At 38.9% G+C, this 144,179-nt stretch overlaps 4 protein-coding genes across 6 annotated transcripts; 2 read left to right on the top strand and 2 right to left on the bottom strand.

The window, feature by feature from the left end:
* Positions 1 to 48,020: 48,020 nt before the first annotated feature.
* On the bottom strand, positions 48,021 to 69,777 carry LOC127421265 (transcription factor E2F3-like). The gene is made up of 7 exons (XM_051664155.1): positions 69,305 to 69,777; positions 66,880 to 66,982; positions 60,872 to 61,088; positions 60,535 to 60,702; positions 60,310 to 60,424; positions 52,064 to 52,202; positions 48,021 to 50,809 (listed from the first exon to the last, which is right to left on the bottom strand). The coding sequence occupies exons 1-7, from the start codon at positions 69,566 to 69,568 to the stop codon at positions 50,523 to 50,525; spliced, it is 1,293 nt and encodes a 430-aa protein (XP_051520115.1). The 5' UTR covers positions 69,569 to 69,777; the 3' UTR covers positions 48,021 to 50,522.
* Positions 69,778 to 72,329: 2,552 nt separating this feature from the next.
* Positions 72,330 to 80,537, bottom strand: LOC127421258 (serum response factor-binding protein 1-like). Of its 2 annotated transcripts, XM_051664141.1 has the most exons (4): positions 80,409 to 80,528; positions 80,116 to 80,198; positions 77,745 to 78,424; positions 72,330 to 75,489 (listed from the first exon to the last, which is right to left on the bottom strand). In XM_051664141.1, the coding sequence occupies exons 3-4, from the start codon at positions 78,402 to 78,404 to the stop codon at positions 73,936 to 73,938; spliced, it is 2,214 nt and encodes a 737-aa protein (XP_051520101.1). In that variant the 5' UTR covers positions 78,405 to 78,424; positions 80,116 to 80,198; positions 80,409 to 80,528; the 3' UTR covers positions 72,330 to 73,935. The 2 variants fall into 2 exon arrangements, with proteins under 2 accessions (XP_051520101.1, XP_051520102.1); XM_051664142.1 differs by lacking the exon at positions 80,116 to 80,198 and having other exon boundaries at positions 80,409 to 80,537.
* A 12-nt stretch (positions 80,538 to 80,549) lies between these two features.
* LOC127421259 (macoilin-1) lies at positions 80,550 to 111,555 on the top strand. Its single transcript, XM_051664143.1, has 11 exons — positions 80,550 to 80,773; positions 81,503 to 81,644; positions 81,798 to 81,924; positions 90,658 to 90,781; positions 100,541 to 100,719; positions 103,766 to 104,264; positions 104,372 to 104,530; positions 107,689 to 107,871; positions 107,955 to 108,075; positions 108,991 to 109,165; positions 109,273 to 111,555. Exons 1-11 carry the CDS (start codon positions 80,694 to 80,696, stop codon positions 109,473 to 109,475), a joined length of 1,992 nt encoding a protein of 663 aa, XP_051520103.1. The 5' UTR covers positions 80,550 to 80,693; the 3' UTR covers positions 109,476 to 111,555.
* A 957-nt stretch (positions 111,556 to 112,512) lies between these two features.
* On the top strand, positions 112,513 to 137,264 carry ldlrap1a (low density lipoprotein receptor adaptor protein 1a). 2 transcript variants are annotated; one of them, XM_051664167.1, is made up of 10 exons: positions 112,513 to 113,149; positions 119,597 to 119,739; positions 120,454 to 120,566; positions 121,092 to 121,206; positions 129,806 to 129,878; positions 130,205 to 130,300; positions 130,659 to 130,753; positions 130,890 to 130,924; positions 134,109 to 134,140; positions 136,553 to 137,264. In XM_051664167.1, exons 1-10 carry the CDS (start codon positions 113,065 to 113,067, stop codon positions 136,597 to 136,599), a joined length of 834 nt encoding a protein of 277 aa, XP_051520127.1. In that variant the 5' UTR covers positions 112,513 to 113,064; the 3' UTR covers positions 136,600 to 137,264. The 2 variants fall into 2 exon arrangements, with proteins under 2 accessions (XP_051520127.1, XP_051520126.1); XM_051664166.1 differs by lacking the exon at positions 134,109 to 134,140 and having other exon boundaries at positions 112,549 to 113,149.
* Positions 137,265 to 144,179: the final 6,915 nt, after the last annotated feature.

The raw sequence follows: 144,179 nt of genomic DNA, 5'->3' as shown, positions 1-144,179 counted from the left end.
TCAGAGTGTGTGCATGGGCAAATTAAGTATTTAAGAGTGAGACTGGTTTCATGCATATTCAGGGTCTAGTGGATTTGCTCGTACTGGTTACCGCATATTCCTCTTAGAATAAAAACAGCTTAACATGGTCTCCAAGCTGGTTTAAATGGCCCAAATTTGTCTAAAGCTAGCCAATAGACCATCTAGGAGTCCAGCTAAGACCAGCAAACAGGCTTAGGCTGGTTTAAGATGTTTTTTTGTTGTAGTTTTTTTTTTTTTTCAGCAGGGTGCTATAAAGAGTTTCTATGAACTGCTGACTGTTTACAGTCAAAACAATGCACTCGTTGCCAGCATGATTCCAAGAACTACCACACCTGTTTGCTGGGGGAGAAGCTGAGATGTTACAACTTATTACACTGGCAGCTTTCTTTGATATATTGGTTATTTCCTGTTAGCTTGATGTCAGCCTTGCTTCACCTGGCTGTAGAATTCTGGGATTTTACTGGGGCTTCAGCAGTAGTCAGCAGCCTGGTGGTGTTTAACTGGCAGTGGATTCATTATTCCCTGCTCAAACACTCCACCATCATTCCTGTCCCAATGAAACCCAAAATCACAGGACTCAATGACTGCAGACCCGTCGCTCTGACATCTGTGGTCATGAAGTCATTTGAGAGACTGGTGTTGGCCCACCTGAAGGACATCACTGGATACTTTCTAGATCCCCTTCAATTTGCCTATCAAGCAAACAGGTCTGTGGATGATGCAGTCAACATGGGACTGCATCATATCCTGCAACATCTGGACAGACCAGGGACATATGCAAGGAACCTTTTTGTGGACTTCAGTTCAGCTTTCAACACCATCATCCCAGCTATTCTCCGGACTAAATTACACCAACACTCTGTAGGTTCTACTGGTTGTTTAGATCAGTGTTACTATCAGATATAATTAATAATTATTTCTTTAGTTATTAATTAATATTTAAATTAAATAATAAAATCTAACTCATTAAAGCCTCATACGGGTCACCAGTAAATGTAGTGTGCTACGTTCAGGAGCGGGTTTGGTTATTAGCAATAATTAATAATTATCAAAGATAATTATCCATTTTTAAAATCAATAGAACATTGATTTAAATCAATGTTAGCTCTTTTAATCCTTCACATCAACAATCAAAGATAACCATCAAATTCAATAGAATATTAATTATTATCAAAGATAATCATTAATTATTAAAATCAATGGAAAATTGATTAGAATTAACACTAGCTTATTGATCCTTCAAATTCAACAATCATCAAAGATAATTATCAAAATCAATAGAATATTAATAAGAATTAATATCGCCGGGGCACCACCCTGGATTCAGGGGCTAATAACCTCAATATTAGATTGTTCTCTTAGGAAAATCGACATTCAAAAGGAAACAATGAAGGCTTGAATATGAGCACTGACATCCCCTGCCAGCATTTGACACAGGTGTATGCAAAACAAACCAAAACACTTCTCTTTGAAATATAACAAAGTTTATTTATGCAGTAATATCAATTAATAATCAATACAATGCAGTCAATAAACGTCCGACTTACAATTACAAACTAAACAGTGACATGATTAGATATGGTAACCAAAATAAGCCTATAACACATGAGAGGAAGGTGTGCGTGTGTGTGTGTGTGTGTGTGTGTGTGTGTGTGTGTGTGTGTGTGTGTGTGTGTGAAAATGGGTGTGTGTAAGGAGTGATGCGCACAAAATGGCGGACGTGACTCTCGTGGAGAGTACAGCCCCGAATGTGGGCGGAGAGAAGCCGGTTAATGGTGTCTGCCCATTTACCGCGTGTCTCCGCTTGTACAATAACTTAGGGACAAAGCTGAGCTTTATCACGAAGTTATCTACTAGCCAAAAGTGTGTGCAAGAATGTTTGTGAGGGGTTGCGTGTGTGTGTGGTTAGTACGAGAGAGAAAGAGAATAAGTGGCGGCACCAAAGCCGGTTTCGCGATCGTGGAAGAGAAAGCCGCTGTTAGTTTATCACTCAGAGATGTGGTGGACGGCTCATAAACCGTCCCGCGGTCTTTGGTTCTTTAATGGATAAACTCAGTGTGCTGGTCTCACCCGCGATGGTGGAAATACACAACAGTCCAATGTGGTTGGACTACAACACAGCAGATCTCATTCATGAAAACAGTACATTACAGTAATACCTTGAGTATTATTAGCAGCAATGAGCGGACTCGGCGGTCCGTAAACTGTACAAGCAATAACCTTGATACACAAGAATAACACACTATAATATTCTATCTCTGCCAGACGTAAACCTCTTACTTGAATCGCATGAGGACGCAGGTAGAATGTGTGCTCATCCGTCGTTTGACTCCAACTCGTTTCCTCGAGATTCGGGTGATGACGGGAGGCCGTTTCCTCACTCTGTCAGTGGGCGGTACGGCTGCTGATTCTCGGCGGGCTGGTGGAGAGGTCGACTTGGTTGAAGAGGGGAGAGAAATCTTCTTTCTTCACTTCTGCAGGCAAACGGATGAAGATGCGGATTGCTCGGCGGTCTCCTTCGGATCCGTTAGAGTGTTCGGTGGAACACAGAGTAATCTCCACTCATCCAGCGAGATGGAGATTGTATGGCCACAGTTTCAAGTCGGACGTTACTTCCTTGTGCCACGAGGCTACACCTGAGAGCAGCAATGAGCTGCGTCTACACACGGCAAGCAAAGTTGCTGGAAGCAATGCCCAGATGGATCTCAGATGTATTTCTACTTCCGATGACGTCATGGTTGAGGGGCGTTCTGTCATGTGCCTCATCCAATAGGAGTTGAGAGTTCGATCCTTTAGTGAGCAAGGCTTCATGGGATTTGTAGTCTGTTTTGGACTCCCTTTGTTTGATTTTGGCACGGTTTTTATCAGTAAGATTTTTGACTTTGTGTGTGGGCCTCAGTAAAGTTTTACAACTGTGTTAGGCCTGCCTTTGTCTTCTATCTGAATACATGAGGCCCAACAACTCTGTTCCCACATCTATCTGTCAGTGGATCTCCAGCTTTCTGACAGACAGGCAGCAGCTAGTGAGACTGGGGGAATTCACTTCCAGCACCTGTACGATCAGCACTGGTGCCCCCCAGGGATGTGTGCACTCCCCACTACTCTCCTCCCTGTACATAAATGACTGCACCGCCAAGGACCTCTCTGTCAAGCTCCTGAAGTTTGCAGATGACACTACTGTCATTGGCCTCATCCAATACGATGATAAGTCTGTATACAGAAGGGAGGTTGAACGGCTGGCTCACTGGTGCATTGAAAACAACCTGGAGCTGAACATGCTCAAAACAGTGGAGATGATAGTGGACTTTAGGAGGAACACCCCAGCATTGACCCCGCTCACCATTCTAAACAGCAGTGGAGTCATTCAGGTTCCTGAGCACTACCATCTCACAGGACCTGAAGTGGGACACCCACACTGACTCCATTGTGAAAAAGGCCCAGCAGAGGTTGTACTTCCTTTGCCAACTGAGGAAGTTCAACCTGCCACAGGCGCTGCTGATACAGTTCTACTCAGCAGTCATTGAGTCTGTCCTCTGCACTTCAATAACTGTCTGGTTTGGTTCAGCTACGAAATTGGACATCAGAAGACTCCAAAGGACAGTTCAGACTGCTGAGAGGATTATTGGTTGCCCCCTGCCCTCCCATCAAGAACTGTACACTTCCAGAGTGAGGAAAAGGGCTGGAAAAATCCCTCTGGACCCCACTCACCCAGCCCACTTCCTTTTTGAACTGTTGCCTTCTGGACAGCACTACAAAGCACTGAACACCAGAACCGTCAGGCACAAGAACAGTTTTTTCCCTCAGGCCATCCATCTCATGAAAAGTTAAAACTGCCCCATTGAGCAATAATTATGTGTAATACACATAGTCTATTTACATTCATCCAATATATCCTACCTCTTCTGCCATACATTCCCTTGCATCTGTATATAACAGATTTGTATTGGTACATACTATATTATATATATATATATATATATATATATATATATATATATATATATATATATATATATATTACACTACCAGTCAAAAGTTTTGAAAACCTTACTCATTCTTTATTATAATTTTTCTTTTCACATTTTAGAATAATAGTAAAGTCATCAAAGCTATGGAATAACATAAATGGAACTATGGGAATTATGTTGTGACTAAACAAAATCCAAAATAAATCAAAACTGTGTTATATTTTAGCATCTTCAAAGTAGTCACCCTTTGCCTAGAATTTACAGACATGTACTCTTGACATTTTCTCAATCAGCTTCTTGAGGTATCACCCTGGGATGCTTTTCAAACAGTATTGAAGGAGTTTCCATCTATGTTGGGCACTTACTGGCTGCTTTTCTTTATTATTTGGTCCAAGTCATCAATTTCAAAAACGTTTTTTTTTTATTTTATTAAATTTTAGTTTTATAATGAAATAAAATAATATGGTGGCACAATTATATTTTTGTCTACAAAACTAATTTCAAACATTTAAGCATACGCCTTCAGATCAAAAGATTTTTAATATCATGAGAAACTTTTCAGTCAAGTGTTTAAAAACTTTTGACCAGTAGTATGTGTATATATATACTGTATATATATGTAGTCTTATTGTGTATTTCTATATATACTTCTATTTTCTTTTCACTTTTTATTTTTATTCTATTTTTGTATTATTATTATCTCTGTCTTGTTGTATTGTTTGTGCTTCTGTTACCAAGACAAATTCCTTGTATGTGTAAGCATACTTGGCAATAAAGCTCATTCTGATTCTGATTCTTTGCCAAAGAGGTCACACATATGGCAAATATTACTGTATTCTGACTGGCATGAGCATGTCTCAACAGCACTCATTCACACTAAAACACAAACACTCATTCAAATGACACTGCATTAGGCAAAGAGCCATGCCACCAAGCCATGCACTAAAATCTGGCATGAGTGTGCACACCTGGCAAGCATAAAGTGGTCAGAGTGCAAGGCATGAAAATGAGTGGGTTCTAGTAAAACAAACACCCTGAAATAATGCAGTAACCAAAGGGCACATGGACTGGCACATTGAAACCAGGTGGAAAAAACCTCTGTGCCAGGAAGCTTCTATACCAACTCACTGAACTCATTAAAACCAGGGCTGCTGTTTAAACACTAACTGCCTAAACTCAATAACCCCCATCTTGCACATTCACCAAGAATGTTCTGATGTTCTTGCAGGGGAATTTGGGAAGGATCTTTCTTGCTCTTTGTCTTTCCGTCAACCTTTTGTTTTTTCACTTGCAAACACAGACACAGACACACCCACATACACAAACACAAACAAAAGTCAGCGTGTATACAAGAATATGAACCTTATGGATCTTTTGTTGATTATCTTACTCAAGTTTGGGTATTCTTTTTAAGAATATTACATGACCAAATGCTCACCCAATCAGGGCTCAAAGCATTGCAAGCATTGTTTACTCTTTTCAAGGGTATTGCACAACCATGTTCACACAATCACACTCATATACATCATAAGCTTTGGTTACCCTTGTCAAGAGTATTGCACAACCAAATGTTCGCCCGAGTCAGAGCCCTAAAGCATCAAACATCACAAACGATACTCCCCTCCCTCATTTCCCTCATAGCATTGTTATCCTTTTCAAGGGTATTGCATATGATGCCCCCCCCAGTCTCCCCCTCAGCATGGCATATATTAAATTAAAAAAAAATAATAATAATAGTATATATTCTAATTGCTCCGTTATCTTTTGCAGATTGTTTCCTGCCAACATGAAGACCCGGTTGGTATTCCTTACTTTATTTTTCCCACTCTTTTGGGGGTCCTAGTATTAAAAGTATTTTTGGGGTAGGCTCCTCACCCTTGCCATCTTCCCCAGCAGGATTTGACGGTTAACCAAAATTTTCCAGGACCGTCAGATGGAGGCTTATGTCAAAGATGCTTTACTTCATTATTTTATGTTCATCAATAAATTGTTATTCCCTTTATGCTATGCTGTTCCAAGTCTTTTTGATAGAAATGGAAGCGTAAGCGATAGTTCTGTCAGGGAGACTTGCATGGTACACATCATCGGTTCATTCATAATTTCCTTTAACCAATCACTGTTCACCTCTTGCTTTAAAGGTCTGCCAGCAGCCAACCACTCTGCTGCCTTCAGGTGTCAACGTGGCAACCACCTACTCCCCACCACCACCAGCAAGTCTTCGTCTGACAGGGGTAGGCTTCTCGCCCCTGCCGTCTTTCCCCAGCAGGATTTGACAGTTAACCAAAAATTTCCTGGATCATCAGATTGGGGCTTACGCCAAAGAGACTTTACTTCATTATTTTATGTTCATCAATAAATTGTCATTCCCTTTATGCTATGCTGTTCCAAGTCTTCTTATAGAAATTATGGGTGCATGGTTTCACTGCAAAGCTTGAGGGAATTAAAGCCCTATGAAATCACTTGACGATCACAGTTCACCTTCCTGTGTTAATGAATGTCCTGTTGAAACAGGATTTTGGATCAGCCATTTTGAAGAGCTCATCCCCCTTTTTTAAATAGCCAATAGCCTGAAGCTTACACTTTTCTTAGCCATGAGCATTATATGCCACTTGCTGATGCTAGTCAGAAGTTATACCACCTTTGGGTGGTATTAGCCTGTGTTCCATTCAAAGTTGAATGTGGGATATTTCAACTTGATATCACCGATCTCTGACCATAAAGACATTCCATTGCCTGATGCTTGGGAGGTGACATATAAGGAAACAAAATAAAATGCTACTGAATGTTATAAATTAAATGTTACCCTTGAAAGTAGTGGACAGAGAAAAATAATGGCTACATTATTTTCCTTTGCAATTACCAATTATTTCTGAAGGCAAGTTCTTTGCTCTTGCAATATTCAGTTCATTACTGTATGCCCCTAAGTTATATTAACATGCATCTAATTCTGAAGTGAACCTGCTAGTAGCCATATAGACAGCCAAAATGTTAATTTAGGGACAAAACTTGGAAGTTTGCTAAATTCCCTTGAACGTCATTTTCAGAACATTTTGCACGGGTGAAAATGGGACCTGTAGCGAACATCAAAAATGGCCTGGGAATGTCCTGCATCGAATGTTACAAATTTAAACAAATGCAGATGTTGGCGAACATCCAGGCCCAAGCGAAGTCCCCTGTTTGCTGGGTTACACTCTCTTTTGATAATCTTACACCTAAAGTTCAAATGCTAGCATTGTTTTGCACTATTTATACCCCACAATTTGGTTGCTAAGAGATGTCTCTGTTGTACCGAATATGCTAAGCTAACAGGATCATTGGAGTTTAACCGCCTGATTCGGACTGGCTTAATCCCCCCAATCTCTGGAGGGGAGACACTGTCCTTCCGGCCGTTCCACCACCCGATGGTCCTCCCTGCCTCTTGAAAATCTGAGAGAGTCGAGGGGAGGGAGAGGGGAGAGAGAAAGAGTGAGCAGGAGAGACAGAGAGAGAGAGGAGAGAGAGAGAGAGAGAGAAAAGAAAACACTCTTCTTCGGCTCCCGCGGGCACGCCGCCCACCCGGTCCTCAGCCGCTCCTCCACCCCCTGGTGGACAGCAGCGGGCTCCTCTGCCTCCTGGCAGCTGGCAGCGGCTCCTCTGTACCCTGGCAGACAGCAGCGGTTCCTCCGCCTCCCAGCGGTTGGCAACGGCTCCTCCACCCTCTGCCATACGGCAGAGGTTCCTCTGCCTCCTGGTGGATGGCAGTGACTCCTCCGTCCCCTGGCAGACAGCAATGGCTCCTGGTGGATGGCAGCGGCGTGTTCTCCCAGACAGCGTGCTCTTCCTCCTTTCCCGGGTTTCGGCACCAATGTAACGAGGTTCGGGAAAGGAGGAAGCGGGAACTGGATTAACAATTAACAAGACTTTAATCAACACAAACGCTGAACTGAAACTTAACAACAGACGTCGACACACACACACACACAGCTCCGTGTGTGTGTCTCTCTCTTTCTGGTGTCCGCGGCTCCTCCTTTATCTCTGTCCTGCTGATTGGGCAGCTCAGAGCCAGGAGTGCATCCTATCGGCTTCCAGAGCCCTAAGCAGCTTACCCTTTATAGACATATAGACATGCACCATAACAGCCCAGAGTGTTTATGCAAAAAGCATCATTGCATTGAAATAAATGTATACACCTTGCAGGCAGTGAATAGACCATGCTGAGATTGTTCACTCATCACGCTGCATGCCGTACCAACATAGCGCATAGATCAAAGAGTAATGCTGCTATAAATCAACTGTACCAGAGCTCTATAGGCTAAATATGCATTCTGCATTCTGGGAGCAAAACTCGATGCAAACCTTCAAAACTTCCTGGCTTTCCACACTCATGTCACCAGCAGGCAGTTGATTATAGGCAGACTGGCACACTGCCAAGGCCTTGGCTGGATTTCTGTTGAAACTTTGTGTATTATCTGTGAATGGTTCTCCTAATGAAATCTGACTTCTTCTTCATATCATCGGTCTTAGCTAGGAGGAAGCAGATGATTTCTACCTGCAGATCATACATGCAGTGCTCAGTGATGTATTTCCTATTTACCATACTTATCAATTATTTGACAGTTGTTTTCTGGGTTCTGCCTGAAATGATTAAAAGAATAAATCTCATAATAAACATTGAACACTGTTTTTATTTTATTTTACATGAACATGATTTTTACATTTTTGGAAGAAAATATAGTCATTTTATTTGTATAGCGCTTTTCACAACACACATCGTTTCAAAGCAGCTTTACAGGCAATCATGCATTAAAAAATAAATAAAATAAATGAAACTAATATCTATAAAGTCTTAGAGTGATCATTGTGTAGCTTGATTAAATATGATTGCAAGTTGTGTGTAAAAATTAAATAATTAAATAATAATTGTATTTAGAATCCCTGTGAGCAAGCTTAAGGTGACTGTGGCAAGGAACACAAAACTCCATAAGATGTTGGTTAATGGAGAAAAATAACCTTAGGAGAAACCAGGCTCACTATGGGAGCCAGTTCCCCTTTGGCTAAACAACATGAGTATAATGCCAATATTAGTTATTTGTGTGGTCATGGTTTATAAGTCATGGTTTAAAATGTGTCAATTAAGTAAGCGTTAAGGTCCAGTGTTTAAAAAAACAAACAAAATTTTTTTATGAACTTTATGAGTAATGACGAATGTCTTTGAAGTCCATCCTGGATTAACTGTAGAAGTTCACATAGATGCATTGTCCTTTGTTAGTTGGTTGATGAAGGCATTTGTTGGCAATTAAATGATAGTCTATGTGTTCCATTTCAAGAGTGTTGTCCATCAATACACAAAGGTGATGCAGGCAGAGATCAATAAGGTGCATCACAGTTCAACCGGCAGGTCATTTCAGTGAGGTTCGGTGGGGTCCATCTTAAGTCCAAGGTTCAGGCAGTGGCATATGAAGTATCCAGTGTCTTACAGTTGGAGTTGGCATCAGTTCATCCTCTGAAGTCAAAAGACTGAAGTGATGTCTGGCTAGCACTGGCTGTAGTTTGTCGTCATCACTCAGTGACATGTAGCAGTGGAGTCCAACACCAAGCAGGAACGGAGCTGGATATGGCCAGCTCTGGTAACCTTGGGATATGAATCCCAAGGTTGAGACATGGAAACAAATAGAATAGTATTAGCATAGATCCCATTAAATTTTATGCAGAGTTATAGACCATGATAGATGTTTCTATACATATAGCAGTTGCTAGAGTGTTCTGGTTGCTAGGGTATTGCTAGTGGTTGCTAGGGTGTTCTGGGTGGTTGCTAACTGGGTCAAATTAAATGCGACTACCTCCAAGTGTATATATTTTGATGGCTAGATATGGCCTGGGTCCCTCCTTCAGTGTGTCACACTGTTTGGAAGGATGAGGAAAGAGGCATGGATCCAAATGCAGTCTTTATTAACTCAGAAGAAGAGGATGTAATGAAGATGAAAACAAAACACTTGGGCAAAAGGAAAAAAAAAATATCACAACAGTTTGCTGGCTAACACAGGGGGTCAGAGCCACAGGAGGTAGAGCCACTGGAGAAAGCGCCACAGGAGGAAGAGCCACTGGAAGTAGAGCCACAGGGGGCGGAGCCATAGGGGTTGGGGCTGCTGGTGGTGAAGACCCAGGGAGCGGAGCCACAGTTGGTTCAGGGAGTTGAGTCTCAGGAGGCATAGCCAAAGGTGGAGTGGGTGGAGCCGTAGGAGGAGCAGGGACTTGAGTCTCAGGAGGAGGAGCCGGAGATGGAGCAGGCGGAGCCGCAGAAAGAGCAAGGATTTGAGTTTCAGGAGGAGGAGCCGGAGGCAGAGTGGGCGGATCCGCGGGAGGATCAGGGATTTGAGTCTCAAATGGAGTGGCAGATTCACTGGAGGAGGAGTCCCAGGATAAGCAGATGGAGCTGCTGGAGGAGGAGTCTCAGAAGTAGCGGGCAGAGCTGCTGTTGGAGAAGTCGCAGAAGAGGCGGACAGAGCTGCTGGAAGAGGAATCTCAGGAGGAGCAGATGGAACCGCTGGAGGAGGAGTCTCTGGAGGAGCAGGCAGAGTCGTGGAAGACTCTGAGGGTGGAGCCGTGGAAGCCTCCGATGGCAGAGCCGTGGAAGACTCTGAGGGAAGAGCCACCATGGTCAGGAGCGCTGGCAGCGACTGGGAAATGGCCTCCGTGGCTGGGAGTGCTGGCAGTGACTGGGAAACAACATCCATGGTTGTGAGCACAGGCAGTGACAGGGGAACGACCTCCGTGGTCGTGAGCACAGGCAGTGACAGGGGAATGGCCTTCGTGGCCCTGGACACTGGTAGTGACAGGGGAATGGCCTCCGTGGCCGTGAACACTGGCAGTGACTGGGGAGTAGGAGCCCTTCTCCTCCTCCTCTTCCAGACGGCTGTGAGCGGAGCCGTGGGAGGCTCGGAAGGTGGAGCTGTGGGAGGCTCAATTAAGGGGATCTCCAGGATCACCAAGGCTGGGGAGAAAGTGGTCTCCATTGAAGGGAGCTCGGAGACCAGTGGAACAAGAGTAGAACCATGAGGGCTATATATACATATCGACAAGCAAGCGAAACAAACAGACAAGAACCAATAAAGACTAAGGGAAACATGAGGGCTATATCTACACATGAAGACTAATGACTAAACGAGAGACAGCTGGAAACAATGAGGGATGAAAACAGGAACACAGGCTTGACGAGGAAGACAAAAATACATTTCAAACTAAGAGTCTTTGGACACAGAAAGACGACAAAAGGCGTTCACACTGTGACACTGTGTAGGTCTTTGGGATTTCATCGGACAGTATGATCACTTATTAAAGTAATAGAGTGCAACAATCAGATTCCGAAAGTAAAATTCCATTATTTTTCCCATAGGGGAATCGATTAATAACGATAACTTATAAACTTGTAAAGACAGATCTACCATGTGCTCCAAGGATGTTAATCGATGGTATATGCATCTATTGAAGCCATCAGTCTGTTAACTCAAATTAACACCAATCAGACAATCACTGCAAACATTCTGCGGCAAAAGAGCTCTAGAGCAACCATCCACTTTCATGACGCTGTGCAAATGACATAATCGAGTCGGCCTCCTTACACTCTCATATTTATTTATGTTGTAATGGGGGCATGGTCGTGTGTCTGTCTGTGGGAAAGAGGGAGTGGTGTGGCTCATCAAGCTAACTGACATGATTTCTAACAGCTGTTTCTCATTACAGTGATAGTGGAGAGATGCCTTAAAACAACTGAACACGCCAGAAGAGAGAGAGAGAGAATGAGTGTGCAACATTGTCAAACTGTTTATTTTATGTGTTGAAGCTATTGAGTGTTTGTGAAGAAGTTTATGTTTATTTTTGAGAGTGAATTATTGAACTGAATGAAAAACCGGAAAGAGTGTATCTGCTGCACAGAAGGCAAGAGAATAAAAGCCTTACCTGCAGCATGTCACTGCTCCCCGTCTCCTCATTTTTCATACCCGAAACTGAAGGTCTTGTTACACTGGTGCCTAAACCCAGGATCCAAGGAGACACAACATCATGGAGTCCTCACCACTGGGCAAGGTGATCAAGACCCTCGCCGGCATCCAGAAGAACCAGCATCAGGCCCTTATCGAGCTGCGGCTGGAGAAGGAGCAGCATTTTCAACTCCTGCTCCAGGCCCAAGCGGAGGACCGGGGCCTGATCAGACATGAGGGGGTTGCTGCTGCAGCCCCGGAGCCCACCCCGGCTGTCCAACCGGTCACCCTCGTCAAAATGGGGCCGGCTGATGATCCCGAATCATACCTTGACCTCTTCGAGAAAACAGCCGAGGTGTGGGAATGGCCGCCTGACTAGTGGGTGGCCTGTCTGTTGCCACTATTCTCCGGGAAAGCGTAGCTTGCAGCACAACAGCTCCCCGCAGCCAACCTCCTCATTTATGCAGACTTGAAGAGAGCCATTCTGCAACGGGTTGGCCAGACAGAGCCAGCAGCACTTCCACGCCCTGAAGCTGGGCAAACACGCTGGCCGTTCGCTTTTGCACAGCAGCTCCGGGACGCCTGCTGGAAATGGTTGCTGGCGGGGGAGCCCCGCGGCACCCAGGACAACATGAACAAGGTGGAACTGGAGCATTTCATCGCCCAGCTGCCCGTGGGATGGCCGAGTGGGTCCAGTGCCACCGTCCGGTGTTGCTGGAGGAAGCGATCCAGCTGGCCGAGGACTACATGGCGGCATTTCCGGGAAGAAGTGATCCGGAGTCTCTCTCTCTGTCTTCTTCTCTCTCTCTCTCTCCCCTACACCCAAACCCCGCTTCCGCCCCTCCTCTTTCTGTCCCATTCCTGCCCCCAGGAGGCTGGGCAGTCCGATACCCAGGATTCCTCCCCACTTGGGAAGGTCTTTTTTTTTTTTTTTTTTTTTGCTTCAAATCAAAGTTTGTAATGTTGTAATTCACCTCAAAGTTTTCTGGTTTGGTTAATGACTTGGAAAGCTTTAATAAAGTATTTTATGAAATTTTATGAGTAAATGAATATGAAAAATACTCCCGGAAGCAAGATTACGCTTTACAGTAATCACATCTCTCCTCAAAAAACCACATGATTTGAGACATTTTTAAAGTCTGTAGCGCAAATTGTGCAGAACGAATTATATGTTGACCTTTAAAACTTAGAGTTAGTGGTTTGTTCAAATCCCTAACCTTAACTAATAGTAATGCCTGCCAACATTGTGTTGCTTCATGATACCAGGAGATTGTTTGTTTTGTTGTGCAAGCAAAGGACAAATATTGATTTTCAGTCATACAAATCTTGGCAGATTTTCCATCCCGTGAACATTTCGCCACTCTGGTTCAATTACTACATCGAAATAGAGGCAGCCATTCCAATGTACATGGCAAATCGGGTGGAAAAACATTGCAATATTTTGTGAAGACAGATAAAGAAAACAAAGAATGGTTGTAGTAAAGCTCACACACTCACGTCTCTGTCACACTGAAGTTACGATGCTCTCAGAGGTGGTGTTACAAATGGTGTTATTGAGGTGCCATTTCTCATCAACAGAAGCCCCTCAGGTATGACCCACACATCTCTTTCATTGTAGATCCCCCTTGTGGATTTGACATGTTCTGCTTCCAAAAGCATACACCCTGAAATAAAGGAACCATCTCTATGGAACAGCGCAAAGACATTCTCATTCCAGACCGTGGCACTCAGAACCCAATCTGAGCATTTATTAGAGGCATCAGAGCAATCAGAGGACCTGCGATTGCAGCGAATGAATTAATAACTGATTTCCAGAGGTTGGGGTTAAAAGGCTCAGGATTCTCCTGTTGTGGGCGCCAGGGCCTCGGTGAGAGATGCTATTGGCATATGGATTCGGAGGTGAATTTCACAGTCCACTAGGAGCAGTGTCATTGTGATTCTGCTCGCTCGCCCTCTCTCTCTTTCCTTCTCTGTTTCTCTCTCTCTCTCCAAAGCTTTTGGAGCTCCAGCCGAGCAGAAAAGCCTCAACCCAGAAGCTTAATTACAAATCTACCCTAAGGAGGAAAGGAAAATATACTCTGTTGCCTTCACACACACACACACACACACACACACACACACACACACATCCGCACACACAGTTATGTTCATTCAACTTGATGGCACGTGTTTACACTCTCTGAGGCAAATATACATGTACAGTAGACTACTAGAGAAACAAATTATTACTATTTTACAAATTATATTTCCAGCATAAAATTTTAGAGAAAAGATGTATTGAAACATTTACATACATGAATTTCAGAATTTCTTATTATTTGGTATGTCCCCCGTTTTGCTTTAATGACAATATGCACTCAAGCTGGCATGGACTCCACAAGTTTGTGCAAAACCTGATGATCCATGTTATCTCAACATGATTTGAGAATGCTCCAAAGAGCATCTTGTGTGCTTAAATGGAAAGGAAATCTTACCTTTTGTACAAAGGAATTAACACAATTAATGTCACAAATGTGCTTACATTTGATTAGTGACATAAAAATAGGGCATAATCTTAAATATTTTTTTCTTCATTTCTCATAGTGTGTATCTGTTTCAAATATTTTTGAAATCCTAAAACATTCTGTTTATTCCTAGGATAAATGCAATTCTGAATCCTAGATTGTGGTTGCAGAATTTTGGACCCCTCTGTATTTAAGCAGGCAATTTCATGTCCCAGGGGTTGATTTTTTTTAAAGAACAGATTTCAACGTTTTTCAGATTTCAAGCAAACGGACTTCGAAACCTTTTACCATGCTTCATTTATTTTTGGTACTTTTCAAATTCCCTTTTTAGCCTTGTCCCACTATGAAAATTCATTATAAATATACAAATGTTTAATACTATAATAATCTAAACAAAGAGTTAAATAAACATAAACCAATTCAATATTTATTGTGGGAAAATTATTTCTATATATTTTTCAAAACTTACGACTGCCCAGCAGTTGACTGACCAATAATCCAAAAAAGTGAGAAATTATTATTTAGTTCTGTGTATTTAGAAAACACCAAATGTTAGTAATGAAATTAGCCTTAAAAATGCCAAGGTATAGGACATTTAATTCCAAAAACATAAACAAATGTAATTTCAAGCACTGTCATTTCCACCACAGAATTCTATTAAACACAATAGAGAATTTAAGATGTGCTGGAAATTAAACTTTCGTTGTAATTTCAGGAACAAAATACACAAATCTCCTCTGATTCATGTACATAAACTGTTGGACAGTTTTGTAGAAGAATTAAAAAAGAAATGTGAAAAATGTTTAATGAGCCTTTACTTTCTAGAAAAAAAAGTGAGCCCAAAGTTTAACACCCATATACAGTAGAGTTTACATAGTGAAAACCTAAATGATTTGAAAGAGTTTATTCCCTAGGCCCAGCCCTCTGACTTCCCCAGGCAGTGACAGCAAAACTGGGCCTTACCATTAACCTGTATCAAACCCCAGACCATTTAGCGTGGCAAAACTATGAACCTCCCCCGCTAATGTAATGCACGCATCTGCTTCTTTTCTGAGTGAGATTGATCGTGCTGATGAACGCAACACTCATCATAGCCTGGCCTAATTTTTCATCTTTACGAAAAGTATGACAGAACATCTAGACACGCAAAAAACGACTTGATTGGGAGCAGCTTGCACATCCCCATCCTGACAGCATGCAAATGTATTCTCTGGGTCATAATGATAGTTTCCTTAATGAAATTAATTGCAATCAGATGCTGCTTTCTCCCTGCACAAGGACGAAGGCAATTAAGGTCACCTAGCAGAGCAACCACGGTTAAGCAGCTCCCATGCAAATGAGATGCAAACCGAAAACTAGTTAATATAGCCTCTTGACATTACCAACAAGCATTGGGGGGCAACTCTGTGCAAATGGAATGCAAATGACCAGATCTGGGACCACTTCTGAAAAAAAGCTTGTTTTGACTTCTCACATTATCTGCAGTTCTCAGGTAAGGCGGAAAGGTGTGTATAGCCTCTGCACAGGAAGTCCAATTTCACCTGCCTCTGTTAGTGCAAATGGAGCGTTATGCATACAACAGGTGGTCTGTCTGCACATCGTATCACTTCAAGCAACAAGGAGCTAACTTCAATTAATGCTACCTCTATTGCATTCATTTTTGTATTAACACCACACATAAGATTACAATTTTCCATTTCTCATGCAGATGAATTGGCACTTAAAAATGGAATCAGTTTCCTAGCTTTACATTATGTAACTACCGTTCCAATAGCATCATATAGTAAGCATCTAACTTGGAATAACTCTGTTATACAACGCCATTCTTTGATACGTTTAAATTAAATTGAGATCAAGAGCCAAGATCTGTCTTTACATATTTGATGACAGAAATGTGCAGTGTGATAAGTACCTTTAGCAAATAAGTGCCATTAATTTAATTTTAGCACACTGTAAGCTGAAAGATTCTGTTTCTCACTCATATGTTAATTGCATTGAGCTGCTCCAAGGTTACAAACTGGCCACTCACCTGGAGCTGCTGGCTGCTGCTTATGAAGCGGGGCACACATTACCTCATCTTCACACATTACATCAGAGAGAATAACCAATATGCCAAATGTCAAGAGCCTTCCATCAAAAATGATCAAAAATCCCATTTAGCCTTTGTATTCCTACAGTAAAATTCTTATTGTGTACAATCTAACTTTAGTGACAGCAATTTTTGTTCAATGGAATCCCTAAACTCAGATGCACAAGTAAATGTCTAAACCTGCCTATAAGTTTTAAGATAAGAGAGTGCTTTTTATCAGAGGCTATTTAGCAGAAATGGGCCACTTCTATTTAAATGAATTGGAGAAATTGGAACACCCAAAGGCCAAGGGATGTAGAAAAAGAAGTCCCGCCTTACAGGTAAAAGAGCCAATCACCTTTTAGATGCAGACATAGCTTGTCAATCAACTCAAGAACATGCATGCACATTAGCTAGAAAAGCTGGGAAAATTGTGATTTTAGCATAATATGAGGTAAAGAAGCACAATTCATGATACCAGTTTTGTCAGAATCCACTGCTGATTTGAATTTATTTATTTTTTTTTTTTTTTTATGGTATTTTTATTGAACACATTTGAATACTCAGGATATAGAGTAAACAACAAAATATATGCTAATAGCACACCCCATCCCAAACTCTCTCTCTCCCTCCCACCTTACCCAACCATATTGGCCACAAATTATGAAACAAAGACCTTTTTATGGCTAGAATTAACTTGCCTTATAATTACAAGAAAGGATAATAAAAAACACACATACATACAAATACACTCATATGTAAAAAAAATAAATAAAAAAAAATAAAAAATAACAATAAAATAGATAAATAATTACATAAATTATGCCTTACCGATAGCCGAGACATATTCATATACATACACCCAAGCATACACTTCCATACACACATAGGAAAACACATAAATCTGTATCCCCACTTAATAACACACAAAGATAACATCCATACAGTACAATAGAGTGGGGGAGTGGACAAATTGCATCAAGTCCTCAGTTTCTCATTCTAAGGGAAGTATAAACAAGTCTTTGAAATACGTGAGAAAGAGTTACCATTAAAAAAAAAAAAAAACATCTGCCTTGCCACTGATAGCTCCCAAGCATTAATAGTTCTGTTATTACGACTCCCATCAATAGACAAAATCGCACTATATACCTGCGAGATGAGACCTCTCTCAAAAGGTTTATGTTAGAATACGTCCTCCCATGGGGTCATTGGGGGTAAAAAGGAACCACTGGGAGGATAGTGGAAATACAGTGTCTGGTTTGAAAGAAGCAAAATGTATGAGATAAAGGGTGGTTATATAAAGAAGCCAATTCAGAAAAGCTAGCAAATGTGTTGTTGACAAAAAGATCTCCAAAACATTTAAGACCCTTCCTTTCCCAGAGAGTGAATGCAGAGTCCAAAAACGATGGGGGGGAAAGATGATTGTTTCCTATGGGAGTTAAAACAGAGGGCAACGTAAACTTGAAATGTTGCTGAAATTGATAAAATATTTTTTGAAGGCACATACCACCGGATTATCAGTATGACGAGAGAAAGAAACTGGAAGGGATGAGAATACCAGCGCAGGAAGTGATGTTGAAATACATGACTTAGCCTCCAGGTGGCACCAAGGCATAAGAGGAGCCTGCACCCAGTATATCAGCTTCTGAATGTTAGCCGCCCAATATTAGTACATAAAACTGAGTAAGGACATCCCTCCATTAAGTCTACAGTTTTTAAGTAAAAACTTACTAACACTGGGTGTTTTCCTGCCCATAATTTATTTTTAATTGTATGGTCCAAATTCCTAAAAAAAAAATTAGGCAAAAATAATGGTGTGGAATGGAACAGGTAAAGAAATTTAGGCTAAATGTTCATCTTTACCGCATTTATCCTACCAGGCAGGGACAGTGGCAGTGTTGCCCTTCTTTGAAACGCTGACTTTATATCTGATACTAGAGGGGTAAAATTTGCAACTAGCAGAGCCGAGTGTGAGCGAGTCACAGTAACTCCCAGGTATTTGAAATTTGAGTATTTAAGGTGGAAGGGTATATTGGTCTGCTTTAGAGTGAGTGCAGACAAGTTTATGGGCATGCATTCACTCTTCTGCAGATCAAGGTTATAACCCGAAAAACCTGCAAATTCCTCCAATAGAGACAGTATATTTGATAGATATGCAATTGGATCATAATATAAAGCCAATCTGTGTTCAATTCCCCAGCGAGTTATACCCTGAAATACAGGCTAATGATAAAGGCTCAATAGCTATTGCAAAGGAGAAAGGAGAGACTCTTGACGTGTACCATGTGTCAGAGTAAGATAATCTGATTTTATATCATTTGTATAAACAAAGTCTTGAGGGGCTCCATACAATAGGTGAATCCAAGATATTAATCTGTCCCTGAAGCCAAACTTCTTTAGCACTGCAAAAAGATATTCCCATTCAATCCTATCGAATGCTTTCTCTGCATCTAATGAAATGACCACCTCAGAATAATTATTACCATGATTTGAATATAATATATTGAAAAGGGTATGGATATTAGAAAATGAGTGCTGCCCTTTTATAAAGCCAGTTTGTTCATCCGATATGATATCAGGGAGAACCCTTTCTTAATGAGATGCCAGCAGTTTAGCTAAAATCTTAACATCAACGTTGAGGAGGCTTATGGGCCTATACAAGTTACACAATGTGGGGTCTTTCCCATCTTTTAGCAACAGAGGAACGGATGCTTGTCTCAGTGTAAGTGGGAGCATGCCTCGTTCTAGTGATTCCTCATATACAGACAAAAGTAATGGGGCCAGCTTGGTGTAAAATTTCTTGTAAAATTCCGGAGGAAATCCATCCGGGCCAGGGGATTTTTTTGATTGCAAAGACTTCATTGAATTGATTACCTCATTTAATGTAATTGGACAGTCCATTTCAAATATTGTTGTAAGGTCAACTTTAGGAAAATCAATATTATCTAAAAATTGGTTCATCCTGTCTAGATTGTCTGGAAATTCAGCTGTATATAATGAGGAATAGAAGGATTTGAACATTGAGTTAATTTCCACTGGGTCAGACGTTAGCATTTCACAGGGCTTTACAATCTGAATTATAAAACGATTAGCAGCTCAGCTGCGCAATTGGTGAGCGAGTAGCCAACCAAGCTTGTCACCATGCTCGTAGTAATTACCACGTGAGTGAAGCAAAAGCCGCTCTGCTTCCCCTGTAGAGAGTGGATCAAACTCAGCCTAGAGGTTAAGTTGTTGTTTATATAATTCAGGGGTCGGATTCTGAGCATATAGCCTGTCTAAATTAGAGATGTTATCAGATAGCTCTTCTTGCTTATTCTTCTGTATTTTAGATGCATGAGAGGAATAGGATATGATCTGGCCTCTAAAAACAGCTTTGAACGTTTCCCAAAGCAAAGACTGGGAAGTTGGTTCAGCCTGGTTGGTGATTAAGAAGTCATCTATTGAGTTGGAAATATACTCACAGAAGGCCGAATCAGACAGCAGCAGAGAATTAAACCTCCATGGAGGGTGGGAGGAATGGTAAGGAGACAGAAGAATGCAGAGGGTTAAAGGAGCATGGGCCAAGATAACAATGGGAAAATAGTCAGAGTTTACTACCTGTGAAATTATAGTTATTAATAAAAAAAAAATATATCAATATGAGAGAAAGACTGGTGAAAATGTGAAAAGAAAGAATATTTTCTCACTACAGGATTATGATACCTCCAGGGGTCAACATAACCATTCTGAACCATAAAATTGGAAAATGTTTTTGACATAGCGGAGGGAGATTTTGCTGTTATGTTGGATCGATCCAAAGATGGGTCAAATACACAATTTAAATCCCCCCCAAATACCAGAAGATGTGTGTGCAGAGTAAGGATTTTCGACAAAAGATTATGAGCAAAGCGAGCAAAATCAAAATTTGGAGCATATACATTCACAAACACAACAGAAGTGCGAGAAATTGTCCCTACCACAATCACATATCTACCATTCTTATCTGAAATAACCCTACTGGAAGAAAAGGATATGCTTATGTTTATCATAATAATGACCCCTATAGCCCTAGAATTGAAATTAGAGTGGAAAGTGTGAGATGCCCAGTGAGTTTGGAGTCTACACTGGTCTTGGACAAGCAGATGATTCTCCTGGAGAAAAACTAAATCTGCCCTTTACAACCTAAAATGAGACAGAACCCTGGATCTCTTAATGGGACCATTCAAACCCTTCACATTCCAGCTTAAAAATCTAATCGGGTTCATGACCTTTTATTGTCACTTATGGAGTACTAAAATTGAAAAAAATATATAATAAATTATAAATTGGACAGGCATAAGCAGGGTTAACACAAACACTTAAAACATAGAGGTTAAAAACGAGAAAAGAAAAAGGAAAAATTAAACAAAAACAAGGAAAAAAGAAATAGAATAACAGCCAGAGATATAATCCCTCCAACCCCACAACAAGCCCAAAACCACCTCAAACCTCTTTAATCATCGAGGCATCAGGTCATCACACAGCAACGGCATCCGATGCATGCAAACAGAACTAATTCCAGCTGTGAGAGGAGGTCTCTGAACATTAGGAGTACCGCGAAAAATGCGGATTAAGGCAGCAACATTGTAGCATTATTCTAAACATGGCATAACTGCCCAACCTGATTAAATTGACAGTTAAATTACAGACACAAAGCCAACATCCTTTGGCAATGGAGGCAAAATGATGAAGAAAAAGAAAAGTAGATCCAGTTGAATCCTGAGGGCTGCTTTAGACACAGGAAACCGAGCATTAAACCACTGCTGTGCTTCTTTGTGGCAATCAAACTGAAACTTCTCTCCATCAAGGTCAACCAGAAGACAGTCTGGGTACCGAAGAGAAAACCGCACTCCTTTCCTGCGTAGACCTTGTCTCACAGAAAAAAACGCAGCCCTCTTTGTAGCCACACTAGAATTGTAGTCCAGAAAAATGAAGTCTTTACGACCTTGATGAAACAGCTGGCTCCAATTCCCTTGCCGGATAGCTCGTTCCTTATCGCGAAAGTAGTGGAATCACACAATCATCGCTCTGGGCTTTGAATTATCATGCTCGGGTAACGGCGGTGGACCGATACGATGGGCTCTGTCCAGCATCGGTGCGACGAGAAGATATCCGGACCCAGCATATCCATAAAATGTATTGTGACATAAATGTGACAGGGTCACTCCCCTCTTGTCGTTCAGGTATGCCAATGACTCAGAGATAGCAGCGGCGGGATAGGGATTCTAGGTCTTCCACCTTATTGCTGAACTGCTTGCTAGCCGAACTTGGCTTAGCCACCACCTCTTCCATCGCCACGAAGTGATCGCTGTAGTCACTTAAATGTTGCCCCAGGTCATCAATGCGGTGGCCATATGTTTCAATATTCGCCTTAATGCTCTCAAGAGATGCAGTGATAGGGGCAAGGGCAGAGTCAATGGCAGTTTTTACCTGTGTTGTAATAGTTGTTGTCAACTCAGATATCAATGTTGCGTGAAGATTCTCCAAGTCTAGGGGTAGCTTACCATCGCCATGACAGTCAGCCATGCTGCCAGCCACGTTCCCCATGATTTTATTCCTTCGTTGCTTTTTGGTAGCCATTGGAGCTCTCAGCATAGGAAGATTAAGTTCAATGCATTACAACAAAAGAGGACAAATGCTTATATAGTAGCAAAAAAGTGCCAAAAATATGGAAAACAAAGTCAAACATTCGGGAGCCTACTCCTCTTAAGTCCTCTTGCATCCTCCCGCTTATATGCTCAACTGGAAATCCCCTGAAATATGTCCTTTGATCGTAATCTTGACTCACCATTTTGGAGATTTCGGTCTTTCCCCATTCAAGTAGAGCTGTACCACTTTTTTACATAGAAAAATAGCTGCCTAGCCTGCCTGAGAGCATTCCAAAGATGGCCACAAAGTGGACTGACTTGCCTTAAAAGCACTTTGGTTTTATTCATTCCAGTAAGAAATCTGATCAGATTCTAAATAGTTCAATTCAAGAGAGCTATTGACAGTCATTCCAAAACCCCTTTGAAACTCACCCCCTTGGCATAATATCACTTCACTTTTGAGAGGTTTTGAAGTTGTGCCTATTAAACTTTTCAGTACAAAATCACAAAATGAACATGCTGTGCTGTTGGGTGGTCACACCAAATATTTATTTATTTTTTATTTATGTATTTTTTTTTTATGTTTACTGCACTTTGTATGAAGTTAATTTATAAAAACAAAAACATGACCTTAACTGTCTGACCTAAAATTTTTGCACATTGCAAATTTTTGTGCCATGAAGAGAGGAGAGTCCACCAGCATAGACCTCAGATTTTGAAGGATCTGGAGAGATTCTGTATGAAGGAATGGTCTCACACCCGTTTTACACTTGATTGTGCTTTCACATAAGACACGTTTGCAGTGCGCAACTGAACCTGTGGCTTCTGTATACCACAAATACAACAATGGGTAAGTAGTTCGACATTATTTTGATTTTAAATGCAAACGTTGTTAAAGTTACTGAAAAGGCTGTGTTAATAATACAGTGTTGAATCTACAGGACTTTGTAAATAGTAAATAGATTTGCTTCTCTGTAAACTTTACAACTGATGTTCATTTTTTAATTTATTTTATTTTTTTTTTCACAAAGTGAATAAACATATAAATGCCAGTATTGAATCACTGGTTGTCACATTTCTTAAAACTTGAATTAAAACATTGAAAAATCGAAATTGTTTAATGTAGCAATAGCCAACAGAAAATGTTGTGTGGTGTAAAAATACACATTCAGAAAAGGGCATGAAGGTGGAGGGTGACAGCACTTCGAATTAATTTTAGAGCAACACAGTACAGTAATAAAATCTTTGATATACATATTCATGTTTAAACACAATAAATATAAACAACATGAAATTCCATTCATTTTACTTCTGTATAGATTTATATATTAAGTTGCTCAAGCAATTGGCAATACATTTAAATGTGGTACTTTTCTTATGTGAAAAGGTAGTATCACAAACATTTTTAAATTAAAACTTACCATCCACACCAACAGCCGAATAAACTGCCTCACATGCCTTTTTTTGCACTCAAATCTTTGTACAAGAAATCCTGCAGGTCATAAAGTACTTTGTATTTTTCCACCTACACGATGAGACGAGTGTCATCCATTATGTCGCCTTGTTTTTCCAAATGTGAAGTAAGGTGTAGTTCTCCGACCACCAGCCTGTCACGTGATTGCTGCTTTTTGATGAGATGCGAGTGTCCCCCTCCGCCACACACCATATAACATGTGTAGTGTAGGTGTAGTGTATTGCACATGATAAAAATCTTTAGATAAACTTCTGATCGCATTTGTTATTTTGGCAACTCCTGGTAATAGTGTGTTTTGGTTTTCTTTGCTTTACCCAGTGCTGAAAGTCATATGGTGACTGTGAAACAGTAGACTATAATTATATGCATTTATGGTGAAATTGCTACATTTTCGTGTCAATCCATGTTCATTTTGACCACGAACAATGCGCTATCACTTTAATTCAGCACGTGCAGCACAGCAAAAATAGATAGCTGCACCCACGTGTGGTCAAAATGCTCTAACCTGTTAACATGGGCACTGAAAATAATACATATGGCAATATGTATGGGTGTCAATAACTGTGCAAAACATATATTTGAAATTCTTTTTTTTTTTTTTTTTTGATAAAACTTGTAATGTGTTTGCAATTGTTTGATATCCATTAGAAGATTTTTGTTAATATTTTGAATGATAGATCAAAAGGATAAACAGTAAAGATTTTTTTTCACAGCCTTCTTGCTCATATTTACCAAGGGTGCTAATATTAGTGGTCGGCACTGTATATTCAAAAATAGTAGGTATATGTATATACAGTATATATATATATATATATATATATATAATACAGGAAGCGTGAGGTGAAATGTCTCCTGTGTATCTGGACAAACTGACAGCTAGAATGGCAAGGATCTGCAAAGCTTTCATTGCTGCATGTGGAGGATTTTTTAATGAGAACCCTTTGAAGTAGTTAAATTCAAATTGTAATAGTAATTATTCACATTATTAATGTCCTGACTATTCATTTTGATCAGTTGAATACCACTTTGGTGAATAAAAGTACCAATTTCTTTCCATAAGAGCAAAATTTTTACATTATTCCAAACTTTTGGCTGCCAGTGTATTTTATATATAATATATATAAACTCAGCAAAAAAAGAAACATCCCTTTTTCAGGACACTGTATTTTAAAGATAATTTTGTAAAAATCCAAATAACTTTCAGATCTTTATTGTAAAGGGTTTTAACAATGTTTTCCATGTTTGTTCAATGAACCATAAACAATTAATGAACATGCACCTGTGGAACGGTCGTTAAGACACTAACAGCTTACAGACGGTAGGCAATTAATGTACAAAATTTAGGACACTAAAGAGACCTTTCTACTGACTCTGAAAAACACCAAAAGAAAGATGCCCAGGGTCCCTGCTCATCTGTGTGAACATGCCTTAGGCATGCTGCATGGAGGCATGAGGACTGCAGATGTGGCCAGGGCAATAAATTGCAATGTCCGTACTGTGAGACGCCTAAGACAGTGCTACAGGGAGACAGGAAGGACAGCTGATCATCCTCGCAGTGGAAGACCACGTGTAACAACACCTGCACGGGATCGGTACATCCGAATATCAAACCTGCGGGACAGATACAGGATGGCAACAGCAACTGCCCGAGTTACACCAGGAACGCACAATCCCTCCATCAGTGCTCAGACTGTCCGCAATGGGCTTGTAGGCCTGTTGTAAGGCAGGTCCTTACCAGACATCATAGGCAACAACGTTTGGGCACAAACCCACCTTCGCTGGACCAGACAGGACTGGCAAAAAGTGCTCTTCACTGATGAGTCTCGGTTTTGTCTCACCAGGGGTGATGGTCAGACTCGTGTTTATTGTTGAAGGAATGAGCATACTCCGAGGCCTTTACTCTGGAGCGGGATTGATTTGGAGGCCCGTCATGGTCTGGGCGGTGTGTCACAGCATCATTGGACTGAGCTTGTTGTCATTGCAGGCAATCTCAACACTGTGCATTACAGGGAAGACATCCTCCACCCTTCCGTCAGGCTCATCCTGACATGATCCTCCAGCTTGACAATGCCACTAGCCATACTGCTAGTTCTGTGCATGTTTTCCTGCAAGACATGAATGTCAGTGTTCTGCCATGGCCAGTGAAGAGCCCGGATCTCAATCCCATTGAGCACATCTGGGACCTGTTGGATCAGAGGGTGAGGGCTAGGGCCATTCCCCCCAGAAATGTCCGGGAACTTGCAAGTGCCTTGGTGGAAGAGTGGGGTAACATCTCACAGCAAGAACTGGCAAATCTGGTGCAGCCCATGAGGGTGAGATGCACTGCAGTACTTAATGCAGCTTGTGGCCACACCAGATACTGACTGTTACTTTTGATTTTGACACTTATACCATTTCTGTTAGTCACATGTCTGTGAAACTTGTTCAGTTTATGTCTTAGTTGTTGAATATTTTTATGTTCATACAAATAATTACACATGTTAAGTTTGCTGAAAATAAAAGCAGTTGAAAGGGAGAGGACTTTTCTTTTTTTGCTGAGTTATATATATATATATATATATATATATATATATATATATATATATATATATATATATATATATATTCTTTATTGTTTGTCTAAAATATGAAGAAAAATCTATCCTTAATGGATATCAAACAATTGCAAACAAATCAAAAAACAAATATTTTTGTCAAATATACACTATATTGCCAAAAGTATTCGCTCACCCATCCAAATAATTGAATTCAGGTGTTCCAATCACTTCCATGGCCACAGGTGTATAAAATGAAGTACCTAAGCATGCAGACTGCTTCTACAAACATTTGTGAAAGAATGGACCGCTCTCAGGAGCTCAGTGAATTCCAGCATGGTACTGTGATAGGATGCCACCAGTGCAACAAGTCCAGTCGTGAAATTTCCTCACTACTAAATATTCCACAGTCAACTGTCAGTGGTATTATAACAAAGTGGAAGCAATTGGGAATGACAGCAACTCAGCCACGAAGTGGTAGGCCACGTAAAATGACAGAGCGGGGTCAGCGGATGCTGAGGCGCATAATGCGCAGAGGTCGCCAACTTTCTGCAGAGTCAATCGCTACAGACCTCCAAAGTTCATGTGGCCTTCAGATTAGCTCAAAAACAGTGCGTAGAGAGCTTCATGGAATGGGTTTCCATGGCCGAGCAGCTGCATCCAAGCCATACATCACCAAGTGCAATGCAAAGCGTCGGATGCAGTGGTGTAAAGCACGCCGCCACTGGACTCTAGAGCAGTAGAGCGTTCTCTGGAGTGACGAATCACGCTTCTCCATCTGGCAATCTGATGGATGAGTCTGGGTTTGGCGGTTGCCAGGAGAACGGTACTTGTCTGACTGCATTGTGCCAATTGTGAAGTTTGGTGGAGGGGGGATTATGGTGTGGGGTTGTTTTTCAGGAGCTGGGCTTGGCCCCTTAGTTCCAGTGAAAGGAAATCTGAATGCTTCAGCATACCAAGAGATTTTGGACAATTCCATGCTCCCAACTTTGTGGGAACAGTTTGGGGATGGCCCCTTCCTGTTCCAACATGACTGCGCACCAGTGCACAAAGCAAGGTCCATAAAGACATGGATGAGCGAGTTTGGTGTGGAAGAACTTGACTGGCCTGCACAGAGACCTGACCTCAACCCGATAGAGCACCTTTGGGATGAATTAGAGCGAAGACTGCGAGCCAGGCCTTCTCGTCCAACATCAGTGTCTGACCTCACAAATGCGCTTCTGGAAGAATGGTCAAAAATGCCCATAAACACACTCCTAAACCTTGTGGAAAGCCTTCCTAGAAGAGTTGAAGCTGTTATAGCTGCAAAGGGTGGGCCGACGTCATATTAAACCCTATGGATTAAGAATGGGATGTCACTTAAGTTCATATGCGTCTAAAGGCAGATGAGCGAATACTTTTGGCAATATAGTGTATGTGTGGCACCCTTTTATTTAATACTTTGTGCAACCTCCTTTTGTCAAGATAACATCTCTCAGTCTTCTCCTATAATGCCTAATGAGATTGGAGAACACATGGCAAGGGATCTGAGACCATTCCTCTATACAGAATCTCTCCAGATCCTTCAAATTTCAAGGTCCATGCTGATGGACTCTCCTCTTCAGTTCACCCCACAGGTTTCCTATGGGGTTCAGGTCAAGGGACTGTGATGGCCATGGCAGAACCTTGATTTTGTGGTCAGGAACCATTTTTGTGTTGACTTTGATGTGTGTTTTGGATCATTGTCCTGCTGGAAGATCCAACTATGGCCCATTTTAAGATTTCTGGCAGAGTCCATGATGCCATGTACAGTTGAAGCCAGAAGTTTACATACACCTTAGCCAAATACTTTTAAACTCAATTTTTCACAATTCCTGACATTTAAATGTAGAAAACATTCCCTGTCTTAGGTCAGTTAGGATCACTGCTATATTTTAAGAATGTGAAAATGTCAGAATAATAGTAGAGAGAATTATTTATTTCAGATTTTATTTCTTTCATCACATTCCCAGTGGGTCAGAAGTTTACATACACTTTGTTAGTATTTGATAGCATTGCCTTTAAATTGTTTAACTTGGGTCAAATGTTTTGGGTAGCCTTCCACAAGCTTCTCACAATAAGTTGCTGGAATTTTGGCCCATTCCTCCAGACAGAACTGGTGTAATGGAGTCAGGTTTGTAGGCTTCCTTGCTCACTAGGGGTGTGCAGTGAAGCCATTATCTGTATTTGTATCTATCTCTGTATTTGGATAGAACCAGGTGTGGGCGGAAGTGTGTCGAAACAAAATGAAACGGCCATTTTTAAATGTTACTCTTACATGTATAGTTTCTATTAATAAAATATGCTTTGTATACAGGGTTGGGAGGGTTACTTTTGAAATGTATTCCACTACAGATTACAGAATACATACTGTAAAATGTAATTTGTAACGTATTCCATTAGATTACTCAAGGTCAGTAATGTATTCTAAATACTTTGGATTACTTCTTCAGCACTGGTAGATTTTTTCACTTGTTTTGACTATAAAAACTCTGCCAGTACAGTAAGACAAAATACACATTAAAAATAAATTCTCTGAAAAACCTAAATATCTTATGCAATATTGTTTCTAAAACAAGATAAATCTAATTTATCTTGTTTTAAGGATTTTTAGATATTTTTACAGGAAAACAATGCAAAAATGATCATCAAGAATACGATTTTTGGCCTAATATCAAAGGTCTTACTACAAAAAAAGAAATTATGATCCAATGTGAATTTTCTTGATAAAACAAAATATTGGTAACGTGCATGTAAAATGGCTAGAAATAGCATTTTAGCTTAGTGTAAAGCTGACAATTTACACAAGGTTTATTTCTATTTCTTCTGCTCCAAACTTACTTCAAACTTACTTCTCTGTCTGCTCGTATGAATGTAACACATCATAAGAAAGTGTTTCACCGCTGTTCAAATGCACTTTGGATCGCATCATTTATATGTGTAAATGTTTTCCATCTGAAAGGACTAAACATTAAATGAAAAAAATGACAATAAAATGCAAAGTAATCTCTTCAGTAATCAAAATACTTTTTGAATGTAACTGTATTCTAATTACCAATTATTTAAATTGTAACTGTAGTGGAATACAGTTACTTATATTTTGTATTTTAAATACGTAATCCCCTTACATGTATTCCGTTACTCCCCAACCCTGCTTGTATATGCCTTTTCATAATAATAGCCTAATAATAGTAATAATAATAATAATAATAATTATTATTATTATTATTATTATTATTATTCAATTATTATTTTAAAAATGTTATTTTATTCTTTTATTCTTTTTTCTTTCTTACCAGATGAAGCTGAATTTGTAGGCTACATTAGCTGTGGAATATGCTTTGGTTTCTCCTGGTATTTCAGATATTAATATCTGCATGAAACAGAATTTTCGTTTGTCTGTGCATGTTTAACAACATTATTCTGGAGGCAAGAGGTGCCAAGCAAAATGTGAAGCACACATTTTGCAGTGAATAATAAATACAAATTCAAACACTAAAAGAACTGTAAATAAAATCAATATAGTCCTACAATTCTATCAGGACTTATTACGATAGGACATCATTATTTAGTTAAATAATAATAATAATAATGTTACATTTATATAGTGCCTCACTAGAGTTCAAGAACACGTAACATTCTCAAGTTTAGCACAGTTTATAGAAGAAGAAGAAAAAAGATGGAGCATGTTTCAGATTCTTTGTTTTACATAAACAGGAATATTCCTAATAGATGAATACTCTATGCAGCATTTAAACCTTTATGGAGCATTTTAACTTTTTTCAGAATAAAGTCTTAACCAGATAATAACCTTAATCACTGATGTGGATATAAATGTGGTCAACTTTAAGAGACGGAAAGAGGAGCTCTGATGTGAAAATCATCACTTCAAGTCAGGAATTTAACATTGCACTCAGGTTTAGGCTATAAACAAATACATGAGAATCACGTGTGAATTGTGTGATACCTTAACATAGACATTTCAAGAAGTAGAAAGTGCACATGATGTCGTATCTTAGTTAATGTTACACTTGATAAGCTCCAAGCGAGGCACAATTAACAGAGACCACAAACAGAGTTGAGACCGCGCCCATACGATCTGAAATCACAACGAGTGCATTTTCATTCATAAGGTTTGAACTTTAGAAATATTGGCTGCATAGATTCATAAATTCATTGTAATTTTGCATATGTTTATTTAAAATGTTTCTTTATCCTTGTGCTTTTTGGATAATCAAATATTTTTTATATAATTCGGATGAATCCGTTATTCATTTTGAAGTCATTATTCATGCCTTACTGAATAAGGTATTACTCACACAGGCCTTTTCAATTCTGCCCACAAATTTTTCGGATTGAGGTCAGGGCTTTGTGATGGCCACTCCAATACCTTGACTTTGTTGTCCTTAAGCCATTTTGCCACAACTTTGGAGGTATGCTTGGGTGGTAATTATGGCCAAACAGTTAAATTTTTTGTTTCATCAGATCAGAGGACATTTCTCCAAAAATTAAGAAATTTGTCCCAATGTGCACTTTTTTTTTTTGGTGGTTTTGGAGCAGTGGCTTCTTCCTTGCTGAGCAGCCTTTCAGGTTATGTCAATATAGGACTCGTTCTACGGTGGATATAGATACTTGTCTACCTGTTTCCTCCAGCATCTTCACAATGTCCTTTGCTGTTGTTCTGGGATTGATTTACACTTTTCACACCAAACTTCATTCATCTCTAGGAGACAGAATGCATCTCCTTCCTGAGCGGTATGATGGCTGTGTGATCTCATGGTGTTTATACTTGCATACTATTGTTTGTACAGATGAATGTGGTACCTTCAGGTGTTTGGAAATTTCTCCCAAGGATGAACCAGACTTGTGGAGGTCCACAATTTTTTTTCTGAGGTCTTGGCTGATTTCTTTTTGAGTTTGAAGGTAGGCCTTAAAATACATCCACAGGTACACCTACAATTGACTCCAATTAGCCTATCAAAAGCTAATTGGCTAATTGCATAAAGGTTTGACATCATTTACTGAAATTTTCCAAGCTGCTTAAAGGCACAGTTAACTTAGTGTATGTAAACTTCTGACCCACTGGAATTGTGATATAGTCAATTAAAAGTGAAACAATCTGGCTGTAAACAATTGTTGGAAAAATTACTTGTGTCATGCACAAAGTAGATGTCCTAAATTACTTACTAAAACTATAGTTTGCCAATATGAAATCTGTGAAGTGGTTAAAAAATGTGTTTTAATTACTTAAACCTAAGTGTATGTAAACTTCTGACTTCAACTGTATCTGAACAAGATGTCCAGGACCTCTGGCAGAAAAACAGCCCCACAGCATTAAAGATATGCTGCCAAAAAGCTCTATTTTGTTACATCTGACCATAGAGCCAAGTCCCATTTGAAGTTCCAGTAGTGACTGGCAAACTGAAGACGCTTGAGTTTGTTGTTGGATGAGAGCAAAGGCTTTTTTCTTGAAACCCTCCCAAACAACTTGTGATGTAGGTGGCATCTGATTGTAGTTTTGCATCTCTCAAGGCTTGTGGGGTGCTCCCGGTCAGCGGTGGTGTGTACCTACTGACAGTGGTCTAAGGAGGGACAAACCACAAACCGGTGACAGGGTGTTGGGCGCCCAAGGCTCATCGATGCACGAGGGCAATGAAGACTATCTCATCTGGTCCAAACCGATAGAAGGTGTACTTTGGCACGAGTCACAGAAATTTTTTAATGATCATTAAGGGAGGAATGTGTCATAACACACAGTGCATAACACCCTGCTGCATATGGGACTGCGTAGCCACAGACTGGTCAGAGTGCCTATGATGACCCCTGTCCACCATTGAATGAGCCAACAATGGGCACGCGAGCGTCGGAACTGGACCTTGGAGCAGTGGAAGAAGGTCGCCTAGTCCGATGAGTCCCATTTCTTTGTACATCAGGTGGACGGCCGTGTACGTGTGCGTAGTTTACCTGGGGAAGTGATGGCACCAGGATGCACTGTGGGAAGACCACAATCCGGCGGAAGGAGTGTGATGCTCTGGGCAATGTTCTGCTGGGAAACCTTGGGTCCGGCTAATCATGTGGACGTCAATTTGACATGTGCCACCTTCCTAAACATTGTTGCAGACCAGGTACACCCCTTCATAGTAATGGTATTCCCTGATGGCATTGGCCTCTTTCAGTAGGAAAATACGCCCTGTCCACTGATATATAATGTAGAACTGGATTGCTGATGACGTCATAACAGTGAAGCCACTGTGCCACCATTTTGCTATGCCAAAACATTCCAATGTCCCTATTGACTTATATATATTATTCTTAACGAGCAAATAAAAAATTAAACATGATTATCACTAGAGGGCAAAATGCAACTGTCGTATCCACAGGTCGGAGAAGGTGAAACGGGGGTGTTTCCGCCTGTCAGTTTTTGATGCTCTATGAGATGCATACCATGATGGCTGCTCGAACACTTCCGGTGGCTTCACCTCCTGCTGGCAATTTACCGTTGCATCAGCGATCCAGTTCTATAGATGTATATCAGTGGCCCCACCACACAGCACACAATGTTAGGGAATGGTTTGATGAACATGATGAAGAGTTCAAGGTGTTACCCTGGCCTCCAAATTCCCCAGATCTCAATCCGACTGAGCATCTGTGGGATGTGCTGGACCAACCACGGTGGCTCCACCACGCAACTTACAGGACTTGAAGGAGCTGCTGCTAATGTCTTGGTGCCAGATACCACAGGACACCTCCAGGGTCATGCCTCAACGGTTCGGAGCTGTTTGGCGGCACACGGAGGACCAATAGCATATTAGGCAGGTGGTCATAATATTTTGGCTTATCAGTATATACTAGGGATGCCACAATTCTCAATATAATATTGAATTGTTTGGTACAACATCCACGGTTCAATACGCGCTTGTGAATTGTGTTTTTTTCGGTTTTGCATTTAAATAATTTCCATGCATTTTATTTTTCTCAGAATTGGCTCTGTTTGTGTGTGCCCGTGAGTCTACGTGCTGAGATGAGGAAATGCCTCCCTGCGAGTAAATATCCAATCACTATGCACTAATGTTAGGGGGCACTTAACCATGCTTGCAATGCTGGTGTCAGATTTCACACTTTAACATGGCGAGCGGTGAAGTGAGGCTGCAGTACGAGGAAGCACCACCGTCTTTCAAATCTGTGGTGTGGGGACATTTAGGTTTTGCCGTTGATTATAATGCAGAGGAAGAAAAAATGGTAAACAAAAAAATGACTGTGTGCAAGCATTGTTTTACATATGTTGCCTACTCAAATGGAAACACTTCCAACATGACTGCACATCTGCGGTGCCATCACCCAGCGATATCACTGTCTGAAAGCAGAGCAGGTAATAGAGTCATCCAAAAAGCAACAGTCCCTCGCTGATTCCTTCCAGCATTCATACCCAACTGGTTCTGAGAGACACAAAAAAAGAACAAAGGCAGTGTGGATGTTCATTGCCAAAGATTTGCAGCCGTTTTTCGGTGATTGGAGATGTGGGCTTTCGCCACCTTATGAAAGCGATTGATCCACGTTACAGACTATCATCTCGCACTTTTTGCTCCTCTATGAAGACGCAACAGTATCGTAGACGAATTGGCGAAAGCACAGAGCCTTGCTCTGACTACAGATAGTTGGACCTCGTGGGCAACAGAGAGTTACCGCACTGTGACAGTTCACTACATATCAAATTGGGAAATGAAGAGCGCAGTACTCCAAACCCATCCCCTGTATGAAAGCCATACAAGCGCTCATTTGGCAGAAGAGTTGACAAATGCAGTGAATACGTGGAAGTTGGGGAGGCCAAACATGTTACTCCCAGTAACCACAGATAACACTGCAAATATTGTGAATGCAATCCATGAAGCTAATGGGCTGGGGCCACAGATAAGTTGCTTTGTGCATGTTGTAAACCTCGCAGCCAAGAAAGCAGTGTCAATCAACACAGTGTCCCACCTCCTGGGGAGGGTCAGAAAAATAGTTACTTTTTTTCACAAAAGCACCAAAGCCCACCATGTTTTGACTGTGAAGCAGGAGATGTTAAACTTGCCCAGACACAAGTTAATCCATGATGTCACAACTCGGTGTAATACAATACATGACATGTTGGAAAGATACACAGAGCAGCAGCCCGCCATCTATTCTGCCTTACTGGACAAAGGTCTGAAGGCGTCTGTCAAGAACATAACAAAGTTGAATGACAGTGAACAGAAACTGGCAGAAGAACTGATTCAGGTCCTCAAACCACTGAAAACAGTGACAACTCTCATGAGCAGTGAAACAACCCCCACTATATCGATGATCCTTCCTCTGAAAGAGATGATTCTCAAATCCACAGCACCAGGAGACCAGGACAGTGCAACAGTCAAAGAAGCCAAAGCAGCCATTACAAATGACCTGGCAAGGAGGTACACTGATCCTAATCTTCATGATTACCTCCAAATGGCCACAGCCCTGGACCCCAGGTTTAAATCCCTGCCTTACCTTGATGACGACTCTCGAGATAAGCTCTACAGGAATATCGTCCGAGAAATTCTGGAGCATGAACAGCAGGTACTATTTGATTATGTTTTTTGTTAACTGTGTGTGATTTTGATTGTTTTATATCTATTTAGATGGTTGTTACATATCTTGTATCCTTTTCACAGATAAAAAGAATTTCACATTTGTGATGTGTTACACTGGAGATGGTAGTGGTTCTGAGCTATGCATGCATGTGTGTGCATCTGTGTGGGGGAGGTGTAATTATACTAAAGGATCATTCTCTTTGATACACAGGGTCTAGTACAGAATCCTATGCCCTCCCTAGAGGAAGAAAATCCATCCTCTCCCCCTCCCAAGAAGAAGACAGCAATGTCAGAGGTATTTGGAGAGCTTTTCAGAACAGAGGAACAATAGACCAGGCCCTTTCCCCAGATCATCGAGGAGGAAGTCACCACATACAAGTTAGCAGACAGTATTCATGTGGATGCTGATCCATTCATGTGGTGGAAAACAAATGAATGCAAGTTCTCCCATGTAGCAAAAGCTGCACAACGACACCTCTGTGTCCCAGGAACCTCTGTTGCGAGTGAGAAAATTTTCTCCACTGCCAGAAAAATTGTAAGTGCAAACCGCTCTCGCCTTGCTGCAGATAATGTTGACAGGCTTATCGTTTTACAGAAGAACCTCAAAATACAGGAATAGATAGCTGACCTAAGTGATATTGCTCAAAAGTTTGCATACCCTTGGAGAATTGGTAATATATGTACCATTTTTAAAGAAAACATGAGTGAGCAGGCAAAACACATTTCTTTTATTTCTTATGGGATTCATATTCAACTGTAGGTTATAACAGAATGGCACAATCATATAACAAAACATGGCAACAAAGAAAAAAATTAAATGAACCCTGTTCAAAAGTCTGCATACCCTTAGTTCTTAATACTGTGTATTGCCCCCTTTAGCATCAATGACAGCGTGCAGTCTTTTGTAATAGTTGTCTATGAGGCCCCAAATTCTTGCAGGTGGTATAGCTGCCCATTCGTCTTGGCAAAATGCCTCCAGGTCATGCAAAGTCTTTGGTCGTCTTGCATGAACCGCATGTTTGAGATCTCCCCAGAATGGCTCGATGATATTAAGGTCAGGAGACTGTGATGGCCACTCCAGAACCTTCACCTTTTTCTGCTGTAACCACTGGAGGGTCAAATTGGCCTTGTGCTTAGGGTCATTGTCGTGCTGGAAAGTCCAATAGCATTCCATGCGCAGCTTTCATGCAGAAGAATGCAAATTGTCTGCCAGTATTTTCTGATAATATGCTGCATTCACTTTGCCATCAATTTTCACAAGATTCCCCTTGCCTTTAGAGTACACACACCCCCAAAACATCAGTGAGCCACCACCATGCTTCACAGTGGGTATGGTATTCTTTTCACTATAGGCCTTGTTGCCTCCTCTCCAAACATAGCGCTTATGGTTGTGACCATAAAGCTCTATTTTGGTCTTGTCACTCCAAATTACAGTGTTCCAGAAGCTGTGAGGCGTGTCAAGTGTTGTCGGGCATATTGTAACCGGGCTTTTTTGTGGCATTGGCGCAGTAAAGGCTTCTTTCTGGCAACTCGACCATGCAGCTCATTTTTGTTCAAGTCAACCTGACCTTGGCTTGGTATCAACAGATCCCCAAATTTTCCACTTCTTAATAAGTGACTGAACAGTACTGACTGGCATTCCATTACCTTGTTACGCAGGTCTTTTGACAGTTCTTTTCTGCTCCATGGCTCAGTATCTAGCCTGCTCAATGCATCCACGTGAGAGCTAACAAACTCATTGACTATTTATACACAGACACTTGTTGCAATTTAAAAAGCCACAGGTGTGGGAAATTAACCTTTAATTGCCATTTAAACCTGTGTGTGTCACTTTGTGTGTCTGTAACAAGGCCAAACATTCAAGGGTATGTAAACTTTTGATCAGGGCCATTTGGGTGATTTCTGTTATCATTATGATTTAAAAAGGAGCCAAACAACTATGTGATAATAAATGGCTTCATATGATCACTATCCTTAAATAAAAGAGTTTTTTTATATTTTTATATTTTTATATATATATATATATATATATATATATATATATATATATATATATATATATATATATATATATATATATATAATTATTATTATTTTTATTTATTTTTTTCAAAAATTGTAGGTGAATCATTGTATTTTGTCATGATTCATGATTGTGTGTTATGACGTTAGTCCAGGGCTAGTTGTCCAGGTCATGGAAAACCTAGAAATATCAGGGAATTTCAAAATGTATTTTCCAGGCCTGGAAAAATCATGGTAATTACTCATGGTAATTAACATTTTTTTTTTTTTTTTTTTTTTTTAAATAACTGTGAACTTTGAGTCAAAAGTTCAATTACACAAATGGTTGTTTTCTCTACCTGTTGGGCATAATGGCACAAAAGGTCAACCTGTGTTAAAACAACCATATAAATTATATGAAAATCTTAACGTCTGTCTAATGTCCACATAAAACATGATTTTAGACACAATTATTTCTTATAAATGAGGGGCAGTACATTTATTGTAAATAATGCTTAACAAGTGGGGTATGTGGCAATATTTCGGGTGGTCAGCAGTTTGAAGATGCAGCTGTCCAGCTGCTAGTGAAATTTTTTGTCCATAAATCAGACATCTGTGCATTTTACACAAAAAAGACTAGTACCAAGCTGGACAATTCTGGCCTGATATTCTACATTATGCTTTTATATGAATGAGATCTCTTTAATATCTCAATTGTGTCTCCAAAAAAGCAATGAGATCAATGGAGAGCGAATGGACTGTTGCCGAAATCAGATTTTTCTCCTGAGAAAAAGACCTTAGTAATCTCACTTGTGTCTCTTCTAAAATTTCAGTACAGATGTTTTGGATATAATGAGCTCACAGTGATGCATGTTACAGTCCTGCAGTGTTTGAATTGCAACAATAATCTACTGTCATTATTTTTACTGTCCACAACAGACACACACTGTAACAAAAAAGGATCCAGTTCAGTCATCTGACACACTAGAGAAACTCTGAAACAGAGAGTGGAGAGAATGGAGGGCAGCTTGCTTCTGATTGGCCACATAGGATGCTGCGAATCGCAGCGTAGCCCAGCTCTCAGCCAATCAGCTTCCATCAAAACACGGCGTGTGCTTTTATGAATGAGTTGCAGCATATGCGTGCTTGTGCACACGTGTGTTGTGTCTCTACACAGTTTGTGTACATTTGAGATATTTCTCTATTGGATTTATTGTAGAGAAGCATTTAGTAATCAAATAGTGTAGTCTGTCTGCACCAGTACCCCACTAAACTTCATGTTCCACAAATAATTCTGAAAGAGTAGATCATGATATCACAGTTCAATAGAGTAAATTGCGAAAATAGACTTAAGATGCTGAAATTTCCCACTGGAGTTTGTGTGGACAACAGCAGCAGTTGAAACCAAGCATTAATCAAATGCACACACATATCAGTTTCCACATAACCAATGTGAACATCTGCAGTCATTTGTTCTAACTGCTGGATGCATAGTAGACTCTGAATAACTGATCAAATCTGTGACTTTCCATGAACCTAGGGTCTGGCAAGCAAAACTGGGGAATTAGGTTAAGTGTGTCTGGGCCATTTTTGGTGTCTCAACAGTGCCTCCTTCAGGCATAAGCGGAAATGGATACTAAAAACAAATTACATCATAGCTTGCCAGCCCATACACTGTTGCCTTCACTCAGACAAAGAGCAGACAGTCACAGAGCTGAGATGCATTAGTCAAAGTGAGGAGAGATAAGGGACATCTTTAGAAGTCTGTTAAAAAAAAAAAGTGACATTAAACATTTAATCGCCTTTAATCACATGAATGTGTCTTTTTTTAAAAGGTATGAAGTTGATCAAATAAATGTGGTCCAGGAATAATATAAACAAGCACAAAAGAACAATTCTTGTATCTTTGCAGGTCCTCAGAAAAGAAATAGATGTGCACTTATTACAAGGCAGAGGACTGCTCATTGTTTTGAAGGCAGCAGTCTTAAAATCTAAATGGCATTGCATTGATTTCAAGTGTCAAACACTTTCAAGAATGTGGAGACATTTCTACCTCATATGATGAACATGCCATCTAATGGCAAACAAGGGGAGGACAGTCATGACGTACAGGCTTCACTGATAAATGTAACAGATAGATTGATACATATTATTACAAGATTTCCTTTCAAATCAGTCTAGCACGCAGAATAACAAAACATATAAATTAATTCAGTTATGTTTCAATTATGACATCATCCTGAGTAAAATTAAGTCACAAACCTCCAAAAAAAAATTTAAATCTCAACATACTCTTATTTACAATGACCCTTGAAGTCCACTCTCCTTCAAAAGGACACGGCACACTACAGCAAATACTCCACTTGTGGTGTATTGTATTGTGGTGGTGGTGTAGTGGACTAAAGCACTGAACTGATAAGTGGAAGGTTGTTGGTTCAAACCCCAAAGCCACCACCATTGTGTCCTTGAGCAAGGCATGTTGCTCCAGGAGGATTGTCCCTGTAATCAGGGCACTGTAAGTTGCTTTGGGTAAAAGCATCTGCCAAATGCATGAATGTAAATAATTCTACATCCATCATTATAGTGTGTTTATATTATTCTTAGATGCACAGGTAATACAACTGCAAACTTACAAATACAACTCCAAACTGTAGACTACAGCTCAGCATTCAACACCATAGTGCCCTCCAAACTTCATGTGAATCTCATGGCTCTGGGCTTAAACAGCTCACTGTGCAGCTGGATCCTGGACTTCCTGTCAAGCAGACACCAGGTGGTTAGAATAGGCAGCAACATCCCCTCATCACTGACCCTCAACACTGGAGCCCCACAGGGCTGTGTTCTCAGCCCACTCCTGTATTCCCTGTACACACATTACTGTGTGGCAACACATAGCTCCAATGGCATCATTAAGACCAAGGAGCTTGTGGTGGACTTCAGGAGAAAAGACAGAGAACACAGCCCCATCACCATCAGTGGAGCACCGGTGGAGAGAGTCAGCAGCTTCAAGTTCCTCAATGTCCACATCACTGAGGAACTCACATGGTCTGTCCACACTGAGGCCATTGTGAAGAAGGCTCACCAGCGCCTCTTCTTCCTGAGACAGCTGAGGAAGTTTGGAATGAACCACCGCATCCTCACACGGTTCTACACCAGCACTGTAGAGCATCCTGACTGGCTGCATCACAGCACCGCCCTCAACCGCAAAGCCCTGCAAAGGGTGGTGCGAACTGCCAGACACATCATCGGAGGTGAGCTTCCCTCCCTCCAGGACATATATACCAGGCGGTGTGTGAAAAAAGCTTGGAGGGTCATCAGAGACACCAGCCACCCGAGCCATGGGCTGCTCTCACTGCTACCATCAGGCAGACGGTATCGCAGCATCAGGACCTGCACAAGCCGACTTCATGACAGCTTCTTCCCCCAAGCAATCAGACTTTTGAACTCTTGATTGCTCATGATACATATATCAGCACTGCACTTTATTAGCCTCAGACTGGACTCACATTTTATACTTCTCTTCTCTTAATAACACACTGGCAACTGACTATCAACAGATAGCTGAATGTCAACACAACACTTCATATTTATTCCCACTGAGTACATTGTGGGGGGGGGGGGGGTTATTGTATACAGTCTTATTTTGTGTATACCTGTATGTTGTATATTATTTTTATTGTATACAGTCTTCTTATTTTGTGGGTGTTTATTGTGTTGTGTAACAAGATGTGTAAACTGTGTTATGTGTAAATCAGATGTTAATTGTAATTGTCATACTGCTATGTTGCTTGGATCTGCACCCAAGACTTTCACCCACTGTTGCACTTGTGTACATGGTTGAGTGACAATAAAGGGATTTGATTTGATTATTGGCCCACCCAATCTGGAATTTTTGCAATTACATTTTTGGACACATTTATTTTTTTTTCTTTTTACATTATTCAGGATCCGAGAAGTTTCTCACTAAATCACTTACAATCTTGCATAAATAAGAGTTTTTGTTGGGAGTGTGCATAGCAAGTCAGTGTAGATATTGTATTGCTATTACATCAAATGCAATGGGATAAGCATTATTCTGACTGACCATCATTTAGTCAAGACAGGATTACAACAGAATATGCATTACGAAGGGAATTAAGAGTCAGCATGCTGCTTCCAAAAAGCATTTCATTCACTTCACAATTTATAAACTTTGCTCTACATTCTTAATCTTTTTTCTGAAATCATTTCAGTCATCAGATTCACAACCTTTTAAAATGAGTTTAGCCAGTTACAGCAGAGCTTCAATTTCAACTTGCCCTGCATTTTTTTACTGTTATGTTCAGGTCATTTTTGACCCGTTTAGGAGTTAAAAATGGTAAAAAAAAAAAATAAAAATAAAAATCCTAACCGTTTTTCCTAACCATTTATGTTTGGTTCAAATCTGACCTGGGGGTAAATAATGCTGGTTTTCAATGCAGCTGTGAAGCTTGTCTTGAGGGAAGAGTGTCACAAGATCACTTTCTCTTACACATGCACATGTTGTACCACATTTGATACACTCATTTCAACATGATTTTTATATAAAATAAGTTTTTAAACCAGCAGAAGCTGCTTCAAATACTCATTTTGTAATACCAGTAATAATATAAACGTTACTTTTAATTGATCAAAATATATATATATATACCATTTAAAATGATATATATATATATATATATATATCAAGGTCTTCTACTTCCTGAAAGCACGGAAACATTTACAAAATCATAATAAAAACATGTAAATCAAATATGACACACACCTACACGTGCACACAGTTATTTCTAGTTGTTCAACTGCAAAGTTGTTCTGACATCACTGACAATGCATTTGTTGTACAATAACATGTTATTTTTTGCTATATTCCTATGGTTGTAATGTTGCAGAATGTAAAACATGATTCTGTTTTTCTTTCAGACTAAAATAATTAAGTATTAGCTTATTTTAATTACTGTAAATCCTTATATACAGTATCTACTGTGTACGAGTCGTACCTCAACTGACATATAGGTGGTGTTCTTTCCTGTTAAAATGCTACTATGCAAGCCTGTGTTCAGTGTGAAAACATGTAGGTAAGCCTATGCCAATTTTAATGTTGATAATTATTAAAAGACAAGCGTGCTGTAAATCTACACCAAATCTATTGAACTCTATACGGGTCATTTCACCCGAACATCACAGTTGTCATTTTTAAACAGTAGGGCTAAAAAAATCAGTGAGGCACTTGTAATAAAAGTACTAAAATATAACACTAAAAGCACAGCCCCAAGACGTGAACAATGTGTTTTACCAACTGAAATTATGAAAAAGGAATTGTCGTCTTTACTTACTGATGCAAGAGAAAATATGTGGATTACAGACAATTAATTTAAATTCTTGTATGTAACAAATCCACGTATTGCTTTTTTCTATATGCTTCCTAAAATACATAAAAACTTGAACCAGCGTCCTGGACATCCTATTATCTCCAATAATGGAAGTCTTTTGGAACCATCTACACAATACATTGACTTTTTCATTAAACCTTTGGTACGTACTCTTCCGACATTTATTCAAGACACAACGGATGTGATCAACAAATCAAACAATTAGGAACTATTGACTTGGCATCTCACTTGGTAGTTATGGATGTGGAGGCATTGTATACCAATATTAACCATGATGAAGGTCTTAGAGCATTGAGATACTATGTAAGATCAAGGCCAATATATGGGAGTCCTCCCACAGACTTCATTCTAACACTTACGGAATGGACACTGACACATGCTTTTTTTATTTGAAGACAGCTTCTTTCAGCAGATCAAGGGCACTGCTATGGGAGATTGTTTTGCCCCTAATTATGCCAATCTGTTTTTGGGCCTTTGGGAAGAGGAGTTTGTCTTCAGTGCTGTTGTGAATCCTTTCCATAATCAGATAAGTGGTGGACTACATATATTGATGATATTTGCATGATTGTTGAAGGAAGTGAAACCGAATTACAACATTTTCATGCTTTTTTTCAATTCTACAAACAGCAATATCAAATTGATTTAACCATTCATAAAGACCAAGATGGATGCCTTCACTCTTTAGAAAAAGCACAGATCACAATATAATTTTACATGCAAAGAGTTTTCACCCAAAACATCTCAAGGACAATATACCTCTAGGACAGTTTCAAAGACGAAGACCCATATGTGATCAAGATCAGGACTTTGAACATCTCTCCACAGATATGGCAGATCGCTTTAGGAACAGAGGATACCAGAAAAAAAAAGTGGTGGATTTGGCTTTAAATAAAGTGACGCACCCATCACAAGATGATCTTCTTAAAACTCGCCCTTATTTTGTTACTGAATATAGTGCTGCCTCACAACATATTAAACGGATAATCAACAAGAACTGGGGAATTATCCAAAGTGATCCAAATCTACGTGAAATGTTCCAAGAGCTTCCAATTGTGAGCTATAAAAAAGGCTCCAACTATTAAAGACAGAGTTATGAGAAGTTATTTACCTGCAATTAAAAAAACTACATGGTTGGACAGACAAATACATGGAATGTTTAAATGTGGACATTGAAACCATTGTGAGAGTGTTACTCAGAGTCTTTTGTGGATCAATTTACTAACAAAACTTTTCCCATTAGATCCTTCATCTGTAAGAATACAGTGCATCCAGAAAGTATTCACAGCGCTTCACTTTTTCCACATTTTGTTATGTTACAGCCTTATTCCAAAATGGATTAAATTCATTATTTTCCTCAAATTTCTACAAACAATACCCCATAATGACAACGTGAAAGAAGTTTGTCTGAAATCTTTGCAAATTTATTAAAAATAAAAAACAAAGAAAAAAAAAATCACATGTACATAAGTATTCACAGCCTCTGCCATGACACTCAAAATTGAGCTCAGGTGCATCCTGTTTCCACTGATCATCCTTGAGATGTTTCTACTACTTGATTGGAGTCCACCTGTGGTAAATTCAGTTGATTGGACATGATTTGGAAAGGCACACACCTGTCTATATAAGGTCCCACAATTAACAGTGCATGTCAGAGCACAAACCAAGCCATGAAGTCCAAGGAATTGTCTGTAGACCTCCGAGACAGGGTTGTATCGAGGCACAGATCTGGGGAAGGGTACAGAAAAATTTCTGCAGCATTGAAGGTCCCAATGAGCACAGTGGCCTCCATCATCTGTAAATGGAAGTTTGGAACCACCAGGACTCTTCCTAGAGCTGGCCGCCCAGCCAAACTGAGCGATCGGGGTAGAAGGGCCTTAGTCAGGGAGGTGACCAAGAACCTGATGGTCACTCTGACAGAGCTCCAGCGTTTCTCTGTGGAGAGAGGAGAACCTTCCAGAAGAACAACCATCTCTGCAGAACTCCACCAATCAGGCCTGTATGGTAGAGTGGCCAGACGGAAGCCACTCCTCAGTAAAAGGCACATGACAGCCTGCCTGGAGTTTGCCAAAAGGCACCTGAAGGACTCTCGGACCATGAGAAACAAAATTCTCTGGTCTGATGAAACAAAGATTGAACTCTTTGGCCTGAATGGCAAGCGTCATGTCTGGAGGAAACCAGGCACCGCTCATCACCTGGCCAATACCATCCCTACAGTGAAGCATGGTGGTGGCAGCATCATGCTGTGGGGACGTTTTTCAGTGGCAGGAACTGGAAGACTAGTCAGGATCGAGGGAAAGATGAATGCAGCAATGTACAGAGACATCCTTGATGAAAACCTGCTCCAGAGCGCTCTGGACCTCAGACTGGGGCAAAGGTTCATCTTCCAACAGGACAACGACCCTAAGCACACAGCCAAGATAACAAAGGAGTGGCTACAGGACAACTCTGTGAATGTCCTTGAGTGGCCCAGCCAGAGCCCAGACTTGAACCCGATTGAATATCTCTGGAGAGATCTGAAAATGGCTGTGCACCGACGCTCCCCATCCAACCTGATGGAGCTTGAGAGTTCCTGTAAAGAAGAATGGGAGAAACTGCCCAAAAATAGGTGTGCCAAGCTTGTAGCATCATACTCAAAAAGACTTGAGGCTGTAATTGGTGCCAAAGGTGCTTCAACAAAGTATTGAGCAAAGGCTGTTAATACTTATGTACATGTGATTTTTTTTTATTTTTATAAATTTGCAAAGATTTCAAACAAACTTCTTTCATGTTGTCATTATGGGGTATTGTTTGTAGAATTTTGAGGAAAATAATGAATTTAATCCATTTTGGAATAAGGCCGTAACATAAAATGTGGAAAAAGTGAAGCGCTGTGAATACTTTCCGGATGCACTGTACAAATGCTTACAGGCTTGAATGCCCCTGTCAGGGTCATTTCAGACCATTCTGGCGCCTTAGGCAGGATCCCTATTGCTGCCCCCATTTGGGGGGGGGGGATTGGGGAGTGTTGCAGAGGCCTCCTCTTTGGCACCCCCCCCAGCAAGTGGCGCCCTAAGCGACCGCCTAGTTTGCCCATGCTTAGAAATGGCCCTGGCCCCTGTCATTGTTTTTATGTGGGCCGAACTAAGCGTAGATTGCAAGACAGACTGTGGGATCATAAAATGCAATCCGTATAGGAAGCAAATATTACCCTATGGCACTGCATTATGCATCTGTACACAACTCTAACCTCTCCACATTAAAAATTATTGGTTTGGAAACAGTAAGGGAATCTATCACTAGGTGAGATAGATTACAGATACTTTTACAACGAGAGGCCTTTTGGATTTTTCATTTAATTGCCACTACTTTCCCTGGTTGAATGAGGAACTAGATTTGACTCTATTCCTGTAAGAATATTCCTCTCCCCTTAATTAGTATCCAAATCGTTACAGAGTGTTTTGAGTGTGGGATAGCGAAGTATTAGGTCTATGATACAAACTGTGTATAGAGGACCAATATTATATGTGCTGGCCTGCATGAATATGGGAATATATACATGAATACATGGTGTTTTTTTTTATATATAAACTTGCATGCAACAGTATACAAATGTAATTCATTGTCTTCTATAATTAGTATTTTATTGGTAAGGCTGTGATATTTAATAAGGTGTTTCCCCTTTAAGATTTTGGATTTCCTCAGCCCCATTGACTGGTTGATTGTGTTTACACCTGTAACCCATTTGTTCCTGACACACTCCGAGGAAGGCTGTTTGCCAAAATGCATCAGAGTGCCGTCAGTTTTTTTTTTTAACAATCTTTAATGTCCTGATGTGACTAACCAAATGATAAAAGGCTTTTTAAAATTTCTACCAGAAGTGCCTTGGATTATTTCCCCAAATTCCTATAATAAGTATTCACAAATACTCAAAAGTACAGCCCCAAGACGTAAACAATATGCGTTTTACCATGCTCGTGTGATAACTAATCTTTTCTGTGTAATGTTTTATCCAATTTTACTTGCATTGAAGTTAACAGAAGAATTACTGTAACATTCAAAGAGTCTCATTTCTTCCTTTAAACACTCCAAAAACTGGGCCCATTCACTTCCATTGCAAGTGCCTCACTGTAACCCAGATTTTTGCTTTATTAAAAAGAAAAAAAAAGGTTGAAAATATTTTTGGTGGTAATCAATTGTCTATTGCTCTTAAATTAGACTGAACCCAGAACATTTAAGAATTTTGTGATTAAGCATGAGAATGTGCACAAAATCTTTTTAAAGGTCTTCTAAAGGACAGACCAAACAGACTTGAAAGTGAAAAAAAAAATTACTTTATTAAAAACTTGCAAACAATGTGCAGTTCACAATCTACATATAAAACACTTCACAAATCATCACACGCAAAAGGGGCACACAAAACCACCTAAAATTAAAAACATAATAAAAAAATAGAAAACATCTTGCATTCCAGGATTGTGAAAACAGTCACTGAAGAAAATGTCTTCAATCCTGAATTGAACCAAACTGATTTCTAAGCAATATGGCTGCTTACATGACACATCCTTATTCCAATGAAGGACCACATAACTAGTCAGCATAAGCACAAATTCATTATTCTTCACTATCAGTTTACCACAGCAAAACAGCATTCGTTACTTCAAAATAGAAGTATTAAACAGCTGAATTCCTTAAATAATAAATAAAAAAAGTTACAGAAGTTTCAACACTACAAAATAGGGCTGGGTGATATGGCAAAAAAATAAAATCTTGATTTTTAATCAAACTTATGGACAATTCACAATTCAATTTTTCCAGCTTTTAAATATACTCCAACATGATTCAAACTGTATGTTCTTTATTTGAATGCAAGGCAACCTGGTTAGAGAAATCCAAGTTCTTTTCATTATAGGAAACAAAGGTATACAAGAAAAATTTACAAATGCACCACAGGGGAAGATGTCAGAGTGTAAATGTAAAATCTAATACATTCATATGTTCAGAAATAAGAATAAGAAAACTGCAAAATAATTCTTAGCCAGTGTATTCATTTTATCTAAACCAAGTCCATCTAGAAAGTTATCTAGAAATCAATATCTATAAATGATCAAGTTTATCTAGAAATTACTCCTTGTATATCAAACAATTTGTGCATATATTCATAAACCCCTGCAGATAGACACGCCCTCTAGTGGTTCACACTGAGCAGCACAGCAATATGAAATAATTTCTCATTACAATTCAACTCGCAAAGTTTGTCAAAATGATCGCTTGCCAAATGTTGGCTATAGATGCAGTACACTTGAAACACATCACAGAACAAAGAAATTAGTGATCTCTGAATCATCATGGCAAAAGGAGTGGTGGATTTTTGATTCTCCCATATAGATATATCCTCTCCTTGATTTGAAACAAAGCACCCGCTTTTTTATGGGTAAAAAGAAAGGAGACCGCATATCAACGTGCGCACGCCGAGGCCAGTTATGGTCTTAAACCGGTGTATACATGCATGATGGATGAAGCTGAGCTACAATCACACTGTGTACAATCATACTGGGAATATTACTGCTGTTTTTTTTATATCAGTCTCCATGTTGTTAACCTGTCACGTTCATTTGGAGCGCGCCACACACGTGCAGCTGATCAGATAAGGAGAGGCATTAGACAAGCGCTATGAATTCTTTTTCTCTTCCTTATTCAGCCTTTTGTGGATTTACAACGTAACTAGTGTTTGCAATATTTTTGGCAAAATCTCGATTTCTCAATTTAAAAAAGTATCAAAATGCAAAATCGAATAAAAAAAAAATATATATATATATATATATATATATATATATATATATATATATATATATATATATATATATATATATATATATATATAAATATATATAAAAAAAAAAAACTGAAAAACTGTCCAGCCCTACTAGAGAAGCAACTTGTTTAAGTCTAATTTGTTGGCTAAGAATATCCAATTTACGAACAACTTCCAACTGAACAACAACCAAAACACAACTATATTACACAATGGGCTCATTCGTGAAACAAACTGAACAATTTTGTGCAAATCGTTCATAAATCAATTCGAGTCAAATGTGACAATTTATGCACAAATGGTTTCACGAATGATTTACACAAAATTAAGCCCCCATGCTTTGCACCATGAGGGCAATAAGTGTGAAACCTGAAGAGAAACCATTATTGCAATGGGCAAAGGAAAACAAAAACACCACAGAAACAAAGCAAGCAAAGCATAAAACCTTTCAAACAGCTGGGGTAGTCTTAAGAGTACCATAATAACGTGCTCAAATAGGAGCTCTTCAAAACAGTCTTGATTCATTGTTCAATGAGGATATCATGTGACCATTTATACTTTATGCAGTCAACTTCATGAGAGGATATGGGATGTTTTGGTCAAATATCTTCAGAGACACATGGCCTCATCCTAACAATGGCTAGGTCAATACTGAGAAATCTCACAATAATATGAACCAAAATTAACTGAAACTTGTGAGAAAGTCATACATTTCCAATGCCTAAGTATCTATAAAACTTAAAACATTTGGGAGAGAGAAAAAAAAAGGTTCCCAGATGTGTGCCATTCATATCTAAAGATACCTACTATGTAAATGTATATTGGGGAGTCCTAAGACGTGTTATGTAATCAACAAGCAAGTTATGCCAGATGACCATGATGGCTTTATAAGACTTTTGAGTCTGCAGTGCAATTCAAATACTGAAATACATTACATTTTAATGGGAACCAAGATTAGGACCATGTCCTAAATTCAAACTTTGTCAAACAAATAATAATAATACAAAAATTAAATAAAAAAAGTACCCTGCCAAATGGATAAGAAATGACCTAGTGGACAGAAATTCTTTGCAAGCACAAATCATTCTGGTAGCAAAAGTGGCAACTATATAGCTCAGAAAAGGACTGCTAGAAATCAGCTTTCAACTTTTATACTCTGCATTAATCTGATAAGCATTCACTTCTTGATATGTGCCCTGAGATATACAGTTACTAGAATCTAGAAACATACCAAATAATATAGTACCAAATTCATCAGAGCTTGAGCATCAGGTACTGTTAAAATTAACAAACAACTCACTGGATCTTCTTTTATATTTAGCTATGATATGACAAGAATTTTCTCTTTCCACAGAAACAAGCAACAGATTATGAAGTCATGGATGTCTATAAGTGCAGTGCTATTCAATTCCAGTCCTGGAGGACCAATGTCCTGCAGAGTTTAACTCTAACCTTAGACAAACCTGAACCAGCTTAATAAGGTCTTGCAAGATTGATTGATTGAACAGTTGTAGCAGTGAAATGTGCAAGAGCAGGGTTGCAACTAAACTCTGTAAGACCGAGGCGCTCTAGGAATGGAAGAATACTTTTTAGACCACAAGTGCTTTCAACGCATGTGCACTACGACTACTTTGGGATAGACCGATATATCTAATTTGAGATACTTTTCAGTATGGTCAACGGTAGGCACATGCTCCAATGTGCACAGACAAGGACCGTCCACATGTCGAAACAATCCGGGCCACTTATAGATAGTCAGTTTCGGTCAGCAACGTGTACAACCAAAGTATACTTTGTCCTTTATGCAGAACATAAAAGTAGATATTTTATGTTGCGATGCTGATTTTAATACAAAAGCAAATTACAGTAACTTTAAAGCTTAAAAAGCACCCAAGACCAAACCTCACTGGTTCCTGTGTCATAGCGTTTTGGCACAAGATGCGCAAGAACTAATGTGGTTTGATGTACTGACTTGTGCATTGTATACACATGTTGATTTAACTGAGTTGATTTTTTTAGGTGAATAATGGCTGAAGTGATCATGTGCCTTTAGACGCACTAGATACATGGACTAATTTTATTACACTTTTCGGGGCTTTAAGCTTTGAAGCAAGTCACTATCAATGGCTATTGTATGTAAATCAACAATCACAACATTCTTTAAATTATTTTCTGTTCAGCAGAATGAGATGGTGAATAATGAAAATTTATCTTTGAGTGAACTATTCCTTTAAGAGAAAAACGGTGTTGAGAACCACTCTTTAGCATAATTGGCAGAGTTTATCGGAGGCAGGGTTTGCCAGTCACAAAGCGAGTTTACACACAATCATAGAACTCCTGTAATTGTCACGCTAAAAATAATTACATTAAGTTACATTATCTGGGTACAACTACCCATCTGCAAATATCACAGACAAGAGAGTCCATGGATCCTGTGCCAGCAAGTCTAGACTCATCCTCAGATCCATATCCGCTGAACCCATTACCTTATCCTTGGATCTTCACAGGTTTAATGCAAGAACTCCCAACAATTGGTGAACCAACTCGAAACTAGGTGTCTTTCCTGGTGCTGACCTCCAGGAAGGCTCATATCCTGAGCAAGTCATCAAGTGCTAGCATGTCCAGGTCACAGGAGTCAAACAGATCACTTATACCCTGCACATCACCCAAGCCCAGCATGTATTCATCATTGAGCAGGGCAGGTGATAGTGGCACAAATGGGACAGACTCATCTTGCTGTTGGAGAATGGAAGACAGGGAAGAACTGAGGGGTGACATGGAGGCACTGCCAGCCAGGGATCCATAACAGTTGACACTACCATTTGAGCTGCCGTTCATCTTGACGCCATCAGCCATTCCACCTGAAGCACCTTCTAAACAGATAAAAACAAATAAATATATACTTTAGGATAAGCGCATCAAAAGTACAGCGAGAACAGATAAATTAACTTACTGCTCTTGGCTGGATACCTTTACACTATAAAGCTACTAAAGGTATTTTTTAATATGAAGACTATAACAGTATTTCAAACAGATGACTATAACTTATATGTTCACTCGCACATTTGATACTACTGTTAGACTTATTACAAGCAATAGAGCAAAAGACACAAAGTGTTTCTTATATCACTGACAGTGTATTATGAATAATTGCTTGATTTAGAAATTCTTAAATGTTTAATTATGAATTAGTTTTGCTGTAGTAAAGAGAATTTTGTAATTTTACTGGTACTTTTATAGACAACAAATGTAGTATTTTTGACAACCATATTTTAGGGTAGGGGTAGACCGATATATCGGTTTTACCGATTAATTGTGCCGACAGTTGTATTTTGGAACTGTCATTTTGACGGACGGACGGACGGATGACAATTATTATTATTATTCCTCCGTGTTCAGTGCTGGAGGATTCTACAGTAACAGTGGCCACTAGAGGTGAAATAAAAACAATGTGGGAATATGCTGTATCTAAATCTTTCATCATTGACAATATTCATCCATATTTTTCCTCACTACAGTGCTATTTTATTTTTATTTTTTATTATAAGATAATCAGGTGTTCTAAATTGAAGCGAGGGCATTCAAAGAAAATGCGACTACATGAAAACATGCCCTGTCAGCACAAACATTGTGTCTCCAACTTCATATCTAGCGAATAATAAACATTTTCCTCATTAAAACTCATCTGGTGAAATACATATACACTGTACCCTTCTTCTGGTGTATATACAGTATAAGCTACAAAAATTTGGTAAATACTTGCATATAGAGCATCGTAACGGAGCCAAGGGGCTTATTGATATTGTTCATAACGCAGGTCTTTACATAATCTTAATTTTTTTCTTTTCTGGTCATTATTGGGATTTCAGTTGCACAATAATATGCATTTGGGAATATAGTTATTTTGGACTCTATGTCTGTGCCGTCATAGTAAGGAAAGACTAAGAAATGTTTAACATTCTATACATAGATAAAAAAAATAAATAAATAAAAACAACATTAATCGGCCAGCTAATTGGCTATCGGCAAAATCCATTACTGGTCGACCGCTACTTTGAGACAAATCTTTTTAGGGAAATAATTATTGGCCAAATATTGTGCACAGGAGTAACTGTGGGAGTACTTGCCTTGAGAGACTTTGAAAATGGCAGTGTGATTTCCATTTACATCAAGGCCATTGTGCAGCAGACTGCCCGAATCCTCACCATCAGTGCAGAGGAAAACATCAATGGGACCCTTGGAGCTACTCAGGTGGACCTGTAAACTCTGAAATGTCATTGCAAAAGGGTTTAAGTCCAAATATATACAAATAAAAATGCAATTGTCATTTTAACATTCAATGAGTGTGTTTATATCCACGGTCCGATACCGTTAAGGTTCTTAAGCCGACAATGTGTGTGGTCATGTAAACCGCTTAAGCTTTCTCTTTTCTTCTCTCATCCGTCTCGTTATATGATGCCACGCATTCTGGCCGACGTGAACGGAAACACATTTTCCCATATTTAAGCGCTGAATTTATCGAGGGAGACCCCCTCCACTAGCAAATCATTCGACAGAGATTCCCCAGCCAGTGAACATTGCTTATTTCCTGACAAAGCATGCGTATTGAAGACGGAACATTAAACGGAAATCCCCACGCTGACCGTCCCTTAAAACACTCTCCCTACAGCCTGATACAAATGTATTAGCCTCACATTCACAGCTGCATTAGACTATTTTCGCTGTTTAAATAGCTTTATTTTATCACCAAATCTAGTATGTCTGAGAAGTATTAGGGAGAAAGTGTGATGATTTTCAGTTTTCTAATGCTATCAGTCAAAAAAAAAACTGTTGTAGTTTGACTGTATGCTTTGCATAAATTCTGATATATGTTCATATCAATGATTAAAAGTTTCCATTGTTTGATTCTTGAAAAATACAGTTCCACACTTGTAAGTACTCAAGGGCATCTTTTCAGTGATGTTAGCAAATCATAACAGTGGGTGTGTCTTAGAGGTGAAGTACACAAAACAGAGAGTTTCAGAGAGAGGGCCAAAGACAGGGTAGAAAATGTCATGTAATACTACATTATGACTACAAACATTAGGATCACACATAGGTGAACCTCAAGGAAAACAATAAAATACAAATATGCATGTCTTGACACCTTTAAAGGGGTCATGAAATGGAAAATCAAGTTTTCCTTGATATTTAGACATATTAAAAAGGTAACTGTACTATAAAAACACTGCAAATTTCAGAACACAAAACTCCCTCCCCAGTCTAAAAAGAGCATTTATATAGTTCCCACTCTATTGAAACGCGTTTTCAAAACTGAGCGTTTGTGATGTCACAAGACATTTCTCAGTTGTATTTACATGCCCTACAATGTGTCATCGCACCCTTGGCCCCGTCCACTGGCATTCAGTTCATATTATTAACAGAGAGGGAGAGACAGGCCTAGTGTCCAACTATTTTTGAACACCAAAAGGGGACCATCTGGACTATTAAATTTTGTTTGCTTGTTTTTTGCATATAACACGCATTAGACAGCCGTCTTTTACTGTTTCCATGTTTATTGCACTGCTTTTAAAAGATGTGGTGTCAAGGTACAAATTGGAAAAGCAGATTCATTCAGCTGCTCTGCCTCTTGCTGTAATGACACAAGCTGCTCAACATACTGTTTATCGCCCATCTGCGCTATTTTTAATCGTTGGTGTAATCGTTTTTTGTTTAATTGTTTAATCTCTTTTCAGAGAGAGGGCAAAAAACAGGGTGGATAATTATAGTTTATTACTAAACTATGACTGTTTTAGTGCTAAAAACTTTACTAACATTATCAGTGGACCTCAGTGAAGATAAAAATTATTTTTTTTAAATTGCATTTCATGACCCCTTTAAAACAAACAATGGATGACTCCGTGAAACATTGTGTTGATTTTTATTGTCCTGTTTTGTGAAAAAACGTCACATGGACAAGATGCGCTCGGATTTGTAAATCCCAAAGTATACTTCGGTCGGACGCATGACACAAATCTCGTCATCAGCAGAGTGCGCGAGCACCAAATGCACAGCCAGATTTTTCTAACCGCGTGTCTTTGAACGTGCAGACAGCACACGCGCCTGGAATTTTGCACTAATTACTGGCTCCACAAGATGGCAATACTCACATTTGAGCTGTTGCTGTCATGAACAACCGCTAGATGTAATCGCCGGTAAATAACAGGAGACAAAGGTAAAAACAACAACCGTGGACTTGCATGCCAAGAACGTGTGTGTGAGGAGGTCAGCAGATACCTGCAATTGTATAACTCGAGTCTGAAGGACTATAAAAGACATCTTTATGGAGTCCGGTGTTTTATAACAGTCATAGCACACATGTGCCAACCTCCTATGAATGCGTGCACTGTCAAATAAAGTAAACTTTGACAGATTCGCATTTGTAAACAGACGCTGAGTGTTCACATCAAAATTGAACTATACTTTGGGCTAAGAGATGGAAAATAACAGAAGAGCAACAGCAGAGAAGAGATGGCTTTAATGCTACTCCAGCTGTAGTAAACTGCATTTTGATGGTTGCTTTTTCATACAATATATTTGCATGATCACACACTGCCTGGCCAAAAAAAATAAATAAATAAAAAAATAAAACCTGGAGGTTTAGCGGCGAACTGTCAGCTTAGTGGAAGAAATGTGGTCGGAATAGTGATCGGAGATCACTAAAACGCTTGCAGTCACATCGTAAAAAAAAAAAAAAAAAAAAAATCGACAATAGAACAAGGCTGTTTAATATTGAAAGTAAAAGCATTTCCACACGCACAAACCGACGAGAACTTACAGGATTGGGACTAAACAGCTGTGTGGCCACAAGAAAGCCACTTGTTAGTGAGAGTAATCGGAAAAAAAAAAACGACTTCAACTTACTAAGGAGCATAAAGGTTGGGCTGAGGAGCAAATGGAAAAAAGGTCATGTGGTCTGAGTCCAGATTTACCCTATTCCACAGTGATGGGCGCGTTAGGGTAAGAAGGGAAGCACATGAAGCGATGCACCTGTCATGCATATTGCCCACTGTCCAAGCCTCTGGAGGCAGTGTTATGATCTGTGGTTACTTCAGTTGGTCAGGTCTAAGCTCAGCAACTTTATGCAGCAATAAAATGAAGTCAGTTGACTACCTGAATGTACTGAATGACCAGGTAATCCCATTAATGGATTTTTTCTTCCCTGACGGCACAGGCATATTCCAGGCTGACAATGCCAAGATTAATTAGGCTCAAATTGTGAAAGTGTGGTTCAGGGAGCACGAGAATTCATTTTCACACATGAACTGGCCACCACAGAGTCCTGACCTTAACCTCATTGAAAGTCTTTGGGATGTGCTGGAGAAGACTTGAGTGGTTCGACTGTCCCGTAATCATCAATACAAGATCTCAGCCAAAAATGAATGCAACTCTGGACGGAAGTTATTGTTGCTACGTTGCAGGTTGTTGAAACAATGCCACGACGAATACATGCCGTAATCAAAGATAAAGGTGGTCCAACGAAATATTAGAATATGCAACTTTTTTTTTTTTTGGCCAGGCAGTGTATATGCACTTCTAATAAACAATGGCCCTTGAAACTATTGTGTAATGTTAGTTAGTGATTTTATGCCATGCCAGCTATTTTCATGGCGAAAAACAACTAAAAATATGTTAAAAGGAAGAGTACTTAAAAATCTATACGTTTTGTTTTTTTTCTTCAATAAGAACTCAAAACTGACTCAGAGTTGACTTTGTTAAAAATGTCTTTAAAAGTGTTTGCCAAGTAAAATAAATTCCTAAAAGAAATAAAACCAGCACAATGAATGTGGTGCATAATAGTAGATCTTCATCCGATTTTAAAAACTTGCGAGTCTGGAATGTCCTATTCGGCGATGGGAGTAAATGATCTGATCCCAGCGATTACTGAAATTAAAGATACGTCTTCTGCCCACTACAGGGTTGATTTCATTCCATTTATTTGTCTACTTTGCACGGAGTTTTCTAACAGTGATTGCAACTAGCAAATCAATCAACGCTGTGATTCATAGGATAGTACTATGTACACATGACAAATGTAAAGTCCATTTATAGCCTTGAGGTAAAATAAAGAAAATTTTGTACATTTTAAAGTTAAATACTTCCATCTGGTGCACTTTGAGAGCAAAATTAAGAGGCTAGTGTTGTGCCCTTGTAAACAATTTTGTGTTCTTAAAGCTGCAGTAGGCAACTTTGAAATAAATCGAATTGTGAGAAACAGTGCTCCCAATTCTTCCCCATATACATGATGCTCTTCACCCCCAGCCAGGGTTTAATTGACAGCTGTTCACAAACAGAGCCAAGGCCTGCCTCGCCAAAAGCGATTGGCTAAAATTAGCTGGATTGACACTACCCGACTCACAATTTTCAATCAGAGCTAGAGTCTGTGGTGCTAACTAATCTCTCACAGGGTACAAACTAGGGATGTCAGTTTCAGTTTATCTTTTAACGTTACCGCAGACTGCTAACAATAGCTAGTTAGTGAAGCCGTTAGCAGTGTAACTTTATGCCAATTAACCTAGTAACTCTAACGTTAATTTAAGTTAATCATCGTGATTAGGGTGACCATAATCTGGTTTTCCAAAAAGACAGCTTCTTTTGAATGTCCATGTACTAAAATAAAATATTTGATGCCATAAGTGTACCTTTTACTATTAGTATTATTTTGAATGGCCATGGAAAATGAAGCAATGTGATCATTTTACCTGGTCGCAAAAAGTAGTCTTAATTTACCTGATGAACTTTCACCTTTTGCTGACCCTTTATGCTTCGCAGAGCTAATGTGTGCTTCTAAATCACTTGCACCTTTATTAGCAACTAACACATAAGTGCCAGCTTTACATGTCATACATTCTGCTTCCCATGGATCTAGACCTGGACGAAAGCATGGGAATTTTTTGTGCAAATCTTCTGTAAATTTGCACTTTCGTTTGGGCATTGTTTCCACTCAGCTGTCATTTGCTGCTACTGTCAAGCAACTGTTTGATGCTGAACACAACAGCGCTTTGAGCGTTCGCGGAGAGACCGACATGCAGGAATTTGGCCAAGTTGCTGCAAGCCTCTTATAATCGACCAATTGGTGTGCAAGAAGGCGGGACTTAAAAAGAGGGGTTTAAAGCAATGCAAATATGCACGCGCACACACAATGAAGTATTAGACCAGATACACACCATAATGCAACTAAAGCCGGACATTTTTGCAAATTTAGAAATCCCGAGAAAAAAAAGAGGGCGTATGGTCACCCTAATCATGATTCTAACTTCAGGAGTAATATTATCTGTTTGCTCTTGTACACTGATGATAAATTGTGTGTGGAGTAGTGTATAAATGCAGTGGATACATTTAATGTTAGTTAACGTTACTTACCTCAAAGATTTGTCGGCCTCCTCAACCAAATAACGTTACACGGATCCAGGAATACTCCAGTGCATATATCTGCGAGTGTGCGAGTGCGTGAGTTTACAGCAGCGGGGTGAGGAGCTGACTGAACTGACTGGAGCTGACTGACGCGAGAGAGAGAGCGCAAAACACAACCTTTTATTTTATGTTATTATGAGACTGAGAAGTGCAAATATATTTTAGATGAAGTGTAAAAATGTTTTCGGTTCATTATGAGACCGTGGTGGGGCAAATTAGACTGTGGCGGGCTGCCAGAGTTCCTGGTTTGGTTCAGGTTTCAGTTCCACATGGAACTAGTTAATGTGGTAGAAAATAGGGATGGCACAATTATAGGGACACAATACGGAAACTGTTAAATGTTTTTTTTACACACACACACACACAAACACACACACGGTCAAAAGTTTTGAAACACTTGCCTGAAATGTTTCTCATGATTTTAAAAATCTTTTGATCTGAAGGCGTATGCTTAAATGTTTGAAATAGTTTTGTAGACAAAAATATAATTGTTCCAACATATTAATTTATTTCATTACAAAACTAAAATTGTATTTAAAAAAAAAAAAGGTTTTTGAAATTGATGACTTGGACCAAATAATTAAGAAAAGCAGCCAATAAGTGCCCAACATAGATGGGAACTCCTTCAATACTGTTTAAAAAGCATCCCAGGGTGATTCCTCAAGAAGTTGGTTGAGAAAATGTCAAGAGTACATGTCTGCAAATTCTAGGCAAAGGGTGACTACTTTGAAGATGCTAAAATATAACAGTTTTAATTTATTTTGGATTTTGTTTAGTCAACATAATTCCCATAGTTCCATTTATGTTATTCCATAGTTTTAATGACTTTACTATTATTCTAAACTGTGAAGAAAAAAAAATTATAATAAAAGAGACATACAGTATATATATATATATAAAATGTAATATTTTTGCCATGTAATTTATGTATAATACGAGTTTCTGTTGCAAGCCTAAATGTAAAAATAGTGTCCGCATGGTGCTTGGCCAGGTGTTGCGGACTGAATGTGAACTTCAAATCAGGTGAAACCGGAAAAAAATATAACAAGCATCTGATCTACCACTCATATCCACCGAAAAAGCGACTTAAATGGCAGTTTAGGAGCATTTGATTGACTAAAGGGTTCCTGAAGATGACGGATATAACACACATGTACAGAAGTCATGAAGTTACACATCCTACAAATGGGACAAGATGTTCCACTAGTCATCCAAAAAACAAACTAGTGCGTTTAAGATTTTTAGCTGTGGTGTTTTAAAGGGATAAGAGATGCAACTTTTTGTAATGTTTAAGTTTGCTGACAGTGTGCAGTGCATTTGCTTGTAGTTACTATTAGCGTTGAACTTTTAGAAGTTGCGTCTTAAATCATCCTCATCATTTAAAGTATTGCATGTATACAAACTCAACACTTCAACATTTGTATCAACAATAAATGTTAAGGGTGTAAATCTTTGGGTTGAAAGTGAATCTATTCAATTCGCGAAGGTTTTCGATTATATTAAAAACGATTTTTTGCTAATTCAGAAAGATTCAATTAAATTCGCAATGAATTTCGCTGCGATTAATTCGATTCTGCATTTTTTTAAATGCATTTATAGGATTCTTTAAAGGGATAGTTCACCCAAAAATGAAAATTCTCTCATCACTTACTCACCCACATGCCATCCCAGATGTGTATGACTTTTTTTCTTCTGCAGAACACAAATGAAGATTTTTAGAAGGACATCTCAGCTCTGTAGGTCCATGCAATGCAAGTGAATAGTGACCAGAAGTTTGAATCTCCAAAAATAACAAAGCCAGCATAAAACTACATATGACTCTCCAGTTGTTACATCTTCTGAAGCGATACGATAGGTGTGGGTTAGAAACAGATCAATATTTAAGTCCTTTTTTTTCCTTCCTATAACTCTCCACCTTTGACCAGCCCTGACCAGTAGGTGGTGATATGCACAAAGAATACACTCACCAAAAAACAAAAAATGTGGAAGTGAAAGTGGAAATTGAGTAAAAAATGACTTAAATATTGATCTGTTTCTCAACCACACCTTTCATATCGCTTCTGAGTACATGGATTAAAACCACTGGAGAGCTATAAATTACCTTTATGATGACTTTGTGATTTTTGGAGATTCAAAGTTCTGGTCACCATTAACTGTGTGGACCTACAGAGCTTTTTTGTCTGCGTGCTCTAAACCGCCAGTATTTTATTAATAAAACACTCACAGTGGCTACAATTTCTCTGGAAGAGATGACTTCATCCCTTTAAACACCTTTGGGTGGAAACGCGTCTTTATTCACAAATTGTTTTTGCATTAATTAAATTCGCAATTTGAATGGAAACATAGCTAATCAGAGTTACGATCAGAACTGAGAGCGGACGTGATTCCCGTGAAGGGCGACAGAAGTGTGCAGCACACATCTGTGAGGGAGAGCTGAGGGCTAGAGAACGCTGCCACACATGTCTACATGAAATCACACATGTAACTAATTAAATATTTTTAAATACTATACACCGTTTTGTCAAATCACGATTCATTAAATTTTTAGCATTTTTAATAAATTATTGACCAACACTACCGATTCTCGATTCAAAAATAATATTTCAAGATAGAGGCATATAGATCAGCAGGATAAGTAATCGATACACCCCTAATAAATGACAATTTTAGTCATTATCGGACTTTTAAATTGCCTGCTGTATGCAATGTTCCCATTATTATGCATAGTCCACAAGTCTATTTGTGAGGTTTTACCCAATAAATAGACCTGTTTCATCTCACAGTTTTGCACTTTTGAAAGCGCAGCTAGGATCACTCTGTGACTGCAAGCACTCTGGTCATCGGCTTTTGTTTTTGCAGTGATTAGGCCTTCATTTACTACCATAACCAAACCCAATAAATCCAAAATTAGAAGCTTTACCTCCTTTGGGTCAGGCACTTCTAGCTTCGTTTCAGACGGTGCTTTGACCGCAATGACGGTTTGGTCTTTAAGGGTTTTTATTCTTAGGATGTCCTGATAGGTTACATAGGCATATGTACGAAATGTTAAGGACAAGACAGGGAACAACAAGGCTTACATTCCTACTTTTGCTACCTTCACTGGTATTCAATGCCAATAGCAATTAAAACTGCTAGCAAAGGATATTTTTGGCTGTGGATCTCTTGAGTCATCTGCTGGACATTACGTGTGCAGGTCTGTATGAGTTCATCTAGACGCCTCTCCTCCTGAGTGAGCTCTAGCATCTCTCTGGCCAGACTGTGACTGGACATCGGAAGAGACGGCAGCTCTCCCTGTGACGGCAGACTGGAGCCCCTGCAGGCATTAAAACATATTAACCCTTAAACTTTTTGACCTTTTGGCTATTCCCACAGTTCAGGGCTAAAAAAAAAAAATACTTTTTTTTTTTTTCTGTTATCACTGTATTTTTATGTGTGCTAGAAACAAAATATTGACAGTTTTCCTTTAAAGTCAAGTAACCTACAGCCATTGGATGTTGTTCTTTGACTTCTTTTTGATGAGATGCACACCCTCCAGCACGTTGGTGATGTCATAAAGACGTCTCTTCTGGACATTGAGCTCAACTGCAGCTTTATTCAGATCCAGCACTCCATCTGAGGACTGGGACAGCAGCTGGCAGAACTTCTTTGTCAAGAAGCCCAAGGATGTGTCATAACGGGTCTTTTCTGGAGTTTTGGGACCTGAAATGTAAGAGGTCATTCAATCAGTCGAAACAGTCCATCAGGAAGGGCCACCAGTGTTCTTAAAGGTGCAGTATGCAACAATAGTATTTCTTATATATAACAATGTGTGAACGGCTTGTAACACAACTTAAAATGAGCCCTTCCTGGACTTCCTAGGTTGCCTATTAAAGCCTGTTGACCGATTTTCAGTGCAAAATATAAACAGAAGAAACAATTTGAGAATCTGAAGATTAGATATGGATTCATCTAATCCATTAATCCAGTACGTAGGGGATTGAGTTGAATGCGCTATAACACCGGCAAAATGAATCGCTTTAAAACTGGGTAAATACTTCAAACTAATCCTATTTATACATGAGATTCATCAATATATCCACATCTGCACAGTGAAGCGACATGCTAGTCAGAACATGTGTAATTTGTTTTGTGTAACTTGTGTTGTGAATACACGGTTTCCATAAGAAACATGCTGCGCGCAATGTAATATTCCTTCATGGAAAATACGTCTCTAAAGCAGTGGTTCTCCACCTTTTTTTGATGAACACCCTCCTACTTCATTCAATTACCATTTCTTACATTTAAGCAGATGGAGGGCTATATCTGGGCCCTATAAAATGAAAATGTGAAGACAAACTAATAAGTGGTTTTGTTATTATATTTAAAATAAGTGAAGAGACCAAAAATATTGCATATTTTGTCCCACTGAAATGCTCATTCTACATTACAGCATTGATTTTGAGTTGGATGTAGATGTAAATTTACTGGTATCAACAACAGTAAGGTTATCTACAACAGTGGTTCTCAACTGGTTTTGTTTTGGGACCCAGATTTTACACTGGACATCAAGTGGTGACCCACCATAGTAAAAAACAACCTATATTTAATATATCCTGGATAGCATTTTCTTTTAACTTACATAATTTTGTTCAAGGTTTAAGTATAAATGCATTTATCAAGTGACTTTTTTGTTGACGTCAACAACAAAAAGTTCTCTTCCCCCTTTTTAAAAGTTAATGAGCATATTTATTTATAGAAGCCCAATACATTTATTAAGCTGTTTATTTCCTAATATCAAACATCATTCTAACAGAACATATTATAAAAGGAGGAAAACTTTATTCATAATTTGTCCACAAGTCTTGGAGGTCCAGATTTTAAACCCCTTTATGTATTTGGCCTTTTATTTACAGTGTAATGACATAAGTACAGGCATAAGACCATGATGGCCCCTCATCACCATGACTAGGTCAATCTAGCTAGTCTTTCTAATAATAAATAAGTGTTCATGAAAGATAGGATAGATTCGACCTTAAGAGTATTTAATATGAAACATTTGTCAAAAGATCACATTTACTGTTACTACTGTAAAATCGTGAAACATTTTTGTATGGGTAATGATGTAATTTTGAAAACAACTTTATTTTGGCACATAGCAGTGTTGCTATGCTCCACCTCACTGCTGTGTGTAATGTCAGGACTGCCTGTTTGAGAGGTTTGACTTCCTCCATAGTGATTTAAACTAGAAAAATTCTCACTAGAATTCAAATGGGCGTTGATGCGTGGCGAGTGCCAGAGATGAAGTTGATCAGAGAGCAGATCATTGGCGCGAGTTGTTCCATTACACTCGCTTGAAAAACAAGCTTAATCGCGTTGTAGAAGAGAAGCCTTTTCGCGTGTATAAAGCACTGAAACTGCACTTAGGCGGCCGGCGAAAACTTTTCAATGGGAGAACAATGGCATGTTCTTTCCCAGCTGTCCACAACCCAGTCCGAATAGACCTGCAGACCCACCAGTTGAGAAACACTGATCTATAACATCTACAAAAAGTTAACATCTAATTTATGTGACTAAATTATTCTAACAGTGTGATGGAGTTGGAACTCCTTTCATCAGGTTCTTAGATTCAAATGAGTCATCTCTTGGAATTTCTGAAGGCAGACAAAATCATTTTCTTACAAAAAATATTTTAGCCTATTTTTTTTTTTTTAATTCCATTTCATTAAACAAAAGTGTATTTTGCATTTGCTCTTATGAAAATTTTAATGCATTATTTTTACAGTTTTAACAGTGGTGTTTACTATAGTCTTGATACAAATACATGGAAGCATGGATCTTCACTACCGTGGTTAGATGGATGATTTCTATAAAACTAATTATGGCATTTGTCATTACAAACAGTAGGCCTACTCTAAACACATGTAAAAACAATAAATACAAAAACATTTAAAAGTTGTAACAAATTTATTATATTCCCTCATTCCCCTAATGTAGCCTATGACAAATTTAATAAAGCTGCAGCAGTGATATGATAATATGTATTATGAATCCATTTCTGCCTAAAGTACAGTTAGTGTTACTATAGTAAATTCAAGGTTGCAGAATACTGTGCCGAATTTAAATGGTTTCCGCGTCTCGTGCTGTGCTTCTCACTGGTTCTCACAGCACTGCAATGATCCGAGGTGCACGTTTAAGGGCTCGAAACTGGTCTGGGAGTAAAAAGGCACCTGCTTTATGCTCTGTCCATTGAGCCATATCCACCTACAGAGTCATACAGGTGCATTAGCGGAGGTTGTGACTTCGCCTGTCTATTTGACGCTGCTAAACCAGATACTTCAGATGCGTCGCTAGACTTCAGAATCAGATGAACCGCGGTACAAATGCATACCAACCAGTATAATGGAGTCTAGATAAACATTATAATGCAAACAGGAACTTGACAATAGATTTAACATGACTGATAAATGCCCCCCTCTCTACTAATTTGCTCTCAGCACTCCCTGGCATCCTTTGAATGCCCACTGAGGGGCAGTTCCACCCCCGTTGAGAACCCCTGCTCTAAAGCATGAATAATTCAGAATACAGGCTAACTTCTAAAAAGTAGCTAATACTTAAGTCATTATTATTTCAGGAGCACAAGTTCTTCACAAGGACAGTATGTACATTTATACTGCATGTTTGATACACGTTTACATTAGAAAATGTAAAAAAAAAAAAATTCTAAATGTTCGAATATTTGATTAAAGTTCGCTCTTACAGTTTGACACTTTTTGTCCATTTTGCACATCAAGTAAAAGACATTTTCGTTGACTAAAATGCCATTTTTGTCAGAGTAAAATTGACAAATTAATGAATATGAAATGTCGAAAACTTGACTTTTTAAAAAGGACATTTTTGTCAAAAGACATACTATGACAAATTAAAGGGTGAAAAAAATTAACACTGGTAATGGAAACTGTAATAACACTAAACTAAAAACAAAACGAGCAATAATTATGGGAAAAATATATGCTTTATTAAACATGTAAATAATATACTTAAATATGCAATAACAATGACAAGAAGTCAATTTCAGAAGTCGTGCATTTAGTTAACATCCACAGTAACTTCACAGCACAACGTAGATTCATCACAATCGGTAAACACTGGTAATTTTTGATTCATAAAAGCATTAAAACTAGGGTCGCCACGGTGTGCGGTGTTACCAGTTTTACTCGGTACGAGGGACAACACCGGTGTAAAATTTTATACCTGGTAAAAGGGGGAAACATATGAATGGAAATTCCAATACCAATACAACAGCCTAATGAATAGAATAGCCTTAAAGAATAGTTGCCTAAAGAAGAGTTTGAGACCCATGATAAATGAACCTAAATAACGCATTGAAAGCCAGATGTTCTTAACCAACATATCAAATTACACAGGCAGCGAAGTACGCGCACCGACGGAAGATGTTTAATTGCAGGTAGCGAATATAAATGTGCATGGTGGGTAACTGTAAGACGTCTCTGATTCGGAATGACACAGTAAATGCTGTTAGACACTCAGACACGCACTTGAAGAAACACTTTATCATATTTTTAAGAACAGATGACAGAAAAGCTGACTATGTGCATGTCTGACGTGCTGATTGTTTGGAGGCGTGTAATCTCGTGGAACACGCGTATGTAAAGGGTTTTCACTCTTTGTTTCAGTCTTCAGAAATAGTTCTGCAAGAATAATATTGTCTATGAGAATGCTGCAAATGACCTCAGACCATCTCAGCTCAGGTGAGGTGCTTTGAGTTCAGTTCGCTTTATTTCCACAAAGCAGTTCGTTGTGAGCGCAACTCTGCAGGGCCACTTTATATTGTATATAGCCTATACATCTGTGATTAAATCTTAAAATACAAAAACACGTTCATCTCCAACCATGATTTATATTTCAATGATTATTATCATTATGTTTACATTTCTAATTGTTTTTAGATCTTAATATGTATTAGTAATTTTCCGCCTGTCGTCATAGATGGATACTTGCCTTACGGTTAAATGGAAAGGTGGTTATATGATTTTTTTTTTTTTTTTGACCACTTTGTTATTTTAAATCGCTTTTTCATTTCATTTGAAGTGCAATTTGAATTTAGAAATGTCTTTGGTTTAAGTTTTTCATTTAAATAAATTTAATTGTCAATGCAATTGACGATGTAATTGGATGTGAGATATATATATATATATATATATATATATATATATATATATATATAAATAAATATTGAAAATTTCTTGCATATCGCTCAGCCCTAGGAGGAAACAAAAATGTATTCACACATTCAAAATCATTACTCTTCCGAAGCAGCTAAACTGGGTCATAAAACACCAACATTAAACCCGCAACAACCCACAATTTGTGCTGTATTTGCCCGGTCAACGTAATACCCGACTGATAGCCCATGATGGAGAGAATACACGGATGAAGTAGATTCGTTGCCAAAAAGATGTTGCCCTTCACTGTTGAAAAGCCATATTTCAAAACGTTGAACACACATTTTAATTACACTTCATTTTTTCCAGTTTCATTTGAATTTTTAGTTCAAATAAATAAATAAAAGTTAAAAGTTTTAAATCAAGCTGCCCTGCATTATTATGAAGGCTATTGTTTCATGAAATGACCCCATAGTACCACTTAGCATCCAACCAGCGGTAATACCGGTGTTACCGCACTGGTGTGATAATTATGATATTGTGGCAAGTTTAATTACAACCATACCAGACAACATACTGTATCCAAGCATTATAGCAGCTAAACAACTTTGCCAAATGGATAACAAATAAACATCCATCTACACTGCAGCAATGCTGTTCTGAACTGTGTGAGTTACTGAACAGCATCCTCACTCAGCTGGAACACGTGACAACCGGTACTTCTTTCCTGTGTTTATGGACATGACATAATGACGCAAGGAGGAAGAACATAAACCAGTAATTTTGCACCAAATCTGACCCGACAGCACAAAATACAAATCATTTCTATATGTCTAACGAAGTGAATCGGGGTAAGGACATTGTTTTGAACACTAATTCTTTATGTACTTAATAATGGCAACTTAGTTTTTTACCAAAAAAATCTTATATAGTGCAGCTTTAACAATGACTTAGGTTTTGGTGGAAAAACAACCCAAAATGTATCATATAATTTTTAGAAGACATGGAATGTGACGCAGGAAATGTATGGACTACTTTGACACTTCTGTATCCCTTTTGAAGCTTGAAGCAGCAGAATTACCATCCAATGCCACTGTATTGAAACAGAGAAGATTCAGTAATTCCTATTTAGTCCCACAGAAGAGTACACAGGGTTAATGACAGAATTTATTACTTACTAATTAAACATCATGCCAGCTTCCATGTTTATTTTCATAGCGAAAATGACAATTTTAATTTATGGGTAATCTACTACTTTAAAAAAAGGCACTCCACACACATATCACTTAAACAACAGCAGCATGGCACACTAAACTTAATAACATTACCTTTGGGGACCTTTAGTTTAAGAGCTCCTTTGTGACTTCGAAGTGTTTTAGCTGGCTCACTGTATTGATGGTCTGTGATGTCCAGCTCCAGCCTCCTTTTAGCCTACATAGAGAAATAAATGTGACCATTAATGTGTGAAAGATGCTACTATCTTTCCTGCAAAACAGACTAGAGTTATAATAATGACCACAACTTATCTAAATAGTTCATACCATTCAATCTAACTCAAGTGACAAGATACAGAAAAGCATTTGAGAAAAGAGAAGCGGTCATAGTCAACCAATATGGGTTTTTCCAATAACCAATGGTCGAAATAATGTCAATAAAGCCTACATATAGGCCTAGTACATATACATGCTAACAGAATTTATTGATGGCAATAGATAGCTTCAGCACTACCGACACCAAATGAACACAAAACAGAAAATGGCTGTCAAGTAGATATTGAACCTGACACACCATTAAAGGAAAAGACCTAGTTCACCCAAAAATTAAAATTCTCATAATTTATTCAGTCATGCCATCCCAGGTGTGTATGACTTTCACAAATGAAGACTTTTAGAAGAATATCTTAGCTCTGTTGGTCAATACAATGCAAGTGAATGGTGACCAAATCTTTGAAGCTCCAAAAAGCACAAAGACATCTTAAAAGTAATCATTAGGACTCCAGCGGTTTAATCCATGTCTTCCGAAGTGATCAAATCAATTTTGGATAAGAAGAGATGAAAATATAACTCATTTTTCACTATAAATCTTTACAACAGCAGTCTCCTTGGCAATCATGATTTCAAGCTCGATTACACTTCTGAGCACCATTAAGTGCTCTGTTCATGTGTCAAGCACTAGGAAATGTAATCAAGCTTGAAATCATGATCTTGAGACTGCAATGGTAAGATGTACAGTGAAATACAAGTGATATTTTAATATGTTGTCACCTAAAACCAATTGGATCCCTTCAGAAGACATGGATTAAACCACTGAAATTGTATGGATTATTTTTATGCTGCCTTTTTGCTTTTTTATGGAGATTCAAAGTTTTGGTCGACATTCACTGGCACTGTATGGACCTACAGAGCTGAAACATTCTTCTAAATATCATTGTGTTCTGCAGAAGAAAGTTAGTAACGCCCGGGATTGCATGATCCATTTTTTGGGTGAACTATTCCTCTAATCTCCTAAAGAAGTATAGAAGTAAAGAAGATTAGCAGATAATCTTGAAGCCATAGCCAATATCTACCAATATTTTCAGTCTTGTCACTACTGATCTATAGATGAATTAATCAAGACAAGCAATTGTATACCCAAAGTGCAAAATGTGCTAATTATACATGGAAATAAATTGATCTGACATGAAATGCAGCAGACATTAGATATGTATTATATTTTGCTAGGTAATAAAGGCTACCACTTCCAATGCAAAAGTAAACACAAAGTTGGGGGTAGCAAAATGGCTGTCCTCCATTACCAGTCCTTAAACTTAATGTCCACAGTTAGAAACATAGAAAGTACCACTTGCTCGCAGAGATAGCGTAAATAAAGGCATTTTGAAGATGCATTTTGCATCAAGCAAAAACACCGCTGTCGTCATTACAGAAGGTGGTAAAGTCTGAGCTCTTATCCACGGGTTAAGTTTTGAAGCAATTAAAACGCCATCATTTAAATTTCAAATTAATCTTTAAACTCATCCCACTAGTGCAATAAATCACAATAAACACAGCTGTTAGCAAAGCATTCAGCTTAGCACAAGGTCCGCGAGCACAGAAATGACTCCATCCCCCCCATTCTAAGAAAACAAACCAGGGCCTAGACTTCACAAATTCAGCTTTCTCCTTGGAAAGCAAACTCTCAAACTCATATAGTCTAGAACAAGACTTCTGTTAGACATATACAGAGCTATTTTAGCAGCAATCCCGGGATTTCGAGAGAAAAAAAAAAAAAAAAAAAAAACATCTTTCATATGAAGATAAAATATATGTAACTAGACAACGAACCGAGTTATGAATATTACAATAGTATTCCTTAAAGTTTGATAGTACGATAAGGCACTGAAACGTGTGGTCTAATACAGTTTTAGTTCTACTTGCCGAATAGTTGAAGAGAAGTTGTAGCGCAAAAAATGCAACGACTAAAAGACGGAAACATGTATGCTTCTGTTTGTAGTAAACAAATGTTAAACGTCATGAAGCATTTTGGGGGGAGGTTCATTAAAGGTCTTAATTTGTTAAATACCTAAAGCATGCTTGTTACTTGAGTTGCATATAATTAAACTATCTGCTTCAGATATTGAAGCCTACATGAGAAGCTCCAGCAGTAGCCATGATGACAGCAAAAGCAGGCTAAGAGGACTTTAGCCTAACTACTTCACATTTGCAGAACTACTGCGCATGCAACTCTACAAAACACAGAATTTAAACAGACATTTACCGGCGGTCGTCCTAATGCGGGTCGCAGTCCAGTCCCGTGCGTGGGTCCTTGTAGAGGAGTTGTGTACAAACTGTCAACAGAAGTATCGGGTACACAAACGCTATTAGTGGACGGCGGTGTGTTTATTTGTATACGAGCTGCACTGGAATAACCTGCACATCGCCGACCGGAAACCGCGTTATAAACACCGTTTTGTTCACGGGGAGAGGCCCTAACCCCTGATAACATGATTTGTCCTGGGATCGAGAAACCCCCTTTTCTCATGATCTTCAGAGGCGTAGGTTGCCTTTGTCCCGCTTGTGATTCGAAGCTCGTTTTCTGTAAAATCCGTGTGCGTATATTTAAAATAATCACAAATTATTAAAGAGCACAGTTTCAGGAGTGCAGTGCTGTAATATGAGTGAAATTGATAAATCCTAAAATAGCCGATGTAAGCGATTAAAATGCGAAGCAAACTCCCTCCCGGTAGAGCGAAAAATGGTTCCAGGAAGCGGACAATGAAGTAGGGGATGAGGTTTACGCGCGAAAGGTCCTCCCGCGAAACTCAGATTTCCCGGGAAATTTTTGAATTCGATTTGCATGTGCGAAATCATTGGCCAGCGCCGGTCTGTTTTCGGCTCCAAGTGGTGACATTCGACTGCGTTGGAGCCAATGAAAACGTTCGATGGAGGAATATGTAATTGCACTTGCTCATCCGCAAGAGTGCGATAGATATGCGAGAAATGTAAAATTTTTTGCAAAACAATTTTTGGAATTTTTGAATCCTTCATTATTAATTACTTTAATTGCTGTGCGAATTAAAGGTAATTTCCATTTATTGACTTCTTGTATTATAGTCAGTAAGAGGAAAAGAAAATCCACTTACATGTGTGTAAATTCAAGTCAAGATGCTACAACTAAAATTGGAGCAAACCAATCCTGCGTTCCTTACGGCATAAATTATGCATGCAGAGGGCACTTTGCAGGGAGAATAATCATGATAGCCAAGCTGTAAGGTCCCAGCAAACACACAACGTTCCCCTAACGTTAGCGTATGGTTCCCGATTGGTTATTTTTTTTGGGGAACCAATTCCTAACGTTCTAAGAACGTTCTCTTTAGGTTCTTTATTTTATAACCATAAACTAACGTCCCCAGAACGTTGCAAGGTGCTTTTTTTTGTAGGATAACCTAAAATAACTTATACAAAATGTTCTCGAATGGTTATTTTTAGGTTTTCTATTTCGTTCACATTTTTATTTTATTTTTTTCATTATATTTGATTATATTTCAGAGAGGTTGATAGACAATAAAGACTGACAGTACTGCAGTACAGCATAAAGTAATCACGGAATATGGGAATTGAACACATTAAAATGAACAGATGTGGAAAGCATACACTATATACAGGGTTGGGAGGGTTTCTTTTGAAATGTATTCCACTACAGATTACAGAATACATGCTGTAAAATGTAATTTGTAACGTATTCTGTTAGATTACTCAAGGTCAGTAACGTATTCTAAATACTTTGGATTACTTCTTCAGCACTGGTAGATTCTTTCACTTGTTTTGATTATAAAAACTCTGCCAGTACAGTAAGACAAAATACACATTAAAAATACATTCTCTGAAAAACCTAAATATCTTATGCAGTGTTGTTTCTAAAACAAGATAAATCAAATTGATCTTGTTTTAAGGATTTTTAGATATTTTTACAGGAAAACAATACAAAATTATTATCAAGAATACGATTTTTGCCCTAATATCAAAGGTCTTACTAGAAAAAAGAAATTATGATCTAACGTGAATTTAACCTGCATGTAAAATGGCTAGAAAACGCATTTTAGCTTAGCATAATGCTGACAATTTACACAAAGTTTATTTCTGTTTCTTGTGCTCCAAACTTACTTCAAACTTACTTCTCTGTCTGCTCGTATGAATGTAACACATTATTTCACCGCTGTTCAAATGCACTATATTTAGTGAAAGGACAAAATATTATCTGAATATTGCTGTGTCTATGGTGGTCACAACCTTGTGTACAGCATAGGCATCACTTTATTAAAAAAAAAAGTGGTGGGGACCACATGTCATGACAAAATTCATGAATATTAATTAGGTTATGTCCAGATAATGTCACTTGACGACCAATTCAAGTGCTTCAATAAATATTTCACTTAATTAATTAGATAACTTCAGATCCGTCCATCTAACACTGTCAGTATTGGGAGTTTGTTAATTAGTAAGGATTTGGCCAGAATGAATGGTCTTATGGTAAAGTTTTCACCTCTAATTAAGGAGTTCTGGGTTCTGTTCCACCCATATATAACTTTTAATTTTAATAATTCAAGAGTGCATCTTAACATCAGTGGATATATATCATGAGCGGGGGCACATCTGTTTGCATTTTGCTTTGCGATTTAAAGGGGTCATGACATGTCTTTTTAATTACTTTAAAATGTCCTTTGAGGTTCACTTATAATATTAGTAGTTATTTTTTTATTTTATTTTTTTTTTACACAAAAACAGTAAAATATTCATAAAACATGATTATTTACCACCCTAGTATGACCCTCTGTCAGAAACACTTGGTTTTGGTGCTTCTTCTCTTTTAAGACTTGATGGTAAATGCCCACTGTTATGATTGGCTCTCTGCTCTTTACTGACCTGCTCTCTCCTTGACATTTCATTGCTCACCAATGCGGGGCGGTGTACAGGAGAGACAACGAAAAGTAAGCATTAGGCTTGTTTGAGATGTCAAACACCTCAGCTACCTCAAAGAGATCAAAGGCAGATTTTGTGGCATTCACGCTCATGTGCTTTGTTGTTAATAAAGTGGATGCAATTTAAATTCTGTTGCTTTTAAAATAAAATTAATATGATGAACAACTCACCCAATATACCTGATATTTAATTTCTCTCAAAAATTGTCTTTCCATCCATTTTTAGTTAAAGAATGACTGGTATTTTAGGTATTTTAGAAATACTGTATGATAACAATCACAAATCCTTCACAGAGTTTGCCAGTGTGTTGGGAATATTTACACAGAATTTATTCACATAAAAACATTATATGAGAGTTAAAAAATATATATTTTTTTAGAATTGTGAATAAACATCACTGTTGTTTAAGCTAATGAGCATTATAATAGCTGTGTTGTTTCCCATCATGCTTGCAGTTTGCCCAGCAAGGAAAAAGCAAATGCGCCAGCTGGCTCTTGCAAGAGTATTTTTGACACATGTCGCCATGACATCACAGCAAGTCGGACAGATTTCAAATTGGCAATCACCTGCCGGTGATCACCGGTGATTGGTTCCACACCTAACTTGCTCATCTCAAATGAGCCCATTTATTGATGTGCTGTTGTGGAGGCCGTCAAATGCAAATGTGTATCACAGTGTGACATCACAATGTGTAGGAAGTAGAGAATGAGGCATTTTGTCTGCTTGGTTTTAACAAATGCTCCTTTTGCAGTGAGAAGGAAGTTCTATGTTTTTATAGTATAATGACCTCTTGTATGTTAAAAAATCAAGGAAAATTTGATTCCTCATGTCATGACCCCTTTATCTGGAAAGGAGCACAAGCTGCTCAACAGTGTGGAGCGAGTAGAGTGTGCATCTGGATGTGTGAGAGAAGGTCGCCACCCGCTATTAGAGGTCGACCGATAGTGGATTTTGCCGATACCGATAACTCAGGTGGTGGGAAAAGGCAGATAATCCATTAATCAGCCAATAGTTTTAAAAATTGATTTATAGATTGTAAAGAAAAATAAAAATCTTGGGCTTTACTTCCCATGACGGACACAGACATATATGCTACAAGAGTCCAATATGAATAAAGTCCCAGATGCAAGGGAAAGTTCCTAAAAGCACCTATCATCACCGATTAATCGGTAAAACCGATATACCGGTCTACCTCTACCCGCTATCTCTCAACACCACTGATAACAGTCACACTCATACTAAACTTCAGTGCTGGATCGTCGCTAAATTTACACACACAAACGAAATGGAAACTCTTGCTCAAGAACTGCAGATTTTTTTTTCTGCATTAGAAAAAAAGGCTGTTTCAAAAAGCAGTGGGGGCAAAATTGACAAAGGAAAAAAGTGGTAGGGACATGTCCCATTCCCAAATGACACCTATGGTGTACATTGCACAAGAGTATACATTTATTACTTGAAACTGGGATAAAAGGACAACCTCCTGTACTGCAAAATAATAATGGCAAATGTACCCTAATTTCAAGCAAATGTTTATGATGATATCACCCATTGAATAAAAATGTCCCATTTGTGAAATCTTGAAAAAGTTTAACTATCAAACTGAACTAAACTAAATGTGTGAAGTAAACTGTGTAACAAGTAGGAGAAAAACAACACTTTTATACAACACTTTTCCCTCTTTACAGATGGACAAGCAGTCTGATAAAATCAATGTATGAGACCAAACTGGAAATTATCATTGGCTTTGAACAGTCCTTCACTGTGTAAAACAAAATAATAATTGCATTTTAACTCCATGTTTTAATACTAATTAACAGTAAAAAGGTTAAATAACAGGAAGCATTTACATTTTTTTTAATTTTTTTTTTTTATAACAGACAGACATGTTTTAAAACATAAAGGTATCATATGAATTTGAGAAGGTCCTGCTTAATCATCATCATCAAATTTAATCTTTTTTCCCTGGAATACTGTGATTTGTGCCTGCTGTTCTTTTCTCTTCCTGCTGGCCTCCCATGAGGGATGAAGGGCCTGCTGAGGTGGATTTGAAATTTTGCCCGATGGGCCTCTGGGATTCTCCTTGTGATGGTGCTCAAACTGTGACTTTCCACTCCCTGCCCCTGAAGGTCCACCATGCCTTTCTCCTGCATATTTAAATGTCTGTGTAATGGGTTTGAAATGACCTGTCCTTCTATCAACACCAGGGTCTGGGCCTTTGTTTCGAGATGCTTTCATCTTGCCCTCAGGACCTTTCCTCTGGTTCTGGAAACGAGGAGGTCTTGGATCATCATGGCGGAAGCCATACTTTGCATTCTGAGAGGAGATGCTGGATTTGGACAAAGTTGAGCAAAAAACAGACTGTAATTTGCCGAGGTTTCTCTTGTGAGGTTTGCCGGTGGCTGCCTCTGTATTCTGTAATTTGTCAAGTTTTTGAGGCTCACCCTTTTTCTCCTTGACCTTCCCTTGGCAACTTTTCTTTTTCTTGAATTTGCTCACTTTGCCAAGGAAGAAGTCATCGTCTTCGCTCTCTTCAGACTGAGATGACTGCCTACGGAAACGCTCTTCCGTGCTGTCGTCAAAATATTCCTTCTCCTCTTCATCATCCGATAAATCACTCTCTTCTTCATCCTTTTCTGTCTCAGGCTTTTTGGTCTCGGGTAGGTCCTGTTTCTTTTGTGACTTGATGATGGTCTCCTTTTCTTTGTCTGATTTTACAATGCTCTTTGGTAGCTTAGACTCTATACTGGTCACTTTTGAAGACTTTTCAGGGGAACTTTTAACAATTGTAGAAGTGAGATAAGCACTCTGTGGTTTAACTTTTGGATCTCTGGGTTTTTCCGAAGGTGTTGTGATGACCTTGGATGGTGACAACTTTACAGTCTGAGAGTTTGCATCTGTTGGCTCTTCAATGCCAGATTTGTGGATTTCTATGGAAGGATTGTTCAATTTGTCCTCCCCCACTTCTTCTTCCTCCTCCTCCTCCTCCTCATCTTCATTGCCATCATCATCTTCCTCTTCCTCATTATTATTCTCCTCCTCTTCCTCGTCTTCATTATTTGACTGAACCAAGATCTGTTTGTCTTCTTTTTTCTGTTCGGCTTCAGCAGCCTTTGCTCTTTCTTCTTCGATAGCTTCTTTGACCTTTTGGAGTTTGTTGACAAAGCGGGAATGTGTGACTATACGTGCTATGGCTCTGTCCATTGGGTTCGCCTGAGGGTTCTGCATAACCTTTTCAAGCTCAGTGTTCTCCTGGAGTGCTGTCATGGTCACTTGATCTGGTTTAATGCTCCTTAAAACCTGGATTTCTTTCAGGATTCCTGCCACCATCTCTTGGCTCTCCTTCACCTCAGATTCCGGACTCTTTTTCTTCTTCAGAGCAGCTACCTGCTGTGTCAGCTTACTGATGATCAGCACCCTCGTTCTCTTCACCTCCTTCCTCATCCTGACCACCTCTTTTGGAACACTTACTGTTTCTGCTGAATTCTGTAGGAGCAGAGAAACATTTTTTCAGAATAATCTACCACAAATCAGTCAAAACGTACTGAATAGCAAACATTTTGTGAATTAATAATTATTTACTTCCCCTTATTTAGTTCTAAACCTGTATGACTTACTTTCTTATGTGGAACACAAAAGGAGAATTTTTTTATGGATATTTTGGTTTGCAACTCATGCATCATATTCCAAGACTTCTAAATGCATACGATAGTTTTTGATGAGAAACAACCCAAAATGTAAGTAATTTTTCAGTGAAAATGTTGATGTCCGTTGGGCATCATGAGCACTATGGACCTTAAGCCCAAAGTATACTTCGGGCAGACGTGAACGCTATGCGTCTGTGTACAGGACGAGTAATACAAATTTCATCATCAGCAGAGTGCTCAAGCACTGAATGTGTGCGGCCCGATTTTTTTAACCAGGCATACTCTGAATGTGTAGTATGCGCATGTGTCTGGAGCTGTTTGCACTAATTAGTGGGACCACAAGGTGGCAACACTCACAATTGAGCCATTTCGGTCACGAAGAAGTGCAAGAAGTTGAAATCACCAGTAAACAACAGGAGACGACAGCAGTGAGAACAGTAAATTTGCACATCAAGAGCGCATGTGTGAGGAGATCAGGAGATACCTGCATTTGTATAACTCGAGTCTGAAGGAATATAAAGACACCTTTATGGATCTTAACTCCAAAAGACAAATAGTCCAGTATCTCATAGCAGTCATAGCACGCATGTGCCAACCGCCTGTATATGCACACACAGTCACATGCAGTATACTTTGAAAGGCAGACGCTAAGCATTCTCGTCAAAATCAAGAGTTTAGGGCTGCATCCGATACCAGGAAAATTCTGCCTTCGGAGGCTGTATATGAAGGCTGGAAGGGATCAAGACACGTCCGAATCCAATGTTCAAATCACATCCTATCTACTGTGATACCTTCATCTGATCGATTTTAAAAGGCAGCATAGATGTATAAAATCCTGTGCGTGCAGATCCACAGCAGTTGAGCTGAAGAATGTCAGTTGAAGAGGTGGTTGATTGCCAATTTGTGTATAAATCTAAGTTTTTTTTCCCACTTTTGATTTAATTTCTAACAGGAAATCAGTATTGTAGTTATGAAATATACACTTGGTTATTGCCAAAACTCTCTTGAATTTGTTATAGATTATTATTTTTTGAAGCAGACGTGTTACATTTAGTGGGCACCAGATGGTGATACTCAGTTATAACTTTAGCAACGATATGACTTTATGCTGCCTCAGTAGCCTGTCCGAAACCAGTTTCTGGAGGTACCTTCTTACGCAAACCCTGTCTGTGGAGTCACTGATTGATAGGGCAGCGAGGCAACAAGACAGCTACCTTTGGTTTCGGACGCAGCCTAATTTGGGCTTTATTCACGGTTGCGCCATATTACATTTTTGCTTGGAATGATAGCAAGAATGTGAAGGATAGACTTACAGTCTCTTTAATGCGATGCACTGTTGTTTAAAGTGTTTTGGATCAATCTGCTGATGAAACACTGAAAAAAGCATCTTTCCAAAACAAAAAATCAATAGACAAAAAACTTTTAAAACCTTGTTCACAGTGACATAACATTGATTGCATTGATTAGATTTACACTAGTTTTGTGTAAACATGTGTGCTACCTTTTTATTCTCCTTTTGTGTCCAACATGAGAAAGAAATTCATATGGGTTTGGAATGACATGACTTGAAATTATGACTTAGTGAACTATTCCTTAAGGCCCAAATCTTAAACAAACATGTATGACTTTGGACATAATACCTTGCTGGACATTATTCGAGGAATTTGTTGTTGTTTAAGTTAAGGTATTTGGGAAGTTAAACTAACTTGTAAATACAACCTTTATATCTATAAGACAGTTCTACCTTTGTCCCCCCAATTTTGGGGAAATAATCATTATATTTTAAGAGTTTAGTCTCACTTGGCTGTAGTGTAAAGAAAAGAAAAACCTAACAACTTTAAGGCCAAGCCCCTGCCGAGCAATTGCATTGGCAACATACAAGCAATAAGTGGCAATCCTACTACAGCTAGTGCCTGTTAACCAGCATCTGCCTTTCAGCAAATCAGCTAGGACTACTTGGCGACTTCATGTCAGGTACAGTAGCTACGATTCATGAGTCAAGCTGCTACTGAATGAATTAACACAAAAAAATTATAATTTCAGAAACACCACTTATCCTCAGCACTTATTAACACCACTTCATTATACACTTACCTCGGTTGTTGACATCTGTTCCTTCTGGCACTGATTAGTTTCTTCATTTAACGTCTCCAGACATGTCTTCTGGCTCACCGTTGAGGAACCATCAGCTTCATCTTGCTGTTTATCTGTATTTTTCTCACTCTCCTCCTCTGTCAGTTTCTCTTCTCCATCATCATCATCTGATTTCTCTGAACCAACATCATTATCATCATCATCACTGCCTTCTTGAGCCTGATGTTGAGGTGTGACATCTTCAGCATTGTTTTTTGCTAGTTTCTCAGCCTTTCTCGCATTTATTCTTTCCTCTTTGAAGGCTTTAATTGCTTCTTTTATGCTCTGGATTTTCTTGCTGAACTGTGGGTGTGTTGCGATGCGGGCGATGGCTCGTTCGGACAGGCTGGCCTCTTTATTCTGGCACACCTTCTCGAAGCTGATGTCCTTCTGTAGAGCGGCCTTGGTGATGTTGTCTGGTGCAATAACCTTCAGCTCGTGGATCTCCTCACGAAGTCTCGCTGCTCGTCTGCGGTGCCTCTCCAAGTCTGCCTCATTTCCTTTCTTCTTCTCCAGGACCGAGACCTGACGGATGAGTTTCCGGATAAGGAGCACCTTCACCCTTTTCACCTCCGCCCTCATTTTTACCACCTCATTGCTGAGGTTCAGCATTGTAGGCATCTTAGTGTACTTTCTGAGGTCTGAAATGACAAAGGCAAAAGGTGTCATAAGCATGCTAACTTAGATGCACTAAGTAAACTTATTTGTTTATGTTTTGCTGGCTGATAGGACAGTGGTCTTGGACTTAGTATGCAAAAGCAAATGTTTTTAGATAACAATGCCTTCGTACAAATACCATATTTGCAGCATATTTCTGACCCATGATCAATTTATTCTGCAACCAAATAAGTCTAATAATAGGACATTTATCAGATAAAGTGAGTAGAAGTTGGCTGGTTATGTGATCTCAACACGGCAGCCACCATGAGGGGGCTACCTGCATTGTTTAGAATAAAATATTCAAGGCAAGTGGTTCTCAACTGCTGCGTCTGTTTTGATATAGGCTTATCAACTTTTAAAAGTGAGGAGAAACCGTTCTCTAAATATTTTGTTGAGTCTGCTCAAACTCTTTTATATTTGGGTGCAAATACACCTGTAAACCACTTTAAGTAGAAGTACCTAGAAATCAAGAAAAGTGTGTTATAAATGTAAGGAACTAAATAGTAAGCAATTAACTGTTCAGCTAATGACATGTAAATAATTTTGCATATTGCTGAGCCTTTGCAGTTCATGGTCATGGCATGCAAAGAAAAATGCGACTATATGGAAACTTGCCCCTTCAGCATGTACCATCATATGTACATATAATAAATATACAGGCTACAAAAAGCTTGATTTACTTAAATATAGATAATTGTCCCTTGTACCCAAGTGTTCCTTGTGTGTTTTAGGCTTGTTAAAACTTTAAAAGTGTTAAAACTTGTTAAATGGCATTATTGGGATTTTGACTGCACAATACTGCTGCATCACATATTTTATTCATTTTAGACTCTGGAAGCCTTTATTTCTGTGCACATCATAGTAACAACAGACTAAGCAATTTTTATAAATACATTTTTTTTAAAGTATCAGCTGATCAATCAGCAGTGCTGGGTAGTAACAAATTACAAGTAATCTGAATTATGTAATCAGATTACAAAATCAAGTACTGATAATTAGACTGAATTACATTTTAAAATACTCAATCAGATTACAGTTACTTTATTATGGATTACAAGATTACATGTTAATCAGGCAAAGGCAATAAACTGTTCATAATTTATTGCACACACAGACCTGATACTAGCCACCAGCCATAATTACACTGAAGATGGAGTGGTAATCCACACATAAATGCCAAACCAACTGCATAAGGGTGGTAAAGTTAGTTTAAATTTCTCTAATTGCTTACACAAATATGCTTTTGCATCTGACAACTCTTGACACTGTTTTTTTGTTTTTTTGTGATGTTGATTCACAATTATAATTGGTCTGATTTGTTACCACACCACATTAATGCATTTGTAATGCCAAAATTGCTAGAATAAGAAAATTTTAAGTGCTTTTTTTATTTCACTCAGAAACAGACAAATAGCGAGTTAAACACACACACAAAAATAATGTCAATTCTCATATCTTGATCCGTTAACTAAATTTTATTTAATGCATTTAAGCAACATTGTCAAAATGGTCAAGTTTCTCCTACTCAAATGCATGTGACATCAAACAAAAAAGAATAAGATCAGAAGTAATCCAAAAGCAATCAGATTCGATTTTTTATTTAATTACTAAATGTAATCCAAGAGATTATGTAACTGACAACAGTTTTAGTCATGCAATTTGTAATTATTACCTGATTACAATTCAGAAGTAGTCAACCCAGACAGCACTGTCAATCGGTTATCGGTTTCTGAAAAATCCACTATCGGTCGACCTCTAGTTCGGACCAAGTTAAAAAAAAAAAAAAAATGCATGATAACGTTATGAATTTAACTGTCAATGTATATTATGATTATTTCTTCATGTTCAGCACAAGCATGGGTGTGGTTTATCTCAAATATAATGTTTAAATAATATTCCACCGGTTTTACTTGGTTATTACTATGCAAGCATTAATATCACGCACAGTTCAATGTTAACACTTACCTTTAAAAAATACACATCGAAATCAACCAGAAAGTGTTGACTGGTCAGACCGCCGCCATGTTGCCTAGCGAACGTAACGTGCACCACGCGACGCCCTGACGTCACGAGACGTCCAGAATAAAAATGGGAGGGCCTCGCGCAGTGTTGTTATTTTTTATTTCTTTGTTTTTACTAGAAGAAAAACACTGACGTCCTTGCATTTGCGTAGCGATGCGCATCAGTATTAGGTCGCACACGTAGTTTCCCTCGAGCGTTAAAAAGTTACTGGAATCTAAAGGGTGGAGAATGAAGCGGCGCAATGCGGACTGCAGCAAACCCCGTCGCCCTTTGAAACGGAACCGAATCACCGAGGGTATTCACAGTAGGTACGGACGGAGAACATCTCGGGCACCGAGAGCACCATAATGGCGTCTCCTAACTGAGCCTGGTTGTATCGGATGTCTGAGCTGTCACTGTCACACACAGATAACAGCGGCTCAGATCTGTCTAATCATCATTATTCACTCCGAGCGTTTAGCTTAGCCCAGGAGACCTGCTGCCCCTCAGTAAAGCACAATATGTGTGGATGTTTTGATTTATGTGTGATCCATGCGCTCACGTAGTGCATGCAATGGAAAAATAAGCGTCCCATTTTGTGTTTTCCATGTCACGAATATTCCTGAGGCTGGCAGTTGATCTGTATAGCTGTCATCACTGCCATATGTTTATGCAACATTGTTGTAACAATCCTGCCACCTACACTGTTTCCTTTAGGTGTAGGGTTAACTTTATGAAGGCCATCCTAAATAGTCTCAGGATATTTGCTCATTATTTGGAAAATCTGGCCGTTTTAGACTTTTGGTGCATTAGAAATGTGTCCATGCAACATATCCCTACAAGTTTTGGTTTATTCCAAATGAAACCGTGTTGACTGAGGCTTTTGGTATGTTGTTTAAAACGCAGACATACTCAGCCCAGATATACTGTGCTGATACATACTGCCGAGTACGTTTGCATAAAGTAATAAAACATCTCTTTGTTTGTGATAGAGAGACAGGCTTTGATATCATCCCATATGCTTAAATGTGATTTCTCTTCTCTCTGTGATCTGACAGTACCTTCCTGTACCTGAAGTTCCTGGTCGTTTGGGCGCTGGTTCTGCTGGCCGATTTTGTGCTGGAGTTCCGGTTCGAGTACCTGTGGCCTTTCTGGCTTTTCATCAGAAGTGTTTATGATTCCTTTAGATACCAGGGACTGGTGAGTATTTGATCCCGCAGCATCAGTTTATTGTGCAGTTAATCGCTTGCTGTCTGCTGGGTCCTTTATAAACCATCCTTGACATCTTCTTTCTCTAATATGTTAAGGAATTGACGTGGCATGTTGACAGTTCCCCCACTTCTTGTTCCACAGGCGTTCTCTGTGTTTTTTGTGTGTGTCACGTTCACATCAGACATCATCTGCCTCCTGTTCATCCCCAAGCAATGGCTGTTCTTTGCCGCCAGCACGTATGTCTGGGTACAGTACGTGTGGCATACAGGTAAGCCAACATTGCTCAAGTCTAGTTTTTGATGGTGAAAAAAGCATAAGTCTGAATTTTATTGGGTAAATCAACTGTGAAAAGACCAAGTATAAATGCCATCTGAGACACATTTGAGAAGAATAGCAATCTGATAACTTAAACTTCAGAAGGGGGTTTGAGATGCATACAAGACGTGACTTGGCCAAGTATAAGTGCATCTTGTTGTTCAGGCCACATACGTAAACTAAATTATGTCAGCATACAAAGTTTGAGAGCCTCATAATCAAGGATGAGACGCATGAATGGGGCAACTGCGAAACTCGAACACTAATTACTATGTGGGGTGAAGAGAGCGTTCAGACTTTCTGAACAAAATAAATTATGAAATCATGGCTAAATGTTACTTACCTTCACTAGCATCATCACTGATTTTTTTTTTTTTTTCTCTCTCTTTACTATTTTGTCTTTTCCTTTTATATATAAAATGTATATGTAATTGTGTTATTACTGTGCCGATCTTTATCAAAAATGTTGTGAACATGTAATTTATCATACTTATTGCTCTATTTTTTTTTTTAAACTTCATTAATAAAAGTGTATTTTAAAAAAATAGCATCATCAGAGAATTTGCAAAAAGCACAGGAATATTATAAACTGTAAGTGTAAATAGGCTCTTTGAACAGAGCATGTGAGCGAAGCAGAGCAGTGTGACACTCCGCTCAATAACCCAGTAATCGGTCAAATATTTCTCTGTTACCACATATGCCATTGAACATCTTCAAATAATGCCTTAATTTGTTTTCAGTTCTAATTACCTTTATTCAAACAAGTCATCAAACATGCCTCTACAAGTAATATAAGGATAAAACATATGTGCGGTGGCGTGGAAACTCGCATTCATGCAAATTCGCTCTTTTCTGTTTGAACTGGATCTGAGTGACACAACCGACCCAGAAAAACACAGTCTTTTCAACTTTTAAAGTTTGTTCGAGTCGTTTATGGCAATAATGAAAACATGGACTGATACCAGGAAAAATATTGCAGTTAAAAGTGAAATTCATAATTGTTTTTCAGTTGTCTTCACAGAATGATTATTACTGTAGATGTGATACATTAATAGGCTACTGATTTAATGCTATCATACTTTAGGTCTGTAAATTAAAACAAGCAATTTCTCATCCTAATTTGTGTTCAGTCTTAAAGGGCGTATTAAGTTATTCAGAAAAGAGCAGTGAATGTTTTTCGCTGTTTCAGTATTGTTGCTTGATTTAATATTCCCTGCAATGTTATATGTAGGAATTGTATATATAATAATTATTATATTAGTGAATACCATGTGCCCCCTTTGTTTTCCTTGCTATTTTTAAAGCAGCATTAAGTGAATCTGGACTTTATATCCGTCAGAAGATCATGTATTGTGCATGCTCTCTTTATGTGTACAGCAAGGTTTAACCTTGGATTTAACAAATACAAATATTTGTTCTTCATAAAGTGAGATTTTATATATATATATATATTAGATGGCTCTGGAAAAAATTAAGAGACCACTACAAAATATCAGTTTCTCTGGATTTACTATTTATATGTATGTGTTGAGTAAAATGAACATTTGTTTTATTCTATAAACTACTGACAACATTTCTCCCAAATTTCAAATAAAAATATTGTCATTTAGAGCATTTATTTGCAGAAAATGACAACTGGTCATTAATAACAAAAAAGATGCAGTATTTTCAGACCTTGAATAATGCAAAGACAACAAGTTCATATTCATTTTTAAACAACACAATACTAATGTTTTAACTTATGAAGAGTTTAGAAATCAATATTTGGTGGAATATCCCTGATTTTCAATCACAGCTTTCATGCGTCTTGGCATGCTCTTCACCAGTCTTTCACAGTGCTGTTGGGTGACTTAATGCCACTCCTGTCGCAAAAATTCAAGCAAATTGGATTTGTTGGATTGCTTGTGGTCATCTATATTCCTCTTGATCACATTCCAGAGGTTTTCTGTGGGGTTCAGGTCTGGAGATTGGGCTGGCCCATGACAGGGTCTTGATCCAGTGGTCCTCCATCCACACCTTGATTGACCTGGCTGTGTGGCATGGAGCATTGTCCTGCTGGAAAATACCAATCCGTTGGGTAACAAGCTGGGTTGGGTAACATTGTCAGAGCAGAAGGAAGCAAGTTTTATTCCGGAATACCTTGTATGTGGCTTGATTCATCTGCCTGATTCCAGCTTTGCTGAATCACCCCCAGATCATCACCGATCCTCCACCTGGTAGTCTAATGGTTAGACGGAGACATGGAGAGGCCTACAAGCCACAGTGTCTCGCACCCACTGTAAAATTTGGTGGAGGATTGGTGATGATCTGGGGGTGCTTCAGCAAAGCTGGAATCGGGCTGATTCGTCTTTCTGAAGGATACATGAATTAAGCTACATACAAGGTTATCCTGGAAGAAAACTTGATTCCTTCTGCCCTGACAATGTTCCCCAACTTCTAATATTTGCATTGTTCATGGTCTGAAAACACTGCATCTTTTTTTTGTTATTTTGACCAGTTGTCATTTTCTGTAAATAAATGCTCTAAATCAGTGTTTCTCAACCAGGGGGTTGGAACCCACTACGGGGCTTCAGCACACTTCAAGGGGGACCTCAAGATCTCTTAAAATTATTTAAAATATGATAGATTATTATAATTTTTAATAATTATTTTCAACTTACTGAAAATGCTAAAAATGTAATAACTCCATTCAACAGCTTGCTTTTTATGAATATACAGTTCTAGACATTTCTGGAATCACAAGTTTTAAGAAAATATCTTATAATGGATATATCTTATAATATACTGTACATATCTAATTGCCTACATGGGGGGCCTTCGAATATTTTCTCAGACAATGGGGGGCCTTTGAGTCAAAAAGGTTGAGAACCACTGCTCTAAATGACAATGTTTTTTTATTTCATAAAAAATATCACAATTCCTGACATTTAATTGTAGAAAACATTCCCTGTCTTAGGTCAGTCAAGTTTGTAGGCCTCCTTGCTCGCACACGCTTTTTCAGTTCTGCCCACAAATTTTCTGTTGGATTGAGGTCAAGGCTTTGTGATGGGCACTCCAATACCTTGATTTTGTTGTCCTTAAGCTATTTTGCTACAACTTTGGAGGTATGCTTGGGGTCATTGTCCATTTGGAAGACCCATTTGTGACCAAGCTTTAACTTCCTGGCTGATGTCTTGAGATGTTGCTTCAATATATCCACATAATTTTCCTTCCTCATGATGCCATCTATTTTTTTTTTTTTTTTTAAGTGCACAACATGTGCACAACCCCCACAACATGATGCTGCCACCCCCATGCTTCATGGTTGGGATGGTGTTCTTTGGCTTGCAAGCCTCACCCTTTTTCCTCCAAACATAACGATGGTCATTGTCCAAACAGTTCAATTTTTGTCTCATCAGACCAGAGGACATTTCCCCAAAAAGTACGATTTTTGTCCCCATGTGCACTTGCAAACTGTAGTCTGGCTTTTTATATGGTGGTTTTGGAGCAGTGGCTTCTTCCTTGCTGAGCAGCCTTTCAGGTTATGTTGATATAGGACTCGTTTTAGTGTGGATATAGATACTTATCAACCTGTTTCCTCCAGCATTTTCACAAGGTCCTTTGCTGTTGTTCTGGGATTGATTTACGCTTTTCGCACAAAACTACATTCATCTCTAGTAGACAGAATGCGTCTCCTTCCTGAGCGGTATGATGGCTGTGTGGTCTCATGGTGTTTATACTTGCGTACTATTGTTTGTACAGATGAATGTGGTACCTTCAGGCATTTGGAAATTGCTCCCAAGGATGAACCAGACTTGTGGAGGTCCACAATTTTTTTTTTGAGGTCTTGGCTGATTTCTTTTGATTTTCCCATGATGTCAAGCAAAGAGGCACTGAGTTTGAAGGTAGGCCTTAACATACATCCACAGGTACACCTCCAATTGACTCCAATTAGCCTATCAAAAGCTAATTGCCTAAAGGCTTGATGACATTTTCTGGAATTTTCCAAGCTGCTTAAAGGCACAGTTAAATTAGTGTATGTAAACTTCTGACCCACTGGAATTGTGATATAGTCAATTAAAAGTGAAACAATCTGTCTGTGAAAAAAATGTTGTAAAAATTACGTGTCATGCACAAAGTAGATGTCCTAAACGACTTGCCAAAACTATAGTTTGCTAATATGAAATCTGTGGAGTGGTTGAAAAATTTGTTTTAATGACATCAACCTAAGTGTATGTAAACGTCTGACTTCAATTGTATGTATACAGTACTGTGCAAAAGTTTTAGGCACTTGTGAAAACTTTCAAAGTGAAGATTTCTTTAAAAAATAATGACATAAATAGTTTTCATTAATCAGTTAATGTCATACAAAGTCCAGTAAAATCTAAATCAATATTTGGTGTGAACTCTTTTGCCTTCAAAACAGCACCAATTCCCCTAGGTACACCTGGATGTTCCAAGCTTCTTGGAGAATTCACCATAGTCCTTTTACTTATTTAGGCTGTCTCAATTACTTTTGTCTCTTCATGTAATCCCAGACTGACTCGATGTTCAGTGGGGGGCTCTGTGAGGGCCATGCCATCTGTTGCAGGGCTCCCTGTTCTTCTATTCTATTTGCAAAAGGAATGTTTGGGGGAATAAATATTTCCTATTGACACTAAAGTAGCAGATATAAATAACCTTCTTAAGACAAATATATTTGTGAAACATCTTATGTGCCTAAGACTTTTGCACAGTACTGTATATATTAGATACAATTTAATGATCCCAAAACAAAAACAAATTATTTAATCCACGACTTACACTGCCTGCATTTAAGAAAAGTATTTTTTTTTTTTTTCTAATGTACAATTGTTTATAGCTTTTTTCTCTGCGCATGAATGCAGCAAGCAATGTCGGAAGATGTTATCCGCAACCACTAATCTAGAGTCAGTTTTTGCGTTTCATTTATCGTTATGGTATAAATTTGGCTTTGGGAAACTGACCAGCAATTTATTTGCCACTTTGTCCTGGAGCAGAAATCGAAAGAAATGGGCAGTCGATTAAGTGAGAGAATTTCACTATGAAATTCTCTATGCGAGAGCAGAAATATTTACCAGTCAAATGCTCAATTGTACAATGAATGCATGAAAGCAGAATGCTGTGCCTGCAAATTAGGACACACTAATCTGCAAGATCGTACATGTTTATTAGTTTTGATGCAGGGATTTTGTTTGTCAGGATTCAAGGAAATATGCTTTGCCAATATACAGTATTATTAAGCTTACATATTCAGTTGAGGGTGCTCTAACATTCGCACCCCCGCAGAACCGGGCTGGCATCTAGCTGGCAGCTGCACTGACATGATTGCAAAACAACAAGATGCCTTACTATCTACTTACCTATTTATTTATTATCGAATGGTAGTGTAGCCAACCATGTTCATGTAGCACATCCTCGTGCTTTCTGGCAATGTGATGCTTAAATTAAGATTCCAAAAGGAATCTTTGCTAACTCTCAAGGGGGTCGCAGACCGGACGCGTCTGGCGGACGACATGGCGCGTTCTAAAATTCTAAACGAATGGAATTATCACCGCTCCACTCACATACTCTGTCTTTGAGGACGTTGCCCTATAAATAACATTTTACACTAGGAATTGATACATATTTCCTTATTTTGATTCAACTCAGAATCTTTCTATTTGATTTTGATTCGATTCTATTCTGATTCATTTGGATATTTCATTTGATATCAATTTTACTTGCAAATCATAGAATTTCTCTCAGCTAATGCTGGAAATTAAACGGGGAACCTTCTAGGTACATCATATTAATATTGATTTAAAAAAAAAAAAAAAAAGTTAATACTAAATCTTAAATGTAAAAACTAACAACAGGGCCCAAACTATGCAGTTCAATTTGCTATTTAATTTACTGATATAATAATCAACACATCCAAAACTAAGAAGTAAAATATTGTTATTGGGATTTTGAGAATCTATATTGGGATTAATGAATACCACGAATCTATATTACCCAGCCCTAGAGTAGCTTACACATTGGTCTTCACTTTATTTCAGAGAATGTTGTAAATCCATTGATTTAAAAGGGGATGGTGCGTCGCAATAACTTAGATGAGAAACACTGAATTGTGGTGAAGTGCGCTCCATGGTGCGAGAAAGTTGAGAAAATTGTAACTTTTGCAATTTATAGAAAAAAAGAAAATTACAAAAATAACATTTTTGCAAGATATTCCTTTTACATAGACTTTAAAAGTTTTATTTCAGTTGGACAATTTTTATTTTATTTTTATTTTTTATTTTTTATAAATGTGATGTTAAAGCTTTTTAACATTTTTGCGTTCAAATTTTGCAAAGTCGGACCAACAGACATAAGTAATGCGATTGTTGCTCTGCTTCGTCCAGCATGTCTATACATTAGCCAGACCACAATTGGCCTAGGCATTGTACACGTACTACGACAGACAGAAGTGACTCACAAAGTGCGTTTAGAGGTATAGTTCCCCAAAATAAAAACTCTCATTTACTCGCCCTCATTCCTTCCCAGATGTGTATGACTTTCTTTCATCTGCTGAACACAAACAAAGATTTTTAAACAAATATTTCAGCTCTGTAGGTTCTCACAATGCAAGTGACCAGAACTTTGAAACTCCATAAAGTAAATAAAGGCAGCATACAAGTAATGTAAATGACTCCAGTGGTTAAATTGATTTCTTCAGACATGATATGAAAGGTGTGGGTGAGAAACAGATTAGTATTTAAGTCCTTTTTTACTATCAATCTTCACTTTCACATTCTTCTACTTTTGTTTTTGGCAATTCACATTCTTCGTGCATATCACCACCTGCAGGGCAGGGAGGAGAATTTATAGTAAAAAAGGACTTAAATATTAACCTGTTTCTCACCCACACCTATCATATCACGTCTGAAGAAATCAATTTAACCACTGGAGTCGTATGGATTACTTTTATGCTGCCTCTGGTGCTTTTTGGAGATGATTCAAAGTTCTTGCCACCATGCACTTGTAAATGTTTTTTTTTTTTTTCTAAAAATCTTTCTTTGTGTTCTGCTGAACATACAAGTCATACACATCTGGGATGGCATGAGAGAGTCAGTTATTAGATCATTTTCATTTTTGGGTGAAAATTTATTTTTCGTCCTTCAAATATTCCTGATCATGCATTGTGTCATGTATACTTATACAGACAGATGAAAACTGTGGCTCGACTATACAAAAACCTGCTCTAGCTCGATTATAACTGCGCATGTAAACTTGGTGACAAATGTAGACATCTGTTGACCAATGAGGATTTAAGACGGGCAGATCCAGTGGATCTTGCAAAACCCAATTGCTGTTTTCCTGTTTCATTTCAAGCTGACCTGGCTTTTTCCGTTCCCTCAATTTATCTTGCATGCTCATATCAGTCAAATACTTCATTAGGCGTGTGTGTGTTAGCGTGTGTGTGTGTGTGTGAGCGCAAGCGCCCTAAAGCCTTCATCACTGATTATTCTGTGGCATAATTTGGTAGCATTTAGATAATATTCTGCAACAAGTTTTCTGGCAGTTACTAGTGAAGGAAATGTTGGAAGGGATGTTCTTTTACAAGCAGTTTAATCTCTCTGGAATGAATTCTTTCTTCGAATGCGTTTAATTGCATGAAAGAAAAAGATGAGCAGCAAGTAGCTTTTTTTCCTACTACATTTTCAAAACTTGCTGGTTATTGAGATAATAGTGTAGATGGAGAATCTTCTAAATAAACAATGTTAACTGAAAACACAGTAAATAAATGGAATAAACCATGTCACACATAATATAATTAGATTTAATTAGGCTTATACATTCATTTAAAATATATAACTTGCTCACAGTTAAACGCTAATTAAAAGTACAGTAAACAGCAGAGATCTTTGATAGATTTTCTTGTTCTACAGTTTGTAATAATGTATCAATTCCTTAGGTGGACTCAGTGAGATCTCAGGAAGGAGGGGGGGGGTAAGAATACCTGACACTGAGGGATAATTGCCAGAAAACTGATTCACTGTGCCTTGAGCTGTGGCTGTGATTGCCCTGCTGACACACAACTCACAGCATGTCTCAACAAGTAAGGGTGCTTACAGAAAGCTGGAGTTTTATTTGCAGTCTAGGGCTTGTTTTGTGAGACCTGGGCTGTATGGAGTGTGAAGTTAGTAAAATTGAGATGTTTGACTTGAAGACCATGAAGGTCACTGATAGGCTTGTAGTTGGTATAGTTAATCAAGCCTGCATATGCTGCAAAGGTATGATAACTATTCTAAACAAGGCTAGAGGTCACTTAAAGGCTGCTTTATGTCTTATTGTTTGTCCAGTAATATCTTAGAAAACCTTCCATTGTAATCATAGTTTCCACCAAAATGCAATAGCTTCTCAAGTTATTGTTACTAATGGATAACGGTGGTAACTTTGTATTACCCAACACTATCATCAAAAGCATAAACAAAATGACAGAGATTGGGAAAGAGATCCAATATTAATTTATTACTGTGTGATGATAACAATAACTGTAATAACCATTGTATTTCTCTGGAAACTATGGTTACTGTGGTACATTTTTGTAGGCATCATTATTGCTGTGGTTAGAGATTTTTGCGATTTGAGATCTTTATTTTGTTGGCCAATATAAATTATCCCCCCCCCCCCCCCTTTTATTCTTTGTATTTCCTCTGTACAGAGCGAGGTGTGTGTCTGCCCACTGTCTCTCTTTGGATTCTTTTTGTCTACATCGAAGCAGCCATACGATTCAAGGATCTGAAGCACTTTCATGTAGACCTTTGCCGCCCATTTGCTGCTCACTGGTAAGGCTTGGTTGTACATTCTGATTGATCCACAAAAAAAAAAAAAAACAGATGTTCCTTGGGGTAAGTTAAGCTCTATTGAGACTGCATTTGTGCCTTAATGATTACCACACAAATCATTTTGACCATCGTTTTGTGTCAAAAATGGAAATCGCAGTAATGCACTTTTTTATAATTGCACAGTGTTTCAAATGTGTAGCCACAAGACTTTAACTCAAGCATGTTGGAATGAGACTAGTGTGAAAGAATTGCTTACTGACCCTATCTGTATAAAGTTATATCCAATATTTCACTTTTAACGTTGTAACCACGTAATGCTGATTAACCCATTCACTTTTCCATGATACGTTTTAGGGTACCAGAAAGGGACCGTTTACACTGAGCAAACTACACTCGCTGGCATTATTTCGGTAAAATTTTAACAGAAGTTCATCCATCTAGAAAAGTATACTCTCCTTAAAAAGGACAAGTTATGTTACAGCTCTAATAATAAATGTTTTTTTTTTTTTTTTAACTGAGTAATTCATTTAAGTTTTGTAACAAAAATGTGAGCTTACATTTTTACTTTAAAACCCTCTGAACGCTGGTCGGGCCGTGTACCGTCTGGTTGTTCAATTTTCATTGTAGAAAGAGAAACTAATAAATGATAAACAAATGGTTTTGGGATTCTTTGAATATTCCAAAATTGAAAAACTGATAAACAAGTCTGTGACAAGTTTCTTTCACTCTTGCAAGGAGGAAGCGGGAGATGGCAAATCAAACTCAAAAGGTATCTTTATTTTCTCTCACTCTAATGGTTTTCATTGGTATGCGTTGGTATCCTTCATGTGATGGAGCCTCTGGAGCAGGGTGTGGTCTGAACAGAGGGTGAAGGCAAATCCCAGGAGGTAATACCAAAGGGTAAGGACTGCCCACTTGATGGCCAAACATTCCTTCTCAATGGTGCAGTACCTCGACTCTCTCACCAAGAGCTTTGGCTGATGTACAGCACCGGGCGCTCCTCCCCCTCGACCTTCTGGGACAACACGGCTCCCAACCCCCTGTCCGACGCGTCGGTCTGTAACACAAAAGGAGAGAGAAATCAGTAGAGTGTAATAACGGCCCGCTGTAATGCACAGCTTTCACCTGCATGAACGCCTGCTGACACGGATTCGTCCACTGGACCAGATCTGGTGTCCCCTTTTTAGTAAGATCAGACAGCGGGCTAGTGACGGTTAAATAGTTAGGCACAAACCTATGATAATAGCCAGCCAGTCCCAGGAACTGACCTTTTTCACCTCCTTTTTGGTCTTGGGTCTCCAGCAGGCTGCAATTGCTGCAGTCTTATCATTTTGGGGCCACACTTTTTAGGGTTTGCCATGAGTCCCGCCCATCTCAACGACTTAAGGACAGCCCTCAGATGCTGCAGGTGCCGCTGCCAATCATTACTGTAAATGATGATGTCATTTAGATCTGAGGATTCTGTCCATGAGCTGCTGAAACGTAACTGGGGCCCCGAACAAACCGAAAGGGAGGGTGACAAATTGGTGTAAACCGAATGGTTTTTCAGGGGACATGGAAGTTAAGGGGATCTGCCAAATCCAGTGCTGAATAAAAGCGAGCCACGCCTAACCAATCGAGCAGTTCGTCAATCTGCGGCATTGGGTACGCATCAAATTTAGACACCGCATTGACTTTTCTGTAATCCACACAGAACCGGACCGAGCCATCACTCTTCGGAACCAGCACCACTGGGCTGGCTCAGTCACTGTGGGATTCTTCTATTACCCCCATATCTAGCATGGCCTTTAATTCTTCCCGAACCACTTTTTTGTTGTGTTCGGGTAATTGGTAGGGACGACTGCATACCACTACACCTGGGTTGGTTTTGATATGGTGCTCCATGAAATTAGTACGACAGGGAAGAGGCGAGAACACGTCCGAGAAATCTCTTTGCAACCTGGCAACCTCCGTGACTTGTGACGGTGAGAGATGGTCTCTGCAAGGGGTGACTTGATCGGTGGCTTTTAAGTCAAAAAACCACCACCATCGCCAAAGTCACAGGGACTGCCTCTCTCCACAGTTTTAGGAGATTGAGGTGGTAAATTTGACATGCTCCAGCTCTATCCATTCGATTTACCTTGTAATCGATCTCCCCGACTTGCCATGTGGCCTCAAAGGGCCCTTGCCATTTTGCGAGTAATTTAGAACTTGATTTGGGTAGCAATACAAGGACTTTATCTCCATGTGTAAATTCCCGTAGTCACGCTCCCCTGTTATACAGCTGGGACTGACGTTCTTGAGCCTGTAGCAAATTCTTCTGTGATAGCTGCCCCAATGTGTGGAGTTTTGCTCTCAGGTCAGGAACGTATTGAATTAAATTTTTACTGTTTGAAGGTCCCTCCTTCCGGTTTTCCCTCATGACGTCTAAGATGCCATGAGGCTTACAACAGTACAATAATTAGAATGGGGAAAATCCTGTGGAGGCTTGCAGGACTTCTCGCACTGCGAATAATAGGGGTTCGAGCCACTTATCCCAATTCCGAGCATCTTAGTGCACAAACTTGCAAATCATGTTTTTCAGGGTCTGATTAAACTGTTCAACAAGGCCGTCTGTTTGCGGGTGGTACACGCTTGTCTGAATCGATTTAATCCCCAACAATTCGTACAGCTCGCATAGTGTACGTGACATGAAAATAGTGCCTTGATCAGTGAGGATTTCTTTCGGAATCCCCACTCGGGAGATGATTCTGAAGAGTGCCTTCGCAACACTACGTGCTGAAATGTTGCGTAAAGGCACTGCTTGCGGATATCGCGTTGCATAGTTCACCAGAACCAACAAAAGCGTTGCTGTCCACTCTAAAGGCCCGACAAGGTCCATTCCAATTCTTTCGAAGGGGACCTCGATCAAAGGAAGCAGGCGCGAAGGCGCACTTGGGGTGGCCGGTGGATTCACCAGCTGACGTTCACGGCATGCCGCACACCACCTGCGAACATCCCCATGAATGCCCGGCCAATAGAAACAGGCTATTAGATGGTTTTAGTGGGGGGTTTTTTCTTGCCCTAAGTGACCCGTTATGATGAGCCGTCTGGAATAACATTTCCCGACACCTCTTCAGTACTAACAGTTTGGTTGTATCCTCCTTTGTCTGAGCATCCTGTGTCACTCGATACAACTGATCCTTAATAATAGAAAAATACAGATATGTGAGCGTGATGTCTGGCTGGAGGCGTTGACCATCAATCACTTTCACTTGATCAAAGGCATGCCTAAGGGTCTCGTCTCACGTCTGCTCAAGAGGAAAATCCCCTGCAGGGAATCCTCTAAGGGCTGGGGAAGCCGAGACTTCCCCCTCCCTAATGTCATTCTGAATCGGAGCTGATATAGACGACCCCAGCTCCCTCTCCCCAGCCAGTGAATCGCACACAACACACTGAGTGAGACACTTTGTTACAAATTTCCCTCAAAGCAGACAATGCCAGCCAGTTTGTCCCCAAAATTAATTAATGGGTGAGGCGGGGACTAACCGCAGCCTCTACAGTATGCTTTTGTCCCCGAAATTGAATGATGACCGTCACTAATGTGTAATCGCGAATATCCCCATGCACACACCTTACCTTCACCCCTGCCAGTTTGTATCCAAAGCCTTGGATTGAATCAAGTTTTGGTGAATGGAGGTTTGATTACAACCTGAATCCACCAAGGCTTGATATGTACCCCCATTTATACTCTCAGGTATCCGGTATGCTCCTGCTCAATCGGGGGTGGCCTGTGGCGCGTCAGGGATCTGGACCAATATCTCCACCTTCATCGTGGGGCATCGGTCCTGGAAATGCCCAGGACCCCCGCAGCTCCAGCAGACCGACATATACCGCGGCAGCGGATTCACCAGCCTGTGGGGGAGAGCGGAGAGGGTTAGGGGAAGCCAGCGGGATGAACGGCCCACGGGACCGGGGGACCAGTTTTGGGGAAGGATTTCCCCATTTCCGGGGAACAGGATACAGGGAAAGTGAAGGGGTAGGAAGGGAGAGAGAGAGAGAGAAAATGGCTCGGCATCCCTGGATACGCCGCTACAGTTGTGTTCAAAAGTTGCATACCCTGGCAGAACTTGTGAAATTTTGGCATTGATTTTGAAAATATGACTGATCACGCAAAATCATTTAAGGATAGTGATCATATGAAGCCATTTTATTATCACATAGTTGTTTGGTTCCTTTTTAAATCATAATGATAACAGAAATCACCCAAATGGCCCTGATCAAAAGTTTACATACCCTTGAATGTTTGGCCTTGTTACAGACACACAAGGTGACACACACAGGTTTAAATGGCAATTAAAGGTTAATTTCCCATGCCTGTGGCTTTTTAAATTGCAATTAGTGTCTGTGTATAAATAGTCAATGAGTTTGTTAGCTGTCACGTGGATGCACTGAGTAGGCTAGATACTGAGCTATGGGGAGCAGAAAAGAACTGTCAAAAGACCTGCATAACAAGGTAATGGAACTTTATAAAGATGGAAAAGGATATGAAAAGATATCTAAAGTCTTGAAAATGCTAGTCAGTACTGTTCAATCACTTTTTAAGAAGTGGAAAATATGGGGATCTCTGATACCAAGCCAAGGTCAGGTAGACCAAGAAAGATTTCAGCCACAACTACCAGAAGAATTGTTCGGGATACAAAGAAAAACCCACAGGTAACCTCAGGAGAAATACAGGCTGCTCTGGAAAAAGACGGTGTGGTTGTTTCAAGGTGCACAATACCATGATACTTGAACAAAAATGAGCTGCATGGTCGAGTTGCCAGAAAGAAGCCTTTACTGTGCCAATGCCACAAAAAAGCTCAGTTACAATATGCCCGACAACACTTTGACACGCCTCGCAGCTTCTGGCACACTGTAATTTGGAGTGACGAGACCAAAAATAGAGCTTTATGGTCACAAACTTTTGAGCACAACTGTATATGGTCCTCAGCCAACTGGATCGCCTCCTCCAGCGATGCCGGACGGTGGCATTGGACCCATTCCGTCATCCCCTTTGGCAGCCGGGAGACGAACTGCTCCAGAACCACGATTTTGATGATGTCATCGGCGCCCTCCTCCCTAGCCAGCGATCACCACCGGCAGGCGTCATGGAGCTGTTGTGCGAAGGCGAATGGGCAGCCAACCTCGTTCCGCATCAGTGTGCGGAACCGCTGACGGTGCTGTTCCGGGCTGTGGCAGACCCATTCCAGGATGGATTTCTTCAAATCGGAATACCCCAGGAGGTTGGCCACCGGAAGTTGGTGTGCCATGAGTTGGGCTTCCCCAGACAGCAGCGGTAGCAGATGGACCGCCCACTGTGAGCGCGGTCACTTTAGTGTAATGAATAATGACTGGAAAGGAGATGATTCACACAGAAGTGGCTGAGACAATAAGCTACTGCTTTCTTTAAACTTGAGGAAAATAGTATAAAGATGCTGCAAAACCTGCAATGCAAACGCATTTCAGCACCACAGGAAATAAACAGTGACCAATCAAACAAACACAAAGACATAATCTAAATTTGTTCCGAGTTAACTGCAAATAAGTTGATGCAATTAATTAGCTGTTAATTAACATAACATGGGCTTTCCCTTGGTCGACCTTCCCCGTGAGCACAAACTCTTGAGTACCCACAGGACATTGTATATAGTGGAAACCAATTTAGATGTGAATAAAGATTTCTGTAACAACGTTTTAGACTTTTTTTTTTTTTTTTTTACTTTAATCATTCATTTTAAGTAGGCCTATCAAAGTAACGTTTTGGAAGTTCAAATAATCCACTTAAAACCCACTTCACTCAAAAATAAAACCAAAGCCTCCTTTGCATGAATGGGCAGGACGTCTCTGGGTATAATATAAGAAAGATTAGTTAATAGGCCTATAATACAGGAAAGCTAAAATAGATGTCCTTTGTCAACAAGCTTGGATCCACATGACTTGTTTTCACTTGGCTTCCCTTCAGCACATTTAAAACTTGCACAATAGCTAGTGCAGTCGGTTGCCCTTTTAGTCCCAGATTATTTTCCGGACACACAAATCTGACCATTTATTTCTTCTCCAAATGTATCCATAAATGCTAATTAATCAGAAAATCTGTTTATAATGTTTCAGTTATTCCTTTGATCTGATTGGTTAACCAGCCCCGTCTTCTGTACTGCCTTAATCCTATAAACCAGAATTAGTGTTGGGATTGCTCTGCAAATTTGTCTCAATTTTCATTAAATATTGTCCTGACCAGAACCACCACTAACTGTAAATTATGCATGCCATATGTATTAGAATCTTGCTCTTGGCACATCATGGTGTTGTTGCCTCTTAACGGGTGATGCGTGAGAGATCGCAAGCCGCATCACTTGGCAATATGCTGACTGGGAGTTGGTCTATTCTATATTAGTTTTATTTTTGATAACATTGTATGATTTAGTAGTACCTCTGTATTCGTGTCCCATTGATAAATGTAATTAAAAAAAGAGTTATGTTGCTTTGGAAAGCGAATGCTAAATTAACGTTCAGGCATCATGAACATGGATTGGAGTGGACATAAAATTTTAATAGCTAAGGTTCAGACACAAGGCGTCCTGACTGGTCCGTCGGGATGTGGGACACGGCATGTAAAATCAGGACTGTCCCTGTTATTGGTCACCCCATCTCCATAAGTGCAATGTTAATTTCTGCAAGCCGTAGATTGCTGATAGAGTGTGCTGCCGACGCAATTGCCTCAGCCTGGATGAACATTTAGTAAATATATTATTAAATGTCAAAAATAAATTAACTTGTGTTAACTCATATTAACTCGTGGGGCTTTTATACAAAGTGACGCAACTTTTTAAAATTACATTTATCAATGGGACGCGACACTACAGTCACTACTAAATCATACAATGTTATTAAAAATAAAAATAATATATAATAGACCAACTCCCAGTCAGCATATTGCCAAGTGATGTGGCTTGCGATCTCTCACGCGTCGTCCAAGCAGCAAGATTCTAATACATATTATATGCATAGTTTACAGTTAGTGGTGGTTCAGGACAATATTTAATGAAAATAGAGACAAATTTGCAGAGCGATCCCAACTCTAACTCTAGATGAAGGCAGTAGGATACAGAAGACAGGGCAAGTTGACCAATCAGATGAAAGGGCGTTTCAGTGCGTATCAAATATTCAAGACGTAAATTAATTTTTTAAACACTAAAGGAAAACAGAAATTGAGCCTTCCCCCCAATCTCGTTTATTCCTTTTTAAATAGAAAATGAAATGGTCAATAGGAAATTAGTTTGTATCTGCTTATTTAATCAGTGTTAAAACCAATAAAGAAAAAATCCACATTTTTAGTTTTTCATTTTTGGGTTAAAAAAAAGGACCATACAGAATCCGTGTATCTTCCGTTCATTTTATTTCCGTTTTGAAATCAAAAAAGCTGTTAACAAAAAACAGGAGTGTTTTTTATTTTTCTGCAAAAGTAAAAAAACAAACATACACAAATTGATTCATTTTTTAAAAAGTAGAATTCTTGCCTTTTTCTGTTTTTTGTTTCTCATTCTCCCTTCTCAAAACTAAAATTGAACAGAAGAAAAATGAAAACAGAAAAAAAAAAAAAACAATATATATTTTTTTAATTTACACAAACTCTTTTCATCAACACTTACAAAAGTCACCAGCAGGGGGGAGTAAAGATAAGAACTAATATATATTTAACGTGGGGTAAGAGGATATGACTATTCAGATGATAAATAATAGTATAGTAAATATTGCATTTTGTGGAAAAACTATTGTTATCATAGTGATTTTAAGGGATATACAGTAAAGGGACTTTAAAGAGGGAAGGAAAGCCCTATTCGGATGGGATTAGTTTACCGGATGTCTGTATGTTATTACTGCGGATGTCTGTATGATGGGACTTAAGCTATGTCTGCAGAAATAACAGAGATGGGTGTGTCTTCTGCATTTACACACTGCTGCACGTAACTGACCTATCAGAAAATGTATGACTGTGCTGATTAATTATGCAGGAAACATTAAACATGATCATATACTGTATCTGGGATTATTAGAAGAAATTGATTAGAATATCTGTCAAAATACAACAGAACTGGTGATATTAGAGAGCCTGAAATCCTATATTACACTCTTAATTAAAAAATATGGACAATTCGTTCACATTATATTTGTCCCTCTGAAAATGCGGGGGGCAAATCTCAATATTACGAGCTTGTCTAGCTATTTTTCTCATTTTCTTAACAGAAAATAATAATAATAATAATAATAATCTTTTTCATGGCTAAATAAACACTTGACAGGAGAAAATGCTTAAAAACATGCATCAGTCCAAACGCAGCATCCAGCATTATCTGGAGTTCATCTGAAGTGAAGCGCATTTTACAATTTCTCTCGTCATCTCGGCCAACATCCGCTTCAGACACTTGAATAACTTGAGAAACTGTGAAAGTTAAAGAGTTCACAGGTTGGACAGCGCAGATTCACTGGCTTTTCCCAGCATGTCACGGGATTATAACCAGGGGTTATTTTTACCGGGTGTTTTATAGAAGGTAAAATAGCCTACGCTATAATCTTTATCAACACGGGAACATGCAGTGTGGAAAAATTACTGGCACGACCAATTCGCATGGGATTAAAATCAAGCAGAAACTCTGGTAATTGTTACATTACCCCACGTCCCCATATAAGACTAAGATCTAGCATCTGTGATCCTCACAGGAACAGCAGAACATAAAGTAGGTTAAAAGTGTCAGTCCTCGTTAACTTCCGTGGACATTTCTTGAAATAACAGTCTACAGTGATACAGATAATTGGAAAATTGAATTTACAAAATCTGTATTAAGGTCATTTTTCTAAAACTTAATTTTACAAATGCATACTGCATTTTTTTAAAAGGAAAAAAAAAACTGTTTTAGTGAATAATTTGCCAAGGTAAATAGTTGCTAAATAAAAAGACAAGTTTTTTTTTTTTTTTTTTTTTTTTTCATTTTTTGATTTCAAAACGGATATGGAATGAACTGAAGATACACGGATTGTACACTGACCCTGGTCCCATTTACTTCCATTGTAAGTGCATTACTGTAACTGGTTTTAAAAATGTTTTGCTTAAAAAATGAGGAATGAGAGTTATTTTTGGAGCTAATCAACATTATGCCTTAAATGCTGTTGAAGGTTACTCTGTATTAATCCTAGTCAGAATATTCCAAATGTTTCTTTTTCTTAGATGTCCTGTTTACAGGGTTCCTATAGTCATAGAAAACCTGGAAGTATCAGGTAATTTAAAAATTTTGTTTTCCAGTCCTGGAAAAGTCTTGAAAATATCTATAGTCAATATGCATTTTTCTAGTTTTGCTTAACTCAAATATTTTATCAGCTAGAAATTGCTCCTCTTGAGTGTAATTGCTATAATTCAGAAATCATGAACAGTGTGGGAACCCTGTATTTAATCACTAAACCAAAGCCTCTTCTACAGTCACTCTCTCATCAGCATATCATTTCTATAGTGTCTGTATTAATTTGTACATCAGTCAACACTGATCTCAACTGCCATTTATAGAAATTGTAGACAACTGATGTAACGCAGCAGGTACTGTAGCTTTATATTTGTAAACGCAGTGTTGGCGTCTCTATAGCAGCACATGGGAGTGATGCCATTATCTGAAGAAGTCTGATGTTGAGTCATCACTATCCCGCTAATTTTACCAATCATGTTCATTTACAAATATTTTGTAACATGTTGTTCTAACCCTTTCGTTGCAGCATCGGCTATCCGGTGGTGACGCTGGGCTTCGGCTTCAAGAGTTACGTGAGCTATAAGATGCGTCTGCGCAAACAGAAGGAGGTGCAGAAGGAGAATGAGTTCTACATGCAGCTCCTCCAGCAGGCCCTGCCTCCAGAGCAACAGATGCTCCAGAGACAAGAGAAGGACACAGAGGAGGGTAAGATCACCGTTTGGCATTTTAATGGTCATTGAGAACAATTACAAACGTGATTGACATTAAATCACATTTTTATGAGAAAGAGGGCCATATTTGCATCCAAATGGTTATTAAAGGAATATTCCGGGTTCACTACAAGTTAAGCTCAATCAACAGCATTTGTGGCATAATGTTGATTTCCCCCCCCCCCCCCTCCAAAAAAAAACGTATCCCACTTTTTCTTTAAAAAAAGAAACATTTGAGGTTACAGTGAGGCACTTACAATGGAAGTGAATGGGGCCAATTTTTTAACATTAAAATGTTCAAAAACGAGTTTTTTTTTTTTGGATGGTTTAAAGGCAGAAATGTCAAGCTTATAATTTTATAGAAGCACTTACATTATTCTGTTAAAAGTTTTAGGGTTTTTTGACATTACATTGTCATAAAAATTGGCTGTAACTTAACACAGAAAAGTTTAGTAAGTGATTCTATCACACTAAAATCATGTTTACACACATTGTTTTTGTCTTGTGACTTTACTTTTGAAACAATGAGTTTTTTAACGTTCATAAATTGGCCCCCATTCACTTCCATTTTAAGTGCCTCACTGTAACCCAGTCAAAATTAATTTTTGTGGTAATCAACAATATGCCTCAAATGCTGTCGATTGGGCTATTGTTATTGAAAACGGAATATTCCTTTAATATACACAAAATTTAACCTAAACCTCAAATTGCAGATTTTAAACTGCTTAATGTAATAGTTCACTGATATTCTGATACATCCATTTGAACCACCTCGAAATAGATTCTTAAATCCTAAGATCGATCTTTTACTCTTTGCGTAACTCTACTACAATAAGAGGAAAAATGTCTGTGATTAGCCACTGGCTGGTTAATGTTCAGGTTTCACTCACCAGTGATTGTCTACTATAGCTCAGTGTTAAGTAAAAGTTCGGTTTGACCTGTTCCGTGTGTCTAAAGATGAGATCCACACAACCCATTTGTCATTGAATAATGTCACTTTTAATACTCTTTCTGTTCTTTATATTCAGTTGATCAAAAACAACAGAAAATAAATGTATTTTTTAATCACGCATAGCACGGATGAGGTAAAACCATTCAAGTGCTCTCTCGTTCACATGCGCTCATTTACAGATGCTTTTTACAGAAATGCTGGTTGGTTAAAGAGACAGTACAGGTTTTTAGCGCATGTTTAACAAATCAATCTAAATACTTGTAAATAGTACAAATTATGCATGTAAACAAAAGAATGAACAAAATATTATATATGTAATATAATATGATTTATTTTATTTATTTGTCCTTTATTTAACCTGGAATAGAACTCACTGAGATTAAGAATCTCTTTTACAGAAGTGTCCCGGCCAAGACAAGCAGCCGCAGAAGTTTACAGTTATAAATAACATAAATCAATTGTAAAAGAATAACAGTTAAATTGGTCAAGGCACAGTGCAAACAAAGAGTAAGTACAAAAAGTTGGAATAAAAACATTTGCAAATTGATAAATCTTTCTCAATTTCTGGAATAACATATTTGATAGTACTCAGTGACACCAGGTTTTGTATCATTAAATCACTTTGTAGTGTGTTCCAGTCACAGGGGCAGCATACCTAAAAGCTTGTTTCCCTAGTTCATGTTGAACAAATGGAACCAAGAGGATATAAGTGTTCTGAGAGTGTAGGGAAAACATCCCAAGAATTCTGTTGGGCAAGAGAACAGAGATATGGAGGCAATAAACCCAAAATAGATTTATATATTATCAAATATCAATGCATAAGTCTTCATGTGGCCAATTAATGCCAGAAACTCTATTGTACAACTCACAGTGATGAGTAGCAATATTACAATTAGTTATAAATTAATGCATCATGATAAATAGTATCTTAAGAACGTAAAATACATGGATTTGTGCTCCAGAGAAAGGAGAATATAGAGCAGGATCACTCGCGCTACTCAAAATCGCGGCACTGACCGCAAAACTCACGTGACCCATTTAAATTATACTACTTTTTTTTTTTTTTTTTTACCTTAAAGTGCTATGGAGGATATAAAACTAACAGCTAGATAGCCCAACAGTCTAACCACCACTAACGAGGAAAACAGCTACAACACTTATGTGTCAAAATATAGGGTTTTTTTAATTAAACGTTATCACTTTTACTAAAATTCAGTTTGAATCATATTATATATTAGGGAAAAAAATTGTCATGTTTGCTTTCAGATATTCATGTACAGTATTCTCTAGAGATGATTTAAAGTGATAATTTTCATTTTTGGGTGAACTATCTCGTTATTTACTCACCCTCATGATATCCCAGGTGTGTATGACCTTCATTGTTTACCAGAACACATTTGAAGAAAAACAGAAAAAAATCTTAGCTCAGTAAATCCTTAAAATGCAAGTGAATGGAGATTTCACTTTTGATGCTCCAGAAATCACAGACAGTCAGCATAAACTTCATCTACGACTCCAGTGGTTAAATAAAAGATCAGTATTTAAGTACTATAATCAAATGCTTCACGAGAGTGTAGAGTCCAAGCGGGCTCTCGTGTGACGTATTCGCGTTGCCATGTTACGGACGTAATCTCATGTTCTCCACTCGGTTGAGACATCCAGGAGAATTTTCATTTTTGGGTGAACTATCCCTTTAAATAATTGTTTATTGTTATTATCTATTATTTTTATTGTTGCATTGCTTTGAGAAGATGAGTTTCTAGAGGAATGTTTAGTATTAACTGAAATTTAGTATTTTGGTAAGGTTTTACCAAGGTTTTTTTTTTTTTTTTTTTCAGAAAACAATAAATACTATATCGTGATAGATATTGTTGTAGTGATATAAAATGATTAAGATTGTGATTATTAGATTTCGGTCATATCACCCACCCCTGCATGTGACTTGCATCATATTCCAAGTCTTCTGGAAATGTGGCCTTCAAAGGCTGCACACTAGTTTTTGGAACCGCTACTGTATATCAGTTGTAGTTATACTAGTCAGACAGCATATTCTTCTAACCTCAAAATCTCTGTTTGATTCGCTTGGCAGCAACCTCCAAAGGCATGCCTGAAGCAGACTCTGTGTTGGTGGCTCAGAACGGCACTGCTGTTACCAAGAAACTGCCCACCTCTCTGCCAGAACTAGAGTACAAAGACAAGGGCAAAGATGGCGGAAAGGACAAGAAACAGCAGCAGCAGCACAGCATAGGAATAAACAACAACATTCTACAGACTGTGGATGCAAAGCTACAGGATATTGAGTATATGGAGAACCACCTAAACGCTAAGAGACTCAACAACGAGCTCGATGGCAGTGCCGAGAACCTGTTCCTCAAAGAGGAGGGGGGAGGGGGTGGCTCTGCCCCCTCTAAGCATTACAAAAACTCCTCCCCCCATAGCCCCAATTCCAATGGCAGCATTCCATCCTCCTTATCCAATAGGAGTGAAAAGAAACAAAAGTGTGCAGGGAAGAACCTTGCGCCTCACAGAGATATGATGGAGAATTGTATACCTAACAACCAGCTCAGTAAGCCAGATGCATTAGTGCGGTAAGAGTTCTCATGATTCAGACAGTTGCACAATTCATGACTGGAGTGCTGTTTACTCAATATGCCGTTCTCTCTCTCTCTCTCTCTCTCTGTGAATGTGTGTTCAGGCTTGAGCAGGACATAAAGAAGTTGAAGGCAGACCTGCAGGCGAGCAGACAGGTGGAGCAGGACCTGCGCAGTCAGATCAGCTCTCTGAGCAGTGCCGAGAGAAGCATGCGCTCTGAGCTGGGACAGCTTCGCCAGGAAAATGAGTTACTGCAGAACAAGTGAGGGAAGGGGGGGGGGGGGACTTTCAAAATGAAAATGGTTGTTAGCATATACAAAAAAAGTTGCCACACTATCCAGCAGCTCATGCAAGTGATCTGCTCTGCGCTATCCAGTTAGTCACGCTGTATAGTGGTCAGATAATTGGCTCATTCAGCACGGTTCAGTTGAAAAGCACATTTAGCGCTTCTGATATAAAAGCAGCAAATGTTGACACAATGATATTAGAGGAAACTAGCATCTAGTAGAGTTAAATTTCACTTGGGCAGCTGCTGAAAAGTTTTAAATGCAGAAAAAGCCTTGCTCAGAGAATACCACAGTGTCCTAACCAAACTCAACAAGCAATTTTTGACGAGACATTTTCTTGGTTACTTGATTTTTGTGTCTGTTGGGTTGCGCTGGGTAGCCCCACCCACCGTAAAATCTCATTGGTGGTCTGATTGGCTGTGATTTTTGTAGCTTTGTACAACATTTTTGCTTTTTCTGAGGAAGAGAAAATTACTTGATGCTGAAAACTTGTCACCTGGTTAGGACACTGCTGTGTTTATATTGTCTTATGCGGCTTCCACTTGACTCTCGACAGTTCGTCAATGCTCTGCTAAACGCCAATGTCAAGCATTGCTTTGACCTCCACAAGAAAAGCGATGCAGTTAGCGTCACGGAGGGCCAATTTTACGAGCTTGCCAGGCACAAAAGCAGGAGGTATGCACAGTAAACATTGAAAACATGTACAGTATTTGGACTCAGAAGAGAAAAATATTCTGGTAACTGGCAGAAGTAATTAGAGAATCGGACAAAAAACTACAAGACTGTGTACTTGAAGGAATTAACTACAGTCCCATGAAGCTTTGCAAATAATGTAATCAAATTAAAACGATGGAAAAAGATAGAACTATTGATTTTAAAGGGGTCGTGACATGAGGAATCGACTTTTCCTTGATCTTAACTTATTAGTGCGGTTTCCCTGTATTTTTTGCATCCGCTTCTTCCTTTCTTCTTCCACAAGCAAAAGACCAAGGGCTGACAACACCAGTGCCATTTGCAACTTATCGGACATTTCCGATATATAACTCATCCATCTGTGGTGAGCGAGATTTGTCTGAAAATGGTAAGCAAGCACTTCTTTGTTTGTTTTGCATCCCAGCAGTCACTAGCTCTTCCGGTTTCCCATTTTGAGTATCGAATACAGACTGCTGCCACCTGCTGGTCGGAAATTTATTTCCTCTCACGTGGGCGCAGAACGTATGTAATTGTTGGCTGTCGGGTGTCGTCTTTGCGGTGTGTTCAAGAGCAACTTATTCACCTAGACGCAGGCGACGTGAGCCTACCCTACAGTCTGCTTTAGTCGGCGCTATTTCTTTGACGTCGGTTTGGTGTGTCACGGCCTTAAGAGGTCATTGTACTGTATAAACATACTGTAAGTTTCAGAACTCAAAACTTCCTTCTCACTGTAAAAAGAGCATTTGTTGAAACCAAACTGCCAAAACGACTCGTTCTCTACTTCCTCCACATTGTGAGGTCATACTGTGGTAGACATTTGCATCTGACCGCCTCCACAACAACACATCAAAGCCTACTTTACCTTATCATTTCCTTAGCCCCGCCCAGTAGCAGTGAGCAGTGAGATGGCAAGGAGAGAGCAGATCAGTCAAGAGCTGAGAGGCAAGCAAAACAGTGGGTGTTTACTGTCAAGTCTTAAAGGAGTAGTAACACCAAAACCAGTGTTGCTGAAAGAGGGTCAGAATGAGGGTGGAAAATGATCATATTTTACAAATAGACTTTTTTTTTTTGTGCAAACTCAAAAAGGAATGACATGACCCCTTTAAGTTCTTAATTAAATATAGTGGTTCTATACTTATTGCAAAGTATCCACAGTTTTCCTGAGCAACCACTGGATGTCGCCATGATGATTCTAATCGCCTGTTTGTATTTCTGGTCTCGAGACCCCAAGTAAAAACTGCCAAAACGAGCGATCCAGAGAAGAACAACCACCATTTAAGTGTTACTTGGTGTAAAGATGAATTTCAGGCTCAACTTGTGCCATTGTTGGCCGACATAACTCATAAACGTAACTTATCTCTGACCATCGCTTTGTCATCTACACACTCGGGTGAGGCACTGTCTATAAAAAAAAAAATTGTCATCTCGACTCTATTGTGTATCACTTCCACGTTCAGGAAAAAGGTGGATTCTTTCAGAAAAAAGTCCTTGCAATTGCTTTGATTGCAGAAAGTAATTAGAGGGCTCATTTACTTGAATGCCTTAGAATGTTGTTGGTGAGTTCAATAACTGTGGTCTCTGGATGCTCGGAAACGATATGGCAAATAATTAATAAGAAATTGAGACATTCGTTATCTACATAAATACATTTTGACAGTTTTTGCATATTTCTTGTTGCTTTGCACATTAAAAGACATCATCAGTGAGGCAAAAAAATGTTTGAAAAACACTTTGGTGTAAAGTTGGACCTGTCACTTAAAGACAGACTTGCTGCATATCAGCAAAGTTTTCAGTAAGCATTGGTTGGCGTTTCAGAAACAGGGTCTAAATTGAAAGCTTTATTTTTAATTAAAAAAATGTCTCTTCCAGTAACACCCATTGAGTGACAGTGGGCAACTGGCATTTCAGAACACCATACTTTGTGTATTGAGTTGTATTCAAATTGCAGATATATTTTGTCTCACTGGAATTATTTTGTGTTCTTAAAAGTATAATCTTTATTTAATCATCAGGAATGTTCATTTTTATTATTAAAATTTTCAAAGGATTGTCACCTGACACACAAATGGTAATCTTTACATCATGATTATATGAAATGCATTTTCCTGAAGTCAGGAATGACTGTGATTGGTCTATCCTGATAACGGGTACCTTTTGACAGTGCAGTCTGTACAATATTACACACCTGAATAATGACACTGATAAACTTGAAAATTAAAATTGAAATTAAAATACACACTGAAGAGTTTCAATAGAGTAATTATTATGTAACAGACCAATTAGAGACATCATCTGAACTGCTAAGCCCCACCCAATTTCAGGGACCCCATTTTATTCTAATTACCATTCTGCATTTCTCACAGTTCTCACAGATAAACAAATCCTTTTCTCCAGCTGCAGTAACTTGTGCCAGTGTTGAGCATGTGTGTCTCTGTCATAGGCTTCATAATGCTGTGCAGGCCAAGCAGAAGGACAAGCAGACAATTGTGCAGCTGGAGAAGAGGCTGAAGGCGGAACAGGATGCACGAGTGGCTGTGGAAAAGCAGCTTTCAGAAGAGAAGAAGAGGAAAAAGATGGAGGAGGCCACAGCCGCACGTGCTGTCGCTCTGGCTGCTGCGTCCAGGTGAGATGCACATGAGACCATGGAGCTCATCTTGTTTTGAGATCTTTGCATGCTGGTGGGCTTACTTTCACTTACCTCCACAGAGGGGAGTGCACAGACTCGCTGAGGGCTCGCATACGTGAGCTGGACTCCGAGTGCAAGAAGCTCACGCACGACATGAAGCTAAAGGAGGAGCAGATCAGAGAGCTGGAGCTCAAAGCGCAAGTGAGACTGCACTCTGACATAATTTCTTGGCAACATTGATATGCTTTTGCAAATGCATTATATAGAATAAAGCGTGTAGAAACATTTAAATTATGATCCAGGTACAAATGGGATGTACCTGAGCTAAAGCTTTAAGTGGTTTACAAGGACTTTTTTTTTTTTTTAGGTTACAAACTGGTAATTACAAGGGTATTATGCTATAAATGTGGTTTATGAGGACATTTCTAGTGTCCCCATAATTCAAATCGCTTTAACATGCTAAATTATGTTTTATTGAAAATGTAAAAATGCAGAAAGTTTTTTTTGTGAGGGTTAGATTTAGGGGTAGGGGATATAATCTATAGTTTGTACATTATAAAAATCATTATGTCTATGGAGAGTCCTCATAATGATAGCTGCACCAACGTGTGTGTGTGTGTGTGTGTGTGAGTGAGTGATATACTTTATATATGGCCAGCCCACATACCGAAGTGTCCTTGGGCAAGACACTGAACACCAAGTTAGTGCTAGCACCTTGCATGGCAGCTCTGCCATCATTGGTGTGTGTGTGTGTGTGTGTGTGTGTGTGTGTGTGTGTGTGTATTTATTTTTATATATATAATATAATATAATATAAATGTATACTTTTTTTTTTTCATATTTTTAAAGAAACTTGTTTTAATAAACCAAGTTAAATTGCAACTGAGCCCCATTTTTCATTCTTCACCATTAATTGCAAACTCGCATTCAGGTTTGGTTGCCTTCTGGTATAGAATTATCAAATCAATTCATGATGGATGGAAGCAAGTCTCATTTTATTTCTCTCGTTGGAATATTCCGTTGCACTTGTTATCCTGTCACATTATGCAAGTAATCTAGGTTGCGAATGCTGTTTCATGAGTCTAGCTTCACCTACCTTGGGTTTTCTGTGTGCAGGAGTTACGCAAGTATAAGGAAAACGAAAAGGACACTGAGGTTCTGATGTCAGCGCTGTCAGCCATGCAGGACAAGACCCAGCACCTTGAGAACAGTCTGAGCGCTGAGACCCGAATCAAACTGGATCTCTTCTCAGCTCTTGGAGATGCCAAGAGACAGCTGGAGATTGCTCAAGGTCTGCTCCTCACACCGTTCCCTGTTTTTAGTATGTTCCTGTATTTCAGTATCAGGTATTTCTGCTTCCTCTCTCACTAACCTGCTATGTTTTTTGCTGACATACAGGTCAGATTTTGCAGAAGGAGCAGCAGATAAAAGATTTGAAGCAGAAGATTGCAGAGGTCATGGCGGTCATGCCCAGCATCACTTACTCGGCCGAGACCAACAGCTTGACTCCTGTCACTCCACACTACTCTTCCAAGTTCATGGACACCAGTCCATCCAGCCTGGACCCCAATGCCTCCGTCTACCAGCCTCTCAAGAAGTGAATGTCCACACATCCTCCACTTTGCTCTATAATTTGTCTAAAAGTTCAGTATGCAAACTAATGGAATGGGGATGTATTTTTTGTTTGATGTACCCCCTCCTCTGTTAGTATGACTCTTCTTTTGTTAGTGATTTAAAATAAGTGGAGTATAGGAGGAACTAAAAGTATACAGGTTAAAAAAAAAAAGAAAAGGATAACACGTTGACCAGAACTGCCCTCCTTGTATTTAAAGGGATAGTTCACACAAAAATTAAGATTTTGTCATTTACTCAAAATCATGTTGTTCCAAACACGACATTTTTTCTTCTATGGAACACAACAGATGTTAGGCTGAACAGCTAGATGTAATGACACCCTTAGTCACCATTCAATTCCGTTATATAGAAAGAAATGATGCAATGAGAAGTAAATGGAGACTTGCGTACTGCCTTATATCTCCTTTTTTGTTCCATGGAAGAAAGTGGTATTGGGTTTGAAATAACATGAGGGTTAAGAAAGGCTGAGGGAATTTTCATTTTTGGCTAAACTATACCTTTTAAGATTATTTTTGAAACTCTTACTCCTAAAATCTTAACTTGGTTATGGCACTTCAGCCGGTTGTGGTTCTTTTGTTGTCCTACACACCTTTTGTGAGGTCTTTATGAAGACCTTATTGGATTTTATTAGTACCTCCTCATCTTTGTCTTGAATATAAGCATTTTTATGTGCCAGAAATGGTGGCATGACTTCCTTTACCTCCCTCATACAAATATACCATCTTTAAGTTTATTGAATGTAAAAAGAAAGGGAAAATGTATTGCAATGAGAAGAAAGTATTTGTGATGGAAAATATTGTGTTAATTGCGATGCAGTGATTAAGAATGTGTTTTAGTTAAATTATGAACCTAGTATTGTAATTGTCTTTTTTTTTTTTTTTTGGGTCGGGGTAAGAAGTGTTTCATTACAGACATGGAATCTGAATTGGATATATTTTGGTGTTTCTGAAAACTAAAATGCTCTGTTCCTCCCGAAGAAGTTTTATAAGTTCCTACTTTGTCTGTATTTCCAAGATGGTGAGGACATAAAAAAATCCACGTTTAAGAAGGGACTGATCCTCACAATGTATTTGTTGACAATATGCTGCATAAATATTTGGGAATGTTGTCGTATTTTGCAGTCAATGCAAGTCCTTTTTGTTAATGGACAAATTTGAAATAGAATTTAGCTGAAAACAGTTGCACAGCTGAACAGATGATGTCTTGTTAACTGTTATTTGCCAGTTATGTTACACAGTGCCTTGAAATATCTTGTTTAATATATTCTCTTACACACCTCCCATGCCATGTCAACCCACACCTGATTTGATTTGATTTGATTGGGCAACATAACACTTGACCCACTTCTTTTCCCATTGTGGCATTTAAAATCAGCTGCCCTCTTATTGCCATGTGTTTTGGAGGGAAAATACAGGCACGCTCATTCTAATCCATTAGTTAACAATGGCCCTGCTATGCCTCTAATTTACATGGCATTGTTGCTGAATGTTTTATTTTTGGTGAAATGTGCCTATTTGTCCTGCCCTCCATTTAATTTCATTGAGGATAATGCAACCTGCATACATTGGTGAATGCACTAGAAATGTGTCCTTTCATAGTGGCATCATTGTTGTGATTGGATAACCTGTAAACAGTCTATTATTGCATCATTACAAAGATTTTCCTAGTTGTTTTCTTCAAAGGTTTTAGATTTGTGTCATAATGCAGGCAGAATATGCTTGTTTGGTTTAAGTCCTTGTTTTAAAACAGTGATTTTTTTTTTTATTTTATTTGTCTACCTTGGGAAAGTATTATGTGGATTGCATTGGTGTTTATATGGTAAACTTTGTGGAGAGTAAAGAATAAGCTTTTGTTTCTCATTGTTAGATTTATTTATTTTTTTATAAAATAACAAATCGAAATATTGGGACTGTGAATGCGTGCGTGATCTTAAACACTCCACAATGCAAACAGTAAAGTGTCTGACATGCTTATTTTTATATTTTAAGACCGTATAATCATTACAATATAGAACCTAAGAATATACAAACGGGCCATTCAAATGCGTTTTTGTGTACGTTTGCGCAGTTTTTCTGTTGATTTTTCTGTGTAAATATGCGCTAGAATATACGGATGTCTTTGAATGCTGCGCCTCGCCTCCCACAGGATTGCGCTTTTTTTTTTTTAGCGCAAGAATACTTTCGTTGTGAACGTCTCCTAAGGCATTACAAATATAGAAAACAAGACGTCACATCCCATCTACAAATACCATACAACAAAATGTATAGCAGTAATGTTTCAGGGAATTGCATCTTGTGTCGTATTGAACTTTTGAGCTATCCCTTTAAGAACAAGCTTCAGGAGTCCATATAAATATATCTTGTTTCTTAAAGGAACAGATCACCCAAAAATGAAAATTCCCTGAGGTGTTTGGTTTTCCTCTGCAAACCACAAATGAAAATTTTTAGAAGAATATTTCAGCTCTGTTGGTCCTCAAAATGCAAGTAAATGGTTGCCAGCTCCAAAAAGCACATGAAGTGAGCATAAAAGTAATGCATACGACTCCAGTGGTTAAATCCATATCTTCTGGAGCAATATGATAGGTTCTAGGTGAGAAACAGATCAACATGTAAGTCCTTTTTTACTTTCAATCTCCCTCTTTCACCAGCCCCAACCAGTAGGTGGTGATACGCACAAAGAATGCAAATCGCCAACAACAAAAAGAAGACTGGAAGTGAAAGTGGAGATTTATAGTAAAAGAAAAAATACACTTAATATTGATCTGTTTCTCATCCACACCTATCATATCACTTCTGAACACATGGATTTAACCACTGGAATCATATGAATTACTTTTATGCTGCATTTATGTGCTCTTTGGACCTTTAGAGTTCTGGTCACCATTCACTTGCATTGTATGGACCTACAGAGCTGAAATATTCACCTAAAAATCTTTGTGTTCAGCAAAAGAAAGTCATACACATCTGGGATGGCATAAGGGTGAGTAAATGTTGAGAGAATTTTCTTTTTGAGTGAACGATCCCTTTAAACTTGCTGTTAGTTTTTCACGATTTTAATGTTTTATTAGTAGCCTATTAGGAACTGACTAATCAAACCTAGTGTTAAAATGATAAGAAACAAGACAAAATGCATGAACCACTAAAAATTTCTAAAGATATTCAAACAATTTTTGGCCACGATTCACAATGGAGGATAATATCTGTTATAGTCACACGAGGGCGACAAAGCTGAAATGGATGATGTCGTGTCACTAAAATGTTTTTCGTGTCTCGCTATTCTGCGGGAAATGTAAACAAGCACATGTCAGAGAATTCAACGGGGATGCTGCGAGCGTTTCCATAGTTACAGAAAGACTGCTAAATTCTATAGTCTGGGTGGCGCGTCTCTCGCGCGTCATTTAGATTGACAGATAAAAACGCCGCCTGGAGACGCGGTGACTCGAGTATTCCCGCGGATGTCGGCATCAGAACGGCAGTAACAAAGTTGAGAGTGGCAGAAGAGGCAGTTCATGGCCAACAGCAGCACCTGAAGACGCTTCTTCGATTAAAACTTATCATGGACGTGCTGAAATCAGCCAGGAGGGCTTTTATTCGCAGTCCCAGCCTGACCAAACAGTCCTGGATCTCAGGCAAACACCAAAGTGAGTATTTCTGTCAACATTGAGACTTTGTTGTTCGGGGTTGTTTTGACGCGTCACTTAAAGTGTGAGTTTGTAGGTCTGTAAGTATCTGCAACATGCTTTGGAGTAAAAGTAAAAAACGGTTGTTTGCCTAGTATGTTGCGGAGCCATAAATATTCACAGCAAAGGTTGTTTCTCCATTTGTTATGAACGACACAGTTGTTTACAGCTGTTGACGAGATAGTATATTACACTTTTAAACCAGTTTCACAAATTACGTTGAACTGGTTGTTTTGGGGTTTCATTAATGTTTGACTGTCACTTAACCTGTTGAGCTGCAGCCGTTTTGGGCATCAAAGGTGCCTAAAAATGCTGTCTATTGAGGCAGTTGTCCAGGTTTTGAGACGCAGATTTGTATGCTTCTTTTTAAATGGGGATCTTTATGATTAGGATGAGAAGTTGCCAGAATTAGTTTGGTAAAACAAACATGATGCAAAAGCCAACAGTGTGGCAATCTTGTCTGCATCTGAAATCCATTTCCTTCTCCTTGGCATCCATTCTGAACTATTCTACAAGTAGGCACTTGTCTCCAAGTACAAGGTTATGGTCATGTTCTATTCATAGTTCAGTCTCATGGAAAAAGTTTCCAACATCAGCAAGCTAAGAATGTTTATAGGTTGTACTTTTAATGGATGAGTGATAGAGAATAAGACGCATTTGTCAGTGATTAACATTCTTTTGTTGATCTACTGACCTGCGTTTGGTTGTATTACAGACTGTAGTGGAAATCACCTCAATTTTCCTCCTTTTTGTGGAACCCAAACAACAATTCTCATCTATCTTTGGATTGTTGGATGTTTACTATTTAAACCTCTAGTTTTCAACAGGTTTGTTGCAGTCTGTTCTGATAGAGTTGCAAATAGCAGGGGGGAAAACAATGCTAAATGCAAATCAGGTAAAATCAGCTCCTGAGGTAAAAACCAGTTGACAATCCAGACTGATCTTGCTCAGAAACAGGAGGTTGACTTTTCTTCATCTAAAATTGGTCTGTGCTTCTTGAAATGCAAAACACTGCCCCCAGTGGCCAAAGCGGTAACTGTTGTTGGGCGTCTGAGCACGTGTGAGCTCCATTTTCCAGGTGAAATGTTCACAGAGGGGCGCCAAAAGCAAGTTGTGAAACGACGAGTTGTTTACAGCTGTTCAGGCTGTAATACAGTGAAGAGGAATGCATATTTTATAAACTGAACCCCCAAACCTAAACCTAACAATCCATGAAGTAAAAATGTAATGTTAGAGGGAAAAAATTCAACTTCCAAATTGCAATAGTCAGTGATTTAGGTGAACGTGATTACTTCATGGTTTCGGTGTGGGATCCGAACACGGGTGTGCCACAGTGGACAGTGAATGTGCTGGAACCGATGCAAAAATATCTGATAGATGCCGCTTGTCAGTGAGTTGGCATAATGTGACCTATCCTACGGTACCTGAACTCTTGGAAACAACATGCCGACTTCCTGTGTGATCATGTTGGACAATCACTGCTTTAAACCTTGCCACTGTTGAAAAGTCTAGCTCAAAGGTGATGCAAAACATGACTTTGGGTCTTTCATGAAAACTATTCCTCTTTTCAAAGTTCATAATTACTTTCTCTCCTCTTCCACACCTGATTCTTCTCATCAAAGAGAAAAATGCCCTTCTTGCTGCTGTCAAAGTCACATGCCTGACAAGAGAGAGTGCATAGCTTGCAGCAAACTGGCTGCATTGTAATGAAGAGAGACTCGAGTGGAGTTTTTATGATGTTTTATAGTGGCAAGATTTATCTGCTGTGCCTCGGGATCATTGGTGTATCTGTGCCCTGCACATACTAAAGAGGGATGCAATCTGGAGTAGAGCAAGAGGGAGACATCCAACAGCAGCTGTTGAGGCTTTTCCAGCGAGTCCATTTGGGTTAAAAGCATTCAATATTCACCTCTCATGTTGCATGACTCGTGGCATGGATTGGAGCTTTTCCAAGACGAGTTGTGTGCTGGTAGAAGGAGCCAGTTTTCTCATGAATTGAGGCTTCTGAGTTAATATGGAGATGTGGAGCTTTTCAAGACGCAGTCACCTTTATGTTGAAATACCCATTGCAATATGTAGCCCATAGGAATTTGATATATGGGTGAATCTTATTAAACCAGTATAGAACGTACAGGATGTTTTACCCCAAAATAAAAAATAAAATAAAATAAGAATTTATGTTATACTTTAAGGAAATGATGCCTGTTTACTGGACCATTAAGAGTTTTTGCATTGTGACCGTAACATCATTTTGAATCTCATTACTGTAATATGAAAACACTCTCTTACTTTTCGTACGACTTCTCATGAGATGGGGTTGATTGAACCCAGAACATTCCTTTTTTAACAATAGTGGGAATAAAATAAAATAAGAAAATATATAGAAGTTAAACATCTGTATGTGTTACCATTAAATTCACAATGAAAAAAATAATCCTACTGATCTTAAAAAAATAAGCTGCATTTCCATTGAAATGTGACCTGGACGTGTTTTGAGATTCACTCATAAGATTAGCTTAGTCTCAGTTTGGGCCTGGCTTACATTTAAACAAATGTTTTGCTAAATTGTTTGTCTCAGCACACATTAACATTTGTGTCCATAAAACTAGCCTTTCTATTATTATCTGGACTTGTCTTTCTACAGTTTATTTTCCAGAATTTCCGCTTTGGCAAAATAAACAACAGACAACATTCTTTCCTTTTTATCTGGCTGTGGTTAAAGTAACTCAGCCTTACCATGAACTCATCATGACCTCAGAATTGTTTAAAATATAATTGCCGTTTGCACGACAGTCATATCTGGCCTTAACCCAATGTCGAGCTCAGTTTCTGTATTTGGAACTTTGGAGACAGGCAGCAGTTGGGTCACTTGGGTCTTCAATGGTTCTCCAGGGACATCGTTAAGACAAAGTATGCTTCCCCCCTTTGATTAAGGGCCCTTGGGTGTGTCGCTCCTCAGTATGGCCTGAGTGATGATGTCTGTCACAAGGGTTGTGTTATTATGCCCTTCTTCATTTATGTACAGTATGTCTGAGAAGAACCTCTGGTTTTATGTGATAGAACATCAATAATTTCAGCATGATCTGTTATTTCTGGAGCTGTGGTCAAAGAAATTATATAGAAAGATTCCCAGTTGTGTCTTTAAATCACTGTGGGAAGCTACCATTTTTTTATTTATTTTTTATAAATAGGTTCTGTTGATGAAATGTCATCTGGTGAAGATCCAAATCACAATTTTGCCGCTGACAGGAAAGACATTTATATGGAATATAATATACAACATACTGACCCATCTAGGTCATCATGTGGATTTGTCACATAGAAAGTCTATTACCTCAACTTTACATGACAAGAATAAAGTTTTTGAACAAGTTTGACATAAAGAAAAATAAATAAATGTTGACATGTTTAGATTTTTTTTGTTTCTTTGTTTGCATATCAGGCTTGTCTGATTTGGCGTGGTGCCATTGTGCTGTATTTTCCAGGATGTATCCATGGGGATTTTCAAAACTTTTAACGGAATGGCCCCGTTGCCACAGGCAATCAGGTGACTGTTTCATAGATAGTGTGACAGGAGCTGAACATGAGTCTCGACAGAAATAATGAGGGTGTTTATTTGCATTTCTATGCATGTTTGACTATGGGTAACAATTTAAGCATTATATGTGTGCATCTTAGTTAATGGACAGCTGGAACAGCTTAATGTGTTGTAATCAAATTGGGAAATGCAGATTGAGTAGGCAGGCTCTTTTTTTTTTTTTTTTTTTTTTTTCTCCATGTGATTTGTCTTGGAATGTTTCAAAACAGAAAATAGACATTTTTATATTGACACAGCTGTTGAAAGATTTAGGAACAGATCTGCCAGGTTGTTGACAGATACTATCAAAGGGTTAAAAATTGTCCAGGTGCTTGCATACATGAATGTTTTAACTTTTTTTTTCTATCATGTTGGGGAGTTTCCATTTGCCTTTTATTGTTTTTATACTGAGCTAATGATATATTTTGTCCCCTAAACCTAACCCTCACGCAAACCCTTTTGCATGTTTAGTGGCCAGTTCACAAAACAGGTGCAGCAATTTTGTGTTTAAATGTATTTGGGTAAAGTGTATGTAAACTTCTGACTTCAGCTGTATATTTCACCAGATGAGGTTTTATGAGAAATAAGGTTTATTATTATTCACAAGATATTAAGTTGAAGACACAGATGTATGTGCGACAGAGCATGTTTTCATATAGTCCCATTTTTCTTTGAATGCCTTCGCTTCAATTTAGAACACTTGATTATCTAATCAAAATAATAAAATATGCATTGAAGTGAGGATAAAAGTATGGATGAATATTGGCAATGATGAAAGATTTAGATTCAGCAAATCCCCATGAGGTGTCAGTGATTGTTTTATTTCACCTCTAATGCTGCTGTTATACTGTAGAACTAAGCCATTCAGACAGTGCAATCCTTCATGCTGGGCACAGAGAAACAAAGAGAGAAAAAAATCTATGGACAACTATCAGCATAGATTTTTGCAGATAACCGATAGTTCCAAAAAGCAATTATCAGCACAGATTAATTGGTAAAACCGATATATTGGTCAACCTCTAGTAGTGCAGTGTACTTTCAGCAGCATGTTACAGAGATAAATCTGATGTCTGGATGTTCCACAGTTCTGGCAGAGTTTTCCAAATTGTGACGATCTGCTGCATCCTCCAAAACCAAGCACCTCGAACCGACCCACAAGTTTAGTAATGATAGCACGCAAATTGCGTTCAGCACAGATATTGCAACCCTGAGGTCTTTTTTTGAGGAAGACTGAAAGCAGTATGCCAGACTTACCAGTTTTAGAGAGAAACCTTTAATCTATTTTTATTCTTATCATGATTTACCCATGCATACCACACAGACAAGACAGGCTCAATGCTGGGGCACAAGCTACCCTGACTTACAGATGCTTCAACCAAAGACCTATACTGTTTTCACTTAACCCTGGAAACAAGGATTTTGAAAAAAAATGTTTTGTCCAGGAGTATTTGGGTCTGTAGAATAAAGGTTGAGTCCTACAAATATTTACTCATTCTGTTTTTCTTTTTAAAAGAATATTCCGGGTTTAATACAAGTTAAGCTCAATTGACAGCATTTGTGGCATAATGTTGATTACCACAAAAATGTATTTCCACTTGTCCATTTTCTTTGAAAAAGCAAAAATTTAGATTACAGTGAGGCACTTACAATGGAGGTGACTGTGGCCAATTTTAAAAGAATTTAAAAGCAGAAATGTGAAGCTAATAATTTACAATCATTACAATCATTCTTTGGTCAAAACTTGTGTATTATTTGATCTGTAAAATTGTTTAAATCATAATTTTTACAGTCGTTTTAGGGTTTGTTGACATTGTTATAGCAACAAAGTTGTAAAAATTGGCTGTAACTTTACACAGAAAAGGCTAGTAATGATTTTATCACACTAAAATCATGTTAGCATGTATATTGTTTACATCTTGTGGCTGTACTTTTGAAATAGTGAGTATTTTAACATTTACAGATTGGCTCCATTCACTTCCATTGTAAGTTCCTCACTGGAACCCAGATTTATGTAATTTCTAAAGAAAAGGTGAAAGTCAAAAATAATTTTAGTGGTAATCAATCACTGTGTCCAAAACCGCATACTGCCACAGTATGTACTGTATTTGATGATGGACGCACTTATTTGCCGGCAAAACAGTATGTTCTTTTAGGTATGCATGCAAGTAATATGTATAGATTTCGGACATACTTCATCTAGGGACATGGGCATTGACCTGTGACCCGCATATATGACGTAAGAACAACCACCACCAAAATTATCTGCTCTGGTTTTGTTAAACAAGCACCATGTAAGCACAAGGAACAATTGTCTTGGTATATGTAGCACTTACAGTTGAGAAGAGCCGTCTGACTCACGGTTCACTGCCGTTCTTTGAAATCCAGCGTTTTGAACGTGACATCGCCTCCGCTCCCGAGGGATTATGGGATCGTTAAGTGTCCAGTCGATCCGCACATCAGAATCTCGTGGAAATAGTGGGTCATCCGGGTATTTCTTTCTTACTGCTTCATGAATACTGTGGATTCGGACATACTACTCCATTGGCATACGGTTTTTGGCATGATGTATAGTAGGGAAGTATGGATATTCAGACGCAGCGAATATTATGCCACAAACACTGTTGATTGAGCTTAATTTGTGATGAACCTGGAATATTCCTTTTAATATTTCATAACGACTCCTCACCTACACAGCGTGACTCTCTTAAATACATGTACTTAGGTTAAAGTTGTTTAATGTTTTTCGATGCTGACTTTGTTTAACCCACATGTGTTAATGTTTTTGTCTCATAAACTGTTCACTTTTTTTTTTTTTTTTTGCCTCTGTACAGAGCTCCCTGAGAACTGGACCGACACGAGGGAGACCCTAATGGAGGGCATGACCTTTAACCTTCGGCACCTGGGAATGACTCTGGTGGATCAGCCCAAAGGCGAGGAACTCTCTGCTGCTGCTGTCAAGAGGATTGTTGCCACGGTGTGTTCTGCCACCTGGCATATTCTTATTAATGCTAACATTTCATATTCCCGGCCTGTGTTTTTAGTGATGTTTGCTAAGGCAAGCATCAATAACTTTTGCGTATATTTGAACAAACCACTAAGCCTAAAGGCAGTCGCATACCAGACGAGAAGCGCCACGTCACGGCTAGGACACGACACAGGTGTCAAACACTGGGCACGTAAATGTGGTTCAGGTTGCAGACAGTACACACAAGTTACCAAGGTTTTTCCCTTCTTCAAGAATGAAGAACGCTAAAGTAAATAATCTATGTTCATTGAAAATGATTTGGGTTGAATTTAATGGAAAATATGCGATTTGTGCTCCATGGCACGGCAGAAATTTGAGCAGCCTCCGGAGTCATTGCTGGGCACCACCAACAGACGCCGAGTGCCGGCAGCGGTGTGCGTACCTTCATTGAAAATAGTTGTTTCGAATTTTAGAACGCGCCATGTCGTCCGCCAGATGCGTCCAGTGTGTGACCCCCTTAAGTGTTAAACATTGTGCGTATCTTGTCCAGCACATGAACGTATCACATTAAATCCTACGATTTGTTGACAAAAGTGAATTTTTTGCATTGAAGTCCCATTACACCCTTGAAGTCATCCAGAATACCCTACAATGGTGGGGGCAAGTCACACCGCTCACATTTTCCTCAGATAAAAACATCTTTTGTTATGGTTTTATTGTTAGGCCAAAGCCAGTGGGAAGAAACTGCCTAAAATAGCCTTGAAAGTGTCTCCTCAGGGAATCGTCTTGTGCGACAGTGTGTCCAACCAGCTGATCGAGAACATTTCCATATACAGGTGATTTTCCACACACCTTAACTTCTCTCATTTTCAACTGCTTATTAAATATTCACCTCTGTGCCACTGAATCACATTATATTATCAGAAGAATGTTTTTCCTTTTTCCCAGAAACAAGTGTGCAGTCTGGCCTACAGCAGCAATGATTTATCCGTCCATACAGTGTTTTACCATACACAAACACACAGGGTGGTTTTACCTCCATGTTTCTCACTAGAGACCTAATACAGCACACTGCAGGAGACCAGCAGTAGTCTCCATAAATCTCATGTTCCCAGTGTGCTTTAGATGATCCTACTGTCCACATAGAAACATGCTCTTCTCTCCAATTTCCATATTTGTTTAAAGATAAACAGTAGCCTTCAGTTCTTCATTGTTTCAACATGAAAATAGGCCATGAAGTTCCAGAACAGACAGTCGCTGTCTGCTTCACATCTGCCCTGTAAAGCATCAACCTATCTTTATTTACTCAAAACCGACTGCATGTGCTTAGCGCTGGTCTGTTTTGTGACTCTCTCCATCAGGATATCTTACTGCACAGCTGACAAGATGCATGACAAAGTGTTCGCTTTCATCGCCCAGAACCAACAGAATGAGGCGCTAGAGTGCCACGCATTTCTCTGTGCCAAACGGAAAGTGGTGAGGATTTGACTGTTTTCTGATGAAAACCATGAATCTTTGATCACTACAAGGACCTTTAACTGGAATTAAATCAAACAAAGCATGAAGAAGGGAAAAATATTGTTTTTCTGGGCAACAGCTGACCAGCTTACTACATTTGCATGTGTATTTAAGGACACACTGTTCTAGACATCTTCCTCTCTGTACTCATTCAAAAGCATGTTAACATGTCTGTTGAGGCCAGACACTGAAGTTTTGATGAGAATGCTTTCTTAGCACTTTGTGTATATCGTATCATTTTGTTCATTCATTCATTCATTCATTTTGGCCCAAACTGTTAACAAAGCACGTGTTTTATCTATGCCAATGATTTTAATTTGGGGTACGCATACTTTGCTCCCAGGTGATACACCACACAACTCTGGAAGTTTATTATATAGTAAGCATATTACATGGCTCTCTGGAATACTTGATTCTGATTAGTCAATCATGGCATTCCGTGTTCAGTTATTATCAATTATTAATAATTAATTAGTTATTTTTGTATAATGACGCTGAACTTAAAAGGATAGTTCACCCTAAAATGAAGATTTTTAGAAGAATATCTCCAATATCGGTCCATAAAATGCAAGAGAATGGTGAACAAAATTCTGAAGCTCCAAGAAGCAAATAAATACAGCATAAAATCCATAAGACATAAGTGGTTTAATCCATGTCTACTGAAGCGCTCTAATTGGTTTTGGGTGAAAGCAAACCAAAATGTATCTTTTTCACCATAAGTCTTGACATCAGGAGTCTTCTTGGCGATTGTGATTTCAAGTCCGATTACACTTCCTAGCACCATCAATCGCTCTGCACATGCATCAAGCCCTTGGAAGTGTAATTGAGCTTGAAATCAAGATCGTGCCTTGAGACTGCAATGGCAAGATGTATGGTGAAAATTGAGTTGGGCTACATTTTGGTCATATGGATTACTTTTGTGTTGCATTTTATGTGACTTTTGGAGCTTCAAAGTTTTGGCCACCATTCATTGCATTATATGGACCTACAGAGCTAAAATATTCTTCTAAAAATCTTCATTTGTGTTCTGCAGAGGTAAGAAAGTCATAAACATCTGGGATGGCATGAGGGTGAGTAAATTACCATGTTTACATGCACTTAAGAAAATGATTTATTCTGGGGTTTTAGCAGAAAGCGACATTCTGAAACATCATGTCAACTAGAATGCTGATTTCTTTGTGCCGTTTAAGGGATTAAGCGAAAGCAGTTTAACACACCTAGGTTTCTCTCTGAGAATGCGGCTTAATGTGGTCATGTTAACGCATAAGCGGCGTTACTTCTGTCAGAGCAGAAAAGTAAAAATATACTTATATTCAGGATATATTCTCTGAAAGCAAGTCTAAATATCTTATGTTGTTATGTAATATGTTGCTTAGGTAAATGTATGTTGTTTTCAGAAATTTTAGAAATTTTAAAATGTTAAATATTTAATATTTTATTCAACATTTTCAGATAACATTTTGTTCTTCTGCAGTATAGCTCCTAAAGTAATTGTTCATTGTTTTAAAGGAGTTTTAGATATTTATATTGGAAAACAAGCCAAAACAAAAACAAATCAAAAATGTATTTTGTTGCAGTGTATAATGGGGTGAAGACTACCCTTTCTCACCTTTTTGGTCACTTCAGTCCGTCTTTAACTCACAAAAAACAAATGCTCTCTTCTTAATAAAGCTGAGTATTGTCAATTTCTTTACCATAAGACACACACCGTGACACACACATTATGATTCAATACATCACGAGCCATCACGTTTTCATCTAGCTGCATCAAGCGCCCGTGAGGACAAGAGTCCCTGCGCCAAAGACCCCGTTTCCACCTGGTATTAAGATGCGTCTCGGGTGATCCAATCACGTGGTCAGATGAGACGCATAGCTGTTTACACCTGGTCACTTAGATGCGTCTCCTGTGACCACTTGTGATCGGATTTGGAGGGCAGGGACTCTGTTTGATGATGACGTACATCTATCACTATGTCAGTGTTTTCCTGCATGATAATAAATCGCAACAAAGTCAGAAAAGACAAAGTGCGAAGAAGAAAGAAAAAAAAAAATGCCGCACTGTTTATCCCTGATGCAGCTGAAATTTAATCCAAGCACAAAGTCAACATTTTGAGCAGAAATGTCCATTATTTTAGTGGATTACCTATATTAACCTGAGCTGCAGATGTTCGTGCTTCTCAAGGGTCCATTGATTTTAGACACACTGAAAAAGTTCAGTGAAGTTCTCATGCTTGTGTATATTTCTGCTCTTTAAAATTTCCCGATCGGACGTTTATTTCATTTTAAACCACTTGTAACTGGCAAAGTTTAAACTCTTGTTTTAGTGCAGCAGTTGATTGACAGGTGAGGGATGGAGCTTCGCTTCTGCCGGGATCAGAGTATGTGAGTGGACTGGAGCGGCAACAATTTCCCCTCTGTGCTCAAAGCATTCTTTAATCACTCCGCTCCAGCTCCACTCCAGGTTGTCCATTTCCCGCCCCGCGCTCCTGGATTAAAGAAACCCTTGTAAATAAAGCACACCAATCTGTCTGTTCAGAGTGGAACTTCACTAAATTGCCCTTTGAAGGTCTCTGTGTTGTTCTGTCTTTTCTGAGGGCTGAAGTAAAGCAATCATTGTTAATTTACACTTTACAAATTGACTCTGTTATTAATTTGATCTGACTCCAATTTTATATTAATCTGACTCCAATTTAAATTGACCTCTAATTTAGATTACAGCTCTAATTAATTTCTGATCATTCTTTTAATTTGGTCTTTTTAAGTTATTGATTACTCTGTATCATCTTAATTTTCATTTGTCCTTTCAATCAATACTTGAATGTCACTTAGAGTCTCACGCCAGCCTTTATTTCAATTACGAGGATCTCACATCACAAGATAGCCAGCTCATAGTCAGAGATTGTAGGGTAATCTAAATATCATCTGATTTGGCTTCTCTCATAATCAGATGAAACCATCGCTTAGACACGTACACACAACTTGCTATGGTGGACGATAAGCAGTGACTGAAGTCTTACATGGATTCTCCTATCATTAAGCTTCAGTAATGGTCTTATCCTGGTCTCATACTTGCAATAACAAACAGTATCTTAACACAATCTACCGGTCACAAATGATTTTGGAAGAATTCAGAATAAATCAAATAATAACAATTTATTTGCCAGGTAGTATATAAAACGTTACAAGAATTCAATCAAACCCAATTTCACACATGGTCAGAATAAACAAACATTCCTAAAAATAAGATATAAATCAGAGAAACATACTTGGCAAATAGAAACTACATACAGCGACCGTATGTGAGATCTGAATACAGACTCCCTGAGCTCTTGGCCAACCTTCCTTTAATATCCAGACAGAAAACATTGTGTACCAAATTAATTTATCACACTGTAGTGATATTCAGGTGAAGATTTCAGCTTTGTAAAACAATGCAAAGGCGATTTTGCAATTTATCACTCGTGATATTCAGGTGTATATTCAGAGTTCTTTGACTTTTACCAGAAATGGTGCCTTTTGGGTGTAGACATCCTGGTGCCAGCCTTACACCCTGCTCCGTGTTTGCTCCATGGCAAAATTAGCGCCTAACTACCTCTCCACTGTAAAGTTATTTCAGTATGCTTTTAAATATCACAACCTTCCATGCAGAAGGTGTAGTAAAGGTGCTATATGTGATATTTTTACTGTACTAAATCATAAAATGACCATAATATATCATTAGAGAATTTGGAAACATGCTAAGTTGAAATACTGGCTTCTCCAATAACAATGCTACAGCCAGTATATTCTACTTTGAATTTTTCATTCTGGGCCGGAAATTTCTGTTTATGTTTTGGCCTGTGTGATCCCGCCCACTGCCCACTCGCCAATAGTATTTCGACACTGCCGGGTTGCCAGATTTGAACAAGTCTGCAGGCAAACAACACTGCATGCTGCAGCTATGGAAGCCAGCAAACGAACTGGATCAGAGATAACAGATTCCACCCGACCTAAAAAGCCTCGCCATCCGTCTAAAAACCATCATGACCAGAGGTGTAGTAAAACAAGGATAAATATTGGAGATGCCTTTTGGAAGATGGAGACAGCTTAAAGCCCAGAAATCCTTTAAAACAGATGCTGAGTTGACTAATTTGCATGTCAACATTCTGGCAACCCGTATGAGCTTTGAGTCTGGGGCGGGGTAGATGACTCTCCAATATTTGGAATTTGGACTGCAGTACCTATTTCAAACGCTTGTTGTCAAACTTGCATATAGTACCTTTAAATGAAAAATAAATGCACAATACTAGAAGAAAAGCTACAGTGTGCTTTATTGGAACACTAACATTAGCCCAAGAGTAAATTTAATTATTTTTATTGATTACTTTTGAAACATGTCGGCAGCATTCTCTGCGTTTGATCAGTTAGATGAATTACTAGATGCAAAAAAAAAACCATTAAATTAAAAATATAAATTACCAAACAAAAAACAAAAACAAATTACCAGAACGAAAACAAAACATTAAATTAAATCAAATTAATAAAAAAAAATAAAAAAAAACATTATTAGGCCTATGTATTATTGCCTAATTATTGTCTATTATTGCACTTCTTTTAATTAATCTTGCCCTATAATTCTGTGAACAAAAAAAACTACATAGAATGTTCTACTTTTTTTTTTTTTTTTTTTAAATCAAAACTAGATAAGACTATCAAAACTATAGTATATGTCTAATGCAGCGTTCACTTTTATTTCAGAGTTCACCTCTCCCTGTTCACGTTTGCTGATCTTATTCATCTGCAGATGCATAACACATAAATTAGCCTATGGCATTAAAATAAAATTTGATGGCAATCGACTAAATTCAAACTATGCAATATTAACATATAGATTAATTCAGTTGGTGTTTTAGGTCGTTAAAAGTTTAATTCTATTTAATGCGGGACATAATAGCCTATAGTTAAGATTGCAATGCATTCGATTATAATGATGATATGATTATTCAAAATATTTAATAGGGAGAGATAGATATACTGTGTGTGTGTGTATGTATGCATGTATGTATATATACACTATATTGCCAAAAGTATTCGCTCATCTGCCTTTAGACGCATATGAACTTAAGTGACATCCCATTCTTAATCCATAGAGTTTAATATGACGTCGGCCCACCCTTTGCAGCTATAACAGCTTCAACTCTTCTGGGAAGGCTTTCCACAAGGTTTAGGAGTGTGTTTATGGGAATTTTTGACCATTCTTCCAGAAGCGCATTTGTGAGGTCAGACACTGATGTTGGACGAGAAGGCCTGGCTCGCAGTCTTCGCTCTAATTCATCCCAAAGGTGCTCTATCGGGTTGAGGTGCAGGCCAGTCAAGTTCTTCCACACCAAACTCGCTCATCCATGTCTTTATGGACCTTGCTTTGTGCACTGGTGTGCAGTCATGTTGGAACAGGAAGGGGCCATCCCCAAACTGTTCCCACAAATTTGGGAGCATGGAATTGTCCAAAATCTCTTGGTATGCTGAAGCATTCAGAGTTCCTTTCACTGGAACTAAGGGGCCAAGCCCAGCTCCTGAAAAACAACCCCACACCATAATCCCCCCTCCACCAAACTTCACAGTTGGCACAATGCAGTCAGACAAGTACCGTCCTCCTAGCAACCGCCAAACCCAGACTCGTCCATCAGATTGCCAGATGGAGAAGCGTGATTCGTCACTCCAGAGAACGCTTCTCCACTGCTCTAGAGTCCAGTGGCGGCGTGCTTTACACCACTGCATCCGACGCTTTGCATTGCACTTGGTGATGTATGGCTTGGATGCAGCTGCTCGGCCATGGAAACCCATTCCATGAAGCTCTCTACGCACTGTTCTTGAGCTAATCTGAAGGCCACGTGAACTTTGGAGGTCTGTAGCGATTGACTCTGCAGAAAGTTGGCGACCTCTGTGCACTATGCGCCTCAGCATCCGCTGAGTTTTACGTGGCCTACCACTTCGTGGCTGAGTTGCTGTCATTCCCAATCGCTTCCACTTTGTTATAATACCACTGACAGATGACTGTGGAATATTTAGTAGCGAGGAAATTTCACGACTGGACTTGTTGCACAGATGGCATCCTATCACAGTACCACGCTGGAATTCACTGAGCTCCTGAGAGCGGCCCATTCATTCACAAATGTTTGTAGAAGCAGTCTGCATGCCTAGGTGCTTCATTTTATACACCTGTGGCCATGGAAGTGATTGGAACACATGAATTGAATTATTTGGATGGGTGAGCGAATACTTTTGGCAATATAGTGTGTATATATATATATATATATATATATCTGTATTACTGACATTTAGATTTTCTCTCCATATGTGAATGAATTATCATCATGTTTTCTGGACACGTCTTTTAGGATATCACAACAAACCTTTGATCGTGGAAATCACCTCCCTATTTATGTTCTCCTTCGCCGTGACGTCATTAATTTTTTACATACGCCAGTTGATGTAGGAATAAAGAGACGAAACATGAGCATGTAGTTAAGTCAAGCTTAACTTAATAATAGGGAGCGTGAACACAGAAAGCGAAAGTAACCATAGCGCTGGAGGTCGAACAATACCAAGTGCTGCTAGATTTTAAATTATGTATTTTTTTTAATTTTTTTTTATCATATTCTTTCTGGTTATATCAGAAATTCCATCTTTCCTTCATGCCAATAGTGTTTAACACTGCTTATCACGTGGTGAATTACTACATTAAGCAACGTTAACTGGTGCTGTGCCCATGATGGAGCATTAGTGGAGTGCTCTTGGAGCGAGAGAAAACAATGACGCTCCGATTTTTTTTAAAAACCCGCTCCTCGCTCCAGGCAAAATCATGCCGCTCCACTCCTCACTCTGCTTCCGCTCCTTTCACATACTCTGGCCGAGATGCATACAGGATGGATTAGCGTTTACACTTGTGCAAATGTGATGCAGTTACATATGTTTTTGACCACATACGTATGTGTTTTTTATGATCCGTTCACAAAACGTTTTAGACCCCGTTTAGACCTGTATTTTGTGCTGACCACATGTAATCCGATCACCAAAAACGCATCTTAATACCAGGTGAAAACGGGGTCAAAGTGTGCATCAGCCGGGATGCAGTTTCAATCTCTTCCCCCTTAGATTGGGTCACTTCACGCGACTCATAGAAGCGGCGCTGACCGCACAGAGAAATGCCAGTTTCAGAGTTTGTACTTATTTACATGAACTGCTTCCTTATTATTTGAACTTTATTAAAGGATTCATTAAAGATATAATGCAGACGCGCCGAGGTGTTGCCTTTAAAGACGCTCTGAGATGCAAGTTTTGCTTATGCGGTATGGCAGCTCCGGCTCCACTTTATTTCACAACAGGAGTGCTTCTGTATTTACTTATTTTGCATTTTTGTATAATTTCCTAATACTTCTCAATCTACATCACCTGAAGCTGTTTGGAAAGTCTGGATTGTGAGCTGTTTTCTTCCTCTCCTCAATCAGGCACAAGCTGTGGTTGGTGCTTCTCTCAGGCACCCTCATTAGAGTTTATGTAATCTCATGTTAAGTAAAATGAGATCAAACGAATATTCGACAACGAAAAATTGTCAACTTAATTTAATTTTTTATTGTCGATAACATCGATAACGTTGACTAATCGTTTCAGCCCTACTGGGAGTACAATGTGAAAACACATACACTATAAGCTATACCCATTTATACACACCAATGTAAAATAACGACAGTCCCTCACGTTAGCATTTGCGCTGGTACATTGGGGGAATCCCGGAGTTTTACATAAGAGGGGAAACCCCACTTCTACATGCAATTCAGCTGCAGGTTGCAATAGAAAGTGAAGGAAACAAACACCACAACAACTCTGGAATATCTGGAAACAAAGTGAAGCAACAGAGAATAAAATAGCTAAGTCTTCCTCGATTCCATGTTTGTTATTTACACAAGCATTGCAGGGAAATTACCTTGCTGTGGAGAAAGCTGCTTACTGACCGAGCCACATGTATACAGGTATAGAGTACGCCGCTTTTACAGTGCATGTAAACGGGAATGCTGTTTTCTTGCAATAAGCCGCTTTCTGGTGACAATTGTAATATTTTTTTTTTTTTTTTTTTTTTGGGGTGAACTATTCCTTTAATAATTGGCTGTTGTCCCAGGATTTCCTACATACAGTACTTATGTAAGTTTTATGTCTATGGAATCATTCCATAGTCATCATCTTCTAACATTTATTTAAATTATAATAAACTAACATTGATTTAAACTCAAATCACTATTTATGCCCATTATTTATTTACTTGGTAAGATGCTGCCTAATAAGTGGAATAATGTACAGTAATCCAGTCATTATCACAAAATTAACTCTTACATTACAATGCATTGTTAACAAATACAAAAGTTAAAAATTTCCTTTTATTTCTATGAAATATGCATACATACACATGTGCTTTTTTATTAACATATAGTTCTGATGTATTAGAAAAATGCACAAAAACATGTCCCTCTTCCATTCCTGTGTGACTTTCCTGTCTCGCTGTTGTCTCGTTGTGTTCTCTCAGGCCCAGGCCGTCACGCTCACAGTGGCTCAGGCCTTCAGAGTGGCCTTTGAGTTCTGGGAGGTTGCCAAAGAAGGTACACAGTGTAATATCTCTCCACAAAGCCCCTGAAACAAACCTTTGCCAAAACAATATAGTGGCAATATAGAGCTGTCATAGATCATAGGACACAAGAGGAAAATAATCTGTCATGTTGCATTTTTGAAGAATATGCCCTCCTGATGAAGTCTGTTGTAGAACTAAGTGTTTTTGTATTTGGTGAATAGGAACCAGATCACCTTCCAAGAAATCCTTGTACTTGCTGAATAGTTTCTAAGGTGATGTGATGAGACTGCCAAGTGAACTCATCCTAAAGACTACTTGCTGTGTGATTTATATAATGTTTTGTCACTCTGCATTCAGAGAGAGAGCAGCGTGTGAAGTGGGATTCAGTTGGAGAGACATCCAACAGCTCACAGTCTGAGAGATCAGTCAGTATGACCAGCCTGAAGGGAGGAGGTAAAAAACACTGAAGGCACATGGTTAAATTTAAGTCATCAATGGAATAGTTTACCCAAAAATGAAATTGGTCTTCATTTAGTCATCCTCATGTCATTCCAAACCTGTTTGACTTTCATTCTTTCATTGAACTCATAAGAAGTTTAACAGCAGCTCTCAAATCTCATTGGCGCCACAGCATATTTAAACTTGCCTCATTGTGATCAGTCATAAAACGACCAATGGCATTTGTCAAACCTGTGAATTTTACTGTTTAAATAGTATTGCATGAGGGTGAGTAAATAGTGACTGAATTTTCATTTTGGGGGGAATTATCCTTTTAACAATTTGATATTAATGAACTGCATGTCTCATTTAGCTGTGGCTACAGAGAACCTGTTGGACATTGATGTTATCGTGGAAAACGTGGACAATCACACTGAACCCAACAATAACAACACCACCACCGTATGGGTAAGATCTTCTCCAAGTTTTGGACATGTTATAAATTGCACACCTGAAAAGTAGAATTCCAAACTGCTGACTATAATCTTTGTGCATCTTTTTGCAATGTACTTGAGAAGAACTACCATTTGGTTTCTCTTTTCAGGAGATGGATGATGGTCTGGAAGAAGCTTTTTCAAGGTATGAGGCACCCAAAGCCGTTTTTATCTCCTCTCATGAGCTTCTGTCTCATCTAAATCTCCTATCTCTCTTTAGTGAGGGCAGGAAGGGCAAATCTTTGAGAAGTGAGCTGCATGTTAAAAGCATGTTGATAATCCTCCTACACATCAAACTGATCTCAAGATGCAATCTTTCCCTGTTTTTTTGTTTTGTTTTGTTTTTTGTTTTTTGAGAGATTGCATTGCAATCACTTGAAATATGCAGTCACTTGAAATACATCGTATAGTTCAAACAGAATGACTTCTAGGCCTTTGATTAATAAACAAACTGAAACAATTCAGCAAAGATCTTGGGTCTCATGAGACAAATTCTTTTTTTTCTTTTCTTTTTTCTTAATTTATGTTTGTTCTCCACAGAGCCAAAGCAAAGCTTTCAATAACAGTAGTTTGGCAGGATATAAGTCACCCTGGAAATGCAGTTGGTCTTCATGATTTATTTCTGGTGGCATATACAATAAACCTGGCCTGAATATTTGGGCATTATGAGTACAAGTGCTTTCAATTTTATTTGATTGAATCCACCAGAGATGCTGAACATGAAATGTTCTTCCAACAAGCTTCCTTTTTTTTTTTTTTGTCTGCTCCTAGTCTTGAAGACTTAAAATTGTGAGGAAGGAAAATTAAGAGTTTGTAGACCTGTCCTGATCTTTACACCAAAAATACTTTTACTGGCCAAAAAGCTGACCATGTTTTTTATTTGTGGAACTGGACAAGGGACCAAGAATTTTACTGACCGTTCAGGCTTTTTGAAGCTTTGTCCCTGTATCAAATATTAAATATTGAACACCATATATTACTATTACTCATACAAGCTTTCCATTTGAATAGTTCAGCCTTATTAAGCAGGATCAGCTGCTGGCTTGAAGTAGCTGCTGTGTCCTGAACTTCTTAGATCTACTAAAAAATGTACACCTGTTTGTGCAGTGCTGAATTGTCATCTAGCATCGCTTGTCGTTGTAACTTCATAAATGCTTTGAGTAACTTTTAAATACTTGGGATTTACATTGCTATGCACTGTAAAAAATAAATAAATAAATCTTACTGCATGATGTTGCCTTGATTTTTTTAAAGTTAAAAAACAAAACAAAAACATTTGAGTAACTACTAATTTCTTGTTTAGCCAACTGTCAATTTGCAACACAAGAACTTTAATTTTGTCACGATTTCAATTACTTTTACATGAAGTCAACTGCAGTCTTTGCCTCTGAAGAGAGGTGTCTCTTGCCAGGTAGACCTCAACCTGTAACACTCAAACCTCATTAACAGTGACAATCAACAAACCTACTTAAAGTGTTAGTGTAACACATAAAGGATGGGCAAAGAGGAGGCGGGAACTGGCTGAACAGTAAATATAAAGTTTAATGGTAAACTTAAAACCAACATAAACAAACGTGCAGCTCGGCCGCATGCATCTCTCTCTCTCTCCTCGTCTCTGGCGTGGTCCCTTTTTATCGCTCTCCCCTGTGCTTACTGCAATCAAAAACAGGTGTTAGACATTATAGCGCTCAGTTGTGTACACCCTTACCGCTTTCTCTCTCTCCGGTCGAACGCTCGACCATGCCCCCACCGCCACAGTTAGTTCACCCAAAAATGAAAATTCTCTCATTTACTCACCCTCATGCCATCCCAGATGTATATGACTTTTTTTCATCTGCTGAATACAAACAAAGATTTTTAGAAGAATATTTCAACTCTGTAGGTCCATACTATGTAAGTGAATGGATGCCAAAATGTTGAAGCTCCAAGATCCATTTAAGGGCAACATAAAAGTAATCCAGACAACTCTGGTGGTTAAATCCATATCTTCTGAAGTGATATGATAGGTGTGGATGAGAAATATTTGAGCCCTTTTATTCTCAATAAAAATGATCCTCCCTGCTCAGTCAACTTCGCTTTCACTTTTACATTCTCCTTCTGTTTTTGTTGATTCCCATTCTTTGACCATGTCGCCTCCTACTGGGCAGGGAGGAGAATTTATGATAAATGACTTAAATATTCATCTCACCCACACCTATCATTTCATGTCTGTAGATATGGATTTAACCACTGGAGTCATATGGATTACCTTTATGCTTCCTCCCTTTTATGTGGATTTTGGAGCTTCAAAGTTTTGGTCATCATTCACTTACATTATGGACATACAGAGCTGAAATATTCTTCTAAAAAATCTTAATTTGTGTTCTGCAGAAGAAAGAAAGTCATACACACCTGGGATGTCAGGAAGGTGAGTAAATCATGAGAGAATTTTAATTTTTGGGTGAACTATCTCTAAGTTAAAAGATGAGCTCTTAACATCACACAACAATTGACTAACAGTGGCAACAAAAACAGCATAATGTCAGCAAACAGCAAAAAATAAGCCAACACTAACCACATAATTTATTAATGTTGCAATGCATGCTGGAAATTGCAAATCAGCAACATTGTTCAATATGAAATTTTTTGTTCAGACAAGTCTGTTAGGCTAGTTGCGACAACATTTGGGGGAATATTGTTGGTCTAACATGTTTTTATGTTGATGCAAGTTATTCACATTTTGTAGTATCTGTTCATTGTATCCTGCTTATGGGAGTTTGTCAATTCAATTTTTTACAGTGTGGAAATCTTTAAAGTTATTTTCTTAAATATTTGGCCTAATTGTCAGCATGATCCGTTACTTTTAGACAATCACTTTTTACACAATCACCATTGTTCATCTAATGTGCATTTGCAATGTTTAGTATTCACAAATTCATATGTACTTCATGTTGCAAGCTTCCAGGGTCAGTGAGGACATGGAGGCAATTATTATTTATGTAATATAATATAAAATGTTTGATATTATCTGATATTAAAGTCCCATTGCATTCTGCATCAAATGTAAACATTGCAACAATAACTGTATTAAGTTTAATACATGAGTCTGCATGAGTACTCCAGAGCACTTTTAGATCTATGAAAATTGTCAAGTACTACTTGAATTACAATACTTTGAGGAAACAGACTGTAATTGTAAAATGATTTTTATGATCATTGCTATGATCAAGCTCTTGCTGTTTTATGCTTTGTCACCACAATTTACATTTGGTTTCAAAAAGAAGGATATATAGATAAACATCCTGTAGCACCGAAACCCTTCATTGTTGTGCTTTTCTTTTTGTTCCTAGCTGCAGTATGGATAGCTATGAGTACTCTCCAGGTAACAAGTGCAGATCTAGTCCTGTACCAAACCAATCCAAACTCTCCTTCTACCAACCCCTTACCTAAGTCTAATTTAACCATTCTGTCCATCAGTATATGTAACATCATTCCTGCCCTCTGCCATCCTCCAGAACCCTGTCATTGTACAGTACATTGATCAACCCAATGTAAGAAGAAAAAAAAAAAAAAAAGGCCTTCTGGATAGTAACGTTACTGACCCAACAGACATATCTATTAGTGGATTTATTGGCAGGGTTCTGCACTGGTCCATTTTTAATTTGCAAGTCTTTGAACTTGAATATTTTTGTTTTACCCTCATGATTTTTGTTGTCTTTCAATTTCCCACCAACTTCAGCCTAGCCAGTTTTGTATCTGTTATTTGTGTGTTTAAGTTTGTGATTTTCATCCTAATCAGCAACTATTATTTATCCCTGAGCATAACACTTATTAAAAAGTGTAATATGATAACATTGATACTGTATTGCCTCTAACCTAACAAATAAATCTTACAGTTCTGCATATACAGTTGAAGTCAGAAGTTTACATACACTTAGGTTGAAGTCATTAAAACTCATTTTTTAACCACTCCACAGATTTAATATTAGCAAATTATAGTTTTGGCAAGACGTTTAGGACATCTACTTTGTTTCACAAATGATTGTGACACAAGTAATTTTTCCAACAAATGTTTACAGACAGATGGTTTCACTTTTAATTGACTATATCGCAATTTCAGTGGGTCAGAAGTTTACATTCACAAGTTAACTGTGCCTTTAAGCAGCTTGGAAAATTCCAGAAAATGATGTCAAATTGGTACTGAATTGGAGGTGTACCTGTGGATGTATTTTAAGGCCTACCTTCAAACTCAGTGCTTCTTTGCTTTGCATCATGGGAAAATCAAAATAAATCAGCCAAGACCTCAGAAAAACAAATTGTGGACCTCCGCAAGTCTGGTTCATCCTTGGGAGCAACTGTCTGATGGTACCACGTTCATCTGTACAAACAATAGTACGCAAGGATAAACACCATGGGACCACGCAGCCATCATACCGCTCAGGAAGGAGACGCATTCTGTCTCCTAGAGATGAACGTAGTTTGGTGCGAAAGTGCAAATCAATCCCAGAACAACAGCAAAGGACCTTGTGAAGATACTGGAGGAAACAGGTAGACAAGTATCTATATCCACAGTAAAACAAGTCCTAAATTGACATAACCTGAAAGGCTGCTCAGCAAGAAAGAAGCCACTGCTCCAAAACCACCATATAAAAAGCCAGACTACGGTTAGCAAGTGCATATGGAGACAAAGATCTTACTTTTTGGAGAAATGTCCTCTGGTTTAATGAAACAAAAATTTAACTGTTTGGCCATAATGGCCATCGTTATGTTTGGAGGAAAAAGGGTGAGGCTTGCAAGCCAAAGAACACCATCCCAACCGTGAAGCATGGGGGTGGCAGCATCATGTTGTGGGGGTGCCTTGCTGCAGGAGGGACTGGTGCACATCACAAAATAGATGATGGCGTCATGAGGAAGGAAAATTATGTGGATATATTGCACATCTCAAGACATCAGCCAGGAAGTTAAAGCTCGGTCGCAAATGGTTCTTCTAAATGGACAATGACCCTAAGCATACCTTCAGAGTTGTGGCAAAATAGCTGAAGGACAACAAAGTCAAGGTATTGGAGTGCCCATCACAAAGCCCTGACCTCAATCCTCAATTTGTGGGCAGAACTGAAAAAGCGTGTGCGAGCAAGGAAGCCTACAAACCTGACTCCGTTACACCAGTTCTGTCTGGAGGAATGGGCCAAAATTCCAGCAACTTACTGTGAGAAACTTGTGGAAGGCTACCCAAAACATTTGACCCAAGTTAAACAATTTAAAGGCAATGCTACCAAATACTAACAAAGTGTATGTAAACTTTTGACCCATTGGGAATGTAATAAAAGCTGAAATAAATAATTCTCTCTACTATTATTCTGACATTTCACATTCTTAAAATATAGTTGTGATCCTAACTGACCTAAGACAGGGAATGTTTTCTACGATTAAATGTCAGGAATTGTGAAAAACTGAGTTTAAATGTATTTGGCTAAGGTGTATGTAAACTTCTGACTTCAACTGTAAGTAACATTTGTGAATAGCACTGCTATCAACCACATTGTGCCAACTTCTTGTGAAAATTATTTTATTTTGTAGAGCTTTTTTATTAGTATCGGCAGAATCTAAAATGCATTTTGTCAACTTTTCCTTGTTTTATATTTTTAAAAATCCAATACCGTTCTCTTTGCAGGTTTAAATTAGATTTTGAGTCCCAGATTTTCAATGTGGACTTAGACTTTTGAACCCCACCCGTGCGCTTGTATCACTACAGTTATACAGAATGTTTATGTTGTTCTGTCTCTTTTTACCGTAGACTTGCTGAGTCTCGTACTAACCCCCAGGTCCTGGACATTGGGATGATGCTTCATGGTTGTACCTCAGATCCCGACTAGGACAAGACCAATGGAAATGCACCAAACAGTGATGAGATCTTTGGCCTTTGAGCACAGCTAGGTTTGTAGGCAGGAAGTAAGCCCAAGAACCTGATTTAAAAGACTGTTGTAGCACACAGTATTTAGTCGAGATAGTGGCTGACTGCTCCTTCTCATTCCAAACATCTGGTCCAATATCTTTCGCACCAAAGCAATAGTAGAAGAGTGTATTTTTTCAAAAGTGATACTATGCTATGAGTTTACATGCTTTATTTTTATCAATTAATTTGTATACAGAATAAACAATGTGGACATGAGTCAGTATTGTTTTCATGTATGTTTATCGTATAAAATGTAACATTCTGTATATTCATGTATTGTAGAGTTACTTTTTTTGGTGGGCTAACCTTGGAGTCTGCTGCTTTGAGATTCTCATTTATCACCACAATGCTAAATATTAAGATAACTTGGAAATCTGCTTTAAATGGAGAGTACAGCTGATATTTTTAGCCTCTTGTGAGGCCTGTAAGTCATATTTCATACCTATTTACATGTTAGGGTTGTGTATACATTTAATCAGAATTATATGACTTTGTGTCATAACACACCAAGGGACCATTTAATATTTCTTTAAAAACTCTAATAAAAGTGATTATATTATGTTAGAATGTGTGTGTTGATTTATCCTGCATTTTTATATATATATATATATATATATATATATATATATATATATATATATACACACACACACACACACACACACACACCATCACAATACTACACACAGTGGAGTCTGAATGTTAAAAAGAAATTCTGCAGTATTTTTAAGTAACTTATCAAATATAAGCTAATTTGTGACATTGACCATGTTAACTCCTTTGTACAGAAGGTCAAATGTCATGCTGGGATAAAATGGCTCATCTGATTTTGCACAAGCAAAAGGGAGACAACAAATACTAAGAAATTCTTTAAAATGTCAAACTTTTAGTTAACATGATTTTCGATCAATGTTATGCTGATAAGGGAATTGGTAATAATAAAAAATGTAATTAGAAAAATACAAAATGAAAGCGTTTTCACCCTGTGTCCGTACTGCATGCATGTATATTATGTAGTATCGTTATTGTTATTATTTTTTAAAGGGAGACCAGGAGAGGGCAGCATTTCCACAGTTTTTCTGGCTCTGTACCTCCCTTTCGTGTGTGTGTTAGGAGGATACCTTTAACTCTTTATTTACTAGACACATTTAGAGCACCTGCTGCAGTGTCTGCAATAACACAGGACAGTTAATGTCTCTACTTTAGTATAACACACCCAGTATGAGAAATTCCTGTACTCATGATTGCTGTGATGCCATAAAAAGCAATTAACATACAGATGCTGTTTACGAAAACTTCCGATCTGTAAATCAAATCTAAATGAGTCTCATTACTGACTGCTCACTGGATAGCAAAGAAATAAGCAAATCTTATGAAGAAATATCTAGGTTTTATTTTACTCTAAAATCAAAAGTAAGAAGTTATATTTTGCCAAAAATGAAAGAACTATTGTAGGACTACAACTTTTTCAATGTACATTTTTTTTGTTCATGTCATTTTCCTCAAATTCTCTTTAGCCATGTGAAAAATCTCATTAATATTACTGTAATGCAACTTGTAGTTATAACAACAATTCCATCTGCATTATTATTGTTGTATTTAATCTTTTTTTATTACTAAAAAGTAATCATATTCTAATTATGAATAATTTTAATTTATTAATATTATTACAAAGTATTTTTCAGTATTCTTATTTTATTGCAACATTAAATTAAAATTTTAAATAAAAATTATAAACAATTATATTATATATTGCCATTTTCCTGCATAACAGTAATGAGAATGAAATTATTTTGTATTATAGAGTGCTATTGAGAATTGGGAAAGGGTTGTTTACATGTATTTAATTGTCATGATGATACAGTATTAAATAATAATAATAAAAAAATCTTTTTTATGTTTAATATAATTTTTGATTTCTTTCTTTTCATGAAATATGACCTGGGCATTTCTGGATGGTTTTCATGACATTTACCAAAATAATAATTAAATCTAGTAATGTAATTCCGGTTACCGATGAGAAAGCTTTTCTTAACTGCATGTGATTTTATTATTCAACATGGTGGACAGACAGCTCGAATAACTTGACCTTTGTGCCCTTACAAAAAAGAACAGGACGTATACTGTCACTGTCCAAAGTTATAATAGTTTAAAATGTTTAATTTAGTTTTTATTTCTATTTCATTTTATTTATTTTTTTCGCTCCGATATAGTTTAGTTTTCGTTTTGTTTGTTAGTTCTTTGTTAGTTTTCATTTTTAAATATTTTAAAGTTGAGTTTTTCATTACATTTAGTTTTTATTTTAGTTTTAGGTTTTATATCAAGTGATACATATAGAATGGGTAAAACAGGCATTTGTGCAACATGGGTCATATAGCTGGACAAAAATGTACAGTTTGTAAATAATATTTATAATATTAAAAATCTTCATTTTAATAAGACCAACTGAATTTCATTACTGATATTACAGTAAAAGAAAACATGTAATTCTGAGTTAAGAATGCTTCTTTTTTTATTGATCTTTAACCACAAAGTCCTCTTTAATGCGTTTGACATGAGAAAGTAAGTCTTGTCGCAGCTCTGAAAACTGAACATCAAATAAAACTCTATACCAATCCAAATGAAATTTAAAACAAATCACTGATTGACAGTGTAAGACAGAATGAGTGAAAAGACTGTATGAATATGTATGAATATGACCTGCAATCTCTTATTTAACACTGTGGCCATGGGAAAGTGAACAATTACAGTGACAACAAAACATTTAAATTCCATTTTCACGTGTTGTGCAAAGAAATAGATCGGCTTCTTTCAGCTTGTTGAACATGCATTTTCATTTGGGTATTTCTAAGCGCCAAACGCGTGCGCCGTTGTCATGGTAACCAAATAGATTCTGAGCGATTGCTTCAAAACTAGAATGAAAGTATCATCAAATCATCATGCAGTGCAATAAAATATCTTCCCTTCCCTGCAATCGACAACAGACACGATACCAAAAAGGACGGGTGATATTTAATTTAAAAGAAAACACAGCTGAAACCAGGACATTTTTACATTTTTTAGAGAGATGACAGGACACTGGGACACACCTCGTCAATCCGGAACCGACTTCTGGTCACCCTAGTTCCCTTACGACTCAATACACTCGACATTGCGTAGTAACCCATATGGGGAGTACCTAGTTGAAACCTCTCTACAATAACGCCAGTATTCTGATATTGGCTATGGTGTTTGAGCCCCACCTATTTTGGCGCGAAACTGTCCGCTATAAAAACAGGTGCACAAACACAATTTCTTCAGAATTCCTTGCTTCAAGTCAGCGATCATCTCTTGTCTAGAAGCCCTCTACCTTCGCCGTCGATATACACGATTCAGTGGGTGAAAACTTTGCGGGAAGTTTCCGCTCCCCTGCAGTGCTCCGGCGAACATCACACCGCCTCGCCAATTGATGCTTCGCTGGTGAACAGGCCTCAGCATCCTGAGTCCCCGCAGCGCTTCGGCAGGGTTTGTGTATCTTTACAAAGCAATTGTGTATTGTACATTGTGTGATATAAATATAAATATATATTCCTTTTTACATTTATATATCTAAAAGAGTCACTTGTTCACGTCTTATTGAAGATGTCATTCCGTAAGTGTTGCTTGTGCGAGAGGCATATCCCGCCGTACGGATCAGCATGAGAGCTGCGTTTACTGTCTGGGCCGTGCCCACGCAGAGACAGCTCTCATGGAGACAGACTGCCCTCACTGTGAGGGCATGAGTCTCAAGACGCTTCGCTCACGAATCACCCTCGTTCTTTTCCGCACTGGTGGGAAAAGCTTACTCAGCGGCAGGACAGGCTGGATCAGCACTCCATGCATTGGTGGTGCTCCAGGTATTTCAAGCTCCTCAGGCAAATGGACGAGCATGGCTTAGATCCAGAGATATTCAAAGAGCTCTGCACCGCTACAGACTTAGCGTTGCATGCCACGAAATTCACTCTGCAGGCCACTGGCAAGTCCATGGACAACCTGGCAGTTCTGGATCGACATATATGGCTGACCCTCACAGAAATGAGTGATAAGGAAAAAGCCACTCTGTTGGATGCTCCAGTGTCTCCAGCCGGCCTCTTTGGCGGCACTGTGAATAAGTTTACTAAGTGTTACGTCGCAACTTAGCAGCAGTCACAGGCTATGAGACACTATATGCCCAAACGGAGTATATCACAGCCGGTTCACCCTCACTCTGTTTCGAGCCAGTGCCCGACTAAAAGCCCCATACCTGCTGCCCCACCGCCACCTGCGTATCAGCACATGCAGCAAAATCGCTCCTGACGGGCACAACCCTTTGAAGTGGAAAGCAGAGCCCACGGTTCCCTCTGGGTCTGCTCCAAAAAAAGGCTCGATTTGGAGACACAAAACACTCTTCCCCATCTCCCCACTACTGTTTGTCAGGGAAGGAATATTATTGTTCACAATGTTGTTCAAAATGTTGTTTCTGTGTCTTGCATGCAAATAAATGCAATAAAAAATGCAATAAGTGCAAAAAAGAATATAGCATTTGTTGCAAATGCACGAGATGCACACACATTCTCAAAAAAGAGCCCTTTTCCTCTTCAAAGCACACACATTATGCGCAGCCACTTCCCAATAGCGAGCGTCGCATCATTTAATACAGTTAGCAAACCAAATTGCCCTCTGGCCCATTACGCGGATGCATGGCGAGCCCTAACGGGTATTTCAGAATGGGTGCAAAAAACAATCGAACATGGTTATACCATCCAATTTGCACGCCGGCCACCCCGTATTCTGTCTTCCACGGTTTCACCCGAGGACGTGCCAGTGTTACGAGCCGAAATACACAATCTCATCGTGAAAAACGCAATAGATCTTGTGCCAAATTGTCAAGCACAAAAAGGGTTTTACAGCCATTATTTTCTTGTTCCAAAGAAAGATGGTGGGCTTCGGCTGATCCTGGATCTGAGACATTTAAATTGTGCACTCATAAAGCACCCATTCAAAATTATTACTCAGAAACGGATCTTATCGTATATACGCCCACACGACTGGTTTGCGTTGATAGATCTGAAGGATGCATCTTTTCATATCCAAATTGTATGACATGGATGCTTTTGAGATTCGAGTTTGAGGGAACAGCGTATCAATTCAAATTCCTGCCCTTCAGACTGTCTCTGGCTCCTCGCACATTCAACAAGTGCATCGACGCGGTTCTCGCCCCTCTGAGACTGAGCAGCGTACACATCTTGAACTACCTCGACGATTGGCTGTTACTGGTGCAATCAGAGGCTTTGTTATGCCAGCACAGAGACTTACTGCTTCAGCCATTCTACTCTGTCTCAGTTCAAACTGGGGAGAACACTTCCACTGAAGCTTTTTCAGAAAGCATAGGGATTTATGGTGGCAGCATCCGTTAGGTCTCTTACACATGAGACCTCTTCAGTGCTGGCTGAAGCGCCGTGTGTCACGACATGCTTGGCGCCAAGGGCGCATGCGCATCACTATATCCCTCCACTGTATAGCTGCTTTAGCATCATGGACAGCTCCTGTGTTTTACCAGTGAGGTGTCGTGCTGGGGCAAGTTGTCTCGTAGCGCCTAGAGCTATTGGCTGTATTTCTAGCCTTAAAGGCTTTTCAGTAGGAAATAGAAAACTGTCATGTCCTGGTTCGCTCAGACAACATGACAGATGTGGCATATATAAACCGCCAAGGCGGAAATTCAGGAGACTTCATCCTCAAACTGTATTGAGGATTTGGGAAATATTCGGCAAAGCAGAAATCAATCTATTTGCCTCAGTGGAGAATACCCACTGGTCCCCTCTGGTACTCGAAGTCCCAAGTTGTCAGGCAGAAAGTGGTGACCACGGATGCTTCCAACACAGGTTGGGGGGCGGTGTACGATGGATGACCGACTTTCGGCACCTGGACAGGTGCGAGGAGGGCATGGCACATCAACCGCCTACAGCTATCGGCTGTATTTCTAGTCTTAAAGTCTTTTCAGTCAGAAATAGCGAGCTGTCATGTTCTGGTTCACTCAGACAACATGACAGTTGTGGCATATATAAACCGACAAGGCGGAATTCATTCACCACCACTGTTGAGACTGATGCGTCGCCTCCTATGGAGCGAGCATCATCTCCTCTCCCTGAGAGTGACATATGTCAGTGACCTACTGTCACGCCAAGGGGTGATGCCGGGTGAATGGAGACTTCATCCTCAAACTGTATTGAGGATTTGGGAAATATTCGGCAAAGCGGAAATCTCAGTGGAGAATGTCCACTGTCCCCTCTGGTACTTGAAGTCCCAAGCCCCACTGGGAATGGACGCAATGGCACACAAATGGCCGGCAAAATGCAAATATGATGTTTCCCCCGGTATGCCTGATTCACTCTGTCATATGCAAAGTCCGAGAGGACAAAGAAATGGTTCTATTAATTGCGCTGAAATGGCCCAACCAGCCAAGGTTTCCAGAGATGCTGTACTGTTCGTCATGGGAAATACTGCTGAGGAGGGATCTCCTCTCTCAGGCGCAAGGCACAATCTTGCATCCCCAGCCCCAGCTGTGGATCCTGCATGTGAGGCCCCTGAACGGGGTGCACTACACGCACCAGAACTGACGCGTTCATTCATAAACACCATTTTACAGGCCAGAGCACTGTCCACGAGACACCTCTACACACTAAAATGGAAGGTGTTCACTGATTGGTGTCTCTTACATGGCAAGGACTCAGTAAACTGCCCCATACATGAAATTCTAATATTTCTTGAAGAGCGATTAGACACAGGACTCACCCCGTCAATGCTCAAAGTGTATGTGGCAACTATATCTGCATATCATGCACATGAAGCCGGCACCTCTATAGGCAAGCATGATTTAATCCTAAAGTTCCTTAAGGTAGCAAGGCGAGTAAACCCACCTTGGCCAGCTACAGTTCCGACTTGGGACATAACTTTAGTCCTAAAGCTCTCACAGGGCCCGCCTTCGAGCCTTTGGACTCTGTTGATTGACCGCACTACTGCTGGCTCTGTCCTTAGTAAAACAGGTAGGTGACCTGCATGCACTATCAATCGACAATTCATGTTTGCAGTTTGGCCCCAGTCTTTCAAGAGCCACTGTCAAACCCAGGAAAGGCTATGTGCCTAAGGTCCTAACCACGCCTTTCAAAGCGCAGGTGGTTAAACTTCAGGACTACTTCCCTCCATTTAATTCTGATGAGGAACAATCATTGCATTTGTTATGCCCTATGAAGGCACTACATGCATACGCTGAGTGTACTTGCCAGTTCAGACTGTCTGATCAGCTCTTTAAATGCTATGGAGGACACACAAAGGAATGTCCGTCTCCAAGCAAAGGCTCTCTCACTGGATTGTCGATGCAATTGCCCTGGCTTATGAGTCGCAGGGTAAGACTTGCCCAATTGGTTTTAAAGCACAATCAACTAGAGGCATGGCCTCCTCATGGGCATGAACG

Source organism: Myxocyprinus asiaticus, chromosome 30 (assembly GCF_019703515.2).
Source record: "Myxocyprinus asiaticus isolate MX2 ecotype Aquarium Trade chromosome 30, UBuf_Myxa_2, whole genome shotgun sequence".
Taxonomy (NCBI): Eukaryota; Metazoa; Chordata; class Actinopteri; order Cypriniformes; family Catostomidae; genus Myxocyprinus; species Myxocyprinus asiaticus.
The sequence above is the reverse complement of the archived record's forward strand: the minus strand, read 5'-3'. Positions and strand labels throughout refer to the sequence as shown.

Coding starts and splice junctions, on each gene's coding strand:
- LOC127421265 (XM_051664155.1), bottom strand. CDS start 69,568: ATGAGAAAAGGGGGTTTCTCGATCCCAGGACAAATCATGTTATCAGGG. Junction 60,703..60,871: donor AAGAACAACATCCAATGGCT/GTAGGTTACTTG, acceptor TAATGCCTGCAG/GGGCTCCAGTCTGCCGTCAC. Junction 50,810..52,063: donor CATTTTCAAAGTCTCTCAAG/GCAAGTACTCCC, acceptor TTATCTGTTTAG/AAGGTGCTTCAGGTGGAATG.
- LOC127421258 (XM_051664142.1), bottom strand. CDS start 78,404: ATGCCTACAATGCTGAACCTCAGCAATGAGGTGGTAAAAATGAGGGCG. Junction 75,490..77,744: donor AACAGATGTCAACAACCGAG/GTAAGTGTATAA, acceptor CTGCTCCTACAG/AATTCAGCAGAAACAGTAAG.
- LOC127421259 (XM_051664143.1), top strand. CDS start 80,694: ATGAAGCGGCGCAATGCGGACTGCAGCAAACCCCGTCGCCCTTTGAAA. Junction 81,925..90,657: donor ACAGTACGTGTGGCATACAG/GTAAGCCAACAT, acceptor TCCTCTGTACAG/AGCGAGGTGTGTGTCTGCCC. Junction 100,720..103,765: donor AGAGAAGGACACAGAGGAGG/GTAAGATCACCG, acceptor TTCGCTTGGCAG/CAACCTCCAAAGGCATGCCT.
- ldlrap1a (XM_051664167.1), top strand. CDS start 113,065: ATGGACGTGCTGAAATCAGCCAGGAGGGCTTTTATTCGCAGTCCCAGC. Junction 130,301..130,658: donor GACCAGCCTGAAGGGAGGAG/GTAAAAAACACT, acceptor TGTCTCATTTAG/CTGTGGCTACAGAGAACCTG. Junction 130,754..130,889: donor ACAACACCACCACCGTATGG/GTAAGATCTTCT, acceptor TTCTCTTTTCAG/GAGATGGATGATGGTCTGGA.